Here is a 133,461-nt window from a genome sequence, read left to right as displayed (position 1 = left end):
GCACTAATTAAGCTGATGAAACTTCTGCTCCATCAAAGCGTAGGCAATGCCTGTAAAACCAACTCTCTTTTGGCCACACTTGTTTTCGTTGTCTGGTCAAAGCATTTAAAAATAACTAACTAGCTCATCTTTATGCACCGAGACCCACTTTAGCAATTAGCATGCACCGTCATATCCAACCGAAGACTTTCCGTGTTTCAGCAGATATTTATGGATGGTTAACGTATATTCAGCATTCCTTTAGCTCAGTATGAGGAACGCATTCTCTGAGGTAAAGATTTTGACAACAGCCATGTCCAGAATACCAATGCACTGCCTCATTACCTCATGTCTCCGTAATAGAGATAACAGTGACCCACCCAATGACCCTCATCGGTTTCACAGCAAAATCATGTCCGCCTGCTCTAACTGTTACAAAATGGCTGTGATTATGCGCCCACACATTTTTTCCCTGAGCTGGGAGCTGTTTTTTTCTAATTGTCTGGCTCATTTTTTAGGCAGAGCGATGAAAAAGAGAAAAAAAGTACAGTACAAAAGAGATTCAGAGTCAAAACGAATGTCCTGGCAGTCTTCTTCTCACACTCCTCTTTCCAGAGACATCGCTAGAAAACACTGTGTCCTCATTAAGAAAGGGGGAGTCTTTTTATCACTGTCCAGCTTTGCAGCCTGACAACACGCTTCATCTCACACTGCGGACACATCCCATGTGGTATCGCGGCTAAAAATACATCCTACATCTCCATAAAGCAAAACTACATTACATCTTTTTTTTTATTTGCAGTTTAGCAAACAAGTTAGCCGGTTAGCTGCTAAAGCTTGATTGCTATTCTCTTCAATTACTCTGGACTGGCATGTACTCTTTGTCATTACTCTGGCAAATTAAAATCAGTTGTTCGTCTGTCTAACGTTGTTCTCCAAAAACTGACACATTCTTGGAAGGTTTAGAGAGGAATTACAATGACTTTTCAGAATGAATGCATTCATTCAATCGCTGAAACAAAGCCATTCAGATTTGGTTTGATGTGAGAGAATTTGCTGTGGAGAAACTTACAGAGTGGTGTCCGTACAGAAATCTGATACATGGCAATACATACATTTCAAATATCTGACATATGGAATGCCCTTGTATCTATCATATATTTGTCACATATGGAAATATACACCATATGGACAAAGAATTGGCACACCTACACATTTTTTGGAGCTTTTCCCTGCTGACAAATCCACCCAAGCCCAAGACCAGCTTGTGCTGGTAGCAGGTTTCAGATGGTCTTCGCTCTGGCATTTGATGGTCAAGGTGGTTCACAAAAGCTGGTCATCCAGATGAAAACATACCCTGTGCTGTTAAGCTAACTGGTTAACCAGTTCTTGACCAGCATGGTGTATGTTGAATTTGATTTTGGTCAAGCTTAGCCATGGTAAACTTGGTCGTCCTGCTTGGTGATGCTGGTCGAACAGCTTAGTCATGCTAATCATGCTGGTGGTGTAGCCGTTGGCCAATGTGTTGATCAACCAGCTTAGACATGCTGATCATACTGGTTGACAGGCTTGGTCGTGCTGGTCACACTGGTCGACCAGCTAGGCCATGCTGGTCATACTGTTCGACCAGCTTGGTGTTGCTGGTCATACTGGTCGACCAGCATAATCAAACTTGGTCACACTGGTGGTCTTAACAGGGCTTTTAGCAGGGCTATGTCATCTCATTCTAAATAAATGGTTTCCATTTGCAGCTCTGACAGGAGGTCCACTCTATTAGAAACCTTGTGGATGTAAAGTCAGAGACAGAAGCTCATTCATTGCTGCACAGTTTGTGTTGGTCAACCACTAGTGTTTTATCAGTGGTCACAGGACACTGCGCAAACACGGTTGGCTGGATATTGCCAGTTGGTGGACTGTTCTTAGTTCAGCAGTGACGCTGAGGTGTTTAAAAACTCCAGCAGCACTGCTGTGTCTGATCCAATTGCACCAGCGCAACATACACTAACACACTTGCCATCAGTGTCAGTGTCACTGCAGTGCTGGTAATGACCCACCACCCAAATAATACCGGCTCTGTGGTGGACAACAGGTCTCACTGCTGGGCCTTCTGTAGGTGTCTGTATTTTGTAGACCTTTTTTCAGTGAAACTCTGACAAACCCCTGTAAAGAGCTAGAGAGGTAGTGGGTGCTTGTGGGTGTTAGAATAAGATGTGAACAATCCCATTCAGGGTGGTCTGACTCATTCCTTTAGAGGCATTAAACAAGTACATGTCTGGTTTCTGTCACCATCAGTAAACAGTTCTCATTCAGCAAGTTTTTCTAGAGTGGGAACTTACTGAGTCAGACCACTCTGAATGACTTGTTTGCATCTTAACCATTCAATTATGAAGAAACTTTGGGAAGTTTGTAGAATTCCCCTTAAACCCAAGTCTCTTACTAGGCCATACTGCTGAATGAGTCAGTGCTGTAGTGTAGAGTGCCTTTCTAAAAAGCAGGCCGACTACGGAAAACGGCCTATTCAGTCCACAAGTCGTCAACGATAGAGTAATCCCTGGAGACGGCTCCGACTGCAGTCTTTCTCCTCAGCCTTCCACTGCAGCGGAATTACAACAGAGAAGTAAAACAGTTTGGAAGCCCTCATTGTGAGATGGCGGATGCTATCTCTCTCTCAGACTGTGTGTGTGTGTGAGTGTGTGTGTGTGTGTGTGCTGAGCCACCGGGAGAGAAAAACAAGTACAGTCTTCTCCGGGTCTTTGTAGTTTGACTGATTTGACGGAGACTGACTGGGAGAGATAACACGCTCAAGAAGAAGTCCATTTCTTTCTGCCTATTTGTATGCTGCTGCGCTTTCTCAATTTCTCTCTGCTGAGATGGAGCGGATGCCTCTTCAATGCACTGCTGTCCATATCTGATATCCAACCTGGCAAAAAAAAAAAACCTAAGCAAAGTGAGGGTGGTCTAACTCTTGATACAGACATTTTTGGGAAAACCTGAAAGAATCCTTCCTGAGTTGGGCATCTATGGCAAATTTGTTGAACATGGTCATTCTGATCACTTGTATAGTGCTTTTTACAATGACTAAAAGGACTAGTGGACTTTCTGAATGGTGGTCCAAATCCTCAATGGTCCAAATTCCCAATGGAAAAGCCATGGGCATCAGGTGGCAGAAAAAAAGAAACCAAGACTCAAAGCTGGTTGTCCTGGTTGACTCTGAATAGACTTTTTTTGGGGAACTTGAAAACAACTCTTCTCAGCTATGGCATATTTGTCCAAAATATTAATTAAATTCATTTGTATAGTTTATCATTATTTATATACAGTGACCAGTGGACATCCTGGGTGCCAGAAAAAGTCCTCAGAACATGAGAAAAACCTTGAGAGAAAGACATTTTGGGGGAACTTTTTCCACCTTCTTGATTTCGGCAGCTATGGCGTACTTTTTAAAATGGTTATTCAATTGATTTGTATAGTGCTTTTTATGATGACCAGTGGACTTCTAAATCGACATCTAAATCCCAAATGAACAAGCCATGGTCAACGGGTCCCGAGGAACATGGAAAGAACCAACACTCAAAGTCTAACCATTTCTGGTTTCCTTCCAAAAAAACCTTCCACCTTCTTGATTTGGCCACAAATGACAAATTCTGCTTATTGGTGTAGGGCTTTTTACAATGACCAGTGAACTTTCTAAATCCTTAATAGACAAGTCATAAGCAACAGATGGCAGAAAAAGCCATAAGCAACATGAGAAACCAAGACTCAAGGTCCCCCGTCCTCTGGTTACCACCACGTTAGAAAACTTTAAGAAACCATTGGGAGTTATTAAAGTTTATGGTTAAAGGACTGGGCCTAAACATCACACACAGAGGTGATATCTGTGAGATAAATCAATGACTATGTTTCAAGACCTGGAAAGCTGTCCACCAAAACAATGTGCTTAGTGTGAACACTAAGTAAACACCGCATGTGATGTATAATTCTAGATGGGTTTATGCTCCACTGTTCACATTGTAACCTTTGCAATGATACTTTGATTAATGAGCTGTATAATCTTTGTCTGCGGGATGAGATGCTTAAACACCATGCAGCGTCTACGCTTCTATTTTCTGCTACAGTGTCTGCAAGAGTAGCCTCCAACAGCACAACCGAATCCAGGGCTCAAGCCACGGAATCAATGCCATTGATCCAGCTCCTCTTGGGCCAACAAGGCCTCATATTGTTTTCTCCTGCATCCCTTTTTATTACATTAGCAATTTGGCTAAATAGTACACAGCTTGCACTCTTGAAACATCCAACAATGATGAGGAAGTGTCCAGCCAAGTCCTCTCTACTCAAACTACTGCTTGTAGTAGAGGTTTCACAGTTGATGACCGCGTAGGGATAGTTCCCAGGGCAGCGCGAAAAGGCATCCCTCCACTCCACAGTAATTGTAGGGCTAAGCAAATGAGGTGGATCTTGCTAGATGGCCAACTTGCTTAGCTCCTGATGTTGGTAAAGTCTAGTCATGCCAATGTAGCATGCAGTTAGTAGTGTCTGCTAGTACAGTATGCAGGTTACAGTGTCTACTGGTGTGTAGTATGCAATATACAGTATATACTGGTGCAATAAGCAGTTTACAGTGCATACTGGTGCAGTATGTAGTGTACAGAATATATATTGGTGCAGTATACAGCATTTATACTTGTGCAGAATACAGTATACACTGTATGCTGGTACAGTATAAAGTGTATACCAGTACAGTAAGCTGTATACAGTATGTACTGGTGCAGAATGCAGTTTACAGTATATACTGGTGCAGTATGGAAGATACAGAATATATATTGGTGCAGTGTACAGCATATTTACTGATGCAGAATGCAGTATAAAATGTATACCAATGCAGTAAGCAGTGTGGAATGGAGTTTACCGTGCATACTGGCGCAGTATGCAGTATATATATTGGTGAATTATACAGTATACAGTATATACTGTTGCAGTATGGCCCAACTTTATAGTGCCTCCCCTCCATTTCTGAAAGCAAAACTATGTATTCGGACGACTGCTTGAAATATTCTCTTATACTTTTATGAGGCGGCCTGATCCATGAGTACAGCCCAGGACATATAGTGCCCGGTCTGAACTGCAGGGCTGCAGAAAGAGCAGGAGCTGGGCTGACAGCTGATTGATTTCAGAGCTACCGTGTGTATGTGTGTGTGTGTGTGTGTGTGTGTGTGTGTGTGTTTGCAGCAACTCTTTGTTGTCTTTCATTCTCTCTGGCCTCCAAGCTTATAAAAGATTCATGTGGACTGCTTACAGTGTTTGTTAATGTACCTTAAGCGCGGCCTTACCGAGCTGGAGAGCACCAGCATTCGCTTTATAAATATTTACTAGCCCTCGCTCTCCACCTTCTGTCTCCCCCCCCCCTCTTCCTGTCTCTCTCTCTGTCTCTCTCTCACTCATTCAGCAGAATGAGTCTAATGAGGAGTGACAACGGAGGACGATGCACGATGACAGGACACAGCAAGAGGGCACAATTAATGTGAGAAACTTTATAGGAGCAGGCGTAACAACAAAGACACAAAGCTCATCGACAGAGAACAATGTTACATTGTTGGCGCCTCAATGTGCAAAGCCGAGCTGAAATTTACACTGGTGCATATTATGAAGATTTTATAGCTGACAAAATCTGCAAACAGGCCAGAGTAGAAAAGAGAGATGCACACTAAAGTTTACTGCGCTTTTTATAGCTTCTTTGCGGGTGCATCTGTATGTCTGTGTGTGTGCATGTGTGTGTGTGAATGTGTGTAAGTGTGTTTATATTTATGGCTGAAGGTGCTATGGGAGAATATGTTTCCACCGCATGTTAAGCAGATCTACAGTCCTCCATTCCTCCATTCCTGGGTGGGGAATTGAGAGACATTGAGAGCGAGAGAAAGAAAGAGAAAGTGACAGCCTGGCTATCGAAACCAGCCAGTGCAGACAGAGCTGGTTACCCAGAGAGGCTCTTACTGTAAGCTTGCAGTGGTGGAGACGGAGCTTCACTTTCAAACAGTGCCCGGTCTCCGGCTCCATCAGGAATACATTCAGTAGAAAAAATCAGCAGAGCCTCCTCTGAGTTTCTACACTGTAGTCACACACGCAAACCACCCAACGTATTAGGACATTGGTATATAAGCTTTGATTGATCTACTGTACAGTTTGCCTACAAGCAAAAATGAGCAGAATGTAAGTAAAAAAAGATCCTAACCCTCTGAGAACTTCATCCAAGAGCTTCTAGATTGGAAACCAGGGTGAATTCTGGCTACAAGATCATTGGTGGGTATGACACAAGTCTCCTAGACATTTGGGCAGAAGATGCAGGGCTTGATGCAGGCTTGATGAAAGCTGCAGGTCTTCAGGAACAGGGAGATGATCACTCTACTTAGAATCAGGTCTTCTTTTCAGTGCCTCAAAGAATTTAGGTTTTATGTAGTTGCTCCTGTAATAAGCCCTCTTGCCCACAGTCAAGAAAGGCAACTTCTGAAGCCCCCTAAAGAACAGATGTTGCCCCTCGCTGTTTTCAGATTCAGAGATATGTCAGATACCATACAACTCTGGGAAGGATTCCTGAGTCAGTACACCATCCAGAGCATAGGCCACAAATGACAGTAAGGATTGGGGAAGAGAGGCTTTGACTGTCTTGGTTCTATTGACTATTAGTAAGACCACTCTGGGCAATGTATACCATTCTCCCATTTCTAAATCAATTAATCCTGTCCTAGTAAAAGCTTTGACATTGCCGCTATACTGGTGGTCAAAACAGGATGAGAAACTAAAGGTTCCTTCTACCCACAGTGAACATCTAAAACTTTGGAACTCTGGAACATTTCCCATACATGTAAAAGTGACCATAACTAGAAAACTCAGGCAAGCCTGGTTTTGCAGGGCCACCATTGGCTGCATAGAACTGTCAATGGCATTTCAACAGTAGGAAGTTTGGGATCAACATATCTGTTTTTCATTAAGAAAAAGTGCTAGCAAGGCTGGGCGTGAGAACCATAAGGTCCATGGGCTTTTTAAGGGGTTAAAGCATTCTAAGACAACAAAAAAGTTGAAGAACTTAAAAATAATAGCCCAGTTCTTCTAATGTCAGTTCATGAAGTATTGCCAGATGAAAACTGATCCAGAGAGCACTGCCGTCTTTGGAAGGGGTTTTTGAAGTCTGCAAACACATTGTTTTTGCTCTGGCTGAAACCTGGATTGACCCATGGCCTCCTTCAGCCAAGGGCAGATACAAAACTCCAGGCAGGAGCCAGCGGTGTCCATTCCAGAAAAAATCCACAAAAGCCTTCTGAACCTGGTCTGCCAACCCTGCAGAATGGTCCTGTGCACTTTTAAAATACAGATGGTACAAAGGGTTCTTTGAGCGATGCCATAAAGGACCATGAACACCAAGTATGTCAGAGTAAAGGTACTGGATTGATCTAAGATCAACTCTCATTCGCTGTCTAGTTGAATTCAGTGTTGTGCATTCTACCAGACTAGCATTCTTACTCTGAGAGGCTTGATGAATATGGGTCAATAATTGTAAAAGAAGATGTGAGTATGAAGAACTTTTAAATGGGTAAAGAACCTTTCCATTAGGAGACACATTGTTTACACTGTTCTCTCCTTTACAAACATGGTTCTCCTAAGGTTTTTTTTCAGTAAACCTCTTGTAGCACCTTCACTTTTAAGAGTGTACGCTGTTGGTCAGTTGGTGCCTCATCATGGAGGCTTCAAGCACCCTCTTCCCGATTTGTCAACTGAGGAAAAATCCACTTCCATCACTGGAGCCTTCCAAGAATCTGCTCCACTGGTACTTTAAACCCTTCATAGTTCTATAAGCACTGCTGGGGGTGCTGGGGTGGGTTCTCCTGGAGCCACTGTCCACCTAGCAATGCTGCACTTCTCCTCCACTCAATCCAAGCTGATGTCGATTTCTGAAACTTGCCAGGACATGCAGTTAAGCCCTTCCACATCATCATTACTTCTAATGACAACTGTAATGTCATTGGCACATGCTGTCAGCTTTGCTGTTACTTCCACTTTAGTGCTGGAACCTTGATTTAGAGCGTTTTCTGTAAGACCTCAAGGAAAGGCTTGCTGGCTATGGTGCGCAGCAATCCTGAGAGACCACAGCCACACTGTTATATTCCTCTGCTTACTGGGAACGGCCTTGTAAGCTTGCCTGTAAATTTCAGCAAACTGTGCACATCAGTATACAACAGTTTAATGTAGGACACAAACTGGGGCCAAATCCAGAGGCTTTAAGAGAGAATCTGAAACAGAAAGAAAAACAAATAGAGGAAAGAGAGAAACCAGGGGGGTGAAGGAGACAAATTGCAGCACTAAATCTGTCTTCGGGAGGCTACATACTGTAACACAAGACATAACTCTAGCCAGCTCTATCTCCCATGCTCGTAGTGGAGAGCACTGAGGGGAAACACGCCCTGCTCATCTATAGCATGCAAATGAGGCGCTTTGTTTTCCCTGCGAGACACGGAGGTGGGAGGCAGAAGGTGTGTCACCCAGGATCCTGACTGGGAGGTACAAACATCCTCATGTCTGCAAGGTCAGGAAAAATCAGCTTGTTATCCTCCTCTGGGTTCGACACGCTACTCTGCTCTCCTTTAGAGTGCCCTACTTATCTCGCACTGGCTGTGCTGGTAACAGTAAGAGCTTTTGAGTGGGTGCTCCTTTACCAGATGATCAGATGTACGTTTCTAATACTAAAATGTAGCTGAAAGATGGAACTGAAAGGAACTGCCTCCCTCTTCTGAGATTTGTGGTGCTTTATGATGCACAGTGAAAGCTGAAATAATCACTTCCAATAATCACTTCCAATAATCACGCCCAAGTTCATGCATAAAAACTATGTTACGAAAACAGCCTGTTTTCAATTCAGTGTTTCTGTGATTTTAAGCATACCAACCCACTTTATGGAGGGGCAGTATGTTATTTCCTGTCTTGAACACTGAGCCATGGCACTGCAGGACACTAAACTAGAGACTGACTAAAGAGAGCCCGATATACAGATTTCCGATTTCTGAGATATCGTATGTAATTTGCAGGTGTCAGGGAGCCACTATCAGTATGTGGGAGAGGTGAGATATCTGGGTTTAGGATTAGAAGAAAATAAAGTACATTTAATAGACAGAGCGAATAAACTATACTACAGGACATCTGTACAGGCAGTTGCATGCCTCCTGCCAGGTTTAATCCATTTTTGTGACTGTCTAAGATTTTTACACAGTACCATATATGAAAATACATGAATATATGACAGGATTTGAGTTGGTGACATTCACATTAGCACAGTACCTGGTTAAATAACACTGCCCTCCTCTCCAGTTTTGAAGGATATGGCGACTGGCACAAGAATGTATTAGGCTGGTTATGAATCAGCCTGCTTGTAAAAGGGAATCACACCATCATGATATCGCTGCGTAGTAAAGCTGGGAGAGACTGGAGCCGGGCCAGGCCAGGCAGTAAAGCTGCGAGGGAAAGAGCACAAACGCTCCATGAGTCATCACAGGGAAAGCGTGCCGATTTATTACTCTATGGAGTATTTTCTAGTCTCGGCAGGGGCAGGAGAGAAAGCAAGAACCTCCCGTGATGAAATCACTTCTTTTTTTTATCCCCAATATAGCATGAGTGCCATCGCTCTTATATTACCTCCTCAATAAGGCCTGGACTGCATTTACAGTGTGAGTTGCTGACCTGAAAAAGTGCCTGGATGTTTTAGTGTTGACACTGACTTCATCTCAGGAGGCCTTATTAAGGTGGGGATTCCATTCCATAGACCCTTTTAAACTCTAAAATCTAATCAAACAATGTGAATTGTGCCATTCAAAAGAAACTTCATTCATCAATCCACCTAACGACATGAGTAGATTCAAGGATAAGGTGTGAGGAGGGAGGAATTGCCATCTAACTCGAATCTCAGACATTTGGGGCTCAAACTAGACTCGCACTTCAACTTGTTCTCAAGGATTGAGTCAACTCAACTCAGACTATCATTCTAGACTTTGGACTTAACTCCCACCCTAGAGACTCAAGACTCGATTCAGAATCACATCTCAGACACATGACTCGATTCAGAATTTAATCCTAGCGACTCAAGACTCGATTCTGAATCATATTCCAGAGACTCAAGACTTGATTCAGAATCACATCCCAGAGACTCAAGACACGATTCTGAATCATATTCCAGAGACTCAAGACTTGATTCAGAATCACATCCCAGAGACTCAAGACTCAATTCAGAATCGCATCCCAGAGACTTAAGACATGATTCAGAATCGCATCACAGAGACTTGAGACTCGATTCTGAATCATATTTCAAAGACTCAAGACTTGATTCAGAATCACATACCAGAGACTCAAGACTCAATTCAGAATCACATTCCAGAGACTTAAGACTCGATTCAGAATCACATCCCAGAGAATCAAGACACAATTCAGAATTGCATCCCAGAGACTTGAGACTCGATTCTGAATCATATTTCAAAGACTCAAGACTTGATTCAGAATCACATCCCAGAGACTCAAGACACGATTCAGAATTGCATCCCAGAGACTTGAGACTCGATTCTGAATCATATTTCAAAGACTCAAGACTTGATTCAGAATCACATCCCAGAGACTCAAGACTCGATTCAGAATCACATCCCAGAGACTCAAGACTCGATTCAGAATCACATCCCAGAGAATCAAGACTCAGAATCACACTTGCAGGACTTGCATAATTGGTAACCACTGTAGTTACCAAAGCATCAATTTATCAATGTAGCTTCCACCTGGGTGGGTGAATTGCTAGTAAATGCAATGAAAATGGCGACAAATTGTCTCTCTGGCATATTTCCATGCAGACTGCGACCCCCTCATTACAGTGAGTCTGGTCTGTTTCCCACTGGCACCTGCATGGCGCATCAGACAGCAAATATGTAATTATGGATCCTCTGCTGTGTTGCAATGCGATTAGCTGCAGGCTGAGAGACGGAGAGCACAGAGAGAGCGCTGGGGCAGCAAGCAGTCCTCACTGCTGTTATCAAACACATGGAGTGGCCACACAGGGCTTAAACCCCTGATATTCTGGCTTCATCACAGAGCAGTTCAATTCTTTATCTGTGATTGTTCACAAAACTGGACCAGGGTGTACATTTGGGCTGGTCAGGGTTGGGAATAGCTGCTCTTTGTTGGTGGGGAATGATCTTTTACTTTCAATGAGTGGTGGAGCACAAGCTGCCCGTCAATGTCTCTGAAGTCATAACTTGCTGGATGATTGCATTGTTGGAGGTGGCTGGAGCCAGTGAGGCATAGACAGGGTTTTTACAGAGGACAATACCAACAGTCCTGCTTTCTTAAATGTGAAAACACATGCGGCTGCACACACACTTACACACAACCACTGTTCAGACATATGGAATATCAAGAAAGTTAATTATTAATCTTTACCAATTGAACGCCAATTGTTTCCCAGGTAATTAGAAGATGACTTTTGCTCGCTGGACAGCTCCAGGACAGAAATTGCTCTGAAGAAGCTCTGAAACCTTGTCGTGACCAGTACCACACCAGAGACTTCAAGACTTCATCAAGGATTCGTAATTCACAGACTCAAGATTCGACTTGGCCTTGGACTTGCACTCGCTCCTCACGAGACTCAGACTCGCACCTCACGACTTGCCTTGCTTGGACCTGCACCTCAGAGACTTACAAATTTGAGTTGCAGATCAGTTACACTACCCGGTTTCAGCCCCGATTGTCATTCTGGTGCTCTCTGGAGTCTGTGCTGTTTGGTTGGCTTTTTCATGAGTCAGAGTCAACACTGCTTAAAATTAAGTAGTGTGAGGGGTGCAGACTTTTGGCCTCCTGATCTTGTTTCAAAGCAGTCAGAGCAGTCAGTTTTTTTTATACAACTAATAGTGTATACTGATCAGCAAAAGGGTTTTGTCAATAGCTGAATGTATGAACTGTGCTATTTTTAGGCAGTTATTAGGCAGTTTATGATAATTTTTTGTTCCACCTTAAATTATGCAGCAGCTACATGCTGGCATTAATACATGTCTGATAGTGCAGCACCATTTAAGGAGGAACAGAAACTTGTATAAGAAATCAACATCTGCCTTGAACATAATGTAGCCTCCAATATGTGCTGTGCTCTCACCTCCAACTCTGTCTGCAGCTTGTACAGACCACCCACAACCTCACCGATAGGCCTTTTCAAGTTTCTTTTACTTTGGGTCCGCACAAATGGTGGTCCGAATCTGCATCTGCATTGCAGTTGTGTAACATTAGTGTGTGATTCGTAGTCATTTCATCCCTCTGGAAAATAGTTGAGTGTTGTAGTAGATCAGTTGCTGTCTGATAGTTCTTTGTGCTTCATACGCTTCATGAGATTATCAGTCACTACCTGTGTTAGCTAGTTAGCATCATTAGCTGCACTTGACCAGTACTAGATATATTTATGTGAAAAAGGTTTTGCTTTTAATTTACCGACTCTATTCATTATATGAAGTCTGTCACTCTAACAGTACAGCACATTTACAGATTTATAGTGCTTACATACCTGTACAAGAGGAATGACGCTAATTCTGCAACCATCGCTTTAACATGTAATAATTCTCTCCATTTTGGAAAAGCACTTCCAATGTTAACTCCATTAAATATAACAACACATGCAATTGCCAGACAAACTATTATAAATACGATCACTTCCTTATTTGCAGTAATTTGGGGGTTAAATCTGCACCCACCTTCATCCTTAAATGGAGCAGTCCCAGTTTGTTGATTGTAAGGGGTCAGATTAGTTTGTTCAGAACTGATATGGCAGAGTGAACCTAGTATTGTTTGACACAATAGGTAGTCAATAGGTAGACACAATTGTTCTACAGACTTCTACAAAGTACATTACGTGTTGTACTAGTTCCCATTGTAGCAATGTTCATACATGACTCATTTCAGAATGAAGGGCAGTGCCCAAAAACGGAAAATCCAAGGTTGCACCAAGAAGGTAAGGAAAAAAGAGGAAGATAGCATATAATGCTTCAAATGGCCTCTTATATGTATTTACAATCCACCTTAAATAATGCATGTACTGTATATTCTTGTACAGAGACAGTGCTGAATCATTTAAGGTGGAATAGAAAATTCTGTCACAATTCCACCCCTGTGAAGCTTTTATTTTTAAAGGGTGATTCTAAACTTTTGAATTATAGCTTGCCCACCCTCATGCTCACAGGCAGACAGACAGACAGACATACAGAGCTTTGGGAGTGCCTCTGCTCTCCCTTGCAGGCTTCACAGCACCAGCTGAATGGCTTCTGTATTGATCAGCAGTGTGCCAAGGTTGTGAGCTGGGTCAAGTGACTGTGAGGACCACTGCTGGAGATAATCCAGGTTAATGGACAGAGTCCTCAACAGAGGACAACAGAATGACAATGCGCTTTTCTGTACGACGCCACAGCATACAAATAGGGACTTTGTACCCAATGTCTTTTTAACATTGTGTGTCATGTGGAAGTATAAGGTATAAAATCCCATTACATTAATGGGCCACTGGCCTGTATTTTGTTTTGTTTTTTTGTCTGTCAATTTAATTTGTTGCTTTGGATTTATGTTCAGAACCAGTCATCATTTATTTCTTACTCAACCATTTCCAACCTTTTTTTACCATTAGGATTTAAACAGGCTGTTTTTGTTATTGTACATTTAACCCTTTCACAAGCAAGTTCTGGCCAACTGTGGCGAATGAGGCTGGAGAAGCAAACTTTTTTGATCTTAATTGTTTTCTGTTTTTTCACTAATTTTTCCCCAATGTGGACCGCCAATTACCCAAACCGTACATATGTAGAGTTGTACGTATGAGAGATGTTAGAGTCATGTTCAAAGCTGAATGTTCTACACCAAGTGGTTAAATCCCACGAGTGAGACTGTAGTTACCAGGTCCCAGCCACAACCTAATAAACTGTTCTCCACATACTGCACAAACATCTCCAGTCTGCCAAGACATGAAGTCTACAAGACCTCTAAAGGTGTAGCTGCTCTGACCTTTTGTTCCAGCACATCCCACAGATGCTCAAAGAAAATTTGGAGGCCAAGTCAAAACCTTGTCATGTTCCTCGAACTGTTCCTAAACAATGTTTGCATTGTGGTAGGGAGAATTGTCCTGCTGACAAAGGACACTGCTTTCATGGAATACCAATTCCATGGAGGGGTGTACCTGGTCCGCCACAGTGTTTAGGTAGGTGGGGCGTGTCAAACCTAAGGTCTACATGAACGTCCAGTTTCAGGGTTTTCCAGCAGAACTTTGCCCAGAGCCTCTTATTCACTCCACTGGCTTGTCTTCTACCCACATTGCATCTTGCCCCACTGTATGCTCTTTAAATGGTGGACAGGGGTTAGCATGGGCACTCTGATTATTCTACAGCTATGGAGCCAGGTTACTCTTGTAAACATCAACAAAAGCTTCTGTGCCACCTATTATATTGCTTGTATATGGCTTGTTTTTCTTTGGGCCGGGTTCTGCTAACCAAGAACCCCCATAAACCTTGTTGTTTTGGATATGCTCTGAACCAGTCATCGTTTTTTGGCCCTTGTTAAAGTCACTCAGGACTTCATGCCTGTCCACTTTTTATGCATCCAACATGAGTCAGATATTAGTGCCAGCTATTCAGCTATTGGTTAATAAATCCCAGACCTTAACATGCATCCTTGTTACGAGATAATCAATGTAATTGGCTTTATGATTTTGTAACCCGATTTAATTTCCTTGGCCTTTATTTAGAGATACAAGGTATTCTTACAACAGTAGCATGGGTTTGTAAACACACACACACACACACACACACACACAAGGCAGACACAGACTGAGAAACAGAGATGTCCATGCTATCTGCCCTACGCTGAATAGAACAGAGAGTGTGAGGAGAGAAGTGAAGAGTGAAGGGCGGCAGACAGAGAACTGCGCTTGATTGCCGTATGGAGGCAGACAGACCGGGTGAGTCTTCATTAATGTTTGATTACAGATGGTGGAGCTGAGTGCTGGTGTTAGTCATATAGAACATGACCTTGCAGCCTCTGTCATCCCTCCTGCCTCTTTTTCTCCTCTCCCTCATTCCCATCTCTCTGTGTCTGTTTATTTTCTCCTCTCGTGAGTCCCCTTTGTAGCCATCTGGCTCCTCACCATGTGGCTCTATAAAGGATGAGGCCGAAGACCACGACAACAGAGACCAGCACTCTGGTTTTATGAGAAAAATAACTCAGTAGGAGTGTGGAGTCTTGGCAAAATGAGCCTGGAGTCCATTTATATTCCGTTTCCCTCATTTGTTGACGGTTTGTACTGAGTATTAATCAGTGGTGGCTGGCGGCCGAGTTTGGGGCAATAGGCTGTATTTGTTTTCTTCTATTTGAGCAAAGTTAACCTGTTACCTCTTCTAATCAGTTTCTTCCAGGTTAAGGGTTACGTGTACTTAATAATCTTCACAGAGAAGCATCACTAAAAGACTAGGTGCTGAGCAGCCACACACTAGTTAGACAGGTATAAGACGCCAGCACTGGGCTGTGGAACTGTCTGGCATGATGGGATTCAGAAAATTAGGACACACTCTCTATTAGTAACCTTGAATGTTCCCAGACAAGGTGAAGTCAGTTTAAGACATTGACCGTTCTGAGATTATACACCAATAAGCCAAAACATTTTAACCACCATTAGAATCTAATATGTTGATGATCATCTGTGTGCTATACAAAACAGCTTATTGTGCACAACCTCTGAAGGTTTCATGTGGTAACTTGCACTAAAACGTTAGCGGCAGATCCTTTTACTCCTGTCAGTTGTGAGGTGGATCTGCCTTGGATCTGACATGAATGCAGTGCATCCCACAAGTAAATGCTACAAGCGTAGCTGGGCATCAAAGTAATGTAAAGGCAAACAGGACTCGTCAGAACAGGCCATGTTGTTCCATTGCTCCGAGGTCCAGTGCAAATGCCTGTGTGCCCATTGACAGTGGACAGGAGTCAGCATGGGCACTCTGACTAGTCTGCAGCTCAGTAGCCTTTCTGAAGGTTTCACCCAGGTGGGATTGGCTTTGTTGCCCTCACACACTGATGAGCATTGGGTGCCCAACAACCTATTGCCAGTTTTTGATTTGTCCCTTTTCAGACTATTCTTGGTAATTAGCCACCACAGACGACCAAGGCCACCCAACAAGCCATATCATTTTGGACATGCTCTGACCAAGTCGTCTGGCCAATTTGGCCTTCGTCAAGAGTCACTCAGGTCCTCACACCTGTCCATTTCTCCCACATCTAACATGTTGGCTATGAGAACTGACTGTTCAGTTATTAACCTAGTCAAACTTACACCCCAGACCCTGACATGCTCCCAATTTGGTACTGCCAGTTATCCCACTTGCTCATACCACCCCCTAGCAGTAGCACTCCTCCCAACACTAGGATTGTAAGGACTTAACAAAACACCTCCTGTACATAAAAAAGCCAGCCACCGCCTCTTTTTCATTGCCAGGCAGCCGACACACTCTGAGGAAAGTGCCAGCTTGCCAGCTACGCCACACCGGCTAACAGACTTCTGTGCAGTCCAACATCTCTTAAGAGTGATAAGGAGAGAGAGCACCATCTAACCACCCAGAGAAACTTGCGACCTCCTGGCCATAGTGGCAATGCAATAGACTACTGAACCACTGATAGGCCCATCTATGACTGGTCTTAATGATTTGGCTCATTTGGTGTATACATTTCTAAAGGTGACATACGTTTGTTGGAAATAATGTTTGATATTTGTATCATATATATTTGACATCTGTGTTTTTGGGATTATGTTCAGAAATCCTGTGATCAGGGTTAGCGTACAGCTTCACAGTGACGCATTCCACTGATGCCAGTTCTTTGTAACTAAACGAGAGACCAAGGCGAGGCAGAGTGAACGCACATGTGTGTGTGTGTGTGTGTGTGTGTGTGTTTTCTCGCACAAATACATCACGGCAAGTTTCTGAATCACAAATGAATCAGAAATGAAAATCGTCCACAATCTGGACATGGCTGAAAGGCCATGTGTCGGTGTGTAGTTTGGTCTATGAGTGTGTGTGTGGTGGGAGGGTGGTGTCTGTCATAAAACCTGGGGGGAAACTATGTTCCCACTACAAGCACTGTGGCAGAAAAAGCCACCATATGCAGTTGGCCTAATATGAGAACATACAGGGTGCTAACGACTAGTTGTGTGGTTTTATTCAGTGTTTGTTGACGAGCTAAAGGAAAGCGGCTCCCTGAAGGCAGCGCTGTTTTTCATGCGCTCAGGAAAGCTCATTTTCAGGCGGGTTCTTATTGCTTATTCTCCAGATGGCTATCAAATTACATTCTCCTGCCCTGAGCACTGACTGTCTCAATCAACATTAATAATGAATGCTTCAGTTCATTTCTCTATCTGACAATCACCCCCTCAAACACACACACTCACACACACACACACACACTTACTGTCCCTGAGTGTGTTACTGTGTGGTATTACACCAGCACTCATTCAGATATGGTGGGATTTGAGGAACTGGATTAGTGCTGCCGGTGTTTGTGTATCTGTGTAGTTCCTCGTTTCCACCAGATAATCCCAATCCCTCCCTCCATTGTCTCTCTTTAACACACACACACACACACACACACACACACACACACACAAATGCGCAGATTCATTCAGACCTTAGCTCTGGAAATAATGTGTGCTATCAACAGCCTGAGGCAAGAGTTGGAGTCAGTATGAAGAGAGTGGAGAGTAGAGAGTACAGAGGGGTGGTGGCGCGGGGCGGGGGGGGGGGGGGGTCAAAGAGATGGAATAAGAGAGCGGGAGAGAAAGAGAAAACAAGAGAGTGAGAGGGGTTAAGAAAGAGAAAGAGGGAGTGTGTGAGAGAGCAAGAGAGAGTGAGAGAAAGAGATGAAGAGATGAAAAAGAAGAAGGTAGTGTGTGTGTGTGTGTGTGTGTGTGTGTGTGTGTGTGTGTTTGGGAGAGAGAGGGGAGAGAGAGGGGGAGAGGGAACTGGAGAAAGAGAGAGAGGAGAGAGGGGTAAGCAGGAGGGAGTAAAGCAAAAGAACGAGGGAGTGTGTAAGAGAGTGAGAGAGATAGGGGGAGAGAGAGGTAAACAAAGAGAGAGTAAGGAGGTAAAGAAAGAGAAATAGGGAGTGGGAGAGAGAGAGGGGGACAGAGGGGTAAGCAGGAGGAAGTGTGTGTGAAAGAGTGAGAGAGATAGGAGGGGAGAGAGAGGTAAACAAAGAGTGAGGAGGTAAAGAAAGAGAATGAGGGAGTGTGTAAGAGAGTGAGAGAGAGATAGTAGGTGAGAGCGGTAAACCGAGAGAGTGAGGAGGTAAAGAAGGAAAAAGAGGGAGGGAGTGTGTGTGAAAGAGTGAGAGAGAGAAAGAGGGGAGAAGGAAACAGAGAGAAAGAGAGAGAAAATAGGGGAGGGGGACAGAGAGAGAGAGGGAGAGAAAGAGAGATGGAGAGAGGGAAACAGGAGGGAGTAAAGAAAGACAAAGAGGAAGTGTGTGTGTGTGTGTGTGTGTGTGTGTGTGAAAGAGAGAGAGAGAGAGAGCACAGATGGAGAAAAGAGAGAAGGAAGAGAGAGATAGACGAGGGGAGAGATACAGGGAGAGAGTAAAACAGAGGAGAAGATAAAGAAAGATAACAGATTTGAGTGAGAGATAAAAGACAGTCAAGGAGAGAGAGAGAGAGAGAGAGAGAGAGAGAGAGAGAGAGATTAAATTATAATCTGATATGACCATTTTCAAAGGTCTGTGCTGGTCTAGACACATCATGGCCAGAAATGACAAGTGTGTGTGTGTGTGTGTGTGTGTGTGTGTGTTAAAACTCCAGTCACGTTTCTTCAGATGTGATTTTGCTCTATTTGAATCCAGTAAAATGACTTTAATTAAAGCAGTTAAACTGTTTTACTACATGGATCATCTTCTATATTAAACCCCAGTATGTGGGGCACAGGCCGAGCGTTTCGCCTGCCGGACCTGAAGTTCAGGTCATGATCAGTGATATGAGACAGTGTTAATGACTGTCTGTATCTGTCCTGTGAATGAACAATATTATAAGATTATAATATTATATTATAATATTGTTACAACATCCAGCCATGGAGGAGGAAAATCAGCCGAACGTGGCTGAAGTCGAGTGCAGGCTAATGCTCCTTCAGCCCAGCCGTCTTTCCCCAGCTACACTGAAATTCTTGAGTACACTTCCCTCTAGTGGTAAACTCACGTTACTGCAACCAAACTCTAATTAAAACGAGTCTCTTGCTGCTTCCTGTGTCTTTCTGCCTGGTCAGGGTCGCAGTGGGTCTGCCCACCCAGCAGAAAACGTTACAGGAATGTTCTTCAATGTTCTTAAAAGGTTTCATGAAGGTTAACCTGTAACGTTACAGAAATAATGCTCTAGAAACGTTGTGAAAACGTCTAATATAATGCAGGTTTACATCACAACGTTACTGGAACGTTTCTTACACAACAATCCAAGCTCAAAAACGTTATGGAAACATTATAAAAACGTCTAAAGTGACTTTGCCAATACAAAACATACAGTAAATAAAATACAATACAATAACAACATTAATAAAGCTGATACATAATCATCAAACCAAATCATTTTTCAATTTGTATTGCACTTTTTTTTTACACCTGGGGTTGTCAATAAAGCAGCTTTACACAATCAGTAATAATTAGCAGAAATACAAGAAATCAACAACATCAGAAGACCAGAAAACCTAAGACCCCCAGTGAGCAAGGAAACACTCCCTCAGAGCTGGAGGAAGAAACCTTGGGAGGAACCAGGGCCCGACCCATCCTCCTCTGATCAGAACTAGTTATAAATTATTGATAAGTTACCAAACCATCTAAACTGTTGTTCTGCTCAGGTGTGCAGCATATTCATAATCATAAAATAATAATCATGGTGTAGTATAACTTAATATAGTCATGGCAGTGATGGCCAGAGTAATGAGGGTAATGATATTAATAGTGGCAGGTAGTTAAGAGTCTATGTGGATTTTTACATCATTAGGCAGGTAGCAGTGGTAGGAGTGTGTGCAGTTGCCAGCAGAGGGCAACATACTTAATTATAATATTTATTAAACGTGGCATAAAACATTTTCCAAAACCTTGAGAATTGGAGCATTTATTTCAACATTTTCTGAATTTACATAATAATAAATAATAAGTGTAAATGATGAACTTGCATTACTTTCTGAAATGCATCTACTAAATGTGAAAAGCTCATTTTCAGTCGTGAGAATAAACTAATGATGCTCCTGCTCAGACTTTCCTCAGCTTACTCAAAGGCTTGCTGTGAGGCAATACCCACAGGTGTCGTCCAACACAACTGAATTGGGGAGGTCCAGTTAGCCATGTTCTAGAAAGCATACTGTGGCTGTCATGCAAAAACCTTGTATCTCCAAAATGGCAACTTTTACAGGAGAAGGAAAAACGTCTGATGTTGTCTCTGATGTTGTCTGGTCAGCTGCACTTTCACCACATTAAATTTCCCCTTTTGAACACAAGCAGCTTTTACTTTATCTTACAGCAGCCAGCACATCCTAAAGTAGCCGGCACACAAACTGGCACATCTTACAGCAGCCGGCACAACACCTGGTACATCTTTACACAGATGACCTTCAATCTGCATATCTTACAGCATCTGGAACACAAACTGGCACATCCTAAAATACATTTTACAGCAGCCAGCACATCTTAAAGCAGCTGGCACGCCAACTGGCATGTCTTACAGCAGCCGGCACAAGACCTGGCACATCTTACAGCAGTTAGAACACAAACCGGCACATTCTAAACCAGCCGGCACACCAACTGGCACGTGTTACAGCTGCTGGAACACAAACCGACACATTCTAAAGCAGCTGGCACACCAACTGGCACATCTTACAGCGGCCAGCACAACACCTGGCACATCTTAAAACAGGTGGAACACCAACCGGCACATCCTAAAGCAGCTGGCACACCAACTAGCACATCTTAAAGCGGGCGGCACACCAACTGGCATGTCTTACAGCAGCCAGCACAACACTTGGCACATCTTACAACAGCTGGAACACAAATCATCACATTCTAAAGCAGTTGACATACCAACGGGCACATTTTAAAACAGCTGGCACTCCAACCAGCACATCTTACAGCAGCTGGAACACAAACTGGCACATCCTAAAGCAGCCGGCACACCAACAGGCACATTTTACAGCGGCCAGCACAACACCTGGCACATCTTAAAACAGGTGGAACACCAACCGGCACATCCTAAAGCAGCTGGCACACCAACTAGCACATCTTAAAGCGGGCGGCACACCAACTGGCACTTTTCCAACCTCCCAAAGGTCAGTTAAACGCAGGACTGGTTTTCTAAAAACAAAGAATCAGTCCCAACTGTCTGCAGCAAACCTGCAGATGAGGAAACTGTAGGTATTGCAAAGTAAATTTCCCCTTTTAACCACAACACAGAAAGTGAAGAAGGTGCCTGTTTGTATGTCATTCAGTTTGTCATGATGATCAGTAAGCCATGTGGTTTCAGTAAGTTTCCTGAATGCAGTGGGGTGACAGATCTGTGTCAGTCTACTGCTTCTACAGGCTCTCCAAGTGCAGAAATAAGTGGATCTGCTCTTACATAAACCAGCAGAGCTACAGTATTGCTTCCCTGAATGATGTGTGTACTGAGGTCTTGAGCTTTATCTCCTTAAAGTTCAGTCAGTTAACTGCTGAGGCATGTGGCTTTGGGAGTGGTCAAATCTGATATTAGTCATTTCAGTTGTCTTCAGCTACCGAACGTCCTGTGGCTTTCAGCAGCGTGCCCTCTGTCTACCACAAACCCAATTAAAATATTTTGGTAAGAGAGACATGCACCCAGTAAGCTGATGGTCTGTCTTGGAGAGCTGCACAATGATCTAATCTTCCTGACTTCTCAGTTACTACACTATGGCCTATAGCCTGGTTTCCCAGATATGGATTAGAACTTAGTCTTTGACTTAATTGCAGTGCCAATGATGAATCACCATGGGAAGTTCTTTTAGTACAGGTTTAAGTTTAATCTTGGTCTGGGAAACCTGCCCTTGCTGTCCAAATATCTGTAGACACCTACAGATTGAATGATGTTCATAGAAAAGCACTGGCAATAGAATGGGGCGCTAATAGCAGGGGCTGGATCCCAGTATACCAGAGGCAAGCCAGCAATTGCCACACCAGCCAGCACACCAATCGGCACATCTTACAGCAGCCGGCCCACCACCTGCCACATGCTAAAGCAGCTGGCACATCAACTGGCATATCCTACAGCAGCCAGAACGCAAACCAGTGCATCCTCAAGCAGCTGGCACACCAACTGGCACATCTTACAGCAACCGACATACCTCCTGCCACATCCTAAAGCAGCTGGCAAATGAACTGGCACATCTTGCAGCAGCCGGCACCTCTGAAAGCAGCAAGCACACCACCTGGCACATCTTAAAGGAGCCAGCACAACACCTGGCACATCTTACAGCAGCCAGCACATCGTAAAGCAGCAAGCACAACAACCAGTAGATCTTAAAGCAGCAGGCACACCAACTGGCATATCTTACAGCAGCCAGAACACAAACCAGCACATCCTCAAGCAGCTGGCACACCAACCGGCACATCTTACAGCAACCGACACACCTCCTGCCACATCCTAAAGCAGCTGGCAAATGAACTGGCACATCTTACAGCAGCCGGCACCTCTGAAAGCAGCAAGCACACCACCTGGCACATCTTACAGCAGCCATCACACCACCTGCCACATCCTAAAGCAGCTGGCACATGAGCTGGCACATCTTACAGCAGCTGGCACACTACCTGGCACATCTCACAGGAGCCGCCACATGACCTGATACATCAAACCCATTTTATGTAACCCATAAAATATCAGAACAAGTGACTGAAAGGTTTCGGGTTGCACAGGTATGCCCTGTTTAGACCGTTAATGACTGAATGTCTGCTCTTGGTTTGAGGCCTGGGTTTTGTCTGGAAAGACTGCATTTGTTAAATAAGGAGAAGCCAACAGAGAACTGTTCATCTGTTTATGTGAGAAAAATAAACCATTTCAACGCTGAAAAAACAGGGAAACCTGATCAGAGCCATTACACAAGCACTGAGCAGCGCCAATACAACAAACAAACCAGAGCAGCCAGCACAACATCCAGCAACTTTGTTACGAGGAAAAGTGCCTAAAAATGGATGATTAGACAGTTTTAGTGTGAGGGAGTTTGTTTGTTATTAGATTTCTCTTATTAGACTACTCTGGTTTACATGTAACTCGGTTCTGTGCAAAATCCCTTATATCTAAACTTTTCTTTCCCATTTTTGATGTTTTTTTTTTCACATTTTATCATAATGTAAATCTGGCAGTTGTTTTTTTTTGTTCATTGGACCAATAGAAAAATGCTCCAAAGGGACTTATCCTTATTTAACAAATAACAAACTTTTTACACTGACTTCCATCGAAAGTTTTTTGTTTACGGCATGTAAATTAGGTTAATTACTATAATATGAATCCTCAGAAAGTGAGATATTATATGCCTATAATTTTTTTTTGTTAGTTTTTAATTATACATTAAAACACACACGTGTAGAAACTGGTTGTTGTTTAAACTGTATATATGTGTATAAATATTTTATATATAAATATAAAAATATAGTTCAATTGTCACCTTTAAATTATGCATTTAGGCGTTTTATGGCACCTTAAGTACCGGGGGACTCTCTGTATGTTGGTGGTGAAGCACGTTACAGCACAAAAAACGAAAAGAGCATTTATTGTTAAGTGTACAGGTTTTTACTTGTTTTGCGAACCGTGTGTAAAAACGCACCAACCGCATTAAACTACAGAAAACACGCAAAAACACACCAGATGCATAAGAACTAATATCACAACAGCTACAGAGAAAAACAAACACGTGACTACATCTCTTACATATCTTAATTACAGTATATTAATCTGATTAATGGATCTGAACCCTGCCATCCTGCAGTTCTGGGAAACGCAGGACCTTTTTGACACAACAGTCCACTAACACTGCACAACTTAGTATCTTGCGTGATCACACAGAACACACAAGACTCCCTACCTTACTGACACACGCACTCTTTACTGTTACTGTTTACTGACAGAAAAGTGTGAGGGAGTTTATAGTTTTTTACGTGCAACTCCAAACCTTGTAGAGATATTTTTCCGTTCCTTACTTTTACATTGTGTGAGTTCCAATAATTTACTGGAGAATGGGCCAATAGAAACACTCCAAAATGAACTAAAATATTTTTACATTGACTTCCATTGACAATTAAGGAGCGTTTTCCTTCTCCTGTAAACTTACCATTTTGGAGATATGCCTTTGTAATTTCTGTAAAAGTTAATTAACTATACAATGAATCCCCAGTGAGTAAGATATGAGGTTAAATTTAGAAATTTAGAAAAAAAATTAAATTCGCGTTTGAGTTAATGTGTATAAATATAACAGTTAAAACATAGAAACAATTTATGTCTTGTTTCTGTCATTTTTATGTATTACAACAGGTCTTAAATGAGGAGCGAGATGAACTTCAGAACATGCAAAACGAGATTCTGCATCTGAGCTCATGTAGGGACTCTGAAGCGCACCTCAGAATTATTATTATAACTGTGTACCTTTGACCAGAGCTGGCAAATAAATAAACAACAATGGCTACTGTAAGATGTGCTGGTTGGTGTGCCGGCTAGTGTAAGATGTGCTGGTTGGTGTGCCGGCTAGTGTAAGATGTGCTGATTGAGGTGCCGGCTAGTGTAAGATGTGCTGGTTGGTGTGCCGGCTAGTGTAAGATGTGCTGGTTGGTGTGCCGGCTAGTGTAAGATGTGCTGGTTGGTGTGCCGACTAGTGTAAGATGTGCTGGTTGGTGTGCCGGCTAGTGTAAGATGTGCTGGTTGGTGTGCCGGCTAGTGTAAGATGTGCTGGTTGGTGTGCCGACTAGTGTAAGATGTGCTGGTTGGTGTGCCGGCTAGTGTAAGATGTGCTGGTTGGTGTGCCGGCTAGTGTAAGATGTGCTGGTTGGTGTGCCGACTAGTGTAAGATGTGCTGGTTGGTGTGCCGGCTACTGTACGATGTTCCATCTACTGTAAGGTGTGCTGATTATTGTGTCGGCTGCTGTAAGATGTGTCAATTTGTTTACCGCCAGCTTTATGGTGTTTTGGTGGGTGTGCCATCAGCTTTAATACGTGCCGGTTGGAGTGCCAGCTGCTGAAAGATGTGCCAGTTGCTGTGCCGGCTTCTGTACCGGTTGGTGTGCTGGCTGCTTTAGGACATGCCAGATGGTGTGCTGGAAGCTTTAGAATGGGCAGACTGGTGTGCCGGCTGCTTTAGGATGAGCCGGAGATGTGCTGGATGGTTTCCCAGCAGCTGTAAGATGTGCCTGCTTGTGTGCCGGCTGCTTTGAGATGTGCCAGATTGTTTCCCAGCAGCTGTAAGATGTGCCTGTTTGTGTGCCGGCTGCTTTGAGATGTGCCAGATTGTTTCCCAGCAGCTGTAAGATGTGCCTGTTTGTGTGCCGGCTGCTTTGAGATGTGCCAGATTGTTTCCCAGCAGCTGTAAGATGTGCCTGCTTGTGTGCCGGCTGCTTTGAGATGTGCCAGATTGTTTCCCAGCAGCTGTAAGATGTGTTGGTTGGTGTGCTGGCTGCTGTAAGAAATGCCAGATGGTTCACTAGGTGCTGAAAGATGTGCCGGTTGGTGTGCCGGCAGCTTTAGGTTGTGCCAATATGTGTGCTGGCTGCTATAAGATGTAAGATGTACCAGCTTTCTAGAATACTGGAGGCTGTAACTGCAGTAAAAGGGGGACAAACTCCATGTTAATAACACCGACGTTGAGTCTAACCCTTTTCTGTTCTGTGAACGACGCCATCTAGCGCTGATGCTGTGTAGTGCACCGGAAATCTTACGTAACCACGAAACACGAATCCTCATGAAATTCAGCTTTCATTGCCAAGCATCTTCAAATGTTTATCGCTCTTAACACCCAAATGTATCTATTACATCTAGATATCTAGATATACATGCACATATATATTAGTATTACTAGTACATGTGTATATATTTAATATCTCATGTATTTAGGTAGGCTATTTTGGTTTTATTAATTGCTGAAACGAACAAGCAGAGTCTGCATTTGATTTGTAATATATCTGAAGGACGTGCTTTTAATTTGATACGTCTCCAAAGCCTCATGAAATCGCTCACATCGCCCTCCAACATGCCTAACGCACAACCTCTTGTATAACATTGCAGCATATGGCGCAGGCCATAGGCATCTGAAGATGCACTGGTTGAATCACTGTCATGGTTTTAGGGTGACGCGTCATTAGGATATCCTTCGCATCACCCTCGACGCTTTTGCAGATGCAGATGTTGCGTGGGTGCTCCCTGAGCACGGCTGCTTTGCTATCACGCCTTTTGCACTCGTGGGCTGGGCAGACAAGCGCCGTTAAAACGCGCGTATAGGTGACAGACGACGTTTGTCTTACTTAGCATCCTTCTCAGTCCTGACTGTGGGTAAATAACGCACGAGGACGCTGTTTATTGCTTTATTAATACCTCTTACGATCACCTCACGTTTATCCCCAGCTCTATTTCTATTTTTCCTAGTGTCGTTTACGCAGATGTAAAGTGGTCCGTCCAAAAAGAAACCCCCTTCCCTTATTCTTTTCCTTTCTCGCGCGCTGTAAACCCATCTTTGCGCACAGCGCGCACGCAGCCTGCAAAGCCCTCAATTGCTGCAGCGCTGCAAGCAAGCAAGCAAGCAAGCATGCAAAGGGCGCTCACACAACGCGTGAGACACACACACACACACACACACACTCTCTCTCACGCACGCACGCACGCACACACCCACCCAGAGGACAAATGGTCTCCACTAATGCGCCAAGAGTGCGCTCTAAAGAGCTCGAGCTTTAGCCTGCTTGCGCGGGTTGGAACAAGTAGCCACATCGCGAGAGGAAGACATCTTTTTGGGCTCTGCTTTGCTTCAAAGGGCAGAGAGACTTTAAAAATGGCCTGATGTGAACTGAGCTCGAACAACAAGCCAAAAAAAAAAAAAAGAAATCATGATAAAAACGCCAGAGTCGCCAGTGAAAATGCGCTCGCTCTCAGCTGGTGCGTTTGTGAAGGCGAGCATGTGCCACGCACGCGCTCTACCGTGCTTTTTTCTGTCGTTTTCTTACGGGTAGAGGAGCGACACACTGAAATCACCACAATTGTAGGTAAAGTCTGCTATTTTTGCTCGTTTTAAGCATCAATAAATGGCTATTATGGTTGTTTGAATGCGTTGTGTTTTGCGGACAAGATGGCGCCGAGCAGTCAGGTGACCTTGTGTGTGTGTGTGTGTGTGTGTGTGTGTGTGTGTGTGTGTGTGTGGTGTTTTTTTTTTTTATATACCTTCCCTTCCAACAATACCCGATGCGGAAGTGAAGGGTTCCCTCCTAAAATGCTACTGGCTGGTTTGAACTGTGTCGTGCGCATCGAGGGCTCTTGGTTGGAGTGCGCAATGTGGCAGTCAAGCGCATGTGACAAGCGAAGAGGAGGGAGGGAGGGAGGGAAGGAGGGAGGGGGCGCGAGGGAGGCTGAAGTGTTGTTGAGTGCCGTAGTGCCACCGAGAGCTCATAAACACCATTGGTCTAATAAGCAGGCAACTCTGATTAAGCCCAATGTAATTAATACACCTCGTGTTTTGGCCCCCACACAGCCACACAGCCGTCCAGTCGGCAGGGTTGTTGCTGTTGCAGCGCTACAACGGCTCCGTGGGCTTCAGGCTGTGGTTGTGTGCTTGTGTGCTTGTGTGTTGACACCACAGTTGCAGTTCACGCCATGATCGTGCTCATGATCAGCTCGGGTAATAAGTTCATGACTAGTGCGCATAGTTTGGGTTGAGCTTTCTAGCTGAGCTTTCTGGAACGCGCCAGGGCGCGCGCGTCCGTGGCGGATCTGATCGGGGGAAGTGGTCTAAGGTGGGCTAGTTGGGTGAAACTAGTGCATACAGTTTACCATTGTGCAGACTTTCAAAGGGGGAGGGGTCCGTTGATCCATACAGTGGACCCCTATATAGCTGGCTTGTCTGAAAGCGATGGCGTGGCCTGTGAGGAGTCGTTCCCCTCCGAAATGCACACAAGCGCACATGCTAACGTGCTCGGACCGGTTCGCCAAAAGTAAATACTCCCCTCTTCACCCGAATTCGCTGCGTTAATCCAGTTTATTTGGGAGGGAAACGTGTAGTTTGACGTCCGTGGACGCTCGTCGCTGTGATGTTTACACTCTCACCCTACTTACTCGCTTACACGCACCGAATTACGCACGGGTTTGGCTCTCTTTGGTCTCTGGCGCCTTCTTCACCACTTCGGGTGATTTTATCGCATAGATGTCACCCTAAAACAGACTGACCAGCTCAACCAAACCCACCCTGTAACCCCACCCGATCTCAGCTCCGGCCCTCATTGGTCGAGCCGCCCGTTCCAGGCGCGCTTACCGTTCAACGCGCGCTTGCCATTGGCTGATGGTGACGACAATCCCACACCCAACTCCCACCTCCTGAGGCATCAAGTTTGGGAGACCGGGGCAGCTCTAGTTTGTAAAAGGGGCTATAGCTCAATGTGCAGCGGAGACTCCTAAGTCTAACTGGGTTCTAGCTTTCTTTTCTGGGGAAAGAATAAAGAGTTAACCCCTTCGTTCACAATCCGAGATGGATATGAAGAAGAGAATTCATCTGGAGTTAAGAAACCGGACGCCGTCAGACGTAAGAGCCTCTTGTTTTTTGTGTGAGTCTGCGTGCGTGTGTGTATGTATATATATATATATATATATGTGTGTGTGTGTGTGTCTCTCTGTGTGTGTCTGTGTGTGTGAGACTACTTCAAGCCTGTGTGGTTTTTAGTGTATACCGTTGTTTGGATGGTGTGCCGGAGGTGGGTGCACGGTGCTGGAGGCGCACGCTTCAAGTTTGACGCCTTGAATGAAAAAGTTTTGCGCCCACTTGGCTACAGTGGGGTGCTTCAGCCCTCGCTTAAACGTCCATCCCGGCGTGTTTACATGCGGACCGCGAGTTTCGCCGCTTCGTAGCTTTTTCGTAACTTTTGCTCCAAGAGGGGCTTGATGCTCGACACTCTCCCGGTGCGTAACTGTAACAGCAGTAGCTACGCGTTATGTGGCCCGGGTATAAACAAGAGCATCTGCTGTTGTATTCGTGCCTGCATGCATGCATGTGTGTGTGTATGTATGTGTGTGTATATATGTATGTGAGAAGCCATATTTGTAACTTTGTAGTCCCGAATGAACGCGCCCTTTTTTTTCCTTCGCACTCCCTCTGTCTTTCTCCCCTGCGCTGCAAAAGAAAGTCACACAGCCGCTTTCTAAGCCTCATTATAAGGATTCGTGTCCAAATGTGCACCGACACCCGTGTGCGTCTTAGACTAACTTCTAGGACGAATTTGAACGACCCCGTCAAGTCCACACGCTCCGTGGGGGCATTTGTGAGCCCTGATTCAGCTACACGATTCAACCCAACCAGTTTGTAACCTTTCTGTTCCTAACTGTACCCTCTCTGTTGGCCACCGTCGCTCAGATGCGGTGCGTTTCGGTGCGCCTCCAGTTGCGTAAAAGGCGCCCCAAACGCTATTAAAACTGCATTATGGCGACGACACCGCGTCCAATGGCCGGGGAAACTCTCGAATAGCCTTGGCGTGTTTTGGATGGGGACAAACTGCAAGGCTGCTCGTGTCGTTCGTGTTTCAGATCAGTCCGCTGCACCCTCGCCAAAAGTCCCTGACGCGGTGCCTTTTCTCACACGCGCCCAAAACAACGTGTGCGTCCGTGTTGTAAATGCAATTAAACCGTAATCAATAGCCGCCTTTTCGTCCCCCACCTCCCCACCCACCGTCCAAACCCACCGGTGAGGGTGAAACGAACATGATCTGGCTGTTTTCGAGACGCGTGGCTGGCTCTCCGTGTTATTTACATATGGGCTGAGTGTTTTTTAGGCGAGCTCTACGCAACTCGGAGCGGCGCTGCTCTAGTTCACAGATCTAGGACAAGCCGCCATTTTAACCAGCAACAAAGGCGCACGGCATTTAATCGAGCCCTTTACCCACTGTCGGGGTACGGGTGTGCGCTTGGGGTGGGTGCAGGATCCCTGTTACGACCGAGTATAATTTTCTATAGTAATTTTAATATTATTGTTTCTTAGAGGTCGTCTCGGTAATGTTGGCTAGCATTCAGGCTATCACGCGTAACCTGCCCCTCCTACTCCTCAAGTCTCTACACGAGGCTGCAGCTGGCTCCTTTTTCTAATTTTTCCGTTCCACCTTAAATGCTGCAGCAGTTGCGTTAAGGCGCCCTGTGGGCGCCTTAACGCAACTGCTGCAGCATTTAAGGTGGAACGGAAAAATTAGAAAAAGGAGCGAGTTCAGCTTCACAGCTTTCCCTCCGTGTCTTCAGGCATCCAGTATAATATATCGTCTGAAGAAACTCATAACCTGCCATTTTCCACCCAATCTTCGTCTTTTAAATCGGCATTTGTTGACTTTTAATGTCCTTCTGCTGGAAACGAAGCGGCGCCGATTGCTGCGGAGTCAGCCATTTTGTTTGTGTCGGGGGGGAAAACAGCGGGAGTCGGATAAAAAATGTGGAGCTTATTTGAGCCTTTAAATGTTCGGCATGGTTGTAGATTACGGGTTACTTGAAGAAATGGACTTCATGGAAGAAATGGCACTCGATATGTTTGGCCTACGTGTTCATTTTATTTATTTATTTCCCCTCCTTCACGCCGCGGAGGCATTTGTAGCCTAGCTAATAGCATAGCTAGCTACGTCCTTAGATTCCGCGTGTAGGTAGAAAGTTAATTAAGGTTAGATATATTCATTAAATTGCATAATTAGTCTCAGAATGGGTTGAAATTGATAGTATATATGTCTAAAAAATATTATAAATATAAATATTCTACATGTCCCTGTTAATGTGAAGCACAATTCATCACTGTTCATGTAGTCCTATTAATTATTTTTGAATAGCTAATTTATTTTATTATTTATTTTACTTTTTATATACATAAACCTTGTTATTCGTGTTAACGAGGAGCACAATTAATGTTGAAAAATAATATTTACATTTTTCCATCAAAATGTAGAGTCTAAAACATTTAAGGGGGTCTAGTTGCATCACCATGCACGAGTGGGTGGGGATATTAGCTAAATAATTAATTTAAAATCTAAAGGTGATAAAAATGAAACAGTTATGTATGTATTTTATTATTGTTATTATTAATAATAATAATGATGATGATAATAGTAATAATAAGATTCATTTGTTGCACCCTTCACATAACCAAGGTTACTTTTCATAATAAGAGGCCTGGGCCTGAATGCTAATATCCCACAAGTTGCATGAAATTATATTAGGAAATTCTGATGCTAGCATGCATGTTCCCAAAATACAAATACTTTCACTTTATCCACCTGAAGAAATGTAATATTTTTGTTTTGGTTAAATGTGGAGACTGTTACAAGGGATACATTTAAGCACAGTGGCCCAGGTCCAGCTAAATGCTGTACTATATCATAAATGTCATTAAATGCCTTTTTTTTAATATTACTCCAATCTAAACATCAATTTTGTAAGCCATAATCTCAGTTTGATCATAATATCAGTATGATTTATGGTGCATCCCTGTGAATCAGTGCTATGCCTTATACCTAATTTCCAATGCATGCTGACTTTAAGTGACCTCATGTAAAAAAAGAAAAAAAAGTGAAGACTTGGAGCGTTTTCTGTCATTCAAGCAAACTACGCTCTGAGTCAAAAGCTGGTAGAAGCAGTGATGTGGCTCAGTTTAAGCTTGCAACATGAACCCGGTGCTTGTCCGCGTAAAAGCACCTTCTGCTTTTTTGGGGAGTTGCAGTGATGGAGACTGGTACGAAGGCTAGGCTCAAACTATCACATGGTTTTTATTCCCTCAATCATTTCCCTCATTTCTTTGTCTTTTTCTCTCCCTCAGGTGAAAGAACTCGTACTTGACAACTGTCGGTCAAATGAAGGCAAAATCGAAGGCCTCACAGATGAGTTTGAGGAACTGGAATTTTTAAGCACAATCAATGTAGGCTTAACTTCAGTCGCCAACTTACCTAAGCTCAACAAACTAAAAAAGGTAGGAACGTTTTGCAGTGTTCATGATTAATTAGACACAGATCTCATCTCATGTTATATATTAATTGCATTATTTTATAACTTTATTTATTTTATTTTTTTACAATAGCTGGAGCTTAGTGATAACAGAATCTCAGGTGGTTTAGAGGTCCTGGCAGAGAAATGTCCCAACCTCACCCATCTCAACCTCAGCGGCAACAAAATCAAAGACCTCAGCACCATCGAACCCCTGGTGAGTGTCAAGATATGAAGTTGGTGAGCTGTTATGGAATCCAATAATAATAATAATAATAATAATAATGGACTACCTGGCATAAACATATTCCTCGCTTGTTACCAGACAGTTCAGACCTTGAAGCTACTCCAAACAATGAAGTGTACCTGTCTATAACCAACATCGTCATCTTGTATATCTTTTGGCTGTACCTGTACTGTTTTTTGAGGGCCCTGTCCTGAAGTTGTAACAAAGGCTGTGGGACAAGGTTCCTCTGGTTATGGGGCTGGAGGGCCAGCTTGGCGATTTCTTTTTTTCCCTGTACAAACACACTTGTTTAAACTAATCTGCTAATTGCCAGGTTTAGTGGTTGTGTTTCAGCAGTGAAGTCAGTGTCCTGTACTGGACACTGGTCCTCCAGGAATGGAATTGATTGACCCTGCCACAGGATACTAAAGTCCCACACTTATGTTTTATATTTATTTATGTTTATTTATTTATTTTTAATCTTTTAACAATTGCAACTGATCCCTTAAATAGTGTTACTTGGTGGCTTTTTTTTAAGTGTACTAAGAATACAAGTAAAAAAATGTTCTTGGCTAGTGTGTATAGACTAGGATCCAAAGATCCTGCTAAGCTTAGACACAAAACACAAGAGTCAGCATGGAGACCGTAATACTCGCCACTACACTTCGCTCAGGTATTCCTGGAGGAAAAGAATATGTTAAAAGAATTTAGCCGGATACACAACATAACCATTTACAGATTGAAATATGAGCCATGTGAAAGCAATATAAAATGTCCCAATGAATAATAAGCACAGTAGAGTATTATAGGGCCATCGCTGGTGATTTAAAGAAATCATAGGGCTGAAGCGTGTTTGTGTTTTTTTTTGTTTTTTTTTTGTATAAATTGTTCAGTTGAACCAGTTTTTAGCAGCTGTTGTTACACCACTCCATTTAAAGGATGTAATAAATATTGTATACTTGAATATAAAGGTCTATGAAGGTCAGTATTTTAAGTAATTTGCAGTCATTTTCTAACTGTCTAATTTGTAATGATCACCCCTTATTTTTCTTCAACAGAAAAAATTGGAAAGCCTCAAAAGTTTAGACTTGTTCAACTGCGAGGTGACAAACCTGAACGACTACAGAGAAAACGTCTTTAAGCTGCTGCCTCAGTTGACGTATCTTGATGGCTATGACAAAGAGGATAAAGAGGCACCTGACTCTGATGCGGAGGCCTATGTTGAGGGCCTGGATGATGATGAGGACGATGATGATGGTAACAGTTTTAACTCTTATTACTCTCTCTCTCTCTCTCTCTCGCTCTCTCTCTAAACTTAATCTTTTTGACCATCTGTTATAACCTGCTTGTATACGCTCGATTGAGAAAGAAGTGAGCCATGCCGAGTTAGTTATTGGTGTGTGTACTTTTACCACACCTACCCACTAATAACCTGATTGATTTCCCCAGTCTACATTAACGTTAAACCCCTAAACTTGAGGAATATCTGTGCCTGCAGAAGTAGAAGAGGAGGAGTATGATGAAGATGCAGCCCCAGGAGATGAAGACGAGGAAGAAGGTGAAGATGAAGATGAGGAGGAAGGAGAAGAGGAAGAGGAAGATGATGTCAGTGGAGAGGTGAATGCTGCATGAATGTGTACAGCTCACCAGAAATCCTGAACTTGTGTCTGAGTGTGGACGGTTGTAATGATTTTTAAGGGCTGTGAAATTGCTCTGCCTGGATCCAATTAAACAGTTTTGTCTCACACTTTATTATTATTGTTCAATCATAGGAAGAGGAGGAAGAAGACTTGAATGATGGAGAAGTTGACGATGAGGATGACTTTGGTAAGCACGTGACCTGAATATGCAAAACCAGTTTTAGTTTCTGCTGAGTCTGTGAGGATATAGCTGCTGTATAGCATCAGCATTTGTATAGCCTGGGGATTTGTTCAGTGCTTGATTTTCATAGCATGTAAACTATGGGGAAAAATGCTGGAGGACCCAGTGTCACAGTTTTATGTGGTCTGTTTTGGGAATAAAATGTATTCAGTGTGTATGTATAGCAGAGATATAGTTATACTTATTTTATTTTCACATTCAAAACATGGAACAGTTTAAAGCAATGTGCAGTTAGGTTCAAAAGTATTTGGACACTGACAGTTTTCATGATTTTGCCTCTGGTCACCACCACAGTGGATTTGAAATGAATTAATCAAGATTTGTAAATTATTTGCTTCAATTCATCGATAGGGATTAGGAATTGCAGGTTTGAACATGATTGGACTGCTGACTGATGTTGGCTTGCAGTTTCATGGCATATATGTTTTGTGTTATTTTCCTACAAATTAAGGTCTGCACTTGATTCAAAGTATTGAAGTTGCATTTGGTTGCTCTTCAAGGGAACTCTCAATGTGTCCAAAGGCGTATAGATGCAAGTGAAGGAGGCCATTAGTAAAGAGAGCAGAAACTTTAGCAGATGCCAAGTCAGCAGTGTGCTGGTACATTCTTAAAGCAGGAAACCTCTGGCAAGCTCGCTGGAAGACAAACTCCTTCACAACATCTAGTCAAGTCAAGAACACTCAAAGAATTATGCATGATTGTCCATACCATGCCCAGTTCTGGAACAAAATATTGGACAAGGAGGATTAATTTTAGAGAAGAATATGGTAAAGGCAAGGCTCATGGTCCAGTTTATACTGTACCACGCAATCTGTCAAACTCTGAGGCAGTGTTCAGGCATGGGCATGCATGGTTGCCAGTCCGACTGGGTAATTTTGTGAAGTCTACCCTAGAGTATCCCAAGGCAAAGAAATGCAAGAAATGTTCTTTAATTGTCCTTAACCCAGAAGAGCATGATCTTCACATACTGAAGACCAAACTGAAGCAGGAATAAGCAGCAAAGGAAGGTGGTTGCAGTAAATCTGGCAAAGCATCTCAAGGGAGAAAGCTTAGCGTTTGATGACGTCCATGGGTTTCAGACTTGAGGCAGTCAGACTGCAAACAAATGCATCCAAGTATAAGTTTGTCCAATTACTTTTGAGTTCGTGAAAATGGAGGGGCTAGGTAAACAACTGGCTTTAATGGCTGATGCAAGATTTTTGGTAAGCCCTTTGAATAAAAGCTGAAGGTCTACACTTCAGTCACCTCTTAATTGCTTAGTTTCAAATCTTTAAGGTGGTGAATCGGGGCAGAATTATGAAAATTGAAAAATCTCACTGTCCAAATACTAATGGTCCAGACTGTACATTTTATTATGGAATGATGCTTTGGAATGCGTGTGTGTTGCTGCTTTTACACACTGATCAGCCGTATCATTTAAAACCACTGACCAAGTAAAAGCATTGATTTTCTGGTTAAAAATGGCGCCTGTGAGTGGGTGGATATATTGGGCAGCGACTGAACAGTCCGTTCTTGAAGTTGATAATGGTGAAAGCAGAAAAATGCATGCATACGGATCTGTGCCGCTTTGACAAGGACCAAACTGTGATTGCTAAGATGACTGGGTCAGGGCATCTCCAAAACCTCAGGCAGGTCTTGTGAGGCCTTCCTGTTATGCAGTGGTCAGTTCCTACCAAAAGTGCTTCAAAGAAGAACGACCAGTGAACTGATAAATGGGTCATGGACTCCCAAGGATGATACGATCTGATGTGATCAATGGAGGCCATACCTAACAACATACAGGACTTAAAGTATCTGCTGCTAATGTCTTGGTGCTAAAGGCCACAGGATGCCCTCCTGTGAAATCCACAAGGGGGCCTCCATGATTTTTGGCAGGTGTTTTAATGTTATGGCTGATGGGTGTATGTTAATGTGTTGAAAATCTGCAGCTAAATCATTAAATGGTTTGTCACTGTTTTTTCAGAAGAGGAGAGGGGTCAGAAGAGGAAAAGGGAGTTGGACGAGGAAGGAGAGGAGGATGATGACTGAACATGCACTCTCTGGTCCCCTTTGTGATCTGACTGTTTTAACCCTCTATTTCTATGTCCTAATGTTGTTTTGCGGTGGTATGGGGGGAGGTATGCAAATGGTAGGGGTGGGTTAGTAAGTGGACAAGGACACAGTTTAAATAAGTTTATTTTTGTTTTGTTTTTTTTAAACTTTAGGTTTGACCCCCCCCCCCCCTTTCGTTTTCTCCAAAACCTCTACAGATGGCTGGCAACAGAGTAGTGGAAATTTTCCTATTGTCTCACACAAATGAGTTTGCTCTTTTTATTTTTTTCTCTTTACTGTTGATGCCTAAATGCTTCTACAGATTGCTGGGTATGACTTATGTATTTAAAAAACAAAAAAATACCAAAAACCTTTTAAAACAGCATGTCTGGCTCTATTTTAAAGTTGACTACTGGATTTAAAGAGCGAGCGTATTTCTTACCCACTTTTTTTTTTTCTTTTTTTTTCTTTTTTAAATCACACCTTTTTATTTGTGTACATTGCGTCTCTTTTAGTGTCATCATGTGACGTGCTGTTTAGGCATGGAGGAAACATCGTAATATCTGCTTGAACATGCACAGTACAACCTCTCAATGTGATTTCTATTTTGGTTTTATTTTTATTTGAATGTTTAGAGCTGAATGTCTGCCCTTGTCAAATGACCCCTAAACCCCTTCTCCTCCTTGCGTGGATAGTTCAGAGGTTTTCGTGTTCTTTGTAAATAATGACCAAATATATTTTTTTCTATTCCCTTTGATAATGGCAGACATTTTCACAATTAATCTCAGTTGTAACCATTAACTGTAATAAAACGAATGAAAACACATGCAGCTGTAACATACTTTTGGGAAATCTGTGCCGAGTGAAGAAAGGAATGTACTGGTTTCATGTTCACAGAACTTCTAAGCATGTGGTTTATCCATAGAGCTCATTAGATACCACGTTATTTAAGTGTTTTTGGTCTCACCACTGATGAATTTTAGATTTCCGAAAATCAGTCTCGTTATAATTGTAAGCTCAGGGAAAAGAAATTAGCTTGTATTTTTTATGTTTTTGTGGCTTTCTTTTTTTTTTCCCCTTTTTTGTGTCTGGATATTTGTGTAAATATTCAGAGATCCTATCAAAGTTAATCATTTAAAGTGAAGACATTCTGAGCTGTACTTGGTGGTTCTAAATTCAGCCTTTTTTCCTTTTTTTTTATTTTATTTTTATTAAAATGAAAATTTTAGATGTGACTGAGACAGCAATCAGCGTTCTTGTTGAAATATTTAAAAATATTTTAAATGTGCCTTTGAGACAGAATGCTTCAGTCTGTCGGTAACCAGAGGTGTTGCATGCTGTCCCCCTCGCCCTCCGGTACAATAATTTTAGGAGCTTTTCAAGGCGCGCACTTAAAACAGGTTGCACATAATTGCTCTGAAATTCCATGGTGTGAGACCCTCTGTCATGCCCATTACTAAATCCTGTGAAATGTGAGGCCCATATTTTGCACTCAGTAAGAGGGGTGATGACAAAATGAGGTCAACATAAAGTTAAAGGGGTAATTCTGCAGTTTTGATGTATGGAGATAAGACAAATACCAGCCAGCTGATTTCTTATGTCACCAAGTGGAGAAATGGAGAATTGCAGAGTGAAAAAACCCTCTAGATCTGTTCCTCTGTTCCACAGTGGGGTTTTACACACGTGGACAAAATTGTTGGTACCCCTCAGTTAATGAAAGAAAAACCCACAGTGGTCACAGAAATAACTTTAATGTGTCAAAAGTAATAAGAAATTAAAATGCTATGAAAATTAACCAGTGAAAGTCAGACATTGGTTTGGAACCATGCTTCAACAGAATTATTTTAAGAAGTAAACTCATGAAACAAGCCTGGACAAAAAATATGGTACCCCTGAAAATAATGTGACCAAAGGGACATGTTAAATTAAGATGTGTGCACTAATTAGCATCACAGGTGCCTACAATCTTGTAATCAGTCAGTGGGCCTATATATAGGGCTACAGGTAGTCACTGTGCTGTTTGGTGGCATGATGTGTACCACACTCAACATGGACCAGAGGAAGTAAAGGAAAGAGTTGCCTCAGAAGATTATAAAGAAAATTATAGACATGCATGTTAATGGTTAGGGTAATAAGACCATCTCCAAGCAGCTTGCTGTTCCTGTGACTATAGTTGCACATATTATTCAGAAATTTAAGATCCATGGGACTGTAGCCAACCTCCCTGGATGTGGCCGCAGGAGGAAAATTGATGACAAATCAAAGAGATGGATAATACGAATGGTAACAAAAGAGCCCAGAAAAACGTCTAAAGTGATTAAAGGTGAACTTCAAGCTCAAGGAACATCAGTGTCCGATCGCACAATCTGTCGTTTGAGCCAAAGTGGACACCATTGTTGAAAACAAATCATAAAGCCAGACTGGAATTTGCCAAACTACATGTTGACAAGCCCCAAAGCTTCTGGGAGAATGTCCTATGGACAGATACCAAGGCACATCAGCTCTATGTTCACAAGATGGAAAAATTAAACATATCAAGAAAAGAACACTGTCCCTACTGTGGAACATGGAGGAGGCTCTGTTATGTTCTGGGGCTGCTTTACTGCATCTGGCACAGGGTGTCTTGAATCTGTGCAGGGTACAATGAAATCCCAAGCGGAATGTGCTGCCCAGTGTCAGAAAGCTTGGTCTCAGTCGCAGGTCATGGGTCTTGCAACAGGATAATGACCCAAAACACACAACTAAAAACACCCAAGAATGGCTAAGAGGAACACATTGGACTATTCTGAAGTGGCCTTCTATGAGCCCTGACCGCTGACATGAGACCTGACCACCCAGACAACTGGAGCAGTTTGCTCATGAGGAGTGGGCCAAAATACCTGCTGAGAGGTGCTGAAGTCTCGTTGACAGTTACAGGAATCGTTTGATTGCAGTGATTGCCTCAAAAGATTGTGCAACAAAATATTTGGTTAAGGGTACCATCATTTCTGTCCAGGCTTGTTTCATGAGTTCATTTTTTAAAATAATTCTGTTGAAGCATGTTTGAAAAGCAATGTCTGACTTTCATTGGTTCATTTTCATAGCATTTTTATTTATTATTACTTTTGTCAGATTCAAGTTATTTCTGTAACTTTCATTAACAGGGGTAACAACAATTTTGTCCATGTGTGTATATGCCTCTAGATGATTCTGGGCATTGAGCATCTGCTCCATCGCATCTCACTCTATTCACAGTTTCTTAGGGAAATGATACTAGCTTGTAGACAGAATTTGGTGCCAGGGTCAGTAAGAGCACCTTAAAGAGCCCATATCCTACATTCATCTTGTATTTTCTTTTTTCCTCTGAGAGTTGTGTGGTTTTGTGCATTTGAAATGGTCAGAATTCATTCATGCGTGGCCATTTAACATCTGTTTGCATTAAACAACCTATTTTTGCTACTTTGCTTGTAAGATGCTGTATAATAGCTCTTTTCTGATTGGCTGCCATGTATTTGAATTTAAATCAGCAATATGCTCTTAAAGCAAAGGTGTTTAAGGAAAGTCATAGGATAACCATTTTTGTACATTTGTTAAATTGGCAAAGATCCTGTACATCCACAAAATCTAAAAGGTTCTACACACTCATCTTTAAAAAAAACAAAAAAGTGAGTGGGAGTTGGAATAAGTATTTGGGTGGAATAACATTTTCCATACATATGGTTTGGGGTGTGAATCAAATTATTTTAAAGTGCTGATTTTAGTGTTTTACACAATGGGCCCTTTAAGGTAGCTGCAACGACTAACTAGAATTGGTGTCTGAATACTTTTGGCCATAAAGCTGTAAGACAAGCTGTATGAGTATCAGAAAGTTAAGGATCATGAATCTAGAGGTGGAGAGTAGCCTAAACCCATACTGTCGTGACTAGCAAGTGATAGTCTAGCAAGTATAAGTAGTTTCTTAGGCTAAGTTCTCATCATTTTGGTCTGAAATTAAATCCTAAAGATCTAGAAGCGAGAGGTGAAATCAGGTGCTGGACTAGCAGAACTGAATGGAAATTCAGGGAACCCAGAAAATGGAAACTGTGTGTTGTAGCTGAGGACAATTAGATTGCATCACAAACAATTAAGTCTTAGCATTTGGAAATCCCATCAAAATGTGTGAAGCATACCAACTAGCATCTCTATGCTAAACGATGACCTTGCTGGAATGAAAATAAACCAAAGATCTCAGTGAAGGTTAGATTCTTGTATTATGAGACAAATTATATAGCTTGAAAGATCTATTTCTAAGCCAAATGCTAACAGCAAGATGACTGAAAACATTCATAGTCCATAGCCATCCCGCTATCTGTGTTTCTGAGCCAGTTCAGGGTTTGAATGTGGAGATGTGGATCTAGCCATGAAGAAATGATCAGCACAGGTTACAACCGAGACATTTAACAACACACTCAGTCATACACTGTTCACATATTGGATGAGCATATCCATGTGGCAGCCCATGAGGACTTTCAGAGGAATCAGGACAGTCCTGAGGCCCTGAGGACATTTTTGATGATAATAATAATAATAATAATAATAATAATAATAATGGCTAGGACTGAAACATCTAGCTGTGAGCTGTTTAAGGTTTATCGCTGAATGAATATAGTCACCAGAGATCGTTGTGATACCTTAAATGCCACCTTTTACTGAAGTCTATTGCTTAAAGTTCTTTATCTTTTGAATTAGCAAGACATTGATAAACTGCTTCAATTCTAGGCTAGTTTATGCAACATAGGGCCAGTTTCCCAGGCGCTGATTAAACCTAGATTGGGACTAGAATTGTAGAGCGAACGGTGAATCACCGTTGAATATATAGCATCGCTGTTCAAAAAAAAACGTCATTTTTTAAATTTTTTATTTTATCATTATATATCGTTTAAACCCTGAAGCTGCTCTGTACACTGTGTTAATTATCTAGATGAATGGGCCAATAGAAATGCTCCAAAATAACTTTATAAAAAATAAAGTAAATTTTTCACATTTTTCAATTTTTTTTCCTACTGACTTTCATTAAAAGTTACAAAGATTTTTTCCTTTTCCTGTAAACTCACAATTTCAAAGATACATGTTTGTTATTGGACGGCGACGATAGGCTTAATCTTGGGCTGGAAACTGATTTAAAATGCAAATAAGGTTTTTAGAAAGGTTTTAGAAATGTGTAATTATTGTTAGAACAAAGCTAGTCTAGTCCCTTCACACTTTCCTGAAACTAGAAACATGCCAGAAGTATGCTAATTTACCAATCCAAGCTGGATGAGAGGGCAATTACAGACAGTCTGAATACATTTAAAATGACAATACCATTTACATTAAACATAATAATAAAAATACCTGGTTTGCATTTATTTCAACTTACTGTTGCTTCCTTTTATTTTTCCTTTTCCTTTTTGCCTTTTACTTTTTTTTTTTTTTTTCCAGAATTCTTTTACTTTTTTATTCAGACTTTGCATTTAAAACTCTCTTTAAAACCTTTTTTTTACGACTAGTGTTGTAACTGCGATTCACTGGGGGGGCGGGCAATTCACAGTTTGGGCTTTTCAGGGTAGATTCTGTTACTTAAAGAGCATTAGTTAATTTCTTGGCATTTGTCTTGCTAATTCACAACTGTGATATATAAATAATAAGAAATAATAGTACAAAAATAGCAATGGCATCAGCATGTGTATGAGGTGTCTGAGAATACCCTGTTCTAAAAACAGTGACACAGTGCCACCCACTGATTTCCTGTGTGTTTATATGAAACACTTTCCAACACCCTATTACTCAACCCTCACCCTTATCTGTTCAGCTAAAACAACATGGAGAAAGTCGGTCAGTGCCCTGTATCACTGTGGGCTCATAACACAATGTTGTACCCAGGGGCTAACACTGGAAGTGCTTTTCCAAAATGGAGAGAATTATTACACGGGAATGAAGTTGAACACAGAATTAGCGACATTAGAGGTATGTACATGCTGTGAATCTGTATAATGCTCTAATCACATCCTACGGGGTTTGATGCTTGTAGAGTACTTGGATATCATGATTAGACAATTCTCTGAATAAGAGACTTTAGGCTATGTTCAGACTGCAGGCAAAACTGATTGGTTTCTCAAATCAGATCTGGTGAGATGACTATCCGCACTGTTATTTGCAGGTGACCAGATCGGATTTACGTGTCCAGACCTCACAAACCTATCTGCATGGGTTGCTGTAACAACGTAACAATGTAACAGTCTGAACACAGCCTTAGAGACAAGCTTTGAGTTTATGGCCCAAAATAAAAAGGCAGATCTATAGGGAATAATAATATGGTTCCAGTGTTGTGTTCACTGCCTTTTAGCCATTGAAGCTCACGTTTCTTGAATCCTGACTAATGCCTCTTTAAGAAGGTTATTATACTCATCAAAGCTCATTACAGGGACATCACGTTCAGACACATTCACTTTTACCACTCTCAGACTTTGTACAATTAATGTGATGTTGGCTGTTTTCTTACTGTGTTCCTATATTGTGTTTTTTATGGTGCTGAATGTATTCTACATGAACTTGGCACTGTAATACAATCACAAGCAGTCCTGAACTTCCAGTTAAAGATACAATAAGCAAATTTTTTCATTTTGCATGTCGGTTGTTCCTTGGGTGTGACAAGCCAATGTACACAATATCACAATTTTAGCTTTTAGCAACCATCGCATATTCATTTAGAAGTCCACAGTTTTCATGTAAATCATACTTATTGTACCTTTAAAATATCACAACAAATAATGACCAGACAGGTGACATATTTGGTTGACTAGCTACTCATTTCTGTCTCTACATCCATGGTTTTAACAGTGAGATGAGCGCAGTTATTCTGAAGAATGACTTACTGGAGAAAACATGTAACAAAATAAATAATTACAATTGGAGATTCTTGTAAAGGAAACACTAGTAGATTAATAATACAGTTAATGGCTTGTACCGAATCCATCTATCGAAGCCACTCCAATCCAGCGCTGCACATCTGGCAGCCAACACATTCAGAAGAGAGCAGAAACAGAGGAAAGAAAGTGCGCAAGAGAGTATGTGTGAAGCGGGAGGATACAGGATATAATTAATAGAGAATTAATAAAGAACTAAAAAAAGAGAGAAGCCCTGCACTGCTTGAGTATTATACATAATTCATTCATGTCAAGTCCCTTTAAACTACGTTCCCTCAGGAAAACCTTTATGTGTTGTGTGTACATGTAAGCCTTAGGTGTATCCAAAGTGCCGGTTGTCAACGTAGTCAACGTAGGCCATAGGTGTGAGACGTTTTAGTGAGGGTGGGTTGATGCCCCAGTAAAGTCTTTTTCACTGACACGGCATCAAAGGCATCAATAGTTTGGGTCGGGGCGAGACACTGCTCAGTGGGGACAAGTGATAAGTGGGATAAGGGCAATGGGTAACAGGGTGTAGGAGAGGAGGGAGCCGTGTGGAAGTTCAGCAGTGCTGGGGGTCCAATGTGAGCTATTCTACCAAAAGAATCAGTGGCCTCCACCCAGATCACATGCTGCTGTCATTGTTGTTGTTGTGGTTGTTGATGTTTGGACTGTTTCTCAGGTTATTGAGCTCCAGCTCCAGCTGTCGGATTTTAATGTCCTTCTGAGCAAGCTCGTCTTTCAGCCGTCTCAGCTCGTCCTGCTGCCTGAAGAACATCCGCAAGAGCTGCAGAGGAGAACATGCAGGGTTATTACACACGTTCCATTCAAACACTGCAGTTTTTGCCTTCTCCTAGTTATTTGTCAGATGCATGGTTTCCGATTCATCACACACAGTCCTATACATGAGTAAAATGAACACAAACCTAATTGGCTATTTTATTTTTTTTTAAAGTTTTGCAACACCTAAATCACCCGTATAAAACTGGTTGTGCCATCTTTAGCACCAGCAACTGCAACCAAACCCTTTCTATAACTAGAGATCAGTCATTCCTCTTACGGTAGAGGAATTCTGGCCCATTCACATTTGCATTCTTCATTTCCGTCACACTGGAGCACTTTCATGCATGAACTGCCCATTTATGGCCCTACCACAGCGTGGGGTTCAAGTCAGGACTAGTCCACACAATATTACCTCATTTTCTACCCAATTTGGAAGGCCAATTACCCAATCTCTGCTTATGCTCACTAGTGAGTGAAGACTAGCATGTCTTCTCCAACCCAAGTGAAGGCAGCCACCCCCTCTTTTCAAAATGCTGCTGATGCAGCATTACAAGGCAGCCAGTGAGTGATGTGGGGAGGAAGTGCCATCAGCCCACCCCAGAGAGACCAAAGCTAATTATGCTCTTTCTGACTCCAGCTGCTGATGGCAAGCAGAATGACAGTGGGATTAGAACCAGGTGGCATAGTGGCAGCACCTTAATTCCACTGGAGATGGACTTATTCTTGTGCTTTGGATTACTGTCTTGCCACAAGGATGGCAGAAATCATGGCTCCGTTCAATCAATTAAAGTCCCTCAGGTTCTGAAGCAGCAAAGCATCCACATCATGACACTGCCACCACCATGTTTAACAGGTACTAGCAGTTAAAAGTTTAACTGTCATCAGCCCACTGATCTTTATTCCTGAGGGAAAAAAGCATGGTGGTCATCAAGGTGTTTTGTGGCAAATATGATCCTTCAATCTTAAAGCAGTGTTTTTTGTCTTTCAGCTCTCCCAGGAGTACCATTTTGGCCAGTCACTTTCTAATGGTGGAATCAGTACAGTGATCATTATCTTACCTTATCTTAGACTTCCTGGATGAGTTGTCAATGTGATCTTGGAAAATTGTCGGCTGCCTTAATGGCTCTCACTGACTGTGAGTCCCAGTGTCTTAGAGATGGCTTTGTAACCATTTCTATAACTTTCTTTCTCATGATGTCTCATGATGATATGTGATTGAGGCACAGTCTGCAACATGTTAAGAAATTGCTGCCTACGTCACACCTGGTGTGTCTAGCGTAACTGATGTCAACTGTCAGCAACATTGGGAAGAAATTGAAGTAAGAGGTTGTCTTTGTCTTAAGGTAAGTTTGATGATCTGATGCAATTGTGTGGAACATATGTAGAAATAGAAGACACAGAGGGAAATACTTTTTCATGGCACTGAATTCATATATATATATTCATTCTATATATTATGCTTATCTATTCTCAGAGCACGCCTACAGGAGTGCACACGCACACACACTTTTCTATTTAAAGGCTACCACTCCCGGATGAACAGCTGCACAGCATAAGCTCTTAAACTGCAGGCCAATTATTCGCATAATGAATTATTTGGTGGCTACTAAAATATAAAGTATGTACAGAACCTGGAACCAACACTGGTTCTTAAAAGAGTTAACCCACACAGAGCTTTATACACAGCCCACTTCCACACAGTGGAGCACTGAAGTTTACTGCCCTGAAACAGCTCTTAATTACAGGACTGTAAAAAGCCCTATTAATTCCATGCACGTAGAGAGCATCACCTCGTTCTCTGTGCGGGGAGGCACGTTTTCCAGCAGGTCAATCCCATTCACCACCACACTCTTTTTCTCCTTCACTGGGGCCTTGAACACCAGCTTACTGGGTCTGCTGTAGCCCTCCTTCAGAGACATTAGCACAGGCCCTGTGGACAGACATACACATCATTCTTTATCAAGCAACAGTTTGGCCAAAAAATAGTTATTACCCTCATAGCCCCATTGTACTAAACATTTCTTAGCTACATTACTCTCATAGCCCCAGTCTACTTAACATTTCTCAGCTATATTAGCCTCATAGCTCCAGTCTACTTAACGTTTCTTAGCTATTACTCTCATAGCCCCAGTCTACTTAATGTTTCTTAGCTACATTACCCTCATAGCTCCAGTCTACTTAACGTTTCTTAGCTACATTACCCTCATAGCTCCAGTCTACTTAACATTTTTAGCTATTACCCTCATAGCTCCAGTCTACTTAACGTTTCTTAGCTACATTACCCTCATAGCCCCAGTCTACTTAACGTTTCTTAGCTATTACTCTCATAGCCCCAGTCTACTTAACGTTTCTTAGCTATTACTCTCATAGCCCCAGTCTACTTAACGTTTCTTAGCTATTACTCTCATAGCCCCAGTCTACTTAACGTTTCTTAGCTATTACTCTCATAGCTCCAGTCTACTTAACATTTCTTAGCTACATTACCCTCATAGCCCCAGTGTACTAAACATTTCTCAGCTATATAACCCTCATAGCCCCAGTCTACTTAACATTTCTCAGCTATATTACCCTCATAGCTCCAGTCTACTTAACGTTTCTTAGCTATATTACCCTCATAGCCCCAGTGTACTAAACATTTCTCAGCTATATAACCCTCATAGCTCCAGTCTACTTAACATTTCTCAGCTATATTACCCTCATAGCTCCAGTCTACTTAACGTTTCTTAGCTACATTACCCTCATAGCTCCAGTCTACTTAACGTTTCTCAGCTATATTACCCTCATAGCTCCAGTCTACTTAACGTTTCTTAGCTACATTACCCTCATAGCTCCAGTCTACTTAACGTTTCTCAGCTATATTACCCTCATAGCTCCAGTCTACTTAACATTTCTCAGCTATATTACCCTCATAGCTCCAGTCTACTTAACATTTCTCAGCTATATTACCCTCATAGCTCCAGTCTACTTAACATTTCTCAGCTATATTACTCTCATAGCTCCAGTCTACTTAACATTTCTCAGCTATATTACCCTCATAGCTCCAGTCTACTTAACGTTTCTTAGCTACATTACCCTCATAGCTCCAGTCTACTTAACGTTTCTCAGCTATATTACCCTCATAGCTCCAGTCTACTTAACATTTCTCAGCTATATTACCCTCATAGCTCCAGTCTACTTAACATTTCTCAGCTATATTACCCTCATAGCTCCAGTCTACTTAACATTTCTCAGCTATATTACCCTCATAGCTCCAGTCTACTTAACGTTTCTTAGCTACATTACCCTCATAGCTCCAGTCTACTTAACGTTTCTCAGCTATATTACCCTCATAGCTCCAGTCTACTTAACATTTCTCAGCTATATTAGCCTCATAGCTCCAGTCTACTTAACATTTCTCAGCTATATTACCCTCATAGCTCCAGTCTACTTAACATTTCTCAGCTATATTAGCCTCATAGCTCCAGTCTACTTAACATTTCTCAGCTATATTACCCTCATAGCTCCAGTCTACTTAACATTTCTCAGCTATATTACCCTCATAGCTCCAGTCTACTTAACGTTTCTTAGCTACATTACCCTCATAGCTCCAGTCTACTTAACGTTTCTTAGCTACATTACCCTCATAGCCCCAGTGTACTAAACATTTCTCAGCTATATTACCCTCATAGCTCCAGTCTACTTAACATTTCTCAGCTACATTACCCTCATAGCCCCAGTCTACTTAACATTTGTAGCTATTACCCTCATAGCCCCAGTCTACTTAACATTTGTAGCTATTACCCTCATAGCCCCAGTCTACTTAACATTTGTAGCTATTACCCTCATAGCCCCAGTCTACTTAACGTTTCTTAGCTACACTGCACTAAATATTTTTTAAAATATATTTTTGTTTACAAAACAACTAGCACACACACACACACACACACACACATATATATATATAATCTCTGTGATGTTGGACTAAATCTGGTCCGAAACACAGAAGTCCAAAAATCTTTAATGAACCTTAGAAAATGAGATGTTCATCACAAAGATTTAAACCTAAAATGGTGAAAGGCTTTAGATGACAGGGTGTTGTTATCTCTAATTGCTTCTGCTACCTAGGAGCCACTTCAGGGTGGCACTGAAGATTTGCAGTAGTGACTGAGGGATGAGAGAGCTTTACCTCGATTAATGCCGCTCAGCCACTCTTCTGCAGAGAGAGCAGGCTCTGTTCCTGGAGTCATGGGGTAAATGTCCTCTTGATACGTCTCTGACTGCAAAAACAGCACACACTCGCTCAAGACATAGCTGTAATGTTCATAGTGCAGAGTTCAGTGGCTTTCTATCCAGGCAGTTGGAATAGCTGACAGACTGATATATCACAGGGCCCTCACATTTTCACTGAATACTTCCGCTCCTATAAGGCCTATTGATTTTCACAGAGAAGGTCATGGTGCAATGACACACCACTAGGTGCTAAAATGCTATGATTTTCCTCCTGAAGTGGAGGATGTGATAAGACCGAAGGGGGAATATTTCTGTGCAGTGTCTAGGCTATACTTGCTCCTATCTGCTTTTGAATCCTTTCAGTAATAAGACAAGCTACCACTCCCTGATGAATGTGAATGTGTTTGTGTGTGTGAGAGAGATGTGTTTTACCCTAACATTAGCATCTCTGCATGTGTAATGATCAGAGAATGAGACGCAGCCTCTGAGTCAGTGTAATTACATGGCTAGCGCTTGTTCCTTGCGCTAATGTGATCATGCAAAGAGACATACTGCAGCATAGAATTCACCAGGCCTAGCCAGTATGCTACCATGAGGTGCCAGGCAAAGCCACATGTTCTGAAGAGGGCGATTATATTCCCTTATATCAAAATAATAAAAGTGCTGCTCTGCAATGCTGACATGGGTCCCAGTGCTAGCAGTCACATTTGAATTACAGCCATTTCATGTGTGGTCCATAGCTAGAGGGCCAAGGCAGCACAGTTGAACTTATTCTAAACAGGACGAATGGATAATATAATTCTTTCACCACAAAACCCATCAGACATGTTAGTGGTATACTCAAATAGAAGGTTCTTGAACTCTTCTGAGGAGCTAAATAACTTCAATATGTATAGCAACAAACTGCAGTTTTTAAGACATTTGCCAGGCCTCATGTTGGTCCCTTAAGTCTTTAACAATGCTTCTCTCTATACCATGTCTTCTGAGTTCTTCTGATTTCTGCACCAATGAATGCTAACTAGTCTTTCTTGAGAACAGCAGATTTGTCAGCAGATTTGTGTAACCAGGCTTTATGTGCCTTTATTTAATGGGCACAGCACCTGGCAATTAGCTCTGGGAGAAGTCATGAGTACTAAGGTGTACTTACTTTTTCTAGCCTGCACTACGGATATTTACTCAACGTGCTCAATAAAACCCATGAACAGTACAAGTGTTTGTATGTTGCCAGTTTAGTTAGATTGTGTTTGTCTATAATCGTGACGTGGAAAACCACCAGAACACAATTTGTAAGTAATTAATGCAGAAATCCAGGATGTAAATTCAGGGAAACCTATCTTGTAGTTGTTTGGCTTTTGCTCACCCTTCTTGGCACGATCATGGAGATGGGCTCGATCAGTCCTTTCAGCGTCACCAGCTTATAGAACCTAAACACTTCACAGGCCCCCACATCCAAGCCATGTTTGGGCATTATACCTATCATATAAAACAGGACTGCATTATAACATTTACTTCTTTACAACACTTCCTGTATGGTCTATTTTATAGACCAATGTAGTGAAAGCAATACATAGACACAGACACCAGTATCTACTTTAGTAGGACAGTCTAAAGAAAGCAAGAAGTGGTTTGTTATTAAAAGTTCTTGGCCCACAATATTTTCCATTAAGACCTCTAGAGTCAGCTCCCTGGAGAGTAATTAATCCTAGTCGTAAGTAATACACTTTTTTTCTGTGGTGAGTATCTATTCATAATGCTGCATAGTCCAGAACAAGACTGTCCAGGAGTCTGACCCCTAGTGTTTGTGGATCATCTAGAAACCTAAGAGCCTGAGCTTACCAAGTCCTTTCTGAGGAGCAGGGGACCTGAACTCCATGAGGTACTGCAGATAGGGCTTTTCAGTGGTGACCTCGTAGTAGCGGATGTTCCCATCACCCTGAAATTAAACTCAGTTGGTGCTGGTTCATGAAAAAAATAAAGTCCCAGTCAACATGTCCATGTGGGTTATACAATGCAAATGGGGCCTAGATAGGACCAATCTGAGATTAGAGTGGGCTGTAATGATGGGGCCCATTTAAGAAGCAAACTGCCTCCCAGTAACAACACATGTACAAACCCACTCAGAGCCCATGCCCTCCTGGAACCCACTTAGCTCACCTTCCACCCAAGTGAGCACCACATGAGCATGTTGGCTGGGTTATTAAACTATTACTTTTTTTAGCAGTGCTTACCTTGCCTGCTAGATACAGCATATGTGTGTCTGCATCATAGAAAGGGAACAAAAGCCCTGACAGGCCGTCTATCTCCTCCTCTTTAATTGGCATGGAAAGATCTTCCTGAGAATTAGAGACAAAGTAATGATAATAATGAAATTAAAAGGATATGGACACATCATGCAAAATAAGTTATAATAATAACTACCAAATATATCAGTACCATGTAAAGACAGGAAGAAACCTTGAGGGAATATCTTGGCTTCCAAAATGATTTCTGGGAATTTGTGGGTTCCCTCTATCGCTGCCTATTCTCAGTTCAGGGAATTCAGCACTCAGGCCGACACACCTACACCTCTTTATGAAGCAGGGGTGGGCCCTCTCACCTGATCCCACAGCGCAATCTGTCGAGTGTTCCAGCGGGACACCCCCGTCGTCAGGAGGCGCTTCATGTTGCCCAGGAAAACAACACGGTTCACCTTGTGGTTCTTACAGTTCGCCTCCTGCAGAACACAATAAATACCACTGAGGATGAAGGGTAACAAGAAATGTCTGTCTCTAGATCCCGCTTATCCTCTCAGTACAGCTTACAGTATAGCTTATGTCCTGATTCCATACTATGACCCCATAAACTGTACAGGACTGTGTGTTGGCCCACATGTCTATTGACCCACCCATAATCCTGTGTAAAAAAGTACCTCTGTCTTAAAAACCTTCATAAATAACACATCTTCCAATTAGAATGGACTATTCCCACTAGGATTTAATCTCATGTGAACATCTAATGGCAGCTGCTATAACTAGCCCACATTCAGAGATGTTTTTAGTCCACTCCTCCTAAGATAGCTTCTCAGACAGTTGTTCTATTACGGATTCAGTTCTATAGAGAAATGACCTATGTGAGAAAACTAAATTATTAAAAGCTTTGGTAAATGTTGACCTTTGCTAGAACATTTAGGCAGGTCAGGACTGAGGTATTGATTTGTGAAGCTCTGATACGTTTGGTTAAAGTTTGTCAGAGAGTTTGTCTGGCCAGCTACTGTCTGCTTTCCTTGTTCTCATCTGCTTAAAGCTGTGAGGGCTCAGTGTGACAGGAAAAAGGTGCGGAGTGGAAACCGTAATGATGTCCTCTGGGGTGAGATCTTTTGAGGCCTGCAGACACCGGAGACTCAATGTAGACAGAGTAAGGAACCAAATGAGGTCTACCCTCTTTGTCTGTTAGATTCTGTGTGTTTGTGTGTGTGTGTTATATCTCTGAGTGGTTGATGTTCTCACCTGTAAGACCTGTCCAGAGCGAGGTTCAATGACCCGCAGCTTCTTATCCTTGCAGCTGGTGGCCAGCAGGCTTCCCTCAGTATTGAAGGACATGCAGAGGATCACATCTGTGTGGCAGTCGATCATCTTCACCGGCTCCCCAATCTCCAGGTTCCAGATCAAGATCTGTAGTGTGAAGTGAAGGCTTTTAAAGCTGTAAAAGTTGAAGCCAACTCGTACGAAGGTGAGGGAACATGAAAGACAACACTCTACTATAACAAAAAATTCATTTGGTTGCAGGTAAATGTTTAAAATTATTCTAATTTGAAATATTTAATAGCTTTACCAGACTTCAAGCATTCGTAAAAAGATAAAGAAGATATATGTAAAGATCAATCTCTCATTGCTGCATGGTTGTTGAGCATCAAATAAGAAAGTATGAAATACTGATAAATAACTATAATTTAATAATATACTAATAATAAAACTATGTGTCTTTATACCTCATATTTCAAAATCAGTGATGAAATCAAATCAGTACTTTTAAATGACTTTAATCCATACTATTTCCTTAATTAGTGACTATTATTTGTCATTTATATTAAATATTCAATCATATTACCTTATAATCATATCCAGCACTGAAGAGGATGCCGCTGCTGGTTGGATGCCACTCAATAAGGCCCACACGCCTACTATGGCCATACAGCTCCAGTATGGCTTCAGTCATATTCCTCCTTAAACCACTATCTGGAATTTCCCATATTCTCACCTAACACAAACACACACACACACACACAAAATACACTCAAATGGAGATACTCACATGCAATATATCAAACATGGAGTTAAATAAGAGTGATCATTCTGGAATTGTCTGGAAGTTTCTGTAGGTGTGTAATAAGTTTCCTAATAAACAAATACATGACCAATACTGTTTTACTGTTTTATTCTTTTCTGTTGTTTTTGTGTTTATGTTGCAGAGACCTCTTGTGTAGGCTATGTAGCTCTTCATCATTTATTCTACACTTAATCTGTCAGCTTTCTGCAGCACACTATTCTAACAGCCAGTAGGAACGCAACAACAACAAAATAGCAAATAATCTACGCAGGCCGATGCAGCAGGATTTAAAGGATTACACTGGTAATATGGAGAGCTTATCTTTTTTTAGAGCGACTGCCCGAGAACGTAAAATCTAATACTTTTACGGAGGCTTTGTGGCGATTTCTGCTGTTGTAAGGAAGATGGATTCATAGTAATCTGTTTGGTCTCTAGGGTGTGCTTACATTCTCTTTTGTCATGTTTTGTTCACTAGATCTGAATTTTAGATCATATTAAATAAAGATATTCTTAATCATTCAGATTTGATGGAAAGAGAAAAAACACTAGTTTTACACCTTGAACTTGAATATTTGTTTTGTTGTAGGAGACTGTCAAAGAAAAATAGGTGAAAATAGGTGGACTTTCCAAAACCAGAGCTTAGAAAATTATTAAAATGGAAAAAATAAAATGGTACCCCCCAAGAATAACCTGATGGACCTGGTAGACCACCAGAATGGGCCCCATTAGCATTTTAAGCTTACATCCAGACCTCAGCATCCTTGATTATGTATCCCAAACATGTTTTGTATTTTTTTGGCTCTTTTTATTGAATATGCCCCCGACCTTTGCACAGTACCGTACATTTCCTTGTAGATAATTCAATGTTTTATTAGTCATATTTATATTAGGTGACCTAGTATTTTCTAAATGGTGCTCAGTGAACTGATTTGTATGATGATTGCTGTAATTTTGCTTACAGAAGAGTCCTCAGAACAGGAGGCGATTATGTTTTCATGGAAAGGGTTCCACTTGATGTCCAGAACGTTGCCTTGGTGACCGCAGACCTTTGGGTGGTGAGGGTCGATGCGGCCGGCCTGTGGAGAAGACAGATATTCATAGACATACATTAGACTTCCAAAGAAGATCTGTTACATGCCTCATGCCTCTCTCTCTCTCTCTCTCTCTCACTCATAATGCACACCCCTTTAACACAAGATGTCATTTAGACTCACACTGAAACTCAATATTACTCAAATACTCAATTTTAATCCATTCTGTTTGTTTCATCTTTACCTTTACCTTGAATTGTACACTTATATGGAGACATCTCCTCATATACAGTTTGACATCAAGTAAATATTAGGTGTTTACTTGCTTTACTGCAATACACCATAACGTCCACAGTGTGGTGCTGCTCCACAGCATTCAGAACCCAGCCACTGCTCTGCCCGAATGTCGGTCATGATGTCATGAATGTTTGATGTCACTTACGTCCATTGACCTCCTTCTGCGTTCCTCTGGGATTTGTAGTTTAGCTTGTGCATGAGTGGGCACTGATGGAGTCTGTTACTAAGGCATCTCCATCACTGGGGTAACCAGCCGAGGCCCGAGCACATGGCTGTTAGTCTGATATGCAGAGCTAAGCAGACTGGTTTAGATAGATGTTATAGGGGGGTTTAGATAGATGATAGGTAGATGTTATAGGGGGAAATGTAATATGTTCTGCTTTAGAAAGTGCCTGTAAACCTGTAAATACTGCAGGTTTCTCCTATGGCATAACCAGTCTGTTACAGACTTTAATTATTCTCAGGTACCTTCTGTCCTCTCAAATTCACACAACACCAACACAAGCCGTCGATTTTCTTTTTTTATGTGCGCATAAAATTAGCACAGGCCCAGCTCAAGGACATTGTTCATTTTGAGATACTTTCACAGAATAACAACCTCAAGATTTCCACTGATTTCCCACAGGGGGTCAGAACCCAGTGAGACAGGCAAATAATGACGAGACGAATTGAAAGAAAAACAGATTATAAAACTGGAAAGAAAACTCTGATCCGTTAAGACATGTAGGACAGATTACTGTACAAAAGAACTGACATTAAAGAAGAGCATTCATCAGTTAAGTATTGTCTGGTATGGCTTATGAGAGAGATTATGAGTTGTGCATTGGCTGCCCTGAGACAGAAGATCCTCAGCTCCACTGAACTCATCTAGCAACATGAACAGGAACACAGTCTCAGTGGAGACTCTTCCAGAGAGGAGCCCCCTACTGGAGTAGTAGGAAAGTAGTAGGAAAAACAGTAAACTGACATATACAGTTAGAGACACGGCTGACTAACAGCAATTGGCAGCCTGATCAAACAATGCAGTTGGCATACAAGTAGAGCATACTGCAACTGTACACTTGCCAAAGCACGTTATTAGGAACTAGGTAAACCAGTAGGAAAGGCTACGGTATCAGCCAAGAACAGAAAGCTGAGGCTGCCGTGGGTAAAGGCTCACCAAAATAATAATAATTATTATTCTTATTATTATTATCATTAACCATCATCATTACTTTAATTATTCTTACCATCACTACTACGGTTATATTAGTACATCTGAGCATAAGACCAGTCTTATATGATGATACAGTGAACTTTTATTTATAAGTAGTTTGGACCAGAGGAGGATGGGTCCCACTTGTGTGTGGGGTTCCTCCCAATATTTCTTCCTCCAGCTTCCTCCAGTTTTTTCTTGCCATTGTCTCCAGGGCTTTTTATGTTTTGCTGTGTTGTTGGCCATTTTCTTTATTGCCTTTGCGACATCAGCTGTAAAAAGTGCTATACAAATAAATCTGGTTTGATTTGATTGGAATCCAGTACAACACTTTTGGGATGTGGTAGAACAGCAGATTTCAGAGGCAGGTAAAGTTTACTTGCAGTCGAATGTAAAAATCATTTCCACACAGTTTAATGAGGCTGATACATTGAACAGCATGTCAGCAGCTTTCATACGAGCATAAACAGTATACTCTAGGGCAGAGTAAATGTTCTATGCTAAGGCAGAGGAGGGAGGTTAGCAGGACAGGGTAGCCAGGGGGCCGACAGGATGTAGCAGTCTATGAGGATACTGTGGGACTCTGTGATTTCCTCTGAGAGACCCCATCATGGGGAGAGGACAAAGGGCCTGGGAGAGACACAGTCTGCTACTAAATGTGTCTGTGTGTCTTTTTTATCCCTTCCTTTGTGCTTCTCTTTGTGCTTCATACACTAGCAGTCACAAAGAAATGGTTGTGATCATGCATGATTACACACTTCAAAAAATGAAGGCATACACAGGAAGCAGTCAATTAAGAGTGTCAGTCAGTATTTTGTAAGTCATCCTAAATGTGATGACCCCCTCACACTGCCCAGTCATACTTAACAAAAATGTATTTTCATGCATTTGGTAAGACTTGGAAGAAGCATATACTGGCCTTTACCCTCTCACTGCTCATGGGGGAGTCATAGCTAGTGAACATTAGTAAACATTGGGGACCTTAAATTCCAACTAATATTCATGAGGCTGAATTGAACATCTGCCAAAGTTCTCTAGATCTGCTCCAATCTAGCAAGAGCTACTGCAAAGGAGCATATTTGTGGGTATAGCAATTATCCCAAAGCTAGAACCTAGTTCTGTATTGTTTCAGCTGATGCAAAACAATCTATTTCAGTATTACAGAAATATGTAATTGCTTGTACTACTCATAGTTTCGGTTGCTGATTGCCGGTTCCTGTGTACTGAGCTGTATCTTTGAATGCTTAGATATAAACATTCCCTCCACCCTTCCCTTTAGTGTTTGTAGAATTGGAATTAGCCTGCCATCGCATTGTTCTCAAATCCCTGACGTGACTTTAAACTGTCACTGTCAATTTACAGGCATGGTCAGGAAAATACTGGATCTCTTATTAAAATCTAATTTAAGATCCAGTAAGAAATGGTGCACTGCTACTGAATGTGCATTGCGGACACCCCTGCTAATGAATGCCTTCAGCTACTTTATGTTGCACCCATTGTGGATACAGATGTGCAAATGCACACACACTCTGCTTGCTTAGTCCCTTTAGAGAAGTACAGTGAATAGAATAAAGCTCTCTGGAGCAGATAAACATAAACCTATTGGTACCGTGCCTAATGCCAGACATGGGCTAGAAGGGTATTCTAGTCTTTAACCATGTCGAGCTGTGGAGCAGTGGAACTGTGTTCTCTGGAGTGATGAAGCTCCACCCAATAATTTGGGGAATGAGCTGGGGAGGAGAGATGAGTAGTCTTTGCCTGGACCGTAGAGGCAGTTTAAAACCCTTGATTTAAGAAAAAGCAATGAATGAGTAGGTGTCCCAATACTTTTGCCCATACAGTGCATACACTGGTGGAAGAGGTGGAAGAGGAATATGTAACAATATCATAAGATCAAGCAGGTGTTTTTTAAAGTGTGAGAAACGTAGATCTGTGTGGCTCATTTAAAATTCCCAATAATTATGTTATTGTCATTAAACTTGAACCAGGATATGCCTCCAAATTTGAATTCAGCACCCGTAACAATAATATTAGGACAAATACAAATCATTAACATAAAGCCATTCAAGTCAGTCAGTTCATTTAACCGAATCTCTCCTTAAGGATGCAACTGCAATGGCAATTTTACAGAAGAAGAAAAAAATCTGTAACAATATATGAACTAAATATATAAACAGAAAGAATTTTTTTTTTCTTCTGTTAATATATTAGCAAAATTCAGATTATGTAGTTGTAAAATATATAGAATATGTTCTGTTAATCATTCATTAATCATAATCGAGGTAAATGTTATTCGCAATTAATCGTTGATATTGATTTGAGGTCATATGGCCCAGCACTAAGCTATAGTGCACTTGAGCAAGGCACCCAACCCCCTAACCGCCCTATTCACTAGCATGTATGTGTTTGTTCACTATAACAAGTTCTCTTATAATGTATTTAATGTAAACAATGCAGATAAAGTATGTTTCTACTGACCACTTTTATGCAACAACCGAAGCATCTTTTGTACCTCTTACTCATTCTCCACAGGTCAGTGGAGCATCAACACAGTTTTCAAGCTGTTATCGTTTTTATTGCTGCGTTATTTACTGCATCTATTACTGCAGAACTGGATAGAACTATTTTTCATAAGGATACTGAAGTGTCAATACTTCCATGTGGCTGCAGTAGAGATTGAGTAGAGAGAGAGAGAGAGAGAGACAGAGAGACAGAGAGAGAGAGAGAGGTGACACAGATGTGTTGGCTGGACACCAACTCATCTTCTGCTGCTTTCACTGGGGTGCACACCAGACACACTCTTCTTCCTGACAGCCGGCTGTGGCTTACAGTCACACACACACACACACACACACACACACACACACACACACACACCGATTTGGATGCTAATGATTTCGGTCAACACCCATTATTGTGAATCAGACAAAGGAATGTGAGGAAAATCTGGGTGATTATTATAATTACAGCATCACTGTAAAGTATTGACTTCTGTATGGACAGCAGAGAGTCTAGACTCCTGCCAAAACCGTCGGCTGCTGTGAAGGATGAGGTCACGTATTGGAGAGTGTATTCTGCAAGTACTGTAAGCACTTTCTTTGATTTAGAGCCACCTAAGCTGACTTATCCACACTCCACATCATACCACAGGTTTTTACAGAAAACTGGCAAGAACTTCGCTCAACCTAATGAGAAACTGTAGCTCACTTTATAGGATGAATCATGGCTGAAACACCAACGAACGTCCCCTGGGTGTCCGAACCGCAAAGTCGCTCACTGTCTTCAAATGCCGACTGAAGACACACCTCTTCCAAGAGTACATTGGCAAAGCATAGTGTACGTTGATCCTAGCCAATATAAACTAGCTAAGGGTATTTTCTGAGTAAACGGCTTAGCACTTTTGTAAGTCAATACCTTCAATGTAAATGTAAATGTGAGTGAAAGATGGAATTCTTAACAGAGACAGCTGTTGAGAGAGAGATAAATAAATAGAGAGCGAGACAGAGACTGAATGTACTACTACAGAATAGCATGTGCAAGCAGCATAAACTAAAATATAGTTGTATTATTTATAACTTTTATAGTTAAATTTATAACTATATTGTTTTGCATAAAGTGAATATTTAAGTGCATAATTATCTTTATTTGGAAAATTTGAACAATACATTTTATGGTTCACCTGCAATTTAAAACTCCACCCAAACAATTTTCCAAGTTTTACAACATCTGTGGGAAATACAAAGCCCAAACATCGTCCAGATCCATAAAATGTTCTTGCAGTGATCCAGACTGCCATTTAGAGCAGAGAGCCTACAAACCTCACTGACTCATTATAATCTGAAGGGCCTGGTTCTGAATGTCCAGAGTTTTATAACTGTCTGCTCAGATTGGCAAAAGTGGATCCACCCTATAAAGCAGGGCAATAGTCTGCCTTCCCTTTGGTCACCCTTGGTTCACAGGGCTTTGGATAAAGTGCTTTGTAAAGCTGTATTGTGGCAAAAGGTACTGTAAAAAGTGCTATCTCAAAAAGTACTGACTCAAACTGAGCTGAACTGGATTAGATTAAGGTTCAGTACATTATTCACTAAATGCACTTAAATTAATAATAATAATAATAATAATAATAATAATAATAACTGTCATTAACATAAACTACATTTACAGACTCACACATTTACACATCATTTTATTCAGATGAAGATATCATGTTTAGTGTCATATATCATGTTTAGTGTCCTCACAATGCAGCTATGATAATGATATATTGGAAGTATATTAGCGTTGTTTAAACTGCAGCCTGGCTTATGTGGCTTCTGATACTTTTAAACGTATTATCTGAAAAGTCCATTAAGCCCATTTTTTAGATTCAATTTTAAGTATAAATTTAATCAGATTTAATGATTCAGTATCTACTAGGAATTATTATGTATCCACCATGAACTACTCAGTATCCACTACTAATTATTCAGTATCTACCACAAATTATTCAGCATGTACTTTTTTAGTAACTACTATAAATTATTCAGTTTCTTCAATTACATATTCAATATATTGAAATAATTATTCAGTATTTTCAATTAATTGCTAAATATCTTCTGAATTATTTAGTACCTTCTGTGAAACATTCAATATTCAGAATCTACAATTAATTATTCAGTATATTCTATGAATTATTCAGTAAATAATATGAAACCAATATATACCTTATTATGAACAGGATGTCATGATATGGATCCACATTCAGGCCTAAGTACAAAGTACATCACATATTATAATAGATAACAGTGTGCCATACAGTGTCTGAAACCACATTAGCCAGTCTCTTTAAGATTCCTTAACAACATGACATGGTTAAAGACTAGTGTGTGGTTATTTAGGTGTGTGGTATGCACAATGCTAACTGGTATATATATTCCATATATATTCCTCCATTATTATTTTAGCTACATCTGTTTTGTTCCAGTGCAAAACTACAGAGGCAAACTTCAGACACCAAGCAGGCCTTGGCTGACTGAACACATTCACTATAAGGGGAAAACTGTGTAAATATAATTTATCACCAAACTGCTGCTTTAATGCTTTCCATTATAAACACAACAATGTCCCAGAATAGAGATTTCAATTTGCACGTGGTTGACTTTCACACTACTTTGGTAATTAGAGATAATATCTCCACACAGACCGCCTAGAAAGCCAGACAAACACAGGTCCATAAACCAAGGCCTTCTTATAACCAGTGCAGGCGAGAGCTGCAGGCAGGATGCAAGCAGGAGGTTGGAAAGTGTGTGTCACGCTTTCTGCTAATTAACACTCCGCCTTATTCCTCCCAGGCAGAGCAGGAGGAGAGTGAGACTGGCTGTAACACACCAGGGTGGACTTCCATCACTGAGTGGCCTAAAACTAAAGGACAGAGCAGAAGGAGACAGTTAAGCTTCCTGGGCATACTGTGTGTTATTTGGGGTAAAATGGATGTCAGTGTGGTGGAAAATGCTCAAGGTTCATTACGTCTTGGCACCTGATTGTGGTCTGGCCTGGCTGGTAGTCGGTCTCCTGTCAGCATATCCAGATGGTCAGAGTTCAGTGTTGAGTGTATGTGTGTGCGTTGTATGGGCAATTAAAACACTATTTTGAAATCAAGATTAACTGTACATCTTTGTTCACCAGTAACCTGGTCCTGACTTTGTAAAACTGTGTTTTTTAAGGAACATGTTTTTATTTTGCATTTACTAATTTATTTATTTGCAAAGCATTTATTTATTTGCAGAAAATACAACTGCTCAAAAACAACTGCTCAAATAATGCAAAGAAATTAGTATAATATTTATAATGCAAAGAAGTAATTATTCAGATTTAAACAACACAGTACTAATATTTGAACTTTGAGAGCATTCACAAATCACTATGGTGAAATAACCTTGACTCTCATGTCTTGGCAGGCTCTCCACTGGTCTTTTACATTGCTGTTGGGTGACTTTATGCCATTCATAGTATGCAAATGTGCAACAGTCAACTCAGATTATTATATTATTACTCAGATTATTGTTCTGTGTAAATAAAGAGTAAGTATTTATTGTCAAAATTTCATGATAAAAAGTGATTCTAAAAATGGTCCAAATAATCAACATTTTTACATTGAATTTGACATTTGAACATGTTTACATTTCTTTAATTGCCATATATATATATATATATATATATATACATTGCTGTTTTGTACACAGTTGGTGTGTCCCAATTCAGGTGCTACATCCTTCAGAGGCTGTATTTACAGTAGCATGACTAGGCTGTCCCATTTCGAAGGCTCAGAGAAATGCGTCCTTCTTTTCCATGGTAATGAAGGATCCACCCATTGGAGTAGTTACAGCAGTGTAGTTTTTGTATGGACTTCACAATGGGAATCACACTATTCTCTAAATTTACACACAACTCCTATCGCTGCCTTTTCCCCAATCTAAATGCTGTTTACATGCAATGTGATTGAACCTGCTTTGTCACTCCTAAATCCACACATTTCTTCTTTAAGTATTTTCTATCTTTCCTTTTTACTGACAGTTACCATTCCAACACTGTTTCCATTCCATAACCCCAGGCCTTCTGTCACACCCAGGATACCATTCAGCAGTCCTCAGTTCAGGAGCTATATAATAGCTATATAATCCCATGTGTCCATTTCTTTCCAAGACAATGTGCAGTCACTGATTCAAGAACACCTGCAGAACTGCTGGCTGTCTGATAACTGTCTAGGAAACTATTTAGCTATTGAGTCTCAAATATACTGCCAATGTGTGAAAATGCGCTCTTGCTTTACAGATATTCCAGATATTTTCATGGTCTTCAAAGCCTTGCCAGGTACCTTTGAGTCAACTTTTCTTCTTGGAGTGTTGAGAAAAGGCACCCCAGTTTCCAAAGTATGTTATTATTAACCCTAATCCTGGCGGGCCTGTGGAAAATCCTTTTGGAAACTCATATCTAAGGGTCTGATTTATTAATTCAGTATGCACATTTCCAGGCTTTATAAGATTGTAGTGCCAAGAAACTTTGAAGAGAGCACCTGTGCGGGAATCCGACTGGTCCAGTGGACTGAGGCTCTGCCCCTATGATCAGAGGATCATGCTACTTATCATCAGCATCTGGAGGCAGAGAGAGCACAAAATGTCTTGCCAGTCTCTCAGGGAAGGGTTAATGCAACAGGCTGCTGTATTGGAGCTGGGGCCGCCCCCCTCCATTGAGGGTGGTACTGATCAGTGGCAGTTTGAAATGAGGCAGTGGTTGACTTCACATGTGCTACATTAACAGTACTGTGTTTTTACACTGTAAACATAAACTACTACAACTACTGTTAAAATTCGGAGAATGTAGCCTCATTACAATGTCACCACAGAACTGCAGTAAAGTCTTTCCTCTCTGGCGCTGGGGAGATGATTCACCAAACAAAATCTATCAAGTTCTGCTCAGTATTCAGACTGTGTAAAGCCTGCAGAGTGTCTGCAGTGTCTTAGAAAGAAAGAGAGAGAGAGAGAGAGAGGGCGTAAGATACAGGCAGAAAAAAAGACTCACTAAAAGCCCAAAACACATGGAGCAAGGGGGAGAAGAAGAGAAAGCGACTGGGACTGGATGAAACACAAAGCGAAAGATCGCTCTCACCTCCTATGGAGACAAGGAAAAAACATGAGCGGAAATCAGAGGCACTGGGGCAACGATTCGCTCCCCATGCCATCGTCTAGCTAAAGGCCCGATAACCAAGCTGGAGGCAGATGCCCTGTAGAATGAGCTCACTGACCAGACAAAGGCCTGGAAGAGCCGTCCTGCTGCACCACACATCAGCTATTTGACTTTGAGGACTCATCACAAAAGTGTCATTGATAGCTGCTCCAAGTTGGAGCGTGACCGAGGGCCTGCGAGCCCACTGGGCAGGGTAGCGTGACCGGATACAGTCATGAGGAGAAAAGAGAGGGGAGATGGTTAAAGAGGGCAGACAGAGATCATGCTGTCATCTATAAATGGCCAGTAGTCGTCTCTGTCATTGACCTTTGTCTGCTTTTGTGGCTGTGGATTTCTATTGGTATGCTATTATACTACACTTGCCTATTGTGCTCTCTCTGACTCTAGCAGCTGATGGAAAAGCAGCACGGCTGGGGATTCGAACCTGTGACATGGTGGTAGCACGTTAGACCACTGAGCCACTCTGAGATTTGCAAGTAAGTTTTCAGAAGACTAAGAATTTCTTCTTAGAATTCTTAGAATTCTGCACTTGAAGTTGGTGCTACTGGTAGCAATGCCATAATATCAGCAAATGAGCTGCAATGAAATTAATCTCTTAATTCATTTTTTCAGGAAAAGCCGACCCGCCAAACTAACAACACACCAGCATCAGACACATGCCCTTCTACAAACCAATCAATGTTAAGTGTAGGGAGACGCAGCCCATGTAGGCGATGACACTAGGAGTGGCTTGCTAAATTACGACAGCAATGAGGCCCATTTTGCATTGCATTATGGAACAGAAAGAAACTACATCTGGTGTAGGTGCTCTCTGAAGTTGAATATCTGGTGCTCTGCTTTGTCTCAGCTCTAATTAGAGAGATAAGAAGAGCTTCTGCACTCTGTCCTCTGTGTTCTGTTTGGCCACCTTGGCCCCCGCACTAACGTCTTCAATTTGCACTGGTTCAGAGCCAGAGATAACTGTAATAGGTTCTCCTCTTTGTTCTTTGGTGAGTTTGCCTTGGCTTCCACCCCGGACCCAGGGCTTTGCACCTAGGGAGGAGTTAAGCCCCACTGCTGGAAAAGCTCAGTGCCTTCAGAGTAGTTGTTAGCAAAGTTATTGCCAGTGAGAGTTAGTGTGGTGTAATTTGATATCTGTGATGTACTTTGAAGTGCCTGTAGCTCAATGAAACCAGCACAGAAATTCTGCAGTACAGATTCTAAACTTTCAATCAATACATTCATGTTTCAAAAGCACCTCTTCTAGTTAAGGTGCACCAATTGCTGATACAGACGCCAAGACAGGCTTTAGAATCTATAGGAATGCACTGGCACTCTAGAGCAGTTGCACACGAGCCTAGGGTCCTATGGTCCAATGCCAAGAATCGGACAGAGGGGTAACGCCCTCCTGCCTTGACCTCTCTAAAGTGATGGAGCTCTATCCAGTACCTTTAGGGTGAGCTGAAGTGGTGTTTGTGATCCATAACAGTTTTTAATCAATACATTAGTACCTAACCTTTTTGGCAATCCATAATTAGGCCTTCTCAGAAGAGTAGACGGTCGAACTGAAGCAAATGGAAGACAAACTCACAATTTATTTTCCTAATTTTTTAAGAAATGTTGACATTATAGTTCATTATTTGATCACTGTTAATAGAATTAGACATGTAAAAATGTAATTACATTTAAACCGAACAGCACATCTATAGTAGTACAGCTTAACTTCCAGTGATCAACTTATCTAAGCAATGTCCTAACCAGTGAGCTGGTATCCCATGACAATCAGGAACTCCCTATGCTATCATTGGCTTGCTGCCTATTCTCTCGCCCAAATGGTACATCCGGAAAACATTAGATTAACAAATTAGCACATGCAAGAATGGTTTGCCATAATCCTCAACATTTGTATACTGTTATCAAATTGTTTTAAGCCACTAAAACAGCCTTAAAAGCATAACGCTCTCATTCAAAATGTGAAACTGTAGCAAATTGTGGTAAGTGGGATAACTCAGAAGACATAGAAGGAGCAGTACTGTTCCTGCACTGCAGTCAGGACAGGTAAATGTACAATTATACAAATCTGAAGGCTAATATTTAGTGTGTGCCAAAGTGTACCACACTGGGTCCGATTCAATGCTTCCAGTGTTAGCTAAGCTAACCAGCAAATAGTGATTAGTATGTCCACAGGATTTTGTGCTCTTATCATAGTTGAATCTATCCCAAAACACAATAGCTTGGCTACACACCTCGAAATGTGTGCAGGTTTAAATGGTGGTGCAGTCTTAAGGCTCAGTTTATGCTCCTTGTTAAATATGGATGGATATGCAGGGAACGGAGCAGTACGATTGGAAATTGTGGGAGCAGCCAATAGATTGCTGTAATATAAACACGATGAAGAAGAATCTCTGGCAGAACAGAAACTTATAGCAAAACCCTTTTACACTGTTTACAACCTCCTCCAGCGGATGTCCCCAAGTGGATGTACTACTCAACATCCATGCCAAGGTAGAAGATACACAGAGGTATGTGGGCAGTGACGGTTACAACAGTTGAATTGGACGTATTCATTTTTATACGTTTACAGTGTGAGGTGACACAATTTAAGCTATGGTTGGAAAGCCTGTTTTTAAATGGCTGAAGAAGTTAGCTGCAGCGCCACCGTGTGGCAGAGCAGTGCAAGAGCTTTAGCTACACTAAAAACAGGAATGTGCAAATGTGAAGGCAAAGCATGCTAAAATAATGCAACAACATTTTCCTGAATTAATATTTCATTTAATAGATAAATTGATACTATTTCATACTATTTTTGTTAAGCTTATTTTTAGTCACTTAACACAATTTATTAATAATATTGAGGCCCCACAAAACCCTCCTGTATTTCACATTGGTCCTAAATGTAAAATTGAGTTTTGGATGCAAAGGGTTTCTCTACAGTTTTTGTGAGTTTGTAAAAGGTGTGAAATGAGGACTGTTAAACAGAATGTGGCAGCCATGGACCCTGGACACCATTCCTGTTCCAAAATGCTGTCTGATGGAGCACTTGACCCAGTCCCCATACAGCTGCCCCCTATTCATTGGAGTCTAACGGATACTTGGCTGTTTCTTAAAGAGTCTACAGAGTAATGTTTCACATTCAATATAACTGACAGAAATACACACAAATCTACAAACGTCTCATGATGTAGATCTTTGTCGGTGGAAATTCACTGTAGCTTTCTTTTTGCAGTTTAATTCCCCCCATTGTGCTGCCCTTTCATTCGCCCATGGCCATAAGACAAATGGCCAGAGAGAATGCTAATGCTGGCACAGTATTGGCACACTGCAGGGCGATCGCTGCGGTTACCTGAGTGACCGGGATAACGATGAAGGACCCTCCTCCGGCGCTCTCGGTTACTATGGCGAGGAACTTGCTGTTGACAGCGCAGAAGTGGTTGTCATGGACGTTCTTTGTGATGGGGATGCCTTCGAAGCAGTGCTCCCGGTTGGCCACTTTGCCATAAACGTTTCGAAACTTGGAGCTTCGGTAGGTCGGGCGCCATGACATCTGCAGGACAAAGAAGAGTAGGAGGAGGAAGAGGTGGTCATACATGGGCACTAGAGAACACTCAGAAACTGACATGGATTACCATTATACTTGACCTCTCAGTTCTTAATTTACACTGTATTTGTATTCAGTAACTACCATGACACATTGTGGGACCACATGCTGGATCTACTGAGGTTCACAAGGCTCTAAATTCCCCTTTGATCATGTGTACATTAGCCCAAGGCCCAAAGCACAGCTGTCATCTAAGTCTAGTCTGCAGGCAGAATAGACTTTAAAAGGGACCTTAGAACTGTTATCCATGGCATAGTTAAATAGTAAGAGTTTGGTACATGAAAGTGTGAACCTCAAAAAAGAAGATCAAGCGTAATCCAAAAATGTCTGTAAAACAAGCCAATTTCAAAACTCTTCCATAACTGTTTCATATGACTGATATGAAACAGTCTAGACCCATTATATGCACAGCCCTAATTTACACACACCTGACCCACTGGTGAAAGCTCTAGTTAAAGCTGCTAGCTATGGGACTACAGGTTGATACGTGAACCAGGCTTCATGACTGCAGATTCCTGTACCAGTATCCACAGAAGGGGAGGTCAAACTAGGCACACATCAAAGCAAAAGCTATGGAGGCAAACACCTTGTCTTCTCTCCATCATCTGCATTCTCCAAAACAAACTGCACTACCTCAGCTGAATCAATTCTCTCACACATCACTTGTTTATCTTTTTTTTGTTTTGTTGAGAAAGCCAAACTCAGTCAAGCGAGTGGGGGCAAGGCTAGAAGCTAACATGACTACAAACTCTCTAGATTGCTAACAGCACATCACCCTGTCAGGACACAATGAGAGGACAGCAAAGCTATCCTGTAAGACTAAGACATAGTTACAGTGTTTTTGTTATAGGCTTAAAGCTATGCTATAATAGTAAGTAAGACTTGTGGAAGTCCCTTAAACCAGACAGTAAAAGTAGAGCTTAGCAATAAAAGGAAAAACAACATGTTTTATTCTGAGGCAAAATAACAGGGTTGTAAGTAGGTTTGTAATATTGCGTTAGGACATTTTTCATCCCAATCAAAGTCACATTTATATGTCAATTAACAACTTAAAATACTAAATAAATGTATTATTTGACACCTTTAAGCCATATAATGGATTTCACAGTGAAAACCATAAACATCTAAAAATATATTGGACTATATGTGTGCCACAGATTTTAATATATGAAGTGTTTTAGTTCTGGTGAGCAGTCTGTGGAATATGTGGCATCTGTTGAATGTTTGAGATAAAAATAGATGCTGTCCATCTGCTACTGTCCCTGAGACTGAATCTGGCAGGATCATATCAATCAAAAGCCCAAACACACACTCCACAATCTAACCAGTAATTATACATAATTACCAGGAGTTACATCATGTCAATGCCACACAGTCCTCCGGGAGAAAAGAGCACATACTGTCAAATACAAGTGCCTTGCTACAGTACATCCATAAACCCCTTAAAAGCCATAAGATACATCTGAATTGCTGGTGAATCCCCAAGTTTACACAGATGAAAGATTGCCTGGGGGGACACCCTTTTCTTACAATTAGTCTTTACCTGTGAATCATCAAACTTCACCAAGTCCTGGAGGGACATTATTCAGCTGTATATGGTTGCAGTGACAACAATAAAGTCTCTTGAATGTGAACTTAAATGAATCACTTTGACATCGTTTATATCTGGTCACTTCATCAGTCTTGAGTATCAGGATTATATCTGGATAAGGCCAAGACACATAAAACTGCAAGTGCAAACACACAGAGGACTCATTTAAACCACATACAAATCCCATCACTCAAACCACTTCAGGAGATGATCTGTGACACATTTGAGCCTCATGGTACAGCAGTGTAAGGACATTCGTCTCTCCAAGACACATTCCACAACCACAACCCCTCCCAGTACATACTGAACAGCAGCAATAACTGCTGCCCAATGGGCAAATTTGCATATTCGGTCCCACACAGCATCCGGACATCAGTCAACTAGAAACATATTTGACTGTTTGTCTAAGTGTAAATGCCTGAGGCTAAAATCTGAGCAGGATGCAATCCAGATACTAGTCAATGCAGCTACAGACTAAAGTTGCTGAAACTGCAGGAAACACTCTTAAAAATAAAAGAGCATCAAAGGGTTCTTTGGGAAATGGGTCCTCCACATTTTACCAATCTGTGGTAGTGAACACACACACACTAGTGAACTAGGGGCAGTCAGCATACACAAACCCAGAGTGGTGGGCAGCCAACTCTAGCGCCCAGTGAGCAGAGAGGGCGAAGGGCCTTGCTTAAGGGCCCAACAAGGACCCAAACCTGGGTATCGAACCCACAATCCTGTCATCAATAGCCTGGAGCTCTAACCACTGAGCCACCACTGCCCAGATGTGTGCACCCATAAGTGTGAAGCACCTTTTAAAGGTTTAAAGAACCTTCTCTTGATGTAATGTTTCTTTATTAATTTAAAGGTTCTTTCCACTCACACTGAACCAAGACTGCTTCTTCCACTGCTTAAAGAACCCTTTACTTTTAAAACTGAAAAAGCTCCAGACAACAATAGTAAGAGCTCTGCATATAACCGGCCTGAAAAGACCTGAGACATGGCTGATGGAAGACATTACCAAGGCAGTACCTAAAAAAGCAGTGCCTGAAGAAAGTTCACTGGTCATCCTGAATAGCAAATACAATGGCTATATTTGTATTGTAGACATTGTGAGCCACACATCTGAGATCTGAGTTTCAGAGAAACCTAAGATTCTCTAACACGCACCATTTCACATCAAACCACTCTGAATGACTGCAAAACCTTAGGAAAATTGCTGGAATTCCCCTTTAACCAGCTGTTGCACTGCACCATTAGCAGAGCAGTAGTTGCCATGCAAGGAATGTTGAATCAATCCCATATAGATCAGATGCAGATGATTTAGATCCATTTTCCAGCTTACGGCGCTCATGCTGGGACCTTCATTACTATTCATTCATATTGCTGCTGTCAGGCAAAAGCTTTGTATCTCTAATGTGGCAACTTTACCCTGTTACTATTACTGATGCTAAATGTAAAGTTATTAAGCTGATATACAACATTTTACTCCAAACATTTTTTGGATTATAATTTTTATTGTTTTTTCAAAGTTTTTACATCATGTAACACATTAACACTTAATGATTAATCTGCAAACTTTAACTCATTAACCTTTTTAAAAAGCAAATTAATCATCCTACCAAGATTGGCCCCAACTTCCTCCTGTAGGTCCCTCTCTTTACAGAGCCTAGTGACGTATTAGTGCTTTTATTTAGCGATGTAAACACAGCATCGCTATTGTTAAGCACAGAAGGTAGATTACACTTTATTTATGCTGAAATATGGATTCTTAGTTATGAAATCTCATAGCTAACTAATCTCTTACCCTTCCTTCATCTCTCTCTGTCTCTCTCTCTCTCTCACACACACACACAGCTCCTCTCTTAGCTCTTATCTTAACCCAGCCCAATGACTGATCATCCATTTATCTCTTGAAATATGTTGAAGCATTTTCTCTATTAAAGCTTCTGTGTCCGAGCTTTGTTGTATTCGAGGCTACAGTTCTCAAACTTACACTAAGATATTATAAGTAAAAAAAAAATGATTCCTTGAGGCAGTTTGTTGATGCAGCATACAGAAATCTCAGGATTTCTGTACTTGGGATAAAATCTTGTACATTAACTTAATGTTTTAAAAATGCTTAATGTTTAAGTTATTGTTTATCTCTCTCTCCAGACTGGTTACGATGTTGGAGAAATGAGGATTTACTCAGATCACATTTTCAATTTACTGCTTTTTCTGTATGATTTGCCTTTGAGCTTCAGGCCAAACCAAGTTGCTCACACAGGAAGGAGTGAGTGCGCTAGTAAAAGCTGGCTCGGAACAAAGCCACTGCTCACCCTCAAAGGATGTGTAAGTGGGAATCTGGCACTAATGAGGGCGAGACTGTGCCACTCCAAACCGCAAAGGACTAGCCCAACCTCAAGATCAGAATAGCAGAGTAGGGGGAGGGAAGTGGTAAACCAGAGAGATTTATCACCCTGCCTCACCAGTGACGCTCCACCAGGGTGACCCCACTCAGGACTATGGGTAGCATTGTCTCCCTTCCACACACATGCATGCCCTGTGCCATTAGTCTGGCAGTAGCATGTGAGTTAGCATGCTGTGGAAGAGGAAGTTAATCATTGAACCTATTCTGCAGCAGAGGGGACTTCAGTGATACACACACTAATCAAAAGAAACATGATACAGTGATCATGCATCTCTCTCTTTCTCTCTCTCATATGTTTGAATGTGTCTGTTGGGCTAAAAACTGAATAACCCAAAATGTATTTGGCAATTATATTTAGCAATTAAACTCACACAGTTTTTCATTGTTTTCACAAGTTCCATAAAAGTACAGGATTAAAAGGTTCTAGTACCAAAGGCTTCTTTTTGATACAACAGGATTTTCATCTACAAGAAAAGCATTTAACCATGCCCACAACCATTTAAACAATAAAATGCTTCTTTAAGATGTATTTACTCAAGAAGCCTTGAAGAACCTTTGTTTTTGGGTTGGTAACGTTTAAACCTTCTAGTATGTCCACCAGTAATATTAGCTTTCCTAAAGAGGTTGCAAAAGGTGCTTTTACCTGTAATCACAGTGATTTATCAGTCTACTCATGCTTTAGTAGAGCTCAGTAACACTGAGATAAATAACTGATCAGCACAGTGATTTATCAGTCTACTCAGGCTTTAGTAGAGCTCAGTAACACTGAGATAAATAACTGATCAGCACAGTGATTTATCAGTCTACTCAGGCTTTAGCAGAGCTACATAACACAGAGATAAATAACCAATCAGTACAGTGATTTATCAGCCTACTCATGCTTTAGTAGAGCTCAGTAACACTGAGATAAATAACTGATCAGCACAGTGATTTATTAGTATAGTCAGGCTTTAGTAGAGCTCAGTAACACTGAGATAAATAACTGATCAGCACAGTGATTTATCAGTCTACTCAGGCTTTAGCAGAGCTACATAACACAGAGATAAATAACTGATCAGTACAGTGATTTATCAGTCTACTCATGCTTTAGTAGAGCTCAGTAACACTGAAATAAGGACCTGATCAGCACAGTGATTTATCAGTCAACTCATGCTTTAGCAGAGCTACATAACACAGAGATAAATAACCAATCAGTACAGTGATTTATCAGTCTACTCAGGCTTTAGTAGAGCTACATAACACAGAGATAAATAACTAATCAGCACAGTGATTTATCAGTCTACTCAGGCTTTAGTAGAGCTCAGTAACACTGAGATAAATAACTGATCAGCACAGTGATTTATGAAACCTGCACTTAATAAAAACACTTAATTTCTAAATACATAGTGTAAGTACATTTATCTGTCGCATTTCAACCCTGAGTATATGTTTTTATATAGAAACTTATATAAGTATAAGTGCATGAACTTCCATGTGCACACATACAATATCCATGTGAACTGTCCTGAAGAAGGAGCAGAACGTCTGCCTGTTAATCAATTAGTGATTAATGGCCAAAGAGGCCTTGGGCTGTAGAAGAGCATGCTATTGAGCTCAGCTCACAAGGACGGTCATTTACGAGATATCACACACATACATTGGCACAAAGACCCCTTCACACACAAACACACATGACACCCAGTAGCCACATATCCTGCTTATACAAGTTAGAGACTTGTTCTGTATGCCAGTGCCCACTCTTCACCAAAAGGCCAGAAACTCCTCATTCCTCAGCATGCAAGACCCTCCATTCCTTCTCGAAAAAAAGCCAGCTGTACTTTACCTTCCAGCTGCTTGGCTTGGTCAGCTAAAGTCTGAAGCTGCTTCTGCAACCAGCCTGTATCCTCTCCGCCTTTCAAAGACCATCTACTTAGACAGCCTATTGCTCCTCACTGGCATCTGTTTCCTTCTTCCTCTTTCCTCCTAGAGTTCTCCTCCTTCTCCCTCCCTCTATCCCTCCCTTCCTCTCTCTCTCCTCCCTCCCTCTATTCCTGAGCAGATACAGCACCAGCCCCAGCCCCAGAGCTAAAGTAGCGATACTACTTGCTAAAGCAGCGAGAGCTCTGAGAGAGAGTGTCTCTGAGAGAGAGTGTCTTTCATAGGCTTTGACATCATCTGATGAACCAAAAACAGCGAAACAGTAAAATTCTCTGTTTGAACATTGCTTGGCACAACACTAAGCAAATTCTTTGAGTTTGAATATGTTCAGTGCTTCAAGTCCTGCCAAAAATGTGGTACACCCATTTGCCTCTTCATTCACGCTGTAATAAGCTAATTCAGAGGGTATGAGAAGGTGTCTAAAAATGAAAGACTGACTGCTTGATATTTCTAGCTGTGCTCTTTTAAGAGCAAGACGTTGGTAAGGTCATCGGAAATATTCTCAGCTCAGCTCAGCTCTCTTTCACTCCTACAGGGCCTGTTATAATTACTCTTGTTAATGAAGCAGAAGCTATGATCAGGCTTTTCTTCACCCAAGTGACACCGGGGTAAAACTGCAAGCAATTGTTCAGGAGACCTTAGGGTGTTTTTTTTTTTTTTGCATTCATCCATCCTTAAAGTGTAGTGAATTTTACTCTTTTACTTCATCAGATTCTTGGCTTTTGTCTAGCGTACCATCACTGACTACACCAGATAGATCTATGCAGTCAAACATCCATAGTAGGCATCTCTCTTGTTTTAGGATTTAGGATTGTTTTGAGGAAAATAAATATAAATATAAAATAAAGTTTTGGACAAATCTTAGCAGTTACATTGATCCCAAAATGTTCCAAACATGAAAGATCTTTCCTCTGGATGTCAATGGATTCTTTGAATTGATGTTGCCAAGTAGTACAAACAAATTAAAGTCCAGGTTTTGTTTTGCTGGATGCCTAACTAATCTTACCTGTATATCCTGCTGAAACACCCAGCTCAAGAGCAGCGTTGAATGGTCTAAACTGGTCTTTGAGGATCAAGGTGGTTGAGAAGCTGGTCAACATAGCAGAAAAACTGATTAACCAGCTTTACCAAACAAGCCAACCTCTTTAACCAGCTCGATGATCAGCTTGGGCATGTTGGTTACAGTGATAGATGCAGATAAACATACACTCTGCTGGTTAACAAAGGCTATTTTTTTTGCTTGGATGACCAGCTTCTTAACAACCTTGACGAGACCATTTAAAACTAGTAGACTAGAGTTGGATGTTGAGCAAAACTAAACCTCCCAACCCGAGGATTAGCAAGAAAATAAACAACTTATTTACTACTTAAAAATAAGAGTATTAATTGTATTATTATTTAGTTTGGCTAATAGCTCAGTATTAGCTGTGTTTTAGCAAACATCTTAATACTAGCTTAAAGCTGATGATTTACTCAGTAAATCCGTCAGCACTGGATTTTCCTTCAGTAGCTGAACAGTATTACTTTATTGTTGCAACTAGGGCGGAAATGTGCACTACACAGAAGTGCCCTGCCATTGTTAGGGGACTAACTGCTAATGTAAGCTAACATTCAAGGTAAATGTATAGACAACTTCTAGGTGAATATTAACCTAGCTCAGTGCAACAGGCCATTTTTAAAACAAACAACATATTTATTACTCAAAATAAACAGTACTTTAATTGCAATAGGTCAATATTAGCTATGTTATATTTAAGCAAACTCAAGCTCAATGCTAAGCTATGCTTCCTTCTAGCTTATTGAGTACTCAGTAGCAGCAGCACTGGGCCCTTGCATTTAGCAGGGATGCTCTAGTAGCCCTCGGAAGAACTCGGATGTTCCCAGCATCCTTTGCCAGCCTCCGCTCTCTATTCTCTGAGTAGCGCTGAACTCGCTGGCCCTCTCCACTCAACAGGGTGCATTCAGGCGTCCAGCCAGACAGCTCTGCAATAAGCTGCCAACCCCTGCAGATCAGGAGATGGGCTTTACTGGGTAGGTATTCACACCACAGAGTGTGAATAAGAAATCTTTACATATGCAGTACGTACTGAAACAGGGTGCACTGCACATGTATACCGCACCGCTGAGCTGATGTTTATACGCGCAGCCATGTACCACATTACGTGTGTTTGTCTATGTGCTTATGCACTGTCTGGGCACATTCTGATGGATGGGTGAGAAAAATAACGTGGATTCTGTATGGGTGTATGTGTGTATGTGTTAGAGGGCAGACGACACCAGAGAGTTCACTCTGTTTATTGACTTTTCCACATCTTGCCTGCAGGCACTGCTCCTATGCTGTTTTCCCTCTTCCCTTTCTCTCTGTCTTTTTCTGTCTTTTCCCTCCCGTCTCAGCAGGACAGTGTTAGGATGCAAAACGAAGCAGATAGGATTTCATTTTCATAAGAAATGCTCACGGAGTAGCAGGGGATCGCCATCTGTGTTATTACTATCTCAAGTTCTGCAAGTGTACAAAAGGCGCCTTACACAAGCCCAAATGCTTTCAAAACGAACCTCTAAGCTAAGGGGGCTAATCACTAAACCATCAGCATTTCATGATAAAGGAATCAACAGAAATGACTTAAAAAAAAATATATATATATATATATATATATATTTTTTTTTTTTAAAATCATTTCTGTTGATTCCTTTATCATATATATATATATATATATATATATTTCTCCCAAAAAGTTGCCATTTTGGAGATACAAAGGATTTGACGTGATAATTTGGTTGTGCAAAAATTGGTGTGACACTGCTGGCAGCTTTGGGCAGATCATTGTGTAGCGTAGCCTACAGCCTATAAACATATTAGAAACAAGTAGCTGTTAGCTTTCAAACAAACATTGCATCATTAATATAAGTGGGTTATAATCATGTTGTTTTGGAGGTGATGGCAGTGGCTAAATCGAGTAGCCACTCCCATCTCCATCATTTTATGCCGTGATTTCTTATCCAAGAGAATTAATCATGAATTTTACAGACGTCCTGTAGTAAAATTACATAACTCCATCTCCCCATGTAGAACTAATCCCCTCCAAATAGGGCTTAAGACCGTATTCAGGCTATTCTGTGCATGCAAATGTGGTTAATGAACAAATCTTAGAGCAGTGAGCTGCTTGCTTCTGGTGCATTATGGGTAGGGTAACTGTCTCTCAGAACTGGCAAGGCTTCATTCCTTCCTGTTGGCAATCAAAGAAACTGATTGATGATGAAGCACAGAGCTAATTTATTAATGCCCTGACTGGCTGTCAAAGTTTGCAATCATTCATAAATGTTATTCATAAAAAAGCCCTGGCTCTCTCAGAGCCCTCACAAATCAAATCTCCCGTATTTAGTGCCATTCAAATTCAAGAAGCATCCAAGAAAGGAAGCATATGCCCTCTGTCTTTAGAACAAGGCACACAATGTGACTGAAAAGCCCACATTACAGCACCATAGGTCCCTCATGGTGATCTTGAGGACTGCTCACAGCGCTAGTGTTCAGGGCTTTGTTTGGCCTCTAGAGCCCAAGCCGGTCTCTCTTTCGGTCCCTCGTGGCTAAGGCTGTGGCATTCTCTCTCAGCAGGAGATAACTAACATAGAACCGGAGCTCCCGCTGGCTGTTTTGGCAGCTTTTGATCCAGCTGTGGCCTGGAGCTACTCTCACAAGATCAGCTACAGCTGGGACAGAGCCAGCTAACACCAGCTAGCCCTCTGACACAGAGTTGGGGCCAAACGGCTTCTCAGTGGTATGGGGGTACAAGTAGTGCTGGACTTTGGGGGATAGTACAGCACTTTGATACTACAAATCTTTACTTCAGGCCTCTAACACTGAGTACAAAATGGACTCAGAGGCCCAAGACCATTTAGCGGCCAAAGAAATATGATCAGGACCTGAAAACACTGCCATGCCATTTTCCAACCTCTCTCAACCTTGTTTCTGTGCCTTATGTAAATGGTTAATATATCCCAGTGACTTTAGTCATTATCATACACCTTTATAAGAGGATGTCCATTGAAGCTGGCTTCAGTATGACTGGACATGCTAACCTGTAAACACTGTTAAAGCTTCAAAATGTACCAATTCAGTGGAATGTAAATAGCAGGAAGAAAGAAGCTCATTCTGTCCCATCAATGTTATATAGAGTGCTTCAGCTGAGAATGCTTTGTGAATGGGACACATTTCGGGACAGCCAATCAGAACAGGGCTCATTAAACATTGAAGCTTATTTCCACCCTTACAGTCTGCTTGTTTCTGGCACTTTCAGCACATTAAAAGGTATGCGGAGGTGGGGCTTAGTGAGGCGTAGGCAGGGTAGAAAGCAACTAATGAAAGTATTTTCAGCTTCATACGTCGCCACAGCAACCGTTGGGTGCATTAACATACAGAGGTTTGCCACCCACCGTCACGTCATAGTTAGAAGATCCTCAGTATTTCATCATCAATTGATACGGCGTTTCAGATGCAGTACAACGATCAATTTTAATTGTAAGGGATGAAGTGAGGCTGAAATTTGGTTAAATTACAATGAATTGCTGAAGGCATAAGGCCTTCTAAATGTTATAAACAGATATTTAAAAGTAGTATATGGGCACAACGGCATGTCTTTGGAATTTCAAACACATACTCGCAAACTCTGTAGTAATAAAGAAATTCCCTGTGTGATGAGCTTGTATTGTGCCACAGTGAGTGTGCCTAAAGGAGCACTGACACAATGATACGGATTAGTGAATGTCAATTGAGTGCACTGGATCAGAATGACTTCAGCGGCGGCCTTACAGGCATTTAAATTCTTCTCTCTCTGATGGTTTGATGTGGGGACATGTTTGTAGTTGGTTTATTTGTGGGGTTTTATTGTAAGAATAAAAGGGCGCAGTGTGTGACCATGAAATGTCAACTATGTACGAACACCACAAACAATGCTGCATAAAAACAATGCAGACTGAGCCTGGTATTAACTGTTTTCAAAATATCTCATTTGTACCATTCAATGCAGTATACATTTATTTACATTTACATTTATGGCATTTAGCTGACGCTCTTATCCAGAGAGACTTACTTGTATTACAGAGGCGGGGCAAGTGCAGTGTTAGGAATCTTGCCCAAGGACTCTTATTGGTGTAGTGCAGCACAGTCACCCAGACCGGGAATCAAACCCCAGTCTCCCATGTGGTGTGGTAGCTCACTGGCAGGTAGTGGCGTTATCCATAGCGTCACACCAACCACTTTAGTATATACACGATCAGCCATAAAATTAAAACCACTGACAGAAAAAGTGAAAAACATTGATTATCTTCATCTACATTATCTACAGTGGCATCTAACAAGGGGTATGATATCTTCAAAGTGATGTGTGATGTGAAAATGGGCAAGCATAAGAATCTGAGCTACTTTCACAAGAACTAAATTGGGATGGTCATATTATATCTGTCACAGTCATATCAGAATATTAAGAACTCTGGCCCGAGGCATCATAGAAGCCACGTTTGCATGTAGAAATAAGCGAGCACACCAGTCAGTTGTAGAAAAGTGCTAACAATCGTTATGGGTAAAGGATGCAATTTGTCTGATGTCAATTGAGGAGCCACTGTGGATCAGTTCATCTCTATAATGAACACCTTTTGTCACCTAATACATTCCATGCCACAACGTCTCGCTAGTGTCATCCAAGTCAACGGTGGCTATTCAGCTGTTCCCACTATTAGGTAGGTGGCCATAATATTCTAATATGACTGTTGAGATCCTGTATCTAACATAACATACTGTGATTTTTTTATCAGATGTTTGGGAAAATAGTATTATATAGTATAGAATAGTAAAGTCATAGTAAACACAACATCTACAAAACATTGAGAAGCTGACTTTTACACACAACACAGAATGAACCACTGTCTCCACAACCATTCTTTGCATATAAACTAATAATTAAAAATCGATCAATGTTTTTGAAAATTGATACAGTATTGCAAAATATATGTATCATTGTAACATTTTTAGATATTTTAGAGCTAGATTAATATGATATTTAATTAACTGACTTTAAATGCTATGTAGAAGTCACATATTGTGCATTACAATAATTTTTCCACAGGAAAATAAAACATCTATTTTTGGGGAACAGGCAGAGCAGACTGCCAGAATTATCCCTCCAGTCAGCAGTGTGGAGCCTGACACACAGGATGGGTGCAGTCAGACCACACCAGCATCCTACAGACAGATTCTTATCAGAGACAGAGAGAGGGAGAGAGAGAGAGAGAGAGAGAGAGAGAGAAAGCACGCACATCACTATTTGACTTATCCCTTCAAGCTTTGCAAAAATCACTGCACTATTGACGACGCATGTGATGGATTTTTTTTTTTAATTCAAAACAGAGCAAACCAAGAACTCACGTGTGAAAATCGGCCAAATCCCTCAATCATTTCAGCAACAAAACTATTACAACAGAACAGGCTATAAAACCACTTAATGGAGGACAGTCAGGATGTCCTTGAAGGAGTTATGAAAGGCTTAGAAGATTAGAAATGAAAAAAACAAAGAGGCAGAAAGATGTGGATACTGTTGAGCACAGTGTCAAGGACAGACACACTCTACCCTTGGAGGAGTCATTGAGGCATGTAAAAGATCCTCCCTATCAAGACTGAGAGGGACACACCCTCCTGTTCACAAGCCCTATATCTGACATGTGGCTGTCAGTCTTTGATAAGTCTGTCAGCCATTCACAGCCATCCACGCCCACAATATCAACAGGCTTCTGCCAAATACTGTCCTTTCCCTCTTCTGTCGAAAGACAGATAACTTTAGCTATTTACTATTTACTAGCTGTTTACTAACACGCTAACAAATACCATTAACAACACTCTGATTCCAAAAAGCAGAGTAGATTTCATCTATAGAGAGACAGTGCACGCATCATTATAGGAGCCCTACAAGATGATGTATTACCTAATAATAGTAATTCTGGCAAGTGGTAAAGTTAACGTGGCATCCAGCCCCTCCCTCAATCGATGTTGACGATCTGTAATCGGTATCTACCCCAAACACACTGATCAGTCCATCGCTACCAAAATAAATCTAATTCAATGGATCTGTGATGAAATTTGAGATTTGATGACATATATTTCCAGTAAAATCAAACTGAACCACTATGGATTTACACCCCTAATGATATACAGCAATGGTATGGTTATGGTATACAAAACAGAATTGTAGCCCACATGGACTTTCATGAACTGGGGTTTATTAAAATGACTAGACCTGTCAGCACTGATCGGAAATTTGCTTGTTTGTCAAATATTGGAACATATTCACATTTTAAATCCATAATTTGTCATGATTGTTAGTTCCAGACAAGCTATTTTAAATATTTCCAGAACTGTTGATCTCTAGGGATTTTCAGCACAACACAACACAGCACAGGCTTACTTAAACTGGATAGATGAAGCCTGGAAAAATGAAGCCTGGTCTCATTAATCTCTGTGGGTGCGGCAATGTTTTCTTGGCACACTTTAGACTAATGACTCCCAGTCAATCATTGCCTGAATGCCACAGTCTATTTGAGTACTATTGCTGACCATGTGCATCCCTTCATGGACACAATTCACCACAATCTTCTAATGGCTATGTTTAGAATGATAATGCACTACCTCACAAAGCAAAAGTCATCTGGTCAGCTGTTTTCATCAACATGACAAAATGAGTTCAGTGTTCTGCAGTGGTCTTCCCAGTCACCAGATCATACACAGAACCAGATCAGATTATGAAAGTGCTTATGAAAATATGCAGAAATTATGTCAACATGTCAATATTAATTTTTGCACATATATTGGGTTCTAATAACAAGTGAAAACCAGCCACTGGAGAAACAGACTAGACTTGGAGGAGACTGCTTCAGTTAATTGTATTTATTTTGAAGCGCTCTGGCCTCCGTTTAAGTGCCTCTAACACGCTGATCGTATTGATTTAGAGAGACGGCACCTCAGAGAGCAGGGAGTGTGTGTGTGTGTGTGTGTGTATGTGTGTGTGTCTTTGTTGTTTTGGTAGAGTTTCCTGCTTTAAGTCATTAGTGGTCAGTCTGTGTGTGTGTGATGAGCTGGGTAACAGATGGAGTAACAGGGATTATAGTGCGTGTGTGTTTGTGTGTGTGTGTGTGTGTGTTTGTGTGTGTGTGTGTGTGTTGAGTGAGAGGTGGTGGACGGAGGGAGGGAACACCCAGAGAGATGAAGTGGAAATAAGTGAAGAAACTGGTGGGGAGCATCCTGTCGACAGACACCATCAGGCTATGACTCAGCTCTAACCCTGCTAATATTCAGCTAATATTAGATATGTTATAAGTTGGTTTAGAGTAATTAAATGTAACAATTTGAAAACATAAATTATTGTAGTTGTAAATTTGCAAAGCATGGCAACAGCTATTTATTTTTACACAGAAATGTGTCTCATAGGAATGAATCAGGTGCTTTTTATGCCATATTGATATAAAAAACACTAGCAACACCCAACCATCCACATGGGCTACCACAGCAACCACTTGGCAACATGCAGCCACCAGAGACACCATGGCAATCACCTAGGATACCAAGGCAACTTCCTAGCAAACACCTAGCAGTGACCTTAAGAGGTTCAAGGATCTTATACTTTTAACAGTGTATGGGCCCAATACAGCACATGCACTGAACTATGCTATTACTCAACACTGCAGGATTGAATTATTTAATTATTTGTGAAATACACTTAATCTGTTATGATCAGGTGTTATCTTTGCACTCTGGATGTTTATTATTTATTGTTCTGACAGCTTAACATAATTGGATCTGACCTGATGCCAACTCTGCACCACACACAACAAAAAGACGAGTCCCCCTAGGATCGAGTACCATCTGGGCAAACGCTCAAAAGGAAAGTCTGCAGTGGCACAGTGCCTGAACGCACACCCATACACAAGCATGCACAAACACGGACAGCGCACTTCACCAAAATGGGCAGATATGAAGCCCACATTTCATCTTAAAAGCACCATCTCTCAAGTTGTATCATTCAGAAAGGGAAAGGTTAAATGTTCATGTTTTTTGTGCATGCATAGTCTGCTGCCAGAACTCTCTGTATTCTTTTCATTAGTGCGAGAGCTTCACAACACCTGCTGGTGCACTTTGCAGAATTACTTCCATACCTAGCGGCATGATTCTTAGCGGCACCAGGCTACGTAAAGACTAACAAGCTGTTACTTCTTATTCAGTGAAACCTTCCCACTGACTCATGTAATTCACTGAAATTATAATGTAACAGTTAGATACAGCATATTTCCAATAGATGTTAAGTTATGAAGAACTTAAGAAGCACTTAAATTTAACACATAAAAAGAAATGAGGGTTTGCTGCAAGCACAGTCTTGATGAAGCTCAGGCTGTGCTTTCCAAATCCCACTCAGCTCAGTGTAAGCAGGTGTAACTGCAGCATTATTTGTTGCAATGCTGGAAGGATATGAAACCATATATATGTACATGCTACAATAGTGCAAGGACAATAAACAATATGTATAGACAAGAAGACAATAAATACAATAAATAGAAAATATACAAATATGCGCATGTATATGTGCATGAAGGCTGATCAGTAGCAGTCTGTGTGTGTGCATTCTATATATATATATATATATATATATATATATATATATATATATATATATATATATATATAATTTTTTTTTCATATATGTATTAATATATACAGTTATTTCAGTCTTCACAAGCTGATTGTTTGAGAAAATGTAATCATGCTAATAACACTGTATCACGCCGCTGATGTGCTGACAATTGAAAAGGCTGAACTGAACCAAAGTTCTTATCGGCAAGTCTGTTCACTAGGTGGTCAAGTATGTATATAATTGTACAAACATAATAATAATTATTTTATATATATAGCATTCTCTCTTTTTGCTCAATATGTAATATCACACAAATAAAGTGAGTGTGTGTTAAAATGTGTAGACGTGTGTGCTCTGTAGAGCAGTGGTATTCGACCTTCATTCAAATAATGATAACACTCCATTCAGCCACTCAAGGACCTCTGGAGGCAGTAGTTAGTTGGGGTGGATTAAGGTTGGATCCAAAGGTCCTGTCCACACGTAAACTAAGGCTTTTGCCTGCGTTTGTGGCCTCCTGTCCTTGCTGCGTTAAGGGGTTAATGAATTAGTTTTTGTTAGGCACTGTGACAATGTGTAATTGGCTCATGAACTTGGTTTATGAACTTCGGTGATCATTGTTAATCAGGGGATAAATGTAGTTTTGGCTTTATCACAGTAGCCATGATGTGGTTAAATCTATATCATAGTGCATCACTGTACCAGTATTAACTTCTATATCAGTATTTCTTGTACCCCTCAGAGGAAGTCCTTTCCAAACTGGATTAAAGCCCAGCAGTGCTGTGCAGACGGGACAGATTTGTCTGTGCCTGCCGTTTCTGGCTCACAGTGCAAGGGAACAGGCTGGTTCTTCATGCAGGAGAGGATTCAGCGGGGCCTTGGGTTACCCCAGAAACACACCATCTGCCCTGGGCCATCTAGCCAGAGACCACATCTGTTCTTCAAAACACACCTTTTCCTATCATGTGAGGTCGGCACGGTTTAAATGGTTTGCTTACACATACCGTACCTGCAATTCAGTGAGTACATCAACAAAGAGGAATGAACGTCAGTTAGCATCTTGAACTGGTGAACAAGTAGATGCTTTATTTTGAAGATCATACTCTCATTTCCTCTTTTATCAGGATGATAAACAAACAAATCATTACCTCAGGTCTGTCCAGGATCCCTCCACTAACAGATTTGAAAGCCACAGCAAGGCCTGGGTCCCTTGCCATCCCATAATATTGGTACTCAGATGCTAATCAGTGCCATGCCCTTCCACAGTGACAGCACTTCTCTCAATGTCATATTAGCCTGTTGTCTTCCTGCTAGGCTAATCTCCTCTGACTTTTTCCTAGTGCTAGCAGTGTCCTGTTTCATCAGTACTGCCAGCACAGCATTCAGGGCTAAGAATAGCCTCTGCTAGGTGCACTTACAACCAGGCTCAGGTTTGTGGCGAGCAGCACATCACAAGGTGCTAGATGCTACAGGAGGTGGACCTAATGTTTGACTGAGGGAAGTCTTTGCATCTCAGCATATTGTTTAAAAGGACACTTAACAGATAGTGTTTAACAGTGTCCAAATACTTATGGACATTCCTTCTAATTAATGCATTCAGCTACTTCAGGCATGGACTAGATGGATATATAGGCCTGCAGCATTGAGCTGTGGAGCAGTGGAACTGCAGTGGAAAGATTGTGGTGATGTTGGGGTGGGATGGTGATCATTCAGCAGCCTGACCTTGCTAATGCTCTTGTCGCTGAATGCATTCAAATCCTCACAGCAATGCTCCAAAATCTATTAGAACACCTCTCTGGACAGTAGAGACAAATGCAGGGTAAACTTTTTAAAATAATTTAATGAATGAGCAGGTGTCCCAATACCTTTGTCCACATAGTGAATAGAATTTGGTTTTGGTGATTGTGTGACTGATTTCCATACGGACTGGGATGTGATCAGTATGTTTTGAAGATGTTTACAGTGCACCTTAACTTTACATGTGTCTCATTTAGGCCCTATGTGCAGTGTACAATCCAGATGTGGCCCATATTTAACCCCCTTGGTCCCATCACTGGACTGCCCACATGGACATGTTAGTTGGGACTGTCACTGTCTATAACATGCAAAATGAAAGAGATGGTCCCCTTAAGCTTTTCACTAAGCAAATTTTACTACAGTCAGCATTTTGCTGTACAGCTGCCTCTTTAGAGACACAGCCAATAAATGTGAAGTTACATGTAGGGTGGATCACCCACAGCCTTTTAACCAGTCTGACACCTACAGCTCCTTAGACTGAGACATTGCATTTTATTGGTACACAGCAGCTTCAAGCTCCATATGGTTGTGTTTACTCGGCCCTGGAAGAAGGAGAAGAGGGGATAATTGATTTTCCTCGAGCTGGAGGCCGCTGTGTATTCGCTGACACTGCTGTAGCTGTGGAACCACGGGGCTAACATGACTGAGAGGAGTTTGCTGAATGCCCACTTTATGCAGGACTGCTGGAGTGCAGCTCTGCAGTTTTACAGGGTCCAAAACAGAAGAGTGCAGAAGAGTTTCACTGCCTCAATAAAGGCAAGGGCGCAGATGTGTATGGCACCATATGTGGCCGCTGAGGCTCATTTCAATCACAGTTATTCCCAAAGGGGCTTAAAGGTTAGTGCGCTGTGAATCTGACCTATTTCAAGATGTCCCAGATGAATGTGCGTTGATTCCCCCGGGGAAATAGAAAAAAAATTGAAATATAAAATATTAATCGTGTCCCTCAGCCTAAAAGCAATGCTTCCTTCAAGGTTTTGAATGGGTCAAAGTATTAGTCACCCCATTTACACCATAAAGTGTTTCTGCGTCAAAGTATGTGGTGGACTGCTGAGCAGGACTGGGCCATAGCTGTTATTCATGGGCAAATGATGCATCCACGTGGTCTCCAAAAGTAAAACATTGATCTCATCTCATAGAATGAGCACGCCTGTCTGTATGTGTCCCAGTTTCATCAGCTGCCATGTGACCTAACCCTCTTTTGCTTCGATCTCTTGGGTGAGGAATTTTTAATTGAGCCATTCCCTGCTGCAACAGTGACGCCATCATACTAGCTTTGTCTTTTTTACGCCCAGTTTGCGGAGAGCGAGGGCCATGACTTTGACCACTCTATGGCCCTCCCTAATGACAATTTAATGTGTGTATATGTACTGAAACTGTATAAACAACTGACCTGTCCATTCTCCTCCTAGAAATGCAGTCTCTGCATTTCCAACATCACACTGGGAGTGATATGGACGTGCCATCAACCCACCCAATTGTGCTCTCTCTGACTCCGGCTGCTGAGGGCAAGCAGCATAGTGATAGCGCTTTAGTCCACTGGACCCCTTTCGGAGCCCCTATAATGATCATTTCTTATCTTTAAAGGCAGTTGATGAAGAGAACAATTGCTGTGAATCTGGGATGAATAGTCACATCCAGCATGTTCTGTTTGTTTTGCCATACTATAGCTTACATATCACTCTGAAACTGTTCCTGAAGCCATTCCTTTAAGCTGACAGCCTGTGCCTCACATGGAGCACTGAGGTCACAGATTTAGCATGTGAATGACAGTGTGTGTTTAAGAGTGACAGCGCTGGCTTCAGCTTTTCCACCTTCAAAACACACTCCCTGTCTCCTCACACTGACCATTCAGCACCTTCTACACTGAGCACAGCTGCAACCCCAGGGGCTGCTGTCAGACATATTACTGTTAACTCTGAGAGAGAGAGAGAGAGAGAGAGAGAGAGAGAAATTTAGATCTGCAGATGCAGATTTCCCTCCTATTCTTCTATTATAACAAAAATTATTTTAAAATAACAAAATAATAAAGTGACTGATTACAGAGCGTCTTTTGAGTTAATTCAGCTTAGTTTAGTCAGAGTTCTCCTAACTCACATTTACTTGTTCTGCATCTCAATATGGTCAACAATACATGGTGATTTAAGCCTCAAAAACATTAATAAATGAGCTGCAGCTGGAATTCATTAAATATTGTGTAAGATGTTTAGTCTGTGGCTCCTCCCCCTCAGTTTATTCCCTTTTTCAGGTTTGGACATCCTCCATCTTATGATGTCCCGAGACTGGGGTGGCTTTTTCAAATGAGCCCTTTCATCTCCTCACACTTGATGAGCAGGCAGTTAGACAGTAGGGCCACTCTAGAGCTACATAAACACAGTTCAGAGTAAACACAAAAATGCACATGGCTTCACAGCTCTGGAGTGGTGCAACTGTCTAATTGCCTGCTTGTTGTACAGTGCAACACAATTGTTCTTTTCACATACCCCAGCTTGAGTGTAGGGTCAGCCATGCTACAGCACCTTTTAAGCAGAGAAGATGACAGTGGCAGCTTAGCAGACAGAGTATTGAACTCACAACCTTGTGATCAGTAACCCAACGCTCTAGTTTGTATTTGATGCTCATTATGAGTGAAGTACATGAATGTCGTTATTAACGCAGTGGGGCTTATTTATAAGACCTATGTAAAAACACAAGCAAACTGGCAGTAAATTGCGAGTAAAAAAGACTTTCCCAAAAACTTTCCACCAGATTCACGAATGCGCAAACACCAGATTTATTAGTAGTATGTTAATGGTATTCATTAACATACGTGTATATGTTAATGAATACCAATGGTTTCATAAATTGGGGTATGTGAGGACTGAGGCTTCAACATCTCTACAAAACAAAACTAAGACTAACTTAGGGGAACTTGCTATAGCGAGGCATAACTGCTGATATGTTGCTTGTTAAGTGTTGTTTTGTTAGATTTTATTTATGTACACTTATGTATGTCCCTGTAGTTTTTAAATAATTTTAATAATGCTAATTAAAGTGCAGGCATGTCAGTTGACACTTCTGGTGTCTTCTGGGTGGTACACACACTTTACACGTGGTCAGGGGGAGCTTTAAATTGTGTCTGTACATTTAAAACTACAAACACTGTATTGAATCTGGTATTTTGTGAAAATGTGTTTTACAAATGATTAACGCACAAATGTGTTCTGCTTGTGTTTCATGAAAGAGGTCTGTCACGCAAAAACCTTAAATCTCAATTTTTGTTGTTTTTTATCTGGCAGTTGTTTTATTTTTACATTGAGTAAGAATTTTATGAAGAATAGACCAATAGAAATGCTCCAAAATGACAATTAAAATAGCATCTTTTTACACTGACATCCATTGAAAGTTCTGAAGGTTTGTGTAGGTTTCTCCTGTAAACCTACCATTTTTTGAGAAATGAGAGAACTAAAAGAACCATTTAGACATGTATTCCACTTTCCCCCAAAAATAATAGAAAATACAGGTCCTATCAACTGCAACTTTTGCTCTATCAGTCGAATTCTCCCCTTTCTACACTCTCTCACACACTCTCACGCATTCTTCTTACTCTTTCCCTCTTTCTCACTGATACGTTCTCTGAGAAAATAAATGGCCTGGCGCTGGGAGTAGGTGCAGAACGCTTCAAAAACAGCGCCAAGAACCAGAGAATGTTGAGGAGGAATGTGAACCCTCACTGCTCTCAGCTGCTCCCTCATACACACACATACACACACACTCTCTACTCTCGCAACAAATACTGCAATACCACCCAGATAAGCATTACACTCCATGGACAGGCTGATGGAGTCCATCTTCACACAGGCCTGATCTCTCCAAAATTCTTTACTTTAAACCCTGCCATTGTATAACAGATGATGCGAGCTGCCGAGTTTTCTTTCCCCTCTTTCTTAGGACTGCTGATCCCATTTGCAATAGGAAAATGTGTTTCCAATCCAAGACTTTCTCTTGTCTGATAGGCAGATGAGAGCTGTGTATGAGCGCCTTTCTAATTCAGGGTTGAAGATGTGATGTGAAGATGGATTCATAAATTATTTATTATAACGTTATGAGACCTGGAATTAAAAATACTCTGGCGCTGAGAACCAGAATATATATACCTTTATTTGCAGTCTGGCTCAGGCAACCACCAAACAGTCATCTGGCATTTGTACTGGATTTAAGAATACATACACCACAATAGGCACCAAGAGGGAATAAAGACAGCCTTTCTAGCTCCTCTCATGTAGCCGTCAGTGCAGCGCATTTTAATGAACTTTGATTTGGAGTGATCTTTTGTGAAATACAGAGCTCTTTGTGCTTTTGGGGAGGTTGAATCCAATGAAAAACATCCCCACTGGGTTTCCATAGGGACTATGAGGGGAATCCAGATGACTATTTGACAGTTTTCAGCAGAGAACACTGAAATGACTCAAAAGACAGGTCTAAACAGTAACTAAGGAACTTGCAGTCAAAGAGTTTATTAGCATATCTTAATATTATTAGCTTAGCGTACAAAAGTTTGTAGACATCTGCTCATCCAACATTGGGTTTCTAGAATTAGGTGTATTAACAAGAGATTTATCCCTCGTTTACTGCAGTTACAGACTCTACTGGAAAGGCCTTACAGTAGATGTTGGACTTCAAAGCATTCAGCCACAAGAGCATTAGTGAGGTCAGATCCTCATGTTGGATGATTAGTTCTGGATCGTGAAAGCCACTCCAGCTCATCCCAAAGGTATTAGATAGGGCTTTGTCATTGCAAAGAACCCATAGCCCAGTGCTGGGGGTTGTGTAACCCTCTAGCTGATATTCAGCATAGGGTATGTTGACCCTAGGCTTATGTGAGCATCTTGACTATTAGGATTGAGCAAGCGTACGCCTAAAAGTATCTGAAAAGGTTAGATGAAATTAGAATGTACATCCACTAGTCAGTGCTGTGGAAAAACACTACACTTCACAGCCTTGTAAGCCGGAACAGGTATGTTTGTTTTTTGTCAAAATGTTTCATTTGTCTCCCAATTATCCAATGTACTGCCAATTAACTTACCCTTTCATAGCTCCCCCCAAATACTTGCAATGGTCCCAGCCACCTCCTTTTTTCTAACTGCGGCCAATGCTGCATGTGGCACTCGGAACAATGCGCCGGGACCCCATTATTATGTTATATTATATTATATTATATTATACTATATATATATATATATATATATATATATATATATATATTGTATAATATAATATAATATAATATAATAATAAAACAATGGGATTCAGACAGAATATTAAATGTTGATCCATGTAGCCCATAAACAAGTCTGTATCATTCTGTGTACTGTGTATCATTTGTCCTTTTGCTCATTCCATCAAAAACGAAGATCACATTGCTGTTGCTCTTCTTCACTGTCATTATGATAAGCACTTATTATGATAAGCACTCAGCATCATCTTCATCATCAGCAACAGCATCATTATCATGGTTAAGCACATAAACAGATTTAGTTTCTGATTAAAGCTCATCACATGACCTGTGCAGCACAGCACAGCGCTGATCAGAATAAAAGCTGCCCGCTGCACTGTGTGTAGTGCTGGAGGAACGTGACAATGACATCTACAATCATGGCTGCTGCTATAAGCCCATTTGGAAGCAGCAGAAGAGAACTAAGCAAGGACTTTTGAGTCCTCTTAAGTGTGTCCACAGAGATACAGGGCATTAACCGGCTTCCTCCATGTGGGTTAGTCAAAGTGATGGCCAATGGGCTGCTGAAGAGAGTCTCATACAGACTGAGTGGAGGTCAGAGCCGGTCCAGGATGCTGTCTTTTTATATATGTTTTCTCAGCCACCTAATACACATGTGCTGATTCCACCTCTAAACTAATTATGTTCTACACACAAGGTATAGACTATATGGACAAAAGTATTGGGACACTTGCTGATTCTGAAATCAGGGGTATTAAAAAAAGCTTATTCAGCTTTTGTTGAAGTAACTGTCTCTAAGGCTTTGCTGGAGCTTTGCTGTGAGGATTTGATTGCATTTAGTGACAGGATCATTAGTGAGGTCAAGATGTTGGATGACCACCTTATCCCTAACTCCTCCTGAATAACTGGATGCAGCACCATTATTCCATTGTACTCACTTCTATTACTTAAGGACAACCCAACCAGTTTAGTCCAGTTCACAGAAGCACGCATGTGTTGTGATGTCAGCATTTTTTTTTTAACGAAGCTTAGTTTTCCTTTACCTTGGAGAGCGTTTTCAAAAAGCTCCATTTTCAGTGATAAAGACCTGTGTTTTCTTGTGGACAGTAATTTTTTTTAGAGATATCCAGATACTAGGAATAATAATAGGATTAATAATAAATACCCATCTAAACAAATGGACTCATCACTTTACTTGTAGGAATGTATAAAATATAAACGTATCGTTGTTGTCACGCAAAAAACTTGTATCTCCATTTTTGCTTTAACCTGACAGTTGTTCACATTTTGTGATGAACAGAGCAACAGAATTTTTTTTCATTGACTTCCACTGAAAGGTTTGTACCCTTTCATGTAAAGTCGATTTTGGAGATACAAGGTTTCTGCGTGACAGTGATGATATATCATTTTATGTAGAGAATAAAAGACAGAGTAAATGCACTCTGTATTAAACACCCACCATCTAAGAGTATTGCACTGACTGACCCGGCTCTCACTTTGTGTGTGTCTCTCTCTCTCTCTCCCACATTTACTGTGCTGTGTAGGCGGAAACGCTTCCTTCTGTGGTGATGCACTTCACTACTGACCCCACACACACACACACACACACACTTACAGGCACATCCAAATACACACTCATCTACCATACACATACACATATATACACACACACACCCTACAGCTCTAATCCTGTAAAAATAGCCTCATCCCTGCTGGAATGAGCTCACTCAAACTCACAGAGGACACAGACACACACACACACAGCACATGTAAGCAACTATGTAATTTCAGAGCCAATGCATGAGTTTCATTCCAAATTCTCAATATTTAAGCTGTCCTGTACTGCAGTAGTGCTCCAGCATTACAGCTAAAGGCCAGCTAAACCAGGCAGGTTTGCCCCCCCCACACACACACACACAAATTCTGGCTTATCACTCCCTGCGTTCGCAGTTTTATCCTTCTCACGGTAAATTGACAAAGATTTCCATTTCTCTTCCTCTTCTCTTTATTTCTAGCAGGTCTGTGTGATCCACCTTCCTTCCTGTGCTCTGGGTGGGGGGCGTTGACTAGGGGGGGGCGTTGAGCAGGGGGGGTTTGCAGTATATGACGGCTGTATTTTTCCACTGAACCACATCAAGTGCTGCGGAGATCTACGCTGAATGAAATACATCATGATCCCAGCACTAGTGAGGTCCCCACAGACTGACATCTAAATCCACACTGAGGAAGAGGAGTAAAGCCCACAGCCGCTGTATGGAAGTGGATCATCCCCTACAGAGTGCAGTAAAGGCACTGACCATTTTTCCAGGGCTGGTCAGCAAACGGCCAATTTACAACGGTTTTCAAGCTTGAGAGCAGTTTTGCTGACTTCACAGAAGGGAGAGGGAGCAAGGCGGCGAGAGAAAGAGGGCGATGAGGATAGATAGATAAATAGATAGACAGACAGACAGAGAGGCAGGCAGACAGACAGATAGATATCTGTCTATCTACCACTATTACATAGATAGATAGATAGATAGATAGATAGAAAAAGGCAGAGACAGTGTGTGTGAAAGAGATAGAGAGGGAGAGACAAAGGGAGGCAGAGAGAGGAAGAGAGGGAGATAGAGAGAGAGAGATATGGAGATCAGGGACAAAGGCCAAAAACAAACACACACTCTGTAGCACAGCTGCTGGTTATCTGTGTCTCAATGTGGTCATTCACCAACTCAAGACTCAAGGACTTCAAACAGGAAATACATCCTCTCCTCACAATTTCATCTCTCCCTCTCTCTCTCTCTCTCTCTCTCTCTATATATATATATATATATATATATATATATAGAGAGAGAGAGAGAGAATAATAAATAAAATATCCATCCACTTCTTCCTAAACAGGGGCCTGGTGGGCTCCTTTAGACCCCTATACGCACTACGCATGGTGCCAATACATGTTCATCTGCTTCAGAGAGTCCTATTCTATTGCCAGTTCTTCTCTACAGGGACTACACAAGCTGATTGTGTCTATTTGCAACTTAAGCTGATTGCATTCATTAGAAGAAGTGTCTATAAACATTTGGACATATAGTGCATATCACATTCCAAACCATGCATTTCTATACTACTTAAGATACGGATAGTGAGAAAGAGAGAGAGAGAGAGAGAAAGAGAGAGAGAGAGAGAGAGAGAGAGACAGAGAGAGAAATACCTCAGCTACAGATTGGGAGAAAGGTGGCTGTGAGAGTGGGTGTCACAGATTTCAGGCTTTCATGACTTTATCTTTCACCTCTCTTATGTTCGGTATAGCAGCATCTTATGTGTTGCTGACACAGATGTGCAAATGCACACACACACACATACACACACACAAACACACACACACACACACACACAGCTCTAAAGAGATGTATTGCAAATAGAATAGCTGATAAACATCAACCTATTGCCACCATTCCTAATGCCAGACGTGGGCTAGAGGGGTATAAAGCCCCCCAGCATTGAGCTGTGGAGCAGTGGAACTGGGTTCTCTGCAATGATGGATGGTGCTTTATCCAACACTTTTGGGATGAGTTGGGGAGCTGGGAATGAGGTGGGCTGGTGATCATTCAAAGTCCTGACCTCACTAATGCTGTTGTCACTGAATGCAATCAAATCCTTAGAGCAATGCTCCAAAATCTAGTAGAAAGCCTTTCTTGGACAAAAGCAGGATAAACTATGAAACATGATTTCAGAAGAAACAACAAACGAGCAGGTGTCCAAATACTTAGCTCTATTTAGTGAACTACTTTGTTTCCCGGGGATGTGTTTTTGCTGTAGCTCCATTTTGAAAATCACCTTCCCTTACATGGTGCGCAACAGCAGTGGTCTGTGCTTGGTTAATCTGTACAACACATAGTCCTATACTCTCAGAGAGTCAGTACTTTGCCATGTTAAACAGCAAAACACACCAGACTCTCAGACGGTAGCTTGTGAGACTAGTTTTGCCCTGGAGCTACAAGCTTAATGTAGCTAACAAGCCTAATGAAGCTCATACTTCACCAATTAGCAACAGGCAAAATGTCTAAGTCATCACACGCTTCCCTCAAACCATGAGTTATTCACTAATCTCCAACAGACTTGCTTATGTGAATTCTGGTTCTGCACGACAGCCATAAAGGTTGACAAATGTCGTTTTTTAGCAAAGTGGTCATTAAACACAACCTCAAGACAGTGGTAGACATGGTTCACACCTCTGATGAGCTCTAGGGTGTGTGTGTGTGTGTGTGTGTGTGTGTGTTTGTGTCTCTGCAGTAGTCCATTATTTGAGTCCCTTGAGCCACGTGTGCACACACGCTCAAACTCAGAGCCAAGCGGGAATCACTCGAGGTAACCGTAGGCAACGGTCGATAGGGCAGCAAGTGGGTACGGCTGGGCTTAGCTTCTTCTCTGTAGCCCGAGTGTGTGTGTACATTACAAGTGGAATTTTCTCAACGTGTAGCTAATGTACTGTACGTGTGTGTGTTTGTGTGTGTGTGTGTGTGTGTGTGTGTGTGTGTGAGTTTTGGGAAGCTCACTACCCCCACTCCCCCCGAAGGCAGAGTAAAACAAGGCAGATATTTTGTTCCGTCGATGCAGAGAAAGATTTTCATCCTGCAACTTTCTCTCCATGCAACATCAAACGATTAGATGGGAGCAGCTGAAAGCTGGAGGCAATATCATGGGTCAGTGCAGCACACACACATGCACGCAACCAACACACACACACACACACACACAAGCACATGGTATATAACGTCACTGCCGAAACTGTGCACTGCATGGACAAAAGTATTGGGACACCTGCTCATTTACAGTCTACGAGGTTTTAGAACATTGCTGTGAGAATTTGATTGTATAAAGAATGAATGAAATGTTCCAAAATGACGTGGAATTAAACTGTTTTTTATTGACTTCCCTTGAAAGTTCCTGTAAAAGTGTGTACTTAGGAGATGTGAGATTTTTGGCATGACACTGAAATACCAGAGTTTTACGACCACCTACTTAACCACCCTCAGCTCGGATGACACTAGCGAGACGTCGTTGCAATAGGCTGTATTAGGTGATGGAACCTTCACTACGGTGGCTCTAGAACATCCCAAAAAGTTTCAGAGATGATACCACCCTTTGCCCCGGCACCCTATTATCATGCCCTTTTGGACATCAGTCAAATCACATCCTTTGCTCATGATGATCATTCTGCACTCTTCTACAAATGACTGGTGTGCTCGCTTATTTATATGTGCAGCAAACCCGGTTACGGCTTCTGATACATTCCAGATTCATATATTCTGATATGACTGTGACAGTGGGCGAAGGGGGAAGCATCTTGGACACTGCTAACTTTGTGGGATGTCCTAGAGCTGCCGTAATGAAGGTATACAGAGAATGTATTTCTCTCATATTCAGTGACTCCCAACGACATAACAGTGGTGCTTCAGAGTAGAACCCCTATTACGAACATCTCGCTAGTGTTTGAGAAGCCAAGGGTGGTCATTCCCACTATTAGGTAGGTGGTCATAATATTTTGATATGATCATGTTTGCGTGTGTATATTCATACATGACTTTAAGGACAATTAGCACATCTCTATATTCTGAACAGTTAGATTGCAGTACAGTCGCCCATTTGCATCTTAATAATGTGTTATACCTTCCACCCAGTTACTCACATCCTCCCACACACACAGACACCACTCACAGCCAACTAGCTCTCAGACACACTCTGTCTCATTCTGTCTCATGTTGTCCTGTAATATTCTGGCAGCTCTAAACACACAGAGCAGTGGAGCTGAGTGAACAGTGAGCTTCTGCTTGTTACCTAAACCCATTCTACAAACACATACTGGGGTGCAGGTGATCAGATGCACAATGTGGTACATGTAATCACTACCATTTTTTTCAACTGACCCAAACTGTTGTGCTATATTGGATAACACATGGAAGGATTCAGGCAGGAAGGCCGCTGTCATCCTAATAGTCCTACCCTTCTTATAAAATGTTCGACCATTGTGATACCATAGTGGTTCATTATTATGTGCCTAGAAATTCCTAATCAGTGCATGAAACACCCTGCTGCTGTTAACCACTGCATCTGCTGAGTGTGGATGCCACTGTTCAATTTTACCAGCAGTTACCCTTCCGCCACCAGTTAGTGAGCACCCTTTAAACTGTTCATATTTATATGTCTCCTGTTGTCCACTGCACTCCTATTCCAGCCCTTCTCTCTCTGTCTCTCTCTCTCACTGCACTTGTATGAATTTTAATGATCTTCTAAAGCTCCAGCTTTCACGCTCCACAATGCAGAATGAACATGAGTCTTCTCAGAAGTCATGGGATTGTGTTTTTACCTCCACAGTCTTTTATATTCAGACTTTATTTAAAGCTGCAGTCCTTAAGATTTTTTGGTTTAAACTGAAAGCAGTTTTATTCCTGAGTGAAAATATGTAATGAAAGGTATTGCTGTGTTGGCGGGACCATCCCTGCAACGTGTAATATACACATTCTTAAAACAAAGTAACCTGGTAGGTTTTAGCAGGGGGGTTTGTCATCTTGCATCCTCTGAAGACATTTCCGTTACCAGGTTTTTAACTGAGGTCTCTCTGAATACTCCACCCTGAACTACTCCACTGACTGAATGAATGAATGTAAACCTGCAATGATCAGACTGACAGGACCAGAAATGGCGCTGAATCCCCAAATCCCCCAAAGGTACAGACTATTGCTTTAAAACAACACTGATTAATTCTTAAAAACAATAAAAAAGATTTGTTATTTATTTTGCATGATGATGATGATGATGATTATTATATATTATTATTATTATTATTATTATTATCATCATTGCTATTATAAATTTATTAGCACACATTTTGATCACACTTTATATGTTTTTACTATTTGTTGTAATTTAACATATAACATGGCATTACCTTTGTGTAGGTCCTTTTTTGTTTAATTGTTTTAAATTAGGTAAATCAACAGTAATTACAATTGTACAAAATCTATATGGACAAAAGTATTGGGACACCTGCTCATTCGTTGTTTCGTTTGAAATCAAGGCTATGAAAAAAGACTGTATCCTGCTTCTCTCTATTGTCCAGAGAGGATTTTTGATGATTTGATTGCATTCAGTGATAATATCATAAGTGAGTTCAAGATGTTGGATGATCACCATCCCACCTCATCCCCAACTCCCCAACTCACCCCAAAAGTATTGGATGGAGCACCAACCATCATTCAAGAGACATGCACAGTTACACTGCTCCACAGCTCAGTGCCCCCACAGCTAATACCCCTCTAGCCCACACTTGGCATTTGGCATGGTGACAAATTCAGGTTCATGTTTATTTGCTCCAGAGAGTCCTATTCTATTGGCAATAATTCTCTACAGGGACTAGACAAGCTGTGCACATTTGCACATCTGTGTCAGCAATGGGTGCAACTTAGAGAAGCTTAATGCTACAGGGAGAGTCCTGCTGGTCTCAGTGCTGCTGTTAGTTGAAGACTAATAGAGCTTGTGGTGCTGTTCTGAGAGAGGCTGAGAGAGGCATCCTGTTCTACAGATAAATGTCTGGGCCACTGACCATTTTCTGTCCCTGCAGCCAGATATATCCTGTCTGTCTGTCTGTCTTCACACACACTAGCAAAAAACTACAGCTATAAATGAACAAAGGACGAGTGGATGCTATTTTATAGCAGGGACATAACTAGAGCCAGGTGAAGTCAGGTGTAGTGTGTGAGTGTGTGTGGGTGGGCTTGGTTGTGTTTCCAAGCATACACCTTATGTGTGTGTATGTGGCTGCAGATGCACAAAATGACAGCATTTAGGGATCCCTATGCAATCTTGTCTTGTGTGTGTGTGTGTATGTGCTGACTGCTGTTTTAGCTATGTCAGCACACACGCACACACAAACACACACACACACAACTCAAGGTCATAGTGTTCCCTGGTGCCCCAATCATTCAGCTCCCCACCCTTCTTCTCACCGTCCTCTGCCTCCACTGCAGAGCCGCACACTCATATGCATACACACACGCGCACACACACACACACACACACACACGCACACATGCATACACACACATGCATAAACAGAACTCTGTGCACTGCAGTGCAGTAAGTTATACAGAGTGCACTGTGATCAATATCCTGCGGGCATATGAGTGCAAAATGAAGGCCTATGATAACACCCATGTACACGTCACATTAGACGCGTGACAACAGTGAACTACCGCACTGATCACTGCATAGTATTGTTATCCTGAACACTTTAAAATTCCCTGACTGCATTTCAGTCACTTAGGTTGTGGTTTCACCAGAGATCAGTAGATAAACAGCGATGCACTGCTCTGGTCTCACAAGCTCCAATTATGGGGCTACGCTGTGATCGAATGCTTGATTTCATGTTCCTACAGCAGTTTTAGGGTGTTTTTGGTCTAAGCATCTTCACAGCCCACAATTGAGCAAAGATTACTTTGCTGTGCTTTTGTATTCAATATGCCATCCAGCGTTCCACCAGCCAAGGGTCAGGATTCCAGGAATGAAGACTGCTGTGTCTGCATGTGAACATTCAATATTCGAGATTCAAGAGATGTATTATCATATGCACAATGAACAGGCTACGCTAGGTTACTTTACCAGTGACAAGCTATTAAGACAACGTAAGTTAAGGACTATGCACATAACTAAACTAGAGACATAATTAAAAGATATAAATAAATAAAAAATATAGACATATAAGAGGAGACATTAATTTCACATTAACATTTATAACATTTATAACATTTATAAAACAGTCAGCATCTGGCTCTTTCACGTTAATGGACTCTCGTTGGTAACAAAAACACAAAGGGTAATATCAAGGTCAGCTAAAATGATTGAGCTAATATACATATATCGTACCATAAGTAGCTATTGTTTTAATTGTGACAGGCATAAGTTACAGTTTTGTGCAAAGAGCATTGTCATAAAGTGCACTGTGCATCGGCATGAAGACATGAAGTCTCATTAAAGAAACCAAAATCTCCAAAACATGGAACATGTGTATATCACTGCTGTCCAATGAAAAACATCTCCATTTTTGGTAGTTTTTATTTTTCTTCATCCTTTAAATGTAAAAACACACCCAACTCTATGACTAATTTGTATTAGTGCCTTAGTGCTAAGCTAACACTACTGCACGTTAACATTTAGCCATTCCAGATAAGACAAATGGGTCTGAAAAACTCTCTTAACCCTTACATGGGGGCAATAGCTAGGGGACACAATAGGTTGGTCAATGTGACAATATTTTTTCACTGTGATGAATTATGGCACAACATGCTTTTCTGAGCACCAAGGATACCCTCTACACTGACTACACACACTATATATATATATATATGTGTGTGTGTGTGTGTGTGTGTGTGTGTGTGTGTGCGTGTGCGCGCGTGCTTCAGACTGATATGCTAATTTGACAGAGCTAATCTTCTGTTCCCTTAATTAATTAAGATGATTTATGCAGAGGGATAATCACACAGGTTATACACAAACACACACAAACACACACACACTCTCACTCTCTCATACATGATAAAATCAGTTCCACATGGGCTTTGGGCTGTCCCACACACACCAGTGCATCCTGCAACCTGACAATCTGACAATCTGCACTTACACACAACCCCCAGCACCCCCCCAACACACACACACACACACCTCTTCACCACCACTTCTTACTCAAACACACATATATACTTACCTTTCTATCAGTAAAGTAATGCACACTCACACATGTACACATGCACATCCAAGCAGCCCTCCCACACACACTTTACACACTCACACACAGTTCAGTCTGTATACGGGACAGCACTGGATTAAGAGCTTGTGCTGTAATCAGTCTGTTAAAGCCACAGATATGCAAGCCGACTACACACTCACATGTTAAGACCTGACCTAGGTTACATTAGCCTAAACCCCCTGTTCTACTACTGCAGCACACTGACCGACAACACACACACACACACATATATAAACAAAAATACAAAAAGTTGCATACACCTGCAAAGTTAACTACTGCAATACAGGGACACAGCTCCTATAGACTTGCATGGGCCAGCAACCCCACAAGTGTACCACCAGCTCCACCTGTGCACCAAAACATAGACTCGCTCACGCACACACATGCAGATTAACGCAACAGCAGACCCAGCAGCATCACCCCACTGCAGTGGAGCCCTCTCCCCGCCCCTCTGCAGCACTCTTACCTTTGTGACAGTCATGCAGAGAGAGGGCGAGAGTTACCAGCTTCTGTCCCCGGAATGTGCAGAAAGTCTATGTGTGTGTGAGAGAGAGAGAGAGTGTGTGTGAGGAGTGAGTGAGTGAGTGAGTGAGTGTGTGTATATGTGCGTGCTCTACAGCCTCTTCAGCAGCAGAGTGAGCAGTAGATGCAGGGAGAGGAGGAGAGAGAGAGAGGCGTGTGTGGGTGAGATAGGAAGAGGGAGGGCTTTGCCTGCTGTCTGGCTGGGAAGAGAAGGAGCCTATCAGGAGCTCGGGCGCTTCACTAAAGCACTGCAGTCAAACACCCTCACTCAGCCTGCGCCCATCCACTACACAACTAGTACACACACTCCTCCTCCTCTCCTCCTTCTTCTTCTTCTCTCTATCTCTCTCTCTCTCTCTCTCTCTTTCCCTCTCTCTCTCTCTCTCTTTTCTCTCTCTCACTATCTATCCCTCTCTCTTCTCTCTCTCTCTCTCTCTCTCTCTCTCTTTTCTCTCTCTTACACTATATATCCCTCTCTCTCTTTTCTCTCTCTTACACTATCTATCCCTCTCTCTCTTTTCTACCTGTTTCTCACTATCTATCCCTCTCTCTCTTTTCTCTCTCTTACACTATCTATCCCTCTCTCTCTTTTCTACCTGTTTCTCACTATCTATCCCTCTCTCTTTTCTCTCTCTGACTCTATCTATCCCTCTCTCTCTCTCTTGTCCCTCTGTCTCTTACACACTATCTATCCCTCTCTCTCTTTTCTCTCTCTTACACTATCTATCCCTCTCTCTCTTTTCCCTCTCTCTCTCACTATCTATCCCTCTCTCTCTTTTCTCTCTCTTACACTATCTATCCCTCTCTCTCTTTTCTCTCTCTCTTACACTATCTATCCCTCTCTCTCTTTTCTACCTGTCTCTCACTATCTATCCCTCTCTCTCTTTTCTCTCTCTTACACTATCTATCCCTCTCTCTCTTTTCTCTTTTTCTTACACTATCTATCCCTCTCTCTCTTTTCTCTCTCACACACTATCTATTCCTCTCTCTTTTCTCTCTCCTACACTATCTATCCCTCTCTCTCTTTTCTCTCTCTCTTACACTATCTATCCCTCTCTCTTCTCTCTCTCTCTCTTACACTATCTATCCCTCTCTCTCTTTTCTCTCTCTCTTACACTATCTATCCCTCTCTCTTCTCTCTCTCTCTCTTACACTATCTATTCCTCTCTCTCTTTTCTCTCTCACACACTATCTATTCCTCTCTCTTTTCTCTCTCTCTTACACTATCTATTCCTCTCTCTCTTCTCTCTCTCTTACACTATCTATCCCTCTCTCTCTTTTCTCTTTTTCTTACACTATCTATCCCTCTCTCTCTTTTCTCTCTCACACACTATCTATTCCTCTCTCTCTTTTCTCTCTCCTACACTATCTATCCCTCTCTCTCTTTTCTCTCTCTCTTACACTATCTATCCCTCTCTCTTCTCTCTCTCTCTCTCTTACACTATCTATCCCTCTCTCTCTTTTCTCTCTCTCTTACACTATCTATCCCTCTCTCTCTTTTCTCTCTCTCTTACACTATCTATCCCTCTCTCTTCTCTCTCTCTCTCTTACACTATCTATTCCTCTCTCTCTTTTCTCTCTCACACACTATCTATTCCTCTCTCTCTTTTCTCTCTCTCTTACACTATCTATTCCTCTCTCTCTTCTCTCTCTCTTACACTATCTATTCCTCTCTCTCTTTTCTCTCTCTTACACTATCTATTCCTCTCTCTCTTTTCTCTCTCTCTTACACTATCTATCCCTCTCTCTCTTTTCTCTCTCTCTTACACTATCTATTCCTCTCTCTCTTTTCTCTCTCTCTTACACTATCTATCCCTCTCTCTCTTTTCTCTCTCTCTTACACTATCTATCCCTCTCTCTCTTTTCTCTCTCACACACTATCTATCCCTCTCTCTCTTTTCCCTCTCTCTCTCACTATCTATCCCTCTCTCTCTTTTCTCTCTCTCTTACACTATCTATCCCTCTCTCTCTTTTCTCTCTCTCTCTCACTATCTATCCCTCTCTCTCTTTTCCCTCTCTCTCTCACTATCTATCCCTCTCTCTCTTTTCTCTCTCTCTTACACTATCTATCCCTCTCTCTCTCTTTTCTCTCTCTCTTACACACTATCTATCCCTCTCTCTCTCTTTTCTCTCTCTCTTACACACTATCTATTCCTCTCTCTCTTTTCTCTCTCTCTTACACTATCTATCCCTCTCTCTCTTTTCTCTCTCTCTTACACTATCTATTCCTCTCTCTCTTTTCTCTCTCTCTTACACTATCTATCCCTCTCTCTCTTTTCTCTCTCTTACACTATCTATCCCTCTCTCTCTTTTCTCTCTCACACACTATCTATCCCTCTCTCTCTTTTCCCTCTCTCTCTCACTATCTATCCCTCTCTCTCTTTTCTCTCTCTTACACTATCTATCCCTCTCTCTCTTTTCTCTCTCTCTTACACTATCTATCCCTCTCTCTCTCTTTTCTCTCTCTCTTACACTATCTATCCCTCTCTCTCTCTTTTCTCTCTCTCTTACACACTATCTATCCCTCTCTCTCTTTTCTCTCTCTTACACTATCCCTCTCTTACTTTTCTCACACTATCCCTCACTTTTCTCAGTCTCACACTATCCCTCTCACTTTTCTCACACTATCCCTCTCTCTCTTATACACTATCTCTCTCTCTCTCTCTCTCTCTCTCTCTCTCTCTTTCTCTCTCTAACAGTATTCACTCACTGTTTTCTTTCTTCCCCACTTTTGTTCTCGCTCTCACAGTTATCTCTTTTTTACACTCTTTTACGCTGTTGTTTCTCATCCTCTCGCCATCTTTTACACTCCCTCTTCTCTCACTCTCTTTCCACTTTTGCTCTGCTCTGTCTCTCTCATGCTATATATATATATATATATATATATATATATATATATATATATATATATATAAATGTATTATTTATCTTCACTCACTTTATTCTGTCTCTCATTCCACCTGTCGTTCACCGCACGGCCAATCTGATTAGTGCTCTCCAGTGAAGCTTACTGATGTGTTGGCCAGAGCAGAGTCACCACTCTAGAGCTAAGAGGTAAACCCAGACTCACAGCAGACCCCCTACAGACCCCTAAAAATTCCAGTCGAGCTGGAATTACATTGTGATGAAGCTGGTATTTACTTCAACTTTGCTTTGGTTTAGTGTTAGTTTAGACCTCTTGGCCTGGTGATTCTGTAATATGACGAAATAAATCTATAGGTTATTCTGATATTATTTTGATGTAAACATGGAAAGGCTGGCCATTGCGCACAGTGCATCAGATGCTTTGCGTTTTTCGTGGACACAGATTGGGCGCTATCTGTTAGGACGCACCCCCATCTAGTGGCCGTCCGTAGTATTGCACTTATAGAGCAGCGTCAATAGTCAGTAGCTGTTTACAATCGGGTTCACGTAAAATAGCTTAGGGGTCTGACCATCCCTGTAATATAAAGGTCTTACTTTCTCTTCACACAAGAAGATGTCAAGATGTTGGATGATCTCCACCCCACCTCATCCCCAACTCCCCAGCTCATCCTAAACTTACTGGATGGAGCACCATCCATCATTCCAGAGTTCCACTGCTCCACAGCTCAGTGCTGGGGGGCTTTATACCCCTCTAGCCCACACCTGGTATTAGGCATGGTGCCAATAGGTTTATGTTTATCTGATCCAGACAGTCCTATGGACTAGACGAGTTGTAAGTGTGCATTTGCACATCTGTGTCAGCAATCGGTGCAACTTAAAGTAGATGAATGCATTCGTTAGAGGGGGTGTCCACAAACATTTGGACCTATAGGCCTCTTTTCCACTGAGGGTAGCCATTCTGGTGGCTTTTTCAGGTTTTCTCCGCACAGTTAGCTAACTGTACTTTCAGCAATACTAATTGCATCAAACAAAATTGATTAGTTTCAAACAGACTTGTTTAAGTGGGTTACAACATTATTTAGCATACTACATCTATAAAATGGCCTCATTGGGATGGGTTGAGACAAGTGTAATTTATGCATGCAGATTACACAATGCTAACAGATGAAGCTAGCAGTATGCAGCAGTAAGCTAGCATTGGGTATCTACATTAGCTGTGTAGATGTTGTGCAAGACTATAGAACGAAATTGCTGCGTGATTATGACGAGACACTGTGCACATCCTGGTCCTGCTTTAGCAACACAGCAAATGAAAAAGGAAATCGTAACCAGTCTAATAGGTCTGTACAGTGGAGCGGTACGGCGCGGCCTTAGCAACCATTTGGTCCTGCAGTGGAAAAGAGGCCATAATGTCATGCCCAACCTCTTGCATTGCGCTACACTAGAAAGTTTGACACATAGTGCCTAAACGTTTGCATGCCATTGTATCAGTCTGTGCTGATTTTTTCCCATGCACAATTTGCCAGTCATCCTATAGCCCTTCATCAGTGGTCAGTGTCTGACCACAGGACCACTGTTGGTGGGATGCTTTTGGTCGCTGGACGGTTCTCAACTCAGCAGTGACACACAGCAGTGCTCAGAAACCTTTGGAACACTGCTGTCTGATACACTAGTGCAAGCACAACATGCAGATCCAGAGTCAGGGTCATTTCTCTGCTGAGAAAGGCCCCCCAATCAAATAATATTAGGTCAGTGATGAGGGTCCTATGGTGGGCATTTTGCACTGGTGGAGGGGGAATAGAGGGTAACGTGTAAACTGAGTAGTTACAGCTAAACAGGGCTACAGTCAGTGACTGTAAAGCCACAAAGTGCACATCTGTGGTAGCTGTTTCAGTATTGTGTAAAAGCCATTACTTAAAAAACCCTATAAAGGCTTAAAGAAGCTTTATTGGAGGTTTTTCACCAATTAAAAGTTTATTTCTGGTTCATTTTTCTGGTTATTTCTGAACATTTTGTAGCAGCTATATTTTTAAATCAGTTTCAATCAATTTATATTTTTATCAGTTTCTCAGGTGGTTAAGACTTTTGCACAGGACTGTAGTTCTGACATTAATTGACAATTCTTTCATACATTAGGATGATGGCCATTACTTTTGGCCATCATAGTACAAACATTGTATATATAGGCACTACCAAACAACAACAACAACAACAAAAAGAGGTCAGAATGTTTGGCTTCTACATGCCTTGTTAAAATATGAGAGCAGAAAGTCTGAGATAAGCAGACTGCGGAAGCTAAAATGACCCTGTTAGTGAAACATCCCTGAATGTCTTTACCAATTATCATAGGTAACAATCCAGTCTGAACAGAGACCATATCAGCCCAGCCCAAAGATCATTATGTGAACAGCCTTGACTGTAATGCACTAGCTTAAAATTATACAGTATGTTGTTTTCTTCCAGAATTTGCTTGTATATAACTGAAATCATTCTTCTGTCTACAAGTGAAATGTTCATCGTCCCACTGGCTGCAACACAACTCCAGGCATTATCCATCCACCCCCATGCTTAACATTTGGAAAGATGTTCTTTTCATGAAATTTCACGTTTTATTTTTCCTTTGCTCATTTTCGTTTCATCAGTCCAATCTTTTAATGACTTCATGACCTCCGTAAAGGCCATACACTATATGGACAAAAGTATTGGGACAGCTGCTCCTTTCCTTTCTGGATTCAAGGACATCCTATTTTATTGGAGTAACTGGCTCTACTCTCCAGGAATGGCTTTCTGCTAGATTCTGGAGCATTGCTGTGAGGATGACACGAGTAAGGATGTTGGATGATCACCACCCGACCTCACTTCTCATTCTACAGCCCATCCCAGAAGTACTGGGTGGTGTGACGTCATTCCAGAGAACACAGTTCCACTGCTCCACAGGTTCATGTTTATCTGCTCCAAAAAGTCATATTCTATTGGCAGTACTTCTCTACAGGGACCAGACAAGATGTGTGTGTGCTGAATGCATTCATTAGAATGGGTGTCCACAAACATTTGGACATATAGTGTATTTGTACAGGTGTGGCTGCACAGTAGAACATTGCTCCACCACTTCAGACATTCACTACACCTCTTGTAATGTTAGTCCTGCACCAGCAGGTGTCAGTATAATCCTCTCTGCGTGTTCAAAAAACACACAGGTTAACTCCTGCACCTCTTTCCATCAGCATCTGTACCCACCGTACCCCCAGTTCTCACACCACTAAATCGATCCTCACGGAAAGCGTTAGTCTGGTGGAACTTTTAAATGCTTCACTCTCCGATTACGTGCAAGACACTCTGTCCCATCCAAACTCTCACTCTGTCTGCACACAAACCGCTTCCTCCAGCAGCTGGGGGAATGGGGGAAATATCAGGGGTTTGAGCCGAGGAGAGAGAGAGAGAGGGATGGAGGAGATGAGGAGCACGGATGTGGAGAAAGAGAGCAAAAGCGAGAGGGAGGGATATTGTGGGATAGAAAATGAATGGCTTACTCAGCAAGACCCTGAGAGCCAATGTTTTCTTTTCTGGCAAACTTTCTATTTCAGCAGACATTGCCTGAAAGGCTATTAGATAAGACTGTATTAGACTGAAATATGGCTGAGTTTGGGTTCTCATAGGTTAGAGCGAGAGAGACAGACAGGGACAGGGGCAGAGAGACAGAGATACAGACAGTGCAGAGACTGCAATAAGGAGCTAAAGAGACTGACAGAGAAAGAGAGAAACCATGAAAAAGAAAGAAGCGAGACAAATAGAAAGACATTGAGACAGAGAGAGAGAGAGAGAGAGAGAGAGAGAGAGATACAGACAGTGCAAAGTGCAATAGACATAGGGGCCGACAGAGAGAGAGTAAGAGAGAGAGAGAGGCCAAGAGAAAGACAGAGAGAGACAGTGCATAGAGAGCAAAGAAGAGATAAAGAGACTGACAGAGAAAGAGAGACAGAGACAAAGACAAAGAGAGAGAGACCAAGAGAAAGTGCAATGGAGGGATAGAGATACTGACAGAGAATAAGAGGCCAAGAGAAAGACAAAGAAAGAGCTTTGGAGAAGCTGGCAGGACAACACTCACAAGAACTGTGTAACGCTTCAGTCATATTTGTGTTAAATCCTGTAGTGTAACTCTACCACCTCAGTCCACATGCTTCTTTCACTTCCAGTGACAGTTATGTATCTTTCAGCTTGTCCAGAAATGCATGTGTGAAGCTCAAATTACACTTTCTGACTGTAGGGGGAACCCAGAAGTGAGAAATACCATTTCAGTACTCACGTAATGCTGCTTTAAATACTTCAGTGATAAATTCTATAGAGAGATTTATAGACCAGTATCATCGCTTTAACTTCTTTTCTGTAACAAACTGGAAGCCAGTATAAAGACTTTAGAACTGCAGTAATGTGCTTTGTTCTCCTCATTCTGGTTAAAGCTCTCGCAGCACCACTTTTTGGGAATTTCCTAAGAGGAAATTACAGTAGTCAAGCCTGCTGGACATAAAAGCATGGGTGAGCTTCTCCAGGTCTTGATGGGACACTACGTCTTTGATTTAAGATGATGGAAAGCTGTTGATTGCTTTGACATGACTCATGAAGGTGAGATCAGAGTTAAATAGAAGACTTCAGAAGATTTACACCACTATATTATATTTGAAGTTTATGCTGTGTATTTCAGTGATGCACTGGCTTTACTGGAACAGAATATGGCCAAGAGAGAGAAAGAGAGAGAGAGAGATTTGGTGTTCCAGTTATGCTTCATTAATGAGATGCAATCATGAGTCCCATGATCTCTCCATCTCCACACATATGCATGCACTGTTCCACTCTCTCCTGCCATTTTTTCCCCCTGTGTGTCTCCAGTTTTTCCAATACTCTGTTTGGAAACTCTCCTTTACAGTTTTATTATTTCACCTGCTACCCATAGCCATACTGATTTATTCTCTCTCTCTCTCTCTCTCTCTCTCTCTCTCTCACTCACTCTCTCCTCATCTCCATCTTCTCCCAGATCGAGTAACATTCCACATGTAGCATTTTTCCCCTCAGAAAAGAATTGACCTTTTAACCCCAGTACAGCCTCACTGGGCTCACAGCCTCACAGTGGATGGTGAAGGTTAATGAGGGCTAGAGCTGAATGAGCTCAGCATTACAATAGCTGATGGCTGAAAGGGGCCATATCCTTCATGTTATCCCTATTTGGCCTACATGTGATGTGGATGTGGTTTAATATGCCAAAAACAGTCATAATTAATTTTTACATGGCATTTTATTTACACTCTGTCTTTCTTATTGGCCGTCTTTCAAAAAACAATCTGTGCTGGAAAACTCATTTGTTATTAGTTTATTAGTTCAGTTAGCTTATTAGTTCAATGCAACAGGGTTAAATTAAACTACTACAGGCTAAATAGGTATAGACTATGTGGACTAAAATATTAGGACACCTCCACACCTCATCCCCAGCTCCCCAGGACATCACAAAAATATTGGATAGAGCACCAGTTATCATTCCAGTTTTTTTTCCCATTGCCCCAGTTAAGAGCCTTATAATGCAATAGTTAAAGAAAACTAAGACCTCTAAAGATTACAGACCACTCACAGCTTAATTATTTTGGCTAAAGTACTGTATCCATGAAAATAAGTGACATTCCTAGCTACATTATATTCAGCATTATTAAAATTACTGTACAATAAAACGCCCATGCTTTGATCCAGCAGATTGGATAGAATGGGGTGGAATAACTGCTATAGCTGCAATGGCACACAGTCTTGGCACAAAGTCTTTTTAGGGGGAAATGACATAGCTCTGTGTAGAGTCTAAATGTCACACATGAGCCAAATTATCCTGCTGGTTGTGTAATGGGTCCACAGAGGGGAAGGGGCTATTATTTTCTGTGTATCTACTGAAATATTTCACTGAAGGACATTAAATCATTGCTTTTTATTGAGGTCAAGATGTCCCATTGGGAGAAAATGACATGACCGTTTGAAACAGACTGAGGACGCACTAAAATCATTGTCCAGAAGTGTTGGCCATGCCCATGTTTATGTACCATGAAATGCTTATTTTTGTCAAAATGCATAATTCTAGAAAGCATTTGAGCAGTTAAGGGAGTGTGTTGTTGTGAATAACATCATGGACAGTTTTTGCAGTGGTCTTGTAAAGTACAAAAAAAGTAAGGTACAGACCGCTCTGTTCTAAATATTTGTTTGTAATATGAAATTCCTGCAGTTTAGAGCAAAATAAGTGTTATTATTTAGCAACCAGTGAATTAATCTGAACACAATGCCCTTGAAACAGCTTCAGTGAGCTTTCGCATATACTGTATTCTACAAGTATCTGGAATTGTACTGAATATATAGAACTAAATCCATCAAAGATACTTCCTCCAACTGTGTTTTGATGTGTTTTGATGTGACCTCTGAGGTTTGGTGATTATAAAGGCCATAACTTGTGACTTACACCATTTCCATACTCATCAAACCATTCAGTGACCCTCATTCCCTGTGGATCAGCACTGTCATCCTGGAAGAAATCACTCCCATCAGGACAGAAGTGATCATTCAGGATAACGTTGAACTGCTTTGCAGTGACCCTTCCCTCGAAGGGGACAACTGGTCCCAAACCATGCCAGCAACATGTGCCGCCCACAAAATAACAGAACCACAAAATTCTCTCACTGTAGGGGTCAAGTATTCTGGCCTATGCAGTGCACTTGGTGTATGCCAGGGGTGGGCAATTCTGGTCCTGGAGAACCAGATTCCTGCACAGTTTACCTTTCCTGCTTAAACACGCGTGATCAGCAAGCCGGGGCAATCTCTACTTGAATACCCACACTAGCATGTGGAGAGGTCTTTGTGACTGCATCTCCTGATATCCATTCCCCAATTATGAACCTAGATCTTTACCTATTGATCCAACAGTGACCACGGTAGACTGTTAAATGCCCAATTGGACCATGCAACATTTATTGAAAATTTTGCCTTTCAGTTTAACCATACAAACCTCCACCCCATCGAGATGCGAGTCTGCCCAGGCATCAGTTAGCTGATGTAGCAGATCTGACAGTGCTCTCCTCCAACACTGGTTTATCTGCAGGACAGTGCTTTTTGAAAACAAAAACAAACAAACTGTTGTATAATGACCCATCAGTGACCTTGGTAGAAGTCTGAAACTTACAGTGGGTCTACTTAAAAGTGGACTAGCTGATACGGCGACAGCCCACAGTGTCGCTCGTACTTACTCTCCAGCTGGCCTGCTTCCGAACAGTTGATCCCCTGCCAGCACACAGGGTGATCACATAGCCACTGCTTTTATGTGGGTTTCTCCAGTGTCAAAAGTTGACATGGTGCAGAACAATAAAGCGCTCTGTGTGCAAGTGTGTGTGGCCTGGCTGCAGGCTCACCTCAGACGCTCGCTGGAGTTCACACTCCTAAATCCTCTGCCCCTGCCCCTGCCCCTGTTACGGCAGCCTCACGCCGGGCTTACACCGGCCTAGTTTCAGATCTGACTGCAAAGCTTCCTTTTAAGCAGCTACAGATTACAATGAAAGAGGTGGATTTCCTTTGGAATCCACCAAAACAGCAGACAGCCAACCTAGCGTCAAAACATGCGTGTGTATGCGAAATCATGTGCATCTGTGTGTGTTTGTGTGTTGCCTCTTGGAACGGCCCATTTAAACAAGAGACACCCACCTGGACCCGAGCCATTTCCAGCTTTACAATACACTGCCATGCGGAGCTTCATAGTTTCCTGCCCTCACGAACCATCTGCATGAACGGATCTTTAATGTGGCCGCTATGTTTAATTATGGTTGATTGAGCTGTTAATTGGGTGCAGAGCTGAATGAGGCTTCGTGATTGCAGCCAGCTGGCCGGAAGAACACACATGCACACACACCCCAGCGACAAGTGAAAAACATGAGCAAATATGGGTGACCTAGAGACACAACATGGATCAAGACCAAGGGGAGCCTTCAAAAGCAGCTAATACAATAGACAAGACTGAAATAGAACAATAGTGGTTATAAAGGCTGCGTGATGTGGTCAGATTCCAAGTATTGTGATTATACTGCTGCATATTACAGTTGGGATCTGCCTTGCGCCATAATAAAAACTAGTAAATCAGTAGTGCAACATGGTTAAAGATTGGTTTACATTATCTTGACCAAAATTACTGAATTTTATTGGATTACATTCAGGGATTCCAGAAAACGGGTCATATCTGAGTATTTATCATTCAAAACAGTGAATTTCAACAAAATCCTGCTGAAAAATCTAGATAAAGACCATCTAGCAGCTGATTTCAGAGGGTCTAAACTCGTCATTGATGGTGAAGGTGGTTGAAAAGCTGGTCATTCAGGGGAAATCACACTTGCCTCGATCAGCTTAGCTCTTGACCAGCATAGTGCCTGTTTTCATTTGAGTTTGAAGGATTAAGCTGGTCTATTACCATGACCAACAGTATATAGTATATTATATAGTTTGGTTAAGCTTGATCAATTTGGTCATACTGATGCCAGCTTGGTCATGGTGATCATGTTGGTTGACCAGTGTGGTCATAAAGATTTATGCTGATAACCCAATTAACCAACATAGTCATGTACGTCATGGAGGCTGACCAATTTGATCAAGCTGGTCATACTTGTGGACCACCGTGGTCTTACTGATCAATGCAGGGCGACTTGCTTGGTTATGCTGATCATGCTTTTTGACCAACAAGGTCACACTGGTCACGCTAGTCAAACAATGCTGGTCATGGTGGTCATAGTGGTCAGGCTGTTCTCCAATATTGATGTTTCTCAACAAGTCAGCTGTGCTGGGTCAATAATATACAGTGGGTTTGTGTGTGGAACATATTTGAGTAAAACTCACAACTTTCCCATTGGCTCCTGGCACCAGCTATTTGCATACTGGGTGTGTCTTTCCCATTTTCATTCACCATCAGCGTGAAGTCACTTCCCCCAAGGGATCTTCCTCTAGGTGTTTGCTTATCTCTGTACTGTGTTGTAGCTGTTTGACTGCAGGCTGTCTGAGTTGGAATACAAGTTAATAAGCCAAGTTCAAAAGACAATTATGTGGTTTAAGGACTAAGCTGGCTAACTAGCTTAGAGTTGTGTAATGCAGTTTTCACATTATCCTGTTACCCTGTTTTTGTAATGTATCTGTGATCTGATTATTGACTCAAAATCATGGAAATAATGAATCCACCCCTCTTTTTTTGTATCCTAGTCAGCACTATTACATGTACTTCCTGCCTGCTCAAACTTTAGTACATTGCAGCCTGAACTGGAATAGAGGAGAACAATCATTAGTAAAGATGTCATTTACCGAAGTACATTTTAAAACACATTGAGAGTTTCTGAGCTTGAAGGACTTTTCCACAACGTATGCTTGTTTTCCCAGACTTTCTTCACTCGCTATGACCTTTCAGTGTTCTATCAAAGCCAGCTGTCACACTGCTGTCTGAATCAGTGTGCAATTTAGGTTGGTTTAGTCAGCAAGTTATAAATAAGCATCGGTTTGAACATGAAAACCTGTAGGCGCAGCATGTGTGCCTTCATATGATGACCAAGAGGGCAAAACACACAAGACACGCAAGTGAGGGCAAGATATTATTTTAATTTGAGACACATGAGAACACATTCATTGTTCATTCTCACTGAGGCTTGTCTCTGGTAGCTAAATCCCACAACACAACACATAGCATATACCAAGATGAAGTCATGCCTGGCAGAAGAACGCTCATCTTAGGGCAATCCACTGCAGCTGCAGAGTCTTAAGGTGAAAAATGTAAAAATGACTTATGGAAATGAAATCCTGAGTCCTTGGCTCTAAGCAGGATCCAGCAGAGCGATATTGGGATTGTTTCGTTGATGTAAGTAAAACCTAACCATTTAATGCATAGTTAAAGTTGCTAGTGACCTGTGATGCCCCCTCCACCCCAATGTTATCAGAATACATAACTACAAATTGTGTACCCTAGTGAAAAAAGAGACTTCGTTGTATTTAAAACATAATATCATATTTCATTTCATGCTTGCAAGTTGCAAGCTTTAATCACACTTAATTAAACTATAATATAGTATATCTTTTTTTTAAAAATACATTACTATGAAGTAAACCTTTAGTTGAAAATATTTTTACATTTAATACATATAGTGTATTAAAAACAACTATTAAAGTAATTCACTTAAAGCACACTTGATGTATTACATACATACACATCTCAGCATGTCTCGCTGATATCTCTTCTTGGATGGCAGCTCACCACCTTAAACCTAACCCCAGCAAGACGGAGCTGCTGTACATCCCGGGAACTGCTGGATCTTGCCATCTCCTTTGAGAACTCACTTGTCACTCCATGATGTAAAGAAACTCAAAGCCTTGGTATAGTCATGGATGATCAGTTATCCATCAGTTAAGTCATGTTGCAATTGTAACTCGGTCATGCAGATTTCTCCTGTACAACATCTGGAGAATTCAACCTTTCCTCTCTAGAGAGGCCGTCCAGTTGCTTGTTCAGTCTCTCGTAACTTCAAGAGTTGACTACTGCAGCTCTCTTCTGGCTGGTCTCCCTCTGCACACCATCAGGCCCCTGCAACTTATCCAGAATGCAGCGGCACGGGTCGTCTTCAACGTTTCTAAATTCAGCCATGTCACTCCACTGCTGCGTTCTCTTCACTGGCTTCCTGTAGCTGCTGCTCCCATCATATTCAAATTCCCTGACGCTGGCCTACAAAGCCAAGAACGGACCATCCCCTCCGTACTTGATGGCAATGGTCAAAAGACGATCTGTACCAAGAGCCCTTCAAGCTTTAAGTACGGCTAGGCTCGATCCGCCATCCCTCAAAATCCGCAGAAGACAAGCATCCAGGCTTTTTTCTGTTCTGCACCAAAGTGGTGGAACGAGCTTCCCCTGGGTGTCCGAACAGCAGAATAATTCACTGTCTACAAACGCAGACTGAAGACCCACCTCACCCACCTGAGAATACTTGGGCGAATACTAGAGTACTATGGTCTCCATCTTGACTTGTGTTTAGTAGTGTCATAACTGATAGGTACCTTTGAATTTTTAGCCTATTCAAACTAGCTGAGGTTATTCTTGAGTAAATAGTGAAGCACTTTTGTAAGTTGCTCTGGACAAGAGCGTCTGTTAAATGCCATAAATGTAAACGTAAATACATATAATTATGTAAATATACTGTAATCATAAAAGTCATTGCCAGTGATTGGCCCCTGCCAGCTTAAAAACGGCACACACACAAAAAAAATGCACTAATGTTGAAATTACTCATTTCACTCATATTGATGTTTCTCAACACGTCCAGTAACCGAGTGAGCTGTGCTGGGTCAATAATATACAGGTGGTTTGTGTGTACAATACAACCTATTTATATAAAGCTAACAACCTTTCCATTGGCTCCTGGCCTCATACCTATTTGCATACTGGGTGTGTCTTGCCCCCTTTACTCACCATTAGCGTGAAGTTACTTCCCCCAAGCTACCTTCCGGTATGTTGTTGCTTTAGCTTACACTCTCTGTTATAGATTGGAAATGGTGGAGTGAAGCACAGAAAAAAAATTTAACAATAGATTTTTTTTTACATTTTAAAACAAAGAAAAGTTCAAATAATGTTGAATAAAGTCACAGTTTTAAAGATTTGTAAGAAATTCATGCTAATACTGATCACGTTAATGTGTTCAGTACATCCTGATATTTTGAGTCATGTCTGCTACTGAAGTTCATGTTCAAAAGACGCTCAGGTGAGTCAGATCTGCACACCATGGGCTTTTACATAAACCTGTAAGGTCCAGCAGCTCTAGTTCACACTGCCATTAAAGCTAAAGGAGGGAAACACCACCAATTACTAAGAAATTCTGAAATTCTTGTTAAAATGTGAAAGATTTTACAGTACCATTCCATTCCTTTCCATGACAGTCGATTTTTTTATCCTGTTCTCTTTCCCCATCATGTTGCGACATACTTATTCCTTAATGTACATCATGCTTTGTATTACATTAACAAATAATGTTGGAGTCTGGAGCACTAGCTATTGGAACATTGCAGTAAATATTTTATTGCATTCAGCCACAAAAGCATAGCTGTGGTCAGGTACTGATCTTGGGGATCTTTATACCCCTCTAGTTGACTCTTGACACTGGGCACGGTGTTCTTGCAGCAGCTCCAGAATGTGTAGTGCTTTTGTAAAACATTACATTTACATTTATGGCATTTAGCTGATGCTCTTATCCAGAGCGACTTACAAGGTAACTCGTATTACAGAGGAGGGCCAATGTAGTGTTAGGAGTCTTGCCCAATGACTCTTATTGGTGTAGCGCTGCATAGTCACCCAGACCGGGAATTGAACCCTAGTTTCCGACATACCAACCACTGTAGACTTGCCCTTTTTCTTGTTTTCTTACAACTTTTATTACATTTCTATCTTAAAAAACATTAAAAAAACAAAAACAGCTGAAATTCATAATACAGTTATCCACTGCACAACTGTGGGAAACACAGAAGGATTTTTAATTATATAACCACTTTGAATGTTTTTCTCTGAGGTTTTTTTCCACCCCCTAAGGTGCAGAAGGCTTTTGATGGGGTTTCATTGTCATGCATTTTGTTTTATTTTTACCATTCAAGTCCACGATGGTCTATTTTTTTCTTGTTCTTTTTCCACATCATCTTGCCACGTACTTATTCCTTAATGTACATCATGTGTTGATTCTGTTTCTCCCTCTATTTCCCAACATAGCATACAGTGTGGCCCAACCTCTGGCCCTAATGACCTGCTTCTGGAATACTCTGTCCCTCTAAATTGCCAAGCAGTCAAAGTAATCGAACATTTAAGTGTCTGAGTCTGTCTTTCCAGCTAAACAGTCTCATTCCAGGACCCCAGCTGTTTGGCTAGACCCGATCGCAGGCCAGCCAGCCTTTGTAAAGGTGCCTGCATGTGCGTGTGTGTGTTTTTTTTTTCCCCCAGACTCAGGAAACGAGTCATTCCTTTATTCGGCTTGTGTGATGATGATTGTGTTTATTTTTGCTCCCGTCCCAGGCATACTTGCCATGGCTGTGGTGTCCATGTCTCCAATCCGGAAAAGTGATATTGTCACATGCTTGATCCCTGGTGAAAGCACCTCGTTCATTCTTGACAAATGACGTGTGGCTCATGATTTGCTGCGTTGATCTTGGGGTGTGAAAGCAGGCAAAAGTGGAATTCTATTTTGGGGGAAGAGTCACGCTAGGAAAAAATCTGAAATCCTGTGCTACTGTGAACCAGCTGTTGTGCCTGAGCATCAACAACTTGCCTTCCACATCCTAATAAACTAGGACATTATATTCACAAGAAAATAAATATAATTGCTTTTGTTAGAAAACCTCATGAAATTGTCATTGTAAATGGGCTCCTGATTTTAATCTTGCTTTTTTTTGAAGGAATGTGATGTAGCATACAAGTCAAATCTAAAATGTATGTGAAGATGTAATCTGTTACTACTGTTTTTTGTGCCTACTGCTGCTGTGTTGTTCTTGTGTTGGTAGTGTGCTGTCATCTTATTGGCCACCAGATCAACTATATCAGCTATAAAGGAGCCAGAGAAAACCATAAAGGATGGAGTAGGCCCCCCTTAGATCTGACCGTTCAAGAAATGGACCCCACAAGACCTCTGAAGGCTTCAGATGGTGTCTGGCAGCAGATCCTTTAAGTTCTGAGGTGAAGTTGTAAGGTGAAGCCTCCATTGATCATATCACATGACCTAGTTCACCGGATTGCTGGTTGTTCTTTCTTGGACCACTTTTGGTAGATACTGACCACTGCTTACCAGAAAACCTCACAAGACCTGCCTGACTTTCTGGACATGCTCTGGCCCATTTTGACCCTTGTCATAGTGGCCCATTTTTCCTGCTTTTGACATATCACCTATGCACTCGTTGCCTATTATGTCCACCCTTTGACAGATGCCACTGTAAGTGAAGATAATCACTGTGGTTCACGTCACCTGTCAGTGGTGGTCATGTTATGACTGATGTACATTAAGTATATTGCATATGAGTATATATATGAGGGTGAGAACGGGGGCAATATCCCCTTTTTAAAGTATTACTAAAGTAGTACTTCAAAATACTGCATAGGTCATTTCAGAATGAACTAGCTGGTTTTAGTAAAATCATAAATTCACTAAAAAATCTAAAGTGGAGCTTAAGGGAACACATAAAATATAAGAAATGTAAGATATATGCCATTTAAAGTAGATTATGAGACATTTTAGATCTTTTCTAAATATTTTAAGGTTAAAACGTTTCACACAAAAAAAAAACTTATATGGCCTTTGCACTGTGTAAATATTTCCTGATGAATGCACCATGGATTTTCCTAGAACAGCAACAAAATATTTTTGTTTACAATACTTTCTCAGTATTAATGACTAAAAGATCTCAATGACTTCTTAATGACTGTACCATTTTTAATACTTGATTCCAGCTCTCATTGGAAAATATATCTCCATGAAACAGTGGCCTCTTTTGTCTTAACAAAGTCCAAATAACCTTAGACCTGGCATATCATCAAAGGTTCTTTATCATAAACAGGGAATTCTGCTCCATTTATACATCCGCTGAAGTCTTGCAGTAAATGGGCCTTTCTTTCTCCTTCTTCTTCTTCTTGGGAAAATAAGTGCTGGGATGGCTTTGTCGCCGCTTCAAACTGCTGGAGTTACAAGTCCATGGGAATAAAGGGGACACATAAGGACAGACACACTGAGTCCTGGGTCATGAATGAAAGAGTTACTTCTATGAAAGCTTGTGAGGCTCTGATGAACCAACTGTTATGAATAAACAGTTTCTATAGCACTTAGTATATTACAGAGACCAGCTTTTCAGCAATGTGCATTTAGTCTAAACACAAAGTGTAAGACTGCTGACTGGTCCAAACTGTATATATAGTAGGTCTTTATGTGTAAACTCTGTACAAACAGTAAGAAAATGCATAGACCCTCATGGGTTTCGCTTCATTTCTTGGCAAACTGGTATGTGTCTTCCAGGGTCGATGTTGGAATGTATTTTATCAGGCTTATCTTTGTGTGTAAAGTGTATATATATATATATATATATATATATATATATATATATATATATATATATATATATATAGATCGGGATATCCAGTACTGAATTTGCACCACACAGGTACCCAGTTAATAGGTAGAACCTTGCATTATTTGGGATATAAACAAATATTATGGTTAAAACTATGACTCTACAAACAGATTCAGCAAGAATTCACAGCTCCCCTTCAACAGAAGGGAAGTGAAACTAATGCATTGCTGCAATTCGTACTGTAGTTGCAAATTTAGCGACATGCTAAGCTCAAGTAAAAGGGAAAGCAAGCAAACCTTGATAAATGCAGCCGTGTTGCAGAAGGTTTTGCCACTCTGACAAAAAAGGGCATATTTCAGCTGGAAAGTGGTGTCAATGCATACCCTCTGTTTTTTGATAAAAAATGTGGCTCAGTCCATTTTCATTCTGTAGAAGCATACGATTTAATACAAATGAATACAGAAAGACCAAATGAGACCTTTCCATGGATTGCTATTAATGCTGCTCCCACACCTTCTAAAACTCAGCTACACCACAGACTATGTCTAATGTAACCTGTATGATTCACATTCAGTCATAGATGTACAGTAGAACGCGACCCTTAGTCATGTAAGGGCCCCAAGATAGAAGGGGGTTAGCACAGGGTTCTAAATGCCTTAATTTGGTTCTGCATTCATCACCTATTAATAAGCCATCCTGAAATATTTTTATTATTCACTTTTTTCTTTTTTTTTTTATTCATGATTTCCATGGAATGCTATTTTTCTAAATTCTAATTAAAACATTGTTAATGTTACCTGTCAGTCAAAGAAACACAATATCATATATAAATTAGGAAGGTCAAACCACTCCCCCAAAATCCACCAAAAGCCATGTCTTATAGAATAATAATCAGTCCTCAGCAGTAGTGGTTAGACGTAAAGCACCTGAAAACACTCAGAATTCCTCTACGTAGCCGCAAAAAGTGCTGTTATAACTCCTGGATAGGCCATCATATGGAGGGCATTTGCCGAGACTGCTCGCGAGGGCTCAGCTTGGCGTTTAGGCGGTCAACCACGAAATAAATAATTACGCACAAGACTGCCTGAACCTAATAATTACACGCTGGAAATGACGGAGCTCTGGCTTTTCCATGGTGCCGAGGAGCAGAAAAGACAAACTTTGCAGATCCAAAGTGATTTTCCTCCCTCTAACATTTTTCCATTCCGTTCCATATGATCTGATCCGGAAGCTCAATGAAACAAGAGCATGCGTTCCTCTTCAATAGAAGGCTGAGATGATTCTGGACCACATTATGAGCTAACAGGATGGCCTAGAAGCAACTGAACCTATCCCATGGGCTTTCAAAAGGGCTGAGCCAGGACGGGCCAGCAGGCCAAGCCTGGAGGTCTACTCCTATTAACTTGTGCACTCAGGTTAGGAAGAGCAGTTTCCAACCACAAATACATTGTCTTGTGTAGATAGCAATGGGGAGTCATGTAATTTAATGTTCTCAGGGAATTTTGTTGAGCTCACGTTTGTTGGATTTATGTGTGCAGAGAGTTTATCTGTGGAAACAATCTGCAGTTTGGTTTGATTTCAGTGCTGGGTGTCAGGGGGACCATGCACACTCGAAGTTTGTTAGAAAACCAGACAGAAACTGCAATGCCACAGTCAACGAGATAGTCCTGCGCTTGTTGAGAGCTTTTTTTTTACAACAGCTACATGTTTCAGGAAAAAAATACATTGTTGATTGCTAAGTTTCACGTTAAGGTCAGGCTTAGTGTCAAGTTTAAAAAAAACCCATTACATTTAAATTTTTCATATTAATGTTACAGACAGATACAAAGTTAAAGGTGTCCATATACCATATCCTTGGTTTCATGATAAATCTTTCAATTGACGATTTTGGAAATAGTTCTCTGTCCTTCAACAGTACAACCAAGCTAACAGTTGTTTGGAGTGATGACTTAGAAGAACCACATTTGGTTTCTTGAATACACATTCACCATTTTTAGGAATGAGAAGTAAAATTAAAAGTATGGACGTTAAGAACCTTTTTAGAGTTCAAAGTACCTCAACATAAAGGTCACGGTCCTCCAATTAGAGTTGTCTTTGCAGAACCATAGGCGGTTTCCTGACTAACTATTCAATAAATAGTTCTGTAAAGGACTATAAAGGCCACGGTTCTCCACCAATTAAACATTTGTGTTGTGGACACTAAGAACCTTTTTAGAGCTTAAAGAATCTCAACATCACGGTTCTCCGCCAATTAGACGGAGTCTTAGAACTGTATGTCCATATTCAGGATGTTCTCCATAGGAGTGCCAAAGGAAGTGATGCCATAGAAGAACCATATTCAGTTTCCTGTCTAACCATTCAATATAACATTCTTTAAAGAACCATAAAGGCCACGGTTCTCCACCAATGAGACATTTGTCCTAGAATTGTATGCCCAAAGTCAAGCACTCTTTGGAACCACTCCATGGATGGTTCTTTAAATAAACTTTTTATATAAATGAAAAGTGTGAATCCAGCTTCTTTGGAATGATGCCATTAAAGAAGCCTTGAAGAACAATTTTTCTTAATGAGATATGTGACCATCCCTCCCAATTCAAGGCTTGTCCTATTCAAGAACCATTTAGGAACCCTTATGAGGACATACTGTATGTATGACCCCATGTCCTGACGTGTGTGTGTTTGCATGTGCTGTAATTGTGTGTGTGTTGCATGGTGTGAACTGTGTGGTGCAGTCTCTCTGCGGTGTGTGGTTTCAGTTTCCACATTACCCCATCTCCCAGTGTTGCTACTGGCTCTCTTCACCAGCAGCCTCCACTGCCAGATATCTGGAAAAGTAAGAATGACTCACTTCTCAGGCTAGACCTTCTTTTTTTTTTTTTTTTTAAAGAATATTTATATTAGGTAGGTCTGCCATTTTTTTACATTATAATGAGCTTTTCCACTGGCACATTGCTGCCCTGATGACAATTAAACTCTTAGCCATTGTCCCTCCAGCTGAAATCAAATGACCACATGAAACCAAGAAGCGAGAGAGTTAAAATGTTTTGACAAATAGGCAAACAAGCCATGGCTACTCTCCACCAGAGCTGTTAATGTGTGCTGCCTATGGTCGGGTTTTATTGCTCTTCTGACAATTGGGCCCCACTGCAGGCTCGGAGGGCAGAACAGACCTCCATGGTGGATGAATCTACATTCTGATCTTCAGTGTTTCCGTGTAGGCCCTGCGCTGAAATGTTGTAATTGTAGCCTACAGGGATTATGAGGGAGTCTAGGGCATTTGTGTCAGAACACATGACACTAAAACTGTGTGAAAGGTACAGTGCGGCTGTCCAAGAAAGCCTGTTGAAAAGCAGGAATTCTGGATCAAAGTTAAAGGAATTCCAGTTTCATTGACATACAGTGGCTACACTACAGTACGCCTGAAATGTATATTTCTGTAATCCTCTTTCCAGCAGTAATAGTAGGCCTTTACTTTTAAAATTTGCTCGTTATTGAATGAATGTTATTTACGCTTTCAGACATTTGTGTTATACTAAAGCTGTGCTTTTTTTTAGCTTTTCACAAAGAAAAACATTTGAGCCTGAACTTTAGTATTACTATTTATATAGAATTTCATTAAATTACTTACATTAAAATTAAATATTAAACATAACCATTTAAATTTACTTAAAAAAAAAAACTATGGCAGACTGTGTGGGCCGGGAGAATAAGAATGAGAACAAAAAATCTTTAACCTCAACTAAACGTTTCTGCTGACCAAATATACAGACAAAGACAAAGCCTTCAGAGGAAGGTTTTATGGTCAGATGAAACAATGGTTAAGTTGTTTGCCCACAATGATGCAAACTATACCAACTGTTAAGCATGGTGGTGGTGGCAACATGTTCTGGTGCTGTTTTGCTGGAACAGGAATAGGGGATGGAGTAATGAAGAAGAAGGACTATCTCAGGATTCTACAGAATAACCTCAAACCAATGACTAGAGGGTCAATACTTATACTTATAAATGTGTGTTCCAACAGGACATTGACCCCAAACACACAATGGTGGTTGTGGAATGCATTAAGCTGGGTAACATGAAGCTTTTGGCCTGCCCTTGAGTCCTGACCTCAACCCTATTGAAAATATATAGAAAGTGCTTAAAAACAGGGCCGTGCCAGGAAAGCAGCACATTTAACAGAGTTCTGCAAACTCTACCAGGAAGAGTGGTCAAATACCCAACCAGAATTCTGCCAGAAGCATGTTGATGGATACCAAAAACATCTGGTTAACTTTCTAAGGAACATTTCACAAATATTAGGTAGTGTTAGGCGCTGTGTGTATGTTTTGTCCCTGAATGTAAACAAGTCAAAAAAGTGTTCTTTGGAGTAATGCCCCAGAAGAATCAATTCTGGTTCCCTGTGGAATATTTAATGGACGTTTTTAGAGTTCCACATAATGTATTTTCCCATGTCCAATCATCTTTAAGAAATCTTTATTTCTAAAAGTTTATAAAATATTTGGGCACTTAATAATCTTTTAAATCTATTAAAAACCTCAGCTAGACAGTCTGGGATTTTTTACCATCTGTGAAATATACGCCTTCCTCTTAGCCATCATTCTATACCTCATGGAGTTATGTAAATAACAAATTCCTTTACTGCTCCAACTGGAAAACCTGGAAAACTCAACACAGTAAATTAATTGATGTAGCAGTTTTTAATGGTTTGTAAATTTGGACTTCGACTGTCGAACAGGTGCTCTGGAACGAAAGTAATGGTACAAGAATGTGTCTGTGCAGCTACTGATATTTGTTTGAGTGTAGGAAGGTATGTCTCAGATTAAAGTAAACTTTCTGGATGAGTAAATTCCTTCACTTATAAGCAAAGAAAGGCAAAACAGGCATTCTATCTAAGCTGCTAAACTCTTCAACTGACTATTGTAAAATGTATAATATCTCATACATCTTAAGTATACACTATATGTCTAAGCATTTGTGGACAACTTCTCTAATCAATGCATTCAACTACTTTAAGTTGCACTCATTGCTGACACAGAAGGGCAAATGAACACACACAGCTTGTCTAGGTCCTGTAGAGAAGTATTGCCAATAAAATAGGAATCTCTGGAGCGGATAAACATAAAGCTATTGCCACCATGCTTATTGACAGGCGTGGGCTAGAGGGGTAAAAAGCCCCCCAGCATTAAGCTGTGGAGAAGTGATGATGGATGGTGCTCTATCCAATACTTTAGGGATGAGTTGAGGAGTTGGGGATTAGGTCGGGTGCTGATCATCCAACATGCTGAACTCACTAATGCTCCTATCACTGAATGACATCAAATGTGGATGTCAGACGAAACAATGAATGAGCAGATTCCCAATACTTTTGTTTATATAGTGCATTTGCTTCCATTTCTATTTCACCTACTGGTCAGACAACATCATTTTCCAATGACATTATGAGTTTCCAGAACAGCAAGTCAGTCTGGAGTAGCATGTCTTTGATTAGTGTAAACTCAGAGCACTTAGACAAACACAGATAATTCAACCAACCCCGACAAAACCAGGACATGTGTCCTAAAAGGAACTCTACCCCAGTAAAGCATGCAGACTGTGTTTGTGTGTGAGAACGGGAATCTGTCCATCTATCTCTGTCTGTGTGTGTTTTAACCATGTCCTTGCTCTTGTCACAGTAAATCACAGAGCAGTCTCAGCATCATCATTCTACAAAATAATGTTCTTCCAGCAAAACCAGTGGTGTGTTGAGGCCAGTTTTAGACGCAATGGTATCTGTATAGCATTTAAGGAAAAGTGCATTTTAGTATGTAAAATTAAAGACACTTGGCCAAATAATTAAAGATTAATGTTAACAAAAGTAATTAACAAAGTAATAAATTACATAAAAAATATTTCCATGTTCAATTTTCTGGCTGTGTTGAAGCTGCTTGGCTGCATTTTTAGTTTTAGGTTGTTAGGCTAGTAGATTTAATTATTCAAGAGGAATTTGTACATATGCGACCAACAGACCATTTCAGGATTTGTACAATATGAACTAAATATCAAAAGTGTCAAAAGTATTCACATTCATTACTCAGGTAGAAGTGTAGATACTTGGGTTTGAAAAGACTTATGTAGAAGTTGAAGTTAAGAACTTAAGCTTTTTACTCAAGTAAAAGTATAAAAGTACTGGTTTCAAAACTACTTAAAGGATAAAAGTAAAAGTAATGCAAGGAAAACAAAGGCCAAAAGCTTAGACCATGCAATAGGGGTCTATAGTGCACTGCCTCACCTGCCCATTTTTTTTTAAAGCTATAATGTTTATAATGTTCTATTAAAATGTTAATGTTAAAAAATGTTGGGATGCACTATGCTGCCTATTTTAGCTGCAGATCTGCCCATTAAAAGTGAATGCATTTTAGTAATATCAAATATATTAAAGGAGCATCTATGTGCACTACTGAGCATTAACATGTTTCATGGAGCAGAAAATATAATGAGTAGTTGCCTATAAGTATAGTAATGAAATGTAAATGTGGTAGTTGGGATTCTTGAGTCTCTGCCACGGACGTCTTCATACTAGGCTACATAAGTCTGCTATGTCCTTGCTTTTATTACCCAAACCTACACCTCAACCTAAACCTAAACATAACCTACTGCACAAAAACCTAATACTAACTTTAATCTAACCTAAACGTAACCTACTCTACAACTCAACCTCAACCTAAACATAACCACTGTAACCTAAAAACAGTTCAATTTGAACTTAACCTAAACTTAACCCTACACCTCAACCTAAACCTGAACTTAACCTACTGCACCTAAACCTAATTCTAACCTTAACATAATCTACACCTCAACCTAAACTTAACCGCTGCACCTAAACCTAGTTTTAACCTTAACCTAACCTAAACTAAACCTAACCTACACCTCAACCTTAACCTAAACATAATTTACTGCACCTAAACCTAGTTCTGATCTCATGTACAGTGTGGGTCACTTATCAATGGAAATACTGTCAAAATGTGTGACTACACAGTGGACAGTGGATGCTTTCTGTAAGTACAGGGCCAAGCACCAACATATATTCAGCAATGTATAGCAGCTGTTTACACCACTGAGCATTCATCTCATATCAGGAATACATCCAATTTTGTGTTCTGTGTTTTCTGCTATTAATACTTGACTTTTCACAAATCCACTATGCAAGTGACAAGACGGCATAATTTGCTCATTGCTCTGGCAGAACAGAGTGTGAAAGTAGCCACTAATTCCTTAAACGTTAACATTTCTGAGATCACCATTTATAGCCCATAACCACCAAATTTCAACACAGTACGGGTGCTGATTCCACTGAGCATTCCCAGACTGCAGGAGTTAAGATTGGACTAAAATATGGCGGAATTGGAGAAACGAAGCCTTCATCTCAGCTTGTGAGTTTGTGAGGATGCCAACACTGCCGGCCAAAACCACAGAATTCCTGCTTGCCGAAATGGCATGTCAAGTCTGCATTCAGTGCCATCCAAATGCATCTACCTTGGCATGTCGAGTTGGTTGACCCAAGATTTTGTGGCCTGACCATGGATTCTGACTCCTGTAAGATGATTCCTTTTAATTCATGAACACATTTATGGGTCTCAGCGAGTGCCTCAGTGGATGTGTCAACCAAACATGGAAAACTGAGGAGAGGCTTATGAGGAACAGTCTGAGAATTAGCGTATACCATATGAAGGAAAGAACTTCATGATGACTACAGTATGGTAGGCATGGTTAGATCCACTAAACACTTTTCTGAGCATTTTCAGAGAGCATACTGTATTTTTCTTCACGCGGTTTGAAATTGATGGCCAAAGCCATTTTGAACGGGGTGAGAATACATCAGCGAATAAGACTTTAAACAGCTTCCATAGTTTTCATTCTGTTGTGGGTTTCTGGAGTGTCTTTTCGCAGGGTGAAGCTGGAGCATGCTGTTCTGAGGCCTAACATTCTGCACGTGTTTATTCAGCCACAAAGCGTCCCATAAACTGACCTTCATGTACAGTTTCATCATCACGCACAGCAACCATAGCAACCGGTCCCCACAACGTCTAGATTGTTTTTTTCTCGCATCTGATGAGAAACATCGCAACAGGGAAATATCGCTGACAAGTATTCAGGAGATAGCTGACCTTAGAACAGTACACTAAGCTGATGAGACCTATTGTTAGGTCTTGGGAAACAACACTGTGTCATTTGTCTAAACCATACAGGATTCATCTCATCCATACAAGTTTATAGGTCAAATGTGTATGTGTGTGTGTGTGTGTGTGTGTGTGTATGTGTGTGTGTGTGTGTGTGTGTGCGGGTAATGCTATACTTCTGAAACGTCTGTATTTATGTTTCACGGCATCAATCATTTGCTGTGTTACATCTTGGCTAAACTTCACAGACCTGGGAGGAAAATACAGAAAGAAATGACCCAGCTTGGCATGTAGATGTCACTATAAAAACGTCACTGAAATTGGTTTAAATTACTGAGTTTGGTTGCCATGTTTTGTGCTATAAAATGTGGAAATGGCCACTAGGAAAAAAAAACCCCTGAGGCACAGATCTGGGTTACCACTCAGTGGGACATTGGGTTAGCATGGCTCTGAATGTCCTATTCAGAGCCATGCTAACCCAATGTCCCACTGAGCGATTGAGGGCACTTGCCTGTGGTTTCTAATCAGCCTGATACATTGATGATTTCTATGCTGTAACCGCACAAGAGATGAATAGGGGAGTTGATACTGAAAGTGCTCATTCTATCCAATGCTAACAATCTGCATTTTTAGAATCAACCATAGATTGGAAAAGGCCTATTTGCAACTAGGAGTTATGCCAAAGCAGAGCGAGAGAGAACGAAACGGATATCTTTTTAGGGTTTGGGATTGGACATTTTGGTCACCACACTTTTCAGAAGAACTGTAAGTCAAAAGTCTTTCAGTGCAAGTGTTGTGAGTCTAGTTTTGGAAGCTCTCCTGGTTCACTTTTCATAAAGAATACGTTTACATTACAAGCCTCAGTAATCAATTCTGATTTTTAGAGATCAGATCAGATTTGGCTATCATGACAGTTCACGTTCATAAATGTGAGTCACCTGGATCTGTCTGTAATGTCAATGAATCTGTCTCTGAAACAACAGAGCACAAAGTGCATGCATACAGGCAAAAAGATGCATGAAAGATCTGACCGTTAACATTCATGTTGAAATTGACTCAAATCTGATTTGAAAAATGTCCACACAGCCCTGAATGAATCTGTGTCACATTTAGGCAAACATATCAAATTTGAGTCACTTCAACCTGGAAATCAGAAGATCAGATCAGATTACCTTTCTACAGAGTCTTCAGCTGACAATGGTGCTCCTCCAAAAAGCAGTCTGACCAGGGGTGTCATATGAGGGGGAGTTAGGATTATTCTAAGGGCCTGTGACTGACAGAGGGCCTAAAAGATTTTTGTAAGATGTTTTAACTATTAAACTTTCATTATTTATAGGGATTTTGTTTTTATTATTTTTTGTGTTTGGCAAAAGGTAAATAGCCTCTGCATTGTCTGATTACCTCCCTTTTCTTCAATCTGCTCTCAGAAGAAGTTATAAATTTGACTTGATCTAGAGCTGGTTTGAGGCATCATATTTGCAATTTTAGATTTGTAAATGTCTTTTTTTTTCTAATGACCAACTGGTGATCAACTAAGTTGCCAAGTGTGTTGTTCTTTACACTGCTGTCAAACATTAGTGAGGTGTGCTATTTAAAAATAATCATTTACCAATGTTGTGTGTTTGTCTTAAGTATTAAGTTATAATTAACAAAATTACATTTTCAGGGTTGGTGGGCCGGTGAGGCCCAGTGTAATAATGTATATAAAAACACTTCACTGAACCTGGTGGAGGCGAGGAGTATGTATGACTGTGCTAGTGGTCATCAAACCTGCTACAGGACACTGATCTCCCTGCCGACCTCTAACACTAATCCCCTACCCCAATCCATTCAGCAAAGTGTGCTTTGGAAAGTGTTGGCAACTAAACCTGCAAGAACACTCTTAAGAAGTTCCTAAATCGTTCTTGGCTTCCCAGCAAACATTTGGTCATTGAATCACGAAGCCAGTTATGGAGTCTTTTAAGGTGAGGTTCTACGAAGAACCATGTTGGAACATGTTGTGAGCCACTAGCAATTCTTCTAAGAATAGAAAGTGGTTCTTAGTTGAACCAACCAAATTTATTATTTAATGAAAAAGTGCTTCTAATATAAGAAAATAAATAATAATATAATACAAAAAGTGCTTATTTCTTTAATGACACTTCTTTTAAAAAGCTGGTTTCACATGGTACCCTAACTTTTAAGACTTTACCCTTTCATGATTGTGGTCCCACCGGTGAACGTGATGTCAGCGTGAAGTCAGCCTTAATTTTACAGATTCATCCAATCCTGCCACTCATTCATTTTCCACAACATACAGCATATCCCTAAAACACAGGAATTCTCCACTCCACCTTAAATGGTGCTAAAGTTACAGACTAAACAGAACAGCAGCAGCTCATTCTGGACGGACTGTTGCAAGTTGCAGAACTTACTTGTGAAAGGGTTAAACTATGCAATACATCTCCAATAAAAGGGTCAGAGCTACCACAACTTAATGGCATGTATTTTAAACAAGTTTGCTGGAATTAAGCTTCTAGTCTTGTTGGAGCCTTTCTCTGGTGACCCAGTCTGTGATACACCAGAGGCTATGCATTAAAAAAAAAACACGGTTCAGAAGAAACCTAAAGAAGAATTCCTCACTCTCTGAGGGCCTGATCTGTCAGAGGACCCCAGCTCCTGTACTTCTCATCAGGCATGCATCATGCTGCAGGTAGTGCTGAGGCGATCAGGATAATTGTTTGCAGTTGCTGGTCAGCGTTCAGGGCCTCTGTGGATGTGAGGTAAGTGTTGCTCCTGCAGTGGATGGGAATTGATTTCTTGCTACTGCTTTCTGGACTTCGACACTAGGGAAGGTAAAAGAGGGTCAAATTTCTAAAAGCTAGCTTCACATTCTGAAGGTCTTTCCTGTCACTCTCTCATGCACTCTCCTAAAATATTTGCAATCCAGCATCATCGAGTGGGGGGGTACAGCTATTCACCGTTCTGTGGAAACATTGACAGAGGCAACCCAACTCCATCTCAACCCTGGCTCTATTCCTCCATTCACTGGGAGAAAAAAGGGGATCATTTTAATTGTAGGTTCCGCTCAAATTTATCATTTGTTTCTGACTGTTGATGTCTCGCAAGCGGACAGCGGGAGATTCTTGAGCCATGAGCTACCTCCCCACAATTCTGCTGTGCTACTGCGTCTTGTTGTGTTGTGATAGTTACCAGACTACCCCCTCAATGTTCTCCCTCTCTTCCACTCCATCCAAACAACTTCACATCCCTACTCTGCATCTCCCTGCCTTTACTGGAGAAGAATGTGATCCTTTTGTGTCCAAGAGGCCTACGATTCCAGACATGTTGTTTTTATTATGCCTGCCTAAGGTTAGTTAGCTAGCTTCTGTTACACAGGGGGGAATTCGTGAGCAGCAGACTAATGGTCAGTTCAGCTGCTATATTCATTAATCTGGCCTACAGAGGCAGAGGCTATTTTCTGTGAGTAAGTATGATTAATTAGGCAAAGCCATTTTTCAAAACGTCAGCATTTTTAACCTTCCCTCTTCACATGCTTGCTCAGGAAAATACGGTGGAGTAAACCAATACGTTTCCATATTATGATGAAAATGTATAGTAATGAACACATTTTATATCCTCATACATTTACGTCTGACATTTATAGCTGATGTATAGCTCACAGTAAGAGCATTCACATTGCTGTTTTTCAGTACAGTACACTGGAGTCCATTTATCTGCTGATATAACACTACAAGGATCACTCCTTCTAGTCCTTGGAAAGAGTTCTGTCATCGTTTTCAGATCTTTCTACAATTCTTTTTTTGTCTCTGTAAGGGAGGTGTCTGTGTGTTTGGCTATCCAGGTGTTTGTTGCACCTGTTGATTGTCTAGATGATTGAACAGTGGTTTGCTTTTTACAGTTTTATTTCCATAGGACATGAACTGTGTGAAACTATATGATTAAGTTTGATAAAATGATTGAAGGAAAACAAACTTCTCTACTCCTTTGAGTTGCCATATCATCTGATAAATCACAGGCAGTTCAGATTTATCAAGTAATTTGAGGAACTGTTCCTCAAACCCTTTTGAAGAACTGTTAAGAAAATGAAAAAAATGTCTCCTCTATCTTCTCCTGCACAGCTCCTTGTCTGTACTCAGTGAACCATTTTTTGAGAGATGTTTTGGATCATTGCCCTGCTGAGATCCAATCGTGACCCAGACATCTAGGAGATTAGTATGTGTCTGGGATCCATGATAACATGTAACTGCTTTCCCAAGGTATGTCTAAATGTTTGCGTAAATCCCTTCTAATAAATACATTCAGCTACTTTAAGCTGTACCCATTGCTGACACAGATGTGCAAATGAAAACGCACACACACACACACACACACACACACAGCTTGTCTAGTCCCTGTAGAGAAATACTGCCAATGGAAAAGGACTCTCTGGAGCACATAAACATGAACCGATTGGCACCATGACTAATGCCAGGTGTGGCCTAGAGGGTATAAAGCTCCTCAGCATGGAACTGTGGAGCAGTGCAACTGTAGAATGATGGTTGGTGCTCCATCCAGTGCTTTTGGGATGAGTTAGGGAGTAGAGGATGAGCCTCACTGACCTCACTAATGCACATTGCTGTAAAATCTAGTAGAAAGCCTTCACTGGACAGTAGAGACAGTTACTCCAACATAAGCAGGACTTACAACCCTCAATTTTGGAAGAAACAATGCATGAACATGTGTCCCAATACTTTAGACCATACAGTGTATTTGGATGAAAATTGGCCCACAACACATCACAGATCCACCAACTTAATCGGGTTCTTCCTTTTTTTTGTGAGAGCACTACTAAGGTGAGGTGCTTCAGTATCTCTGTATGTACAGGTTTTAACACTGCAGAGATGACTCAAGGAAAGTTCTGCCTTCTGCTTTACTGAAACGATATCCTGACTGACACTGTTGAGGCAGATGGCTGTAATAAAATGACTAAGCTTGACCAGACAACAAAAAGATGACTTTTTAAGTATACTTCATGAAAGCCGCTCTCTTAGCTTTGGTCATTTTGGATGTTTAATAAACAGTCACGCTTTGTAGCCGTTAAATTATGATGGGTTCCATCTGAGAGTAACACGTACAGAAGCACTTAACAAGTTTTAAGCAACACTAAGTAGCTTTTTATCTTAAAATCGTAGTAGGGAAAACAGCACTGCTGTTGGTAATCTGTGCTTGGCCTGCTACTAACTGCAGTATGTAACTTTGGAGAACATATTTGTGTAAAATCTGGAAACATTACTCTATCGTGACAGTCCACATCTCTCAGCTCGTCCAGAAAAACGTGTCTTAAAGCCTAAAGTACACTTCCTATCCACAGGAGGATCCCTGGATCAAGAAATGTAAACTCTCCATAGTGTTGCTTTAATAATACCAGTAACAAAAGACAAGGTTAAGCAGATTACGGTGAAGAGGATGAAAGTGTCTTTGAAAAGACATGAGAAATGCAATGGCAAAAAAAAAAATGTGGAATATTAAACTGGAACAAGAATAATCTGGAAAAACTGACCAAACACAAGCAAACAGGCTTATGAAGAAGAACAGAACAAGTCCATGTAACAACCAGCTAAAAACTACCAGTGGGGAATTTCACAAAGCAGGCCTTCTCAGCTAAGTAAAGACTGTCCAATAGAAATGTCCTCAAGCACTTATTCTATTAGACAGGCTAGTCTTTTGTCTTTTTTAACTGAGGAATTCTGCTTTGTGAAATTATCTCTAGAATCAAACAAACCAATGCCAAGCATATACTAAGATTTCATACAAGAACTGAAAGCAAAACCTATCTGAGGAACCTTGACAATAATCAAACAAAGCTCAGAGGCCATCTTAATACATTACATGTAGGCAAAAACATCCTATTTGTGCCTGAAATGAGCTTGAGAGCCTTAGTACATTATGTCCAGAGTCTTTAATAACTAGCTGCTCTCAAATGGAGGGGCAATTAAAGACTGGCTCCTTAACTGAATGACCTAGGAGCCTGTCATCCTGTAGACAGTAAGCAGACAGTCCAGCCACCCCTACACTGTATAGAATGTCTTAAACTGCATTTATTAGAGGGTACTTTGTGAATGCCATGTGGAAATGGCTTCCAAAATGTTGGGGCATAAACATTAAACACAACCACACTGCTTTTAATAGTTAGTTCTCAGAATCGTTTTCGATGGAATAACGTAATGGGATGGGGTATATCAGCACATATTAGTTGCTGACATTAGCTGGCAGCATCCAAAGAAAGGGTTGAAAAGAGGCTTTGATAACAAGGCCATACAAATACTGTAGTATCAGCATTTAACCCTCAATGAATGATTCCTTCCAGACCTCGACCAAGATTATGAGAGAGCCCAGTAACATGCTGTAGCTGGCCATACAAGTATATCCTATTTGTGTGGTCAGGTTGGATTTATACGGTGTGTTTATACTGGTCAGCTTTGGAACCCTGGTGCGATTGCAGTTTGTATTAGTTGTTGGGGTGAACGTTGCCTGCACCAAGCAGGTCACAGGGTCTCGGCCCGTTTCTAAGCGATCTCTGGTGGGGTTGGTTTGAAGTATAAATACAATACGAACCAAAGGCATCTAAACGAACCAAATGCAGGATGTGATGTGATTTGACACTTTTGTTTAGTAGGTGTGTCCCAAACCGCACACTACCACACTCACTAATTAATTAGCGCATTTCCCCTTAGTAAAGACGTGTGTGATTTGGAATGCAGCCACAGTAACGTTACATTTTACGGCTTTAGCGTTAACGTTGTTCTGTGACAATAAACAAATAAGCGGTTTTAAGCTTTTCGGAAAAAATGTGATGTAATACTGGATTCAAGACGCCAGGGTTTAATAAGCCAGGTTTAAGGGTCCAGGTTTAAGGGTCCAGGTGTTAGATTTTAAGTTTTTCATAGTTATTACATGGCTAGCGCAGGACCTGCGGACACACCCTTCTTATGCAGACCTCTACAGTCTCATCATATGTTTATTAATTGTCATCTTTTTTCAATATCAATAACTAGCTATTAGAACAACAGAACAGGACCTGGTCAGACCTGGTCAGCAGATAACGGTAGGTAGCAGACTGACTGGCTTTTTTGGCCATATTAAAAAAACTACAACATACGCTGTACAAATGTTAGCCAAGTATGTGTTAACATCTACAACTCTCCATATTTAAGTTACAGTGTGCTTACAGTAGCACACAGTAGCAGTAACAACATGTGTTGTTACTGGGACCAAGTTGGGTTTCCCAAAAGGGCCCCATCATTAATCTCCCATTTAGGCTCCATGTGCAGTTTACAATCCAGATGGAGCCCATGTTTAAGCCCTTCTGGTTCCATCACTGACCGCAGTGGGCATTCATATGTGGGGCCAACATAGAACCTGTGGAAAAACTTTCTGGTTCCCAGTTGGACTAACCATACATGTCCACATGGGCATGTTATCTGAGTAGCTTTATGTTATGGTGACAGGATTAGCTTTAGCTTACCAAGTCTCTCTGCCTAAACAGAGAGTGGAACCATTGACTGAACAACCTATGTGAGAAATGCCTAGTTTTGTTAAAGCTGTGTGGAGAACCACAGCCTTGTGATTGGCGTTGGAACTGCTTACGTGAGCAGTACCCAATATTAGGATCTCCCAGGGTCTCATGTAGTGGTTTTTGGTCATAAGACTCACAACTGGCTCTAATTTCATGTTCTCATTCCACAGCCGCCATTTCTCACACATTTTAAAGGAACTCTCCAAAACAACCTTGGGATGAATTCGACTACAGCTGCTGGCACTCTGGATTTCTGGTTTTATGGATTTAACAGACTCTGGACTCATCTTCCAGTGAAACCCTTATGACCGTGTCTTTTCTGCAGAAGGGGAGCTCAAGGCAAACTAGGCAAGCTAGGCTATCATCTCTCCAATTTCTGCTCCCTTGAAAACAAACTGGACTACCATTGCTGACTGCCAGACTTGAGCAAAAAACACATCAGAAGTTAAAGCACCGGCTTATTTCTTTATCAGTGAGATTTGAGAGAGTAAACTAGGGA

The 133,461-nt window shown here is 41.3% G+C and overlaps 2 protein-coding genes across 5 annotated transcripts; one reads left to right on the top strand and one right to left on the bottom strand.

Moving 5' to 3' along the window:
• The first annotated feature begins 27,674 nt into the window (after window positions 1-27,674).
• Window positions 27,675-37,188, top strand: anp32a (acidic (leucine-rich) nuclear phosphoprotein 32 family, member A). 2 transcript variants are annotated; one of them, XM_072671564.1, is made up of 7 exons: window positions 27,675-28,808; window positions 32,061-32,210; window positions 32,319-32,441; window positions 33,509-33,707; window positions 33,949-34,067; window positions 34,223-34,277; window positions 36,298-37,188. In XM_072671564.1, the coding sequence occupies exons 1-7, from the start codon at window positions 28,755-28,757 to the stop codon at window positions 36,357-36,359; spliced, it is 762 nt and encodes a 253-aa protein (XP_072527665.1). In that variant the 5' UTR covers window positions 27,675-28,754; the 3' UTR covers window positions 36,360-37,188. The 2 variants fall into 2 exon arrangements, with proteins under 2 accessions (XP_072527665.1, XP_072527664.1); XM_072671563.1 differs by having other exon boundaries at window positions 27,678-28,808; window positions 36,295-37,188.
• Window positions 37,189-40,572: 3,384 nt separating this feature from the next.
• On the bottom strand, window positions 40,573-99,520 carry coro2ba (coronin, actin binding protein, 2Ba). 3 transcript variants are annotated; one of them, XM_072671561.1, is made up of 12 exons: window positions 99,211-99,520; window positions 66,129-66,329; window positions 53,521-53,637; window positions 52,343-52,492; window positions 51,742-51,906; window positions 50,853-50,969; window positions 50,485-50,589; window positions 50,093-50,189; window positions 49,617-49,729; window positions 48,213-48,303; window positions 45,838-45,977; window positions 40,573-44,051 (listed from the first exon to the last, which is right to left on the bottom strand). In XM_072671561.1, exons 1-12 carry the CDS (start codon window positions 99,223-99,225, stop codon window positions 43,890-43,892), a joined length of 1,473 nt encoding a protein of 490 aa, XP_072527662.1. In that variant the 5' UTR covers window positions 99,226-99,520; the 3' UTR covers window positions 40,573-43,889. The 3 variants fall into 3 exon arrangements, with proteins under 3 accessions (XP_072527662.1, XP_072527661.1, XP_072527663.1); XM_072671560.1 differs by lacking the exon at window positions 99,211-99,520 and adding an exon at window positions 78,708-78,770; XM_072671562.1 differs by lacking the exon at window positions 99,211-99,520 and adding an exon at window positions 72,198-72,260.
• Window positions 99,521-133,461: the final 33,941 nt, after the last annotated feature.

This window comes from Salminus brasiliensis, chromosome 25 (assembly GCF_030463535.1).
Source record: "Salminus brasiliensis chromosome 25, fSalBra1.hap2, whole genome shotgun sequence".
Lineage (NCBI taxonomy): Eukaryota > Metazoa > Chordata > Actinopteri > Characiformes > Bryconidae > Salminus > Salminus brasiliensis.
The sequence above is the reverse complement of the archived record's forward strand: the minus strand, read 5'-3'. Positions and strand labels throughout refer to the sequence as shown.

Excerpts from the sequence above, each read along its gene's own strand:
- coro2ba (XM_072671560.1), bottom strand. The coding sequence starts at position 78,737 with ATGATTGAGGGATTTGGCCGATTTTCACAC. Across the intron at positions 53,638-66,128 it reads TCGTTATCCCGGTCACTCAG|GCCGGCCGCATCGACCCTCA; the intron begins GTAACCGCAGCG and ends TCTTCTCCACAG. Across the intron at positions 44,052-45,837 it reads CTCCCCGCACAGAGAACGAG|CTCTTGCGGATGTTCTTCAG; the intron begins GTGATGCTCTCT and ends TCTCCTCTGCAG.
- anp32a (XM_072671563.1), top strand. The coding sequence starts at position 28,755 with ATGGATATGAAGAAGAGAATTCATCTGGAGTTAAGAAACCGGACGCCG. Across the intron at positions 32,211-32,318 it reads AGCTCAACAAACTAAAAAAG|CTGGAGCTTAGTGATAACAG; the intron begins GTAGGAACGTTT and ends TTTTTACAATAG. Across the intron at positions 33,708-33,948 it reads TGATGAGGACGATGATGATG|AAGTAGAAGAGGAGGAGTAT; the intron begins GTAACAGTTTTA and ends CTGTGCCTGCAG.